General features: G+C 44.5%; 3 protein-coding genes across 7 annotated transcripts; all 3 read left to right on the top strand.

Annotated features, from left to right (window-relative positions):
• The first annotated feature begins 5,334 nt into the window (after positions 1 to 5,334).
• TRNAU1AP (tRNA selenocysteine 1 associated protein 1) lies at positions 5,335 to 21,289 on the top strand. 2 transcript variants are annotated; one of them, XM_060258161.1, is made up of 9 exons: positions 5,335 to 5,583; positions 7,093 to 7,190; positions 11,078 to 11,177; positions 11,891 to 11,943; positions 12,582 to 12,713; positions 13,251 to 13,370; positions 16,728 to 16,890; positions 19,001 to 19,034; positions 20,744 to 21,289. In XM_060258161.1, the coding sequence occupies exons 1-9, from the start codon at positions 5,557 to 5,559 to the stop codon at positions 20,875 to 20,877; spliced, it is 861 nt and encodes a 286-aa protein (XP_060114144.1). In that variant the 5' UTR covers positions 5,335 to 5,556; the 3' UTR covers positions 20,878 to 21,289. The 2 variants fall into 2 exon arrangements, with proteins under 2 accessions (XP_060114144.1, XP_060114143.1); XM_060258160.1 differs by having other exon boundaries at positions 5,362 to 5,583; positions 20,726 to 21,289.
• Positions 21,290 to 29,014: 7,725 nt separating this feature from the next.
• FAM76A (family with sequence similarity 76 member A) lies at positions 29,015 to 50,018 on the top strand. 2 transcript variants are annotated; one of them, XM_060258176.1, is made up of 10 exons: positions 29,015 to 29,144; positions 30,902 to 30,966; positions 31,464 to 31,518; positions 37,478 to 37,630; positions 38,576 to 38,733; positions 39,993 to 40,079; positions 41,043 to 41,174; positions 45,532 to 45,667; positions 46,801 to 46,902; positions 47,754 to 50,018. In XM_060258176.1, the coding sequence occupies exons 1-10, from the start codon at positions 29,064 to 29,066 to the stop codon at positions 47,838 to 47,840; spliced, it is 1,056 nt and encodes a 351-aa protein (XP_060114159.1). In that variant the 5' UTR covers positions 29,015 to 29,063; the 3' UTR covers positions 47,841 to 50,018. The 2 variants fall into 2 exon arrangements, with proteins under 2 accessions (XP_060114159.1, XP_060114160.1); XM_060258177.1 differs by lacking the exon at positions 41,043 to 41,174.
• Positions 50,019 to 54,365: 4,347 nt separating this feature from the next.
• Positions 54,366 to 118,079, top strand: SESN2 (sestrin 2). Of its 3 annotated transcripts, none has more exons than XM_060258202.1 (10): positions 54,366 to 54,608; positions 100,238 to 100,303; positions 106,973 to 107,170; positions 108,789 to 108,971; positions 110,390 to 110,602; positions 111,638 to 111,788; positions 112,238 to 112,356; positions 113,638 to 113,828; positions 116,042 to 116,186; positions 117,932 to 118,079. In XM_060258202.1, exons 1-10 carry the CDS (start codon positions 54,591 to 54,593, stop codon positions 118,016 to 118,018), a joined length of 1,371 nt encoding a protein of 456 aa, XP_060114185.1. In that variant the 5' UTR covers positions 54,366 to 54,590; the 3' UTR covers positions 118,019 to 118,079. The 3 variants fall into 3 exon arrangements, with proteins under 3 accessions (XP_060114185.1, XP_060114184.1, XP_060114182.1); XM_060258201.1 differs by lacking the exon at positions 54,366 to 54,608 and adding an exon at positions 77,167 to 77,534 and having other exon boundaries at positions 112,241 to 112,356; XM_060258199.1 differs by lacking the exon at positions 54,366 to 54,608 and adding an exon at positions 77,167 to 77,534.
• The last annotated feature ends 24,570 nt before the right edge of the window (positions 118,080 to 142,649 follow it).

Raw genomic sequence — 142,649 nt, 5'->3', positions numbered from 1 at the left:
CTGGGTAGAACCAAAATATATTCAAATGCTGCTAGCTCATGTCTCTCCTACCCCTCCCTTCCTGTAGTGAGTGTCCTTGCTTTGAAATGGAAAGATGTGAAAGTCTTATCTGTGCCTTCTCAGGCCTGGCTCTCATAAGGGAGTCAGGAGCCTACTACGATCAAGGCCATGCAAGCCTGAGAACGAATTGGTAACATCAATGTGTGAATGTGCCCTGCATAATCCTCCCCCCCCCCGTAGGAATCCGTTTGAAGTGTCCCATATATGCTATGTATCTACAGGTTATTCTTTAGTCTTTTCAATGCTGGCCTAGCCTCAAGTATCAGTATCAATAAAGTAGTTTCTTTGTATCAACAACGACTCGTTATTGAATCTGCCGACTTGACACCATGTAAATATCTATTAGCTGCTCAGGGACTGTGTCGATCCCCATATTGATAACTGAATGTTTGGTTGACAGACCAGGAACAGCAACAATGAAAAGTCCCAATAACAGACTGCAGTCATCCAAGACACAAGCTTATAATTTCACCAGGAACTAGGTAGGAATCAGATGTTTGGAACAGCTGCTAACATCCCAAAATTATGTATAACATGATGTACAACATGAACATTTATTTAGAACTTGATTCCTCTGCCACCTCTCCAGAGTCCTGCTTGAGGGCATTCACAATGAAATTGATAAATTATCAACATAAAAATAGCTAGCCATTAAAACAAGCCCAAAGACATTAAAAAAACAGAATACAACTGCCCATAAAACAGATCTCAGGTTAGAAGAAGACCATATAACCCCTGGAAAGATAAACCACCTAATTAAAAGCTTGGATTAAAAGATATATTTTGGCCTGGTGCCTAAAAGACAGTAAAGCAGATGCCAAGTAAGCCTCAAGGGGGAGTGGGGTTGCCAGCTCTACGTTGGGAAATACCTGGATATTTGGGGGGTGGAGCCTGAGGAGGGCAGGGTTTGGGGAGGAGAAGGACATCAGTGAGGTATAATGCCCTATAGTCACCCTTTGAAGTGGCCATTTTCTCCAGGTGAACTGATCTCTATCACCTGGAAACCAGTTGTAATCCCAAGAGATATCCAGCCACCACCTGGAGGTTGGCAACTCTAAGGGCAGGGAGTTCCGAAGATGGGGTGTCACCACAGAAAATGCCTCGATCCTATCAATCTATCAATTTTTACCTTCCCCTTCTTCAAAGGAGCTCAGGGCAGTATGCATGGTACTTCCCATCCTCCATTTTATTCTCACATCAACCCTGTGCAGTAGGTGATGCTGAGAGAATGGCCCAAGGTCACTCCAAAGTGCACTTCACAGATTCAGGCTGTGATCACACACACTAAATAATGTACTTTCAATCCACTTTCCAACTGGATTTTGCCAGTTCACACAGTAAAATCCAGTGGGAAAGTGCACTGAAAATAAAGTACACTATATTGTGTGTGTGATCGCAGCCTCAGAAGGGATTTGAACAGAAGTCTCTCAGGTCGTCCTTGGTACATAGTTTTCCCACTTGCGAGGGGACATTTACATAGAACAGGCAGATGGAAAACAAGTCTCTTTGACTGTTTAAAAGCAGTGCATTAACACCTAAACCACAAGGTTATGTAAAGAATTATCGGTTTCTTCAATGATCATTCAGCCTTCCAGTCTTCTGACTGAAGGAAGATCAGAAGTTTATTTAATCCAAGTAATGGGGAAAACCTTGTATCCAGAGTTCCCTCTAAGCTGAGTTAGTGTGATCTAGCTCATAGATTTTTAACGTCCAGCTCACACATTTTTGTCTTAGCTCAGGAAGGATGGCCCCAGAGCACAATAATTTATGCAGAAGCTCACAACTTTAATGCCAGTAGCTCACAAAATAGAATTTTTGCTCACAAGACTCTGCAATTTAGAGAGAACATTGTTTGTATCCCAGCCAAGAGTCACTCAATGTTGTCTTTTAAGAACTTTATTTAAAATTGTTCTAGTTATTCTTTAACTATATTCTTGTTTATTTTAACAAGAATAATAATACAGAAAATATTAGCATATGTAAATTAGATAATAAATAAAAGGCATACATGTAATCTCTTCTTCTACGTACACTGCATTTGTAATTAAAATACAATTCCTAAAATTCTTATCAAGCCTACAGAGATCAGTTCCCCTGGAGAAAATGGCTGCTTTGGAGGGTGGAGTCTATGGCATTGTACCCCACCAAGTCCATCCCCTTTCCAACCTCCACCCTCCTCAGGCTCCACCTCCAAATCAGCAGGAATTTCTCAGCCTGGAGTTGGCAACCCTACCCTAGGAGTAAGCCTCCTCAATGTCAGTGAAATTTTCTTTTGAATAAACACACTGCATGAAGAATTGTACACACCTTCATTTCTGCAAATCTTCCATCCATATTAAAGACATGCAATACAATTCCCAGATCTTCCCCAGACTCCCAGTTCTGCAAATCTAACAGAATATTTTTCTTTAATTTTCACACATGGTCCCTCCACCATATTCAATCACATCTCAAAAAGGCATATATATATATATATACACACACACATACATAAATACAAAATATTACTTTTCAAACAAGTTTCAGAAGAATTATTCCTTCAGTTTTGGTGAATCTCATTCAGTGCTGAAATTCGTTGTCTATATTCATTTGGTTCTGTATTTTGTGCTTCCCCCTACTGCTATGACAGTAGAACAGGCAAGGAAACAGCAAGGATTCCCAGTTACTGGAAGGCAGATAGCAAGGAGCTTTTGATGTCAACCTGACCGTACTCTCTGAATAAAACTCTCTCTTTTCAGGTCCACCTGAATTACGTCTTCTGTAAGTGTGCACCAACATCCACAGAACAGAAGCTATCCCTACTCTCCACCTCCAATGAGAACACTATGTGAGCCACACTGGCTCAGACCAAAGGACCATCTACGCCCACATCCTGTTTCTCACTGTAGCTCATCAGATGCCCCTAGAAAGACTATTAAAAAGGTGCAGAAGCCAAAGTCTCTCTCTGTGATTTGTCCCAAGCTAGTGGTATTCAAGGATACACTGCCTCAGACTCCATAGATTGCATCCTGCCATCATGGCTCTTGCAAATTTTAATGGGATGTACTAAAACAGGTGACAAGAATGCCTCATGTGGAAACAACGGGGGATCTCTGAAGACCCACTGGATGTAACTGGAGCCACAAATGCCAATTGACTTGACTAGGCTCTATTGAAGCATAGTGAAACATGGCAAAGGTGCAAATAAAAATGAGGGACGGATCAAAAGGAATAAGGGAATGGCTTGGGCACAGTGCTGGAGGTAGACAGTACATATTTTAATATTTGTAATTTGTAATTGTTTTTTTAAAACAATTTTTATTATTCTGCAATATATTGTAATAATACTCATCTATTATTAAAAACTTGGTATCAATACATTACATTTTTCTCCTCCCTCCACCCCCTTTCCGTGACCTCCAACGGTGCTGTAATTTTTAATTGTTATTTATTTTCACCTTATTGGTTTTAATGTTGTAAAGCACCACAAGACCCTTTGGATGAACAGAGGCTAAAAAAAAATCTAATAAATACATTACAGGTATATATTGGGATTGCTTCCAGTTAGGAGTGATGGGAACAGCAGTCAGCAGCAAAGAGTTCTTCTCCCAGGGTTCAGACCTCCATGTCCAGGACAGGGTTGGAAAACTGTTGTCTACTCAGCAGTGGGGCTGGAAGCAAGCTGGGTGAAGTAACAGGGTTGCCAACTTGGAGTTGGAAAATACCTGGAGATTTTGGAGGTGCAGTCTGGGGAGGGTGGGATTTGGGGAGGGATGAGACCTCATTGGTATATGATGCTGTAGAGTCCACCCTCCAAAGCAGCCAGGGAAACTGGAAAATCCTGGAGAATGATTGTAATTCTGGGAGATCTCCAGGCCCCACCTGGAAGCTGGCAACCCTAATTGAAGTACATATGAGAAAATTAGCTTTATAGATTTTGGGAGGGGGAATGCAAGCAAAGGATTTCTGGGAAAGTTCTCCCCTACCCTTAAAATTCCATGTAGTTTTTATATTCTTGTCATTCATTACTGCTTGTTCATTTGCCATTTTCTCACTGTCAACACTATGGATCACTGTAGATATTTGAAAGGGTTATTCAGGAAGGAAAGCTAGGACATACAGTCCAATAACTTCACCCCAAGTAATCAAAAGCTTATGCTGGAATAAAGGTTCTAGTCCTTAAAGGTGCTGTTGGACTGTACACATATCCTCTCCACACAGTACTTTCCCTATGAGGAAACTCATGTTCATTCACACACTTGGATGACTGCAGCATCAAGCCAGAACTTTAGCCTGGTTTACATGTGTGGTGGAATACAGTTAACACTATATTCAAGGTGGTGGAATGCCCTGCACCATGTCAGATGGCAGGTGGAGGGGTCATGCTCCCTTGTGTATAAATTCCCTAAAACTGCACATTCTGGAGAAACATTCTATTTTAGCCTTTTGCATGTTGGGTTAGATTTTGACTTACAGAGAATTATTAATCTCTGTGTGCGGTGGTTGAGGGAAATTACTTGAAAAATATGTAAACCCTGTCCTGAATTCTCAAGTGGTGCTGTCCATTCTATCACCTCAGCATCCACCACCTCATTCCAGTGCACCTGTGAATCTTTCTTTCTTCGCTCCTTCTGCCAGCTTTACTTCTTTCCATCAGCCTTTTCTTTCTTTCCTTCTGCCATTTTTCTTGCCTTTTCTTCCATCCTTTTCTTTCCTGTCATTCTTTCATTTCTTCCCCTTCAGTCAATTTTTCTTCCTTTCTTCCTCTTCTGTCATTTTTTTTCTTTTTTGTTCCTTCTGTCATCTTTCTTTTTCTGCCCTTTGCTTTCTTTCCTTCTACCATTTGTATTGACCTCTTCCATTCTTCTATTTTCTACCATTGTTTCTTTTCTTCCCCTCCTATCATTTTTTCTTCCTTCCTTTCTCTTCTATGGCTTTTCTTTTTTGTTCCTTTTGTCATCTTTTTTCTTCAGCCTTCCGACATTCTTTCTTTTCCCGCTTCTTTTCCTCCGCTCTTTTATCTCCTGCTTTCTATCATTTCTTCTCTTCCCCTTCTGTCAATTTCCTTCCCTTTCTTTCTCTTCCGCCCTGAAGAAGTGCTCATGGACACGAAAACTTCTACCCAGAATCAAACGCTGTTGATCTGAAAGGTGCCACTGCAACGAACCTTTTTCTCCCTCCTGCCAGTTTCCCGTTTTCCCGCCGTTATCCTCTCTTCCCCCCCCCCGCCATTTTCCTTCCCCCCCGTCCCGCCTCAGGCTGCCGTTGCTCCTCCCCACCGGCAGGGGCCACTATGGGCGCCATCGAGTCCTCCCTCTAGCCGAGGTTACCCTCTCCCTGTGTCCGGCGGTGGTGGCGGGGAAGCGGCTGCCTCCGAAGAGAGTGAGCGCCGGAGGGCAGCCCAAGCAGGCCGCGGCGCTGGAGAACCTCGTGAGGACAAGGCGGAAGAGGCGGCGGCGGGGCTGAGCAGGGAGGCCTCCCCGTCGCCCCTCAGCCGCCCTGGGCCGCGGGAGAAGCATGGCCGCCAGCCTGTGGATGGGCGACGTGAGTGTGTGGCCGAGGGAGGCGGTGGTAGGGACTCCCTCTCCCCGTACGCACGCGGCTGGGCACGGCCTGGTAACATCCGGGGCTATTTGCCTGGGATGCGGAGGGTCAGTTGGGGGCAGCGCTTGTGCTTTTTCTTCCGACCCCCTCTCAGGGCAAGTAGGATTGGTTGGCTGGCGGAATTCCCTGCCACAAGATGGCTTCTGAAAGAGGGCTTGAGTGTAGTTTTGATGCTGTGAGTTAAGAGGGAGGGAGTGGAGCCACCAGGTGCAGAAGCAGTTTACCTTCTGAGCATGCTCCCTCTAAGCTGCAGAGTCTTGTGAGCAAAAACTACTTTGTGAACTACTGGCATTAAAGTTGTGAGCTACTGCATAAATTAGTGTGCTCTGGGGTCATCCGTCCTGAGCTAAGACAAAAATGCGTGAACTGGAGGCTAAAAATCTGTGAGCTAGCTCACGCTAACTCGGCTTAGAGGGAACACTGCTTCTTAGTGTTCAGTGTTGCCATGCGGTCGGTTGTCTTTATCCCCTGCGTTTATTCCTTTCTCTATCAGGCTCACCTACTTGATTCTTTCCCCCTTTGTTAAATAGCAAAAGTTACGTTAGTGATGTGTTAACAGTTGCTTTTGTGAGACCGAGTTCATATTGTCAGATGTTCCTGTTGATTGTTGTTTTGAACTGGCCTTTTAGCATCTCTTCCTCCCACTTTGCTGTTGACTGGTATAAATATGTTATGAGTGTACTAAGTACTTTTCACACACCTGAAAAAGTGAGTGCTGACTTGTGAAAGTTCATGCTGGAATTCTAAGTTGCCCCTGGCCTTATGTTAGTTTTTGCTGCTGCAGACTAACCCAGTGGCACTTCTGGAATTCTCCTGGAAGCATGGACTTGGCTAGGATGTGGAGAAAGGGTGCTGTACTTAGTGGAACTTTTTATATCGGCCAGGAAAGATGGTGTTGCCTAATTGTCAGAATGTAGGACTAGGATTTGAGAGATTGGTGTTCAGCCTCCCAATCAACCATGAATTTCACCAGGTAATATTGGGCCACGTGTTCTGGTTCATCTTGGCCTAGCTCACAAGCTTGTTGTGAAGGCAAGACAGTGATGAGCCATATCCTATCTATACAGTAGATTTCAGTGGGCTTAGATAGGAGTAGCTTTGCTGTAACTTGTGGGTTCCAGTTTTGCCAGAAACTACAGAAATCTCATGCTTTCCACTGCTGTTATATCTTCTCTTTTCTACTTAGCCCCGCAGCCAAGTTTGCAGTGCTTGGGAGTGCCAGGCCTCTGTAGTTCATCCAACTTTTCAGCCCTGCCTTTCCAGTCATCTTCAAAGAGTCAAACTTTGGCAGAGTTCAACAGGTGTACCCATATGTGCCTTTTTAGACACTGGTGCCTGAGCATTTAATACCACCAGCTACTTTTAAATGAGCCTAGCTGTTGTAACGGTACAACTTTCTTTACTTTGCTCTGTAATCTTTTCCTGTCTTGTTCATTTATTTTTCTTTAGCTGGAGCCATATATGGATGAGAACTTCATTTCAAGAGCCTTCGCCACTATGGGGGAGCTGGTTCTGAGCGTCAAAATCATTCGAAATAGATTGACAGGGTATTGACGACTTTGTATTTGTATCTGCTGTCCTTTTAATTAGAGATATAATGTCTTCAAGAACTGCTGAAGCCATGGGTTAAAGTAAAAAAAAATTGTGGGGGGAATGAAATATATATAATACTACTTTTTACATTATACTCAAACGTCTATTATTGTTTTAACAACTTAAAACTTACTGTTGTTAATTTAGCATATGCAGTTGTACTATTTGGTGTATTTTTGAAATGTAAAACTATAAGTGCCTTGCATTTTCTACAAGCAAAACTGCAACTTTAACCTAATATTAGAGAAAGTCCCCCAACTTTCTGTAAGAAATACTACCAAAACACACGTTCCTTAGTTTTAAAGGTCACCAGAGGACAAAAGCTGGGCAATCCCCAAGCAAAAAAGTGGGATGCTATTCACCTCTTAAAGAGGCAGAATTCTCTGGTCTAGATGCAAGAATGCATCTTAGATCTGAGTGTTGTTTAGGTATACACAAGAATTATGATTATCTAATGCTGTTGATTCTTGTACATAAAGAATTCCATAGAAGTAATTTTCTATGAATAAAAACGCGTCTTTAAAAAGCATTGTGTTTATTCTGAAACAGAAAATATTTCATGCTATTTTTTTCAGTCCTCCCAAAATTTCTAATTTTCCCATGCTGGGGTGAAGGGAAGGTCAGGAATGGGTTGGGATTTTCCTCCCAATTTTGTACAAGCCTTTGTATCTCTGTATATGACAGTGTGTGGATGCTTGGGTGCAAGAAATGTATTTCAAAGGCACATGATACTTTTTGGTTGTAGGGTTGGGTATCCTAATCAGTTGACAGGTAAGTGTTTATCTTAATAAACCAAGACAATGGAAAGGTTAGAGCACTTTTTCTGTAAGGAAAGGCTAAAAAGATTGGGACTTTCAGTTTAGCAAAAAAAGATGACTGAGCAGGGGAGATGTGAGGAGTTTATAAAATTATGCATGAGACAGAGAGACCATATGGGGATAACTTTTTCTTTTTTCTTCCTCTCCCAAAATATAAGAAGTTGATAGAAATAGATTCAGGGCAGACAAAAAAGTACTTCTTTACTCAACAAGCAATTAAAATATGGAATTCACTGCCAAAGGATGTAGTGATGGCTACAAGCACAGATGACTTTAAAAAGGAGTGAGATGCATTCATGAAGGATGGGTTCCGTAATGGCTACTAGTAGTGGTGACTGAAGTCTCTGTAATCCCTGGCAGTAAGCCTCTGAATACCAATTTTAGGAGGCAACAGTTGGGGAAGGCCTTTTATTGGCCTTCCCGTGCAACTGTTTGGGCTGTATTAGACAGGATGCTGGACTACATGCTGAAGCAGGGTTCTTATGTTGGTATGCTTATGGACAGATGTTGCGAAACCCACATGAAGCCAAAAATGCCTTTGTGTAGGGAGTGATCTACCTTTTAATTTCCATTGCAATATTCCTGATATCAGAGGTAGGTGTGAACAGCTGCTTCCCATCAGACCTGCAGGAGCCAAGATCATGCTATACAAATGCAACACCTTGAGTGAGATCCAAACACTCTCCCTGATGCACTTTTACTTGCTCTTTGCAAAACAGCAGAATTTTCTCCCAGTGACAAATGTCCATGCCTTGTGGGCTGTCACTACAGATGGCCTTTGAATGAAATGTGTAAAGATTGCTGGTGGGAGCTTAAAAGCCTACATATGAAACCAGAGACCACCTTTATACACCCCTGTATTATAACTATGCCTACATTTACAAAATTGACCAGTCTTTTGTATCCATGTGAGCAGATCCTATTACTCTCTTCTGCAAAGTTTTCCTGTGATGGAGAAAGACTTTTTTGTGAAGGAATTCTTTCTGTCAAAGAAAGAGTTGGCATATGGAAGTCATAGGATCCAATGTAGTGTGAAGAAGTTACAGGTTCCAAAGGCATTCCAGGTTTAACTTCTTTTTTTAGGAGGCATGCTAACTTAGGGTCTGAGGCAAAGGTCAAAAGAACTGTTCATTGTCTTGAAATATGTTGATATTTATTTTAGTTAAAATATTTACATGGACATATTTCTTCAGAAACCAAGGCAGGTAACCGTGCTAGTTGCTTTAGGTTGCCTAGAATTTTTAACAATCACAATAGTAAACAATTTTAAATTAGCTTAAATTTCTGCATTAGATGGAATGAATCAGTGTTTGAAATGTTAGACCACAGTGTGATCAAATGATTAATTCCAAATGGAATCAACATTTCTTGGTCATCATCCATCTGAGTGAGGTTTCAGATGAGGTGGCCCAGAAGACTTGGTTTTGTTTACTTTGAATATTTTTTAAATGATCCACAGGAAGACCTTATTTTGTAAAACACCTTTTCTTTCTAACCTTGAAGGCTAAATTTATTCTCAAAATAGATAAACTTCTCAGGGTTCCCAAAAATATATCAGGAGCTGCTTGTCTCCACATATTAAGGAGTGGTGATTGGCTGTGCTCTTGTGAAACACATTTTTATGCCAATGCAGGCTTACAGAATGCAAACAGGTCTTCTAATTAAGTGTTATTAGCATCTCTTCCAAGCTGCTGCATAGTGTCTTGGCTTCATGCAGAAGTAAATTGAGCAACTTAATTTTTAGTATATGTTGTCTGCATTGTCTACAGCAGGGGGTCCTGAACCAGTTTGAGCCTGTGGGGCACCTTTGGAATTTTCAGAGGAGGTGCTAAGCACCACCCCAAAATTGCTAGCATGGGAGGTGGGGCCAAACTTAAAATGACTGCTGCAGGAGATTGAGCCAAATACAATACCTCCCTCCTTGCTTTGCAAACAAATCGCTGAAGGGGAAAGAGAAGGGGGAACGGAACCACACATTGACTAAGGTAAGCCTGGGTGCTTACCAATCCTGATCTCCTGTGGAGCCATGGAAAATATTTGAACGAGGGGAGCCAGTAACAAGCCCTGCCTTACAGTGGACCCATCCACTTTCTGAAAAGCTTAATGGGTTTCAGTTAAGTATTAACAAGTGCCCATGAGTGCCATATTGGAGAACCCTGGTCTACAGCTCCCCACAGAACATCCTGATTTTTTTCATCCATGGGTTCTAGATGGCAAAGGTTGTAAGAAACGTGCTTTTTGAGAATTCCTCAGTAACATTGGAGCTCTCAGCAAACTGAAAAGTCAATTCCAAGAGCTTTAAGTTGACAATATTCAGATGTCATGAGCAAATTAAGGCTTATCATAATAAAAACTAATGCTCGCAGGTGAAAGTCCTAACACTCACAGGTGCTCTTTCTCATTGTGTATGCCATGGAAATCGAAGGCTTTCTGGTTTATTTGACATTCAAATAAGGCAAAAGAACAACATTTGGATTGTCCTGATCTCCAAATACAACTGACAAGACAGCAAAATTCTGAGCCATTCTGAGCCTGATCATCATGTGTTGCAAGGGGGGAAAGGAGGCTTTGCGTTTGGGTAACTTCTAAATTGACCCTGAGCCTGCTTCGGTGGGGAGGGCGGGATATAAATTAAATCAAATAAAAATAAAATAAATTGTCCCTTTGGCCACATTCTTTGCATCCAAAGTATTCTGTTTATCTTGTTATATTTACCTTTCTTGCTATGACTCAAGGCAGATTACAGCTGAAAACATTGCAGTAAAAACAATATAATGCATGCAGTCAATACAATAAAAAATGCAGTAGACATTAAAGCAGGGTTACAAGATTTGAGAAGAGTGCAGTGAAATATATTAGTGCAGTAGACTAATAAAATTTGATGAGAAAATTAAAGGACAGTGCTGTAAACATCCTAATAAATACAGTAAAGACTGCCTTAAAATCGATAGACCTCAACTACAGCTGTTCATCCCTAATCCAATTCTAAGCCTGAATCTTACAAGATGTTTCTCTGTTTTCAGGATTCCAGCAGGCTATTGCTTCGTGGAATTTGCTGATCTAGCCACTGCTGAAAAGTGTTTACATAAAATCAACGGCAAACCTCTTCCTGGTGCCACACCTGTAAGTAAATTGAATTATTGAGGTGCAGGGCACAAATCCTCTGCACACTTGGGAGTAAGTCCTGTTGAGTTCTGTACAGGATCATGTTTGTGGAATGGCATGAATGAACAAGAAAGAAAACTAACAAATCTTTGTTACAGCTGGGATAGCTGGAGCAGTTGCATCTAAATAAAATCTAGAAACTTTGAAACTCCCCATCCGTTGAAAATATTGTGATGAGCCCCCCCCCCCCCCACAGTAGGTGCCATGATGGTCTGGGGTACTAAAAAGAGTATCATGTATGCAAACTCATAGGGAGACTTGCCATAATCTTGCTGAATAGCATTTGGCTAATCGATTTCTCTTGGCTTCAGCTCCCCACTTAGTTTGAGGATGATAATAATGGCTGTATGGAGCTGTGGTACTAGTCAGAGTCCAGAATAATTGTGATGTGCTTATGAGAGAACACATTTCACAGGAAGGGGTAATGGCTCTGTGGCAGAGCCTCTGATTTGCATGCGGAGATTTATAAAACATATCCTAGATCAGAAGCGACCATAAAACAGGCAGAAAAGATACTTTAGCACTTGGATTTTATGTGGTTTTAATTTACATTTTGATGTTTAAATTTAATTGTACATCCTGACATCTGATACATATTTGATATATGGGAATATAGGAATATACTGAGTGGGAGGGCTGGCATACCAATTCTGCCTTTTTTTCTATTTCAGACAAAGCGATTTAAATTAAACTACGCAACATATGGAAAGCAGCCAGATAACAGGTAAACCAGATGCTATTATCTGTATGTTATGTTTTTATCCCTGCTAAGTCCTTGAAGGGCTGGTGTTTACATGCTTGTTTTCTCAAACGGGAAATGACTTTGAATGTAAGTTAAGCCCCTCCCTGCCAAAAAAAAAGTTGTACAGGAGAAAGTTTTGTTGTATAAAAGATTAACTTGTATGTGAATTTAAGACAACCCATTTTCTTGACAGTACACCTGAAAAAAACCACCCTTATCTTCCCTTTACTTAACTAGGGTAATTTTCTCAGGGCTGGGAAGTAGGTTTGGTTGAGAGAAACAGGCCCAAGGTCATACACAGAGCGGGGACTTAAATTGGGGTCCCTCTGGTCTATTCCAGCATTGTGACAACTACACAAGTGTTTGTTATTTGCATTAAAGTGGTTACCAGAAGTGTGGTGCTGTCTGGTAGGTTGCCTGTAATCCTCTGGTGGAAGGGTGAGTGTTGCAGCAAGTACATTGCTAGCTTGGATCCAACAGATTTGCCCAGGCTCACAGATTCTGACTGTAAGAAGTATGTATGGTCTTGATTCAGAGGGGAAGTTCCATACTGTTTCTGTAACGAATCCCCACATTGTCTTCGGTTACGATTCTCTGACCTATAGTCCTTTTTCCTCTAGCCCAGAATATTCACTGTTTGTGGGAGATCTTTCCCCGGATGTGGACGATGGGATGATATATGAGTTCTTCGTTAAAGTGTACCCCTCATGCAGGGGTGGCAAAGTTGTTGTAGACCAAACAGGTGTTTCTAAGTAAGTGTTCTGCTTTGGCCCTTGATGATTGAGTTGATGGGAGGGAGAGGGGAGGCTGGTAAAGAAAAATGAGATCTAGAAAGATGTAACTATAATTTACAGTGCTGGTGCAATCCATATGTTTTGTGTGTGTGAGTGAGAGATAAATATAGTAATAAATAAATGGCACTGGATTCTGCAGATCTCCTTGAAACTTACACAAACTGCCCTCTGGATGTAGTGGGCCTACAATCGTAGTCCTTGAAGATTGTTTAAAAATTGAAAGTCTGTCACTCTTTCTTTTCTGTCCCCCCTCATTTGACTTTAACTTGACGCCACTTTTCCCATGTATAAGTGTGAAGCCTGCTTCACAGCAGAATCTTTTGTTTTTCTTTTTTCAGTTGAAGGGTCCTCCAATTAGAGCATGGATTCTTAGCTACCCAGGGTGGGTCTTCTTGAGATTGCTGGAATTTTTTCTTGAATTTGTATTTATCTTTTAAGAAGATTTGTTACTCTTTTCTTTAATGTACTGTTTCTGACTTTCTGACTTTTGACCAGGGGCTATGGTTTTGTGAAATTCTCAGATGAATTGGAACAGAAAAGGGCACTGGTAGAGTGCCAGGGTGCTGTGGGTCTTGGTTCCAAACCGATTCGCTTGAGCGTTGCCATACCTAAAGCGTAAGTGTGTTAAGATATGAATATTAAGTACATGGATGCTGCTCTGGACTTCTTCTTTTGTTTTTTGAAAGGCAGGATATAGGTAATAAGTAAATTTTAGTGATTTGTGCTGAAATTGAGTGTCATTACCTAAGGCAGGGGTCTCCAACATGGAGCTTGTAGGCACCATGGCTCCCACCAACACCTTTCCTGGTGCCTGTCAAGTGTTTTTAGAAAGCGGGTGGAGTTTTTACCCAGCAGGGGTTCTGATTGACTGTGCAGATTTTTTAAAAGTTGGATGGGCAATAGTCACTGACATAGTTCAAGAATATTCACTATTTGCCTGAAGGTAAGCTGTGAATGTTCAATAATGTTTTTTTAAACAATATGTTTATTTTTTAACAAGTGTTCTATTAAGCAGAGCTTCAGATTGGAATGTGAAGATTTGCTATTACTTAAAATTATGCTTAACTTCACTCCCTAACATTTTGTGCCCATCATCCTGTGTTCAGAATTCCCAATGTGTACAAAGGCTTGAAAAGGTTGGGGACCCATGAGTAGTGTTCCATCTAAGCTGAGTAATGTTTGCTCTAGCTCACGGTTTTTTAGCCTCTGGCTCACGCAATTTTGTCATAACTCAGGAAAAATGGCCCCAGGGCAAACTAATTTATGCAATATCTCACAACTTTAATGCCAGTAGCTCACAAAGTAGAATTTTTGCTCATAGAACTCCACAGCTTAGAGGGAGCATTGTTCCTGGCTTATGGGAACAAAACATAGGGATGAGATCTTCCAAAGAAGATGGCAGAGTGGCTCTGAAGCTGATGAAAACTCTCTAGCACTAAGTTACATTTAGACATCCCAGTAAGTTGCTGTTGCCAGACAAGCTACATCATAAGCCATAAAACCAGATTTGTCTGCTTCAAGCTTCTTCTCCCACCTTAATGGGAGGGAGGGCAGACTCAAAATGCAGTTGTCTTTGTGGCTAGCCAAGGGCAAGGGTACTGTTAAGCAAATTCTGGTGTATTGTGGTGCTTGGAGTGTCAGACTAGTATCTGGGAGACCTGGGTTCAAATCCCCACTGTGCCATGGAAGTTTGCTGAGTGGCCTTGGACCAGTCAATCTCCCTCAGCCTAACCTATCCCACAGGATCATTGTGTGGACAAATGGGGGCTTTGGAGAGAGAAGCCAGGGTGTAGGCATCGAAATAAATTAATTAAACTGTGAGATTTCTGTGCCCCAATAAATTATGTTTAACAAACAGCAACAAACCCGTTTGAAATCCCAGCTTGGTGCTGACCAACCAACAGCAATTCTTGAACCTTCTCTGTTTGGATATTGGAATTTGAGAAAACCGCAGTATATAAGCCATGGTTTATTGTGTCTGAACAAAACCTCAGTGTCCGGCTTTTTGTGTTGGGTTGCAGACTTGGTTCTTGGGAGACCACGTCAACGTTTCCAGGGCAGCAAACTGTTGTTCAGCTGTGGGAACGCCTTCCTGGGTCGTGCCACAAAACTTTCTCCTGTTTCTTTCCCTCGGGTGCTGTAGCAGGCTGAACTCACTCGGCTTATTATGAAGCACAATTAAAGAGGACCAAGAAACGTGCCAATGCAGCTCCAGGGGGAGTTGCTAAGGAGCCTTTTTGCTGCCTTGAAGTGGTTATATCGGCAGATACTGATTCTGAGCCAGGTGTTACAAAAAAATCTCATTAGTCCCACTGAATCTCTGGTACAGAAATCAGTGAAAGAGACTGTATTCATTGCACTCCGTATGGAAAACGTTTTGTAAAAGATACAATTGCCTTAAAAAGTGCTATACCCTGCCAACAGATTCCATTTTCTCTTCTCCCAAGCCTGGTGGAGTAAGATGTTGTAATGGTGTAGGAAGAGCACAGATGCTTATTATGCCATTTGCCAGTGGTTTAAGAGGATGCCAGTCTAGGATCTGAGAGATCCAGGTTCAAATCCCCACTCTCATGGAAGCTCTCTGGGTGACCTGGGGTTGATCATTCTCTCTCAGTTTAATCTACCTCACAGGGTTGTTGTGAGGATAAATCGGAGAGGCAAAGAGAACCATGTAAGCTCCTTTGGTCTCTGTCAAGGAGAAAGGTAGCATATAAATGAAGTAAAGAATTTAACTGTATGCTACTATGAGCTCTTGGAGGACTAGAGTTTAAAGTGTAAAGTATAAAAACACAGTGAAGTTTCTTAGCTATAAAGCTGTTGGTCCTGGAAGCAAGGCGTTTAAAAGGGCCATTTGCTGCCATATGAATCTGCCCATCCATTAAGTATAAGATTTTCTTATTCTCTATTCTTTCGTATTTTGTGACTTCCCTATTGCAGTTTTGTTCTTCGAATTACCTCATGAGCAGTTATGCCAAGGAGCAGGGTTTAAAAAACAAAGGAGATAACATTTTTCAGGAAGGCATATGGAAGCTCAATTTGGCCAAGAGACAGGAGGAGATATATGGGCAGGCAAGGAAAGGTTGGAAGGGTACTCTTTTTAGGTGGGGTGGGCAGATGTGGGGGGGGGGGTCCAGAACAGCTGACACTGGCAAAAGGGTAGGTAATAAGAATCCTCAATCAGCAAAGGGTACATGTTCTCCAGTGTCCTTTTTCTGATCAAGTGCTCCCAGGAAGCCAATAACCATGGCTGGAAAATCAAGGCCCTGCTGTCTTTTCGTCTCCTCTCTACCCCTACCTCTAAATAACAACTATTCTGAATGATACTGCCTCTGAATGTGGAGGTTCTGTAACTCCGTCCTGGCTGAGACCTGTAAGTAAACTAAGCCATTAGCTCTTCAACACATCTTACAGCAGTGAATGCCATACGTTATCTGTCTAGGACATTTTTTGTTCCCAGAATTTGAACCCAGGTCTTAGTCTGACACACAAACCGCTGCACCACACTGACTCTCAGTTACATGTCATTTCTTTGGTCTTCAGGCCTACCATCAGTCAATTTCATTTGACTACCCCCAAGTACCGGTAGTAAAAAGCTGAGATTAAAAAAGGAACGTGGAGCTATGTTAATGGAAACAAGGAACCAGTGTGAAGGGAGACTGTAGAGAATGGGGAGAATCACGCAAGAAGGAAAAATGGGGAAGAGGGTATGTTACTGGCAGAAAGTTGGGAGAGAAAGAAGGCTAAGAATTGGGTTGGCCAGAAGGGCAGAGACAGTTGGAGAGCTGGTCATTTCTTTTGTATGAAATCAATGATGATAAACATGAATGTTTTCAAAATCCTCATTCCAACACTATATCCCCAAGATCTTGTTATGGATTAAATCATATTGCTTCTCTGGGGGGTTTTTTATTCATTTGTTCTCTCCCCTTATGCACTCTAGTAAGTTTGTTATTTTTTTCCTTCTTCCCACAGTAACCGGCTAAAAACAGTCGAATACAATCAGATGTACAACTATAACTACAACCAGTACTACCAGCACTATCAGAATTATTACGCCCACTGGGGGTATGACCAGAACACAGGCAGTTACAGCTACAGCTATCCACAGTATGGCTACACGCAAAATACCATGCAGGTGAGGTGGAGTAAAACACATGCGCGAATGTTGAAAAATTGTTCAGAATAGTTACAGTTAGGGAGGAATAAACAGGAACCTTGTTGTGACTTGCAAGGCTAGCAAGTGTTTACTCTAGTGTAAGCTCCTGCGGACTGAAGCCCACTTCATCAGATGCAAATATCCACCCCACGTGCATCTGAAGAACACCTCCTGTAGTCCACAGAATCTTTTGCTAGAGCAGGGGTAGGTCCCAAAGTGCTGGCAAACCAAAAGGGAAGAGAGATGAGGTTTGTACTTTGCCGGGCATCCTTGGAGCAAGCAAGACGCCGGTGATGCTGGCAGCATCTCAGGGATTTGCCTTTGCCTTGACTGGTGGCTGCGCTGGGCACAAGTCATGCCTGCAACCTTCTCTTGTGCCACTGGCCCCAGCACACCTTAATCTCCCCATACATGATATGGGGATGCCAGCCTCCAGGTGGGACCTCAGAATCCCATGGAATTACAGCTCATCTCCAGACTTCAGAGATCAGTTCCCCTGAAGAAAATGGATGCTTTGGGGGGTAGATTTTATGGCATTGTACTCCTCAGAGGTCCTCGTCCTCCCTAGGCTCCATCCCCATATCTCCAGGCATTTTCCAGCCTGGATTTGGCAACCCCACCCCCTCAACTCCTGCCAGTGGCCAGGGGGAGACCCGGCAACCCATTGGCCACATGGTTGCCACCATCTTTCTTTTTAAGCTTCCGAGTTCTTGATGTATGGTACTGTGACTGCAGTCTGTCCCAGCTTGGAGGATGCATCTTCTGCCTGGGCCAGAGGCAGCTCCCTTGCACCATGTTACCTCGTTTTGAGGGCACAGTGGAGGAACATAGAATGATGTACACCCTCCTGAGGTGGGGGAGATGTAGACAATAGAATTAACAAGGCTGTTCCCCTAAACCAATTAGAAGAGGAGTATTATTTGTGTGAATGCTGTTTGCAAATTCAGCTGTCTCTGCTTTTGCTATTAATTCATGGGTGACGATCGTTCGGACAGCTTTTGAAATTTTAAGTAGTTTGCTTCAAAGACCATTGGTTAGAAGTGTGCTATAGAAACAGTTTGTCTTGCCTCCCCCCAAACTGGGCTGACAGCCCATACCACTATAAAAAAGGTAAAAGCACCAGTCATTTCCGACTCTGGGGTGACGTCACATCACAGTGTTTTCACAGCAGAATTTTTACGGGGTGGTTTGCCATTGCCTTCCCCAGTCATCTACACTTCTGACCCCAGCAAGTTGGGGACTCATTTTACCAACCTCGGAAGGGTGGAGGCTGAGTCGACCTTGCGCCAGCTCCCTGAACCCAGCTTCTGCCGGAATCGAACTCAGGTTATGAGCAGAGAGCTTCTACTGCAGCTTTACCACTCTGTGCCACGGGACTCTTCTCCATACCACTATAGTGTACATAATAAAAATATGAACAGTATTAACAGTGCTAAAGAGCTGGATGCGTGTGTCAGATGCAAGGAACTGGGGTGTGCACACAAAAAATTGGTATTTTTCGGGTTTGGGTATGCTGAACCTGAAAAATATCAGTATTCCCTGATATTTCTGAATCCCAGGATGTTGAGACAGGAAATATTCAGGATTGCCAATTTTTTTCAGCATGCAGACTGCCAGACAGGAGAAGCTGCCACAAGATCTGTGTGTGGCGAAGAGGTCTCTTAAGGAGCACACCAGACAAGGTGGAAACTCACCTCCTGCCTCCCCAGCTGACCCTCTCCTTGGTATATAGCTAACCCAAATAAAAGCAAAAAAATTGGCTTTTATTTGAGCTCAGGTATATCGGTAGCCAATTCAGATCCTTTGATCTGTATTCGGCTGAATTAGTACCCGAAAAACATCAGTAAGGTAGTTTTTGAGTATTTATTTGGTTCAGTTTATGCCAAACACGCACCCCTAACAAAGAGGCTTCTCTCTTATGGGGAGGGAGACTTGCCCAGTGGAAAAGAACCTCCTTATCAGTTGCCTGTAGTGGTAGCCAATTCTGCAAGATATATACAGATGGTAAATGACACCTAATGTGCCATACAGCAGTCCTGCAGCAGTCTCTTCGGATTCCTTCACCACTTTGTCATTCTCATTCTTGCAGACCTACGAAGAGGTTGGTGAAGATGCGTTAGAAGGTAGGTTTGCTTATTTTAATTCTGTATTAGAAATAGCACTTGGCCATTGTCTGCTTAACCCCCTAAAGGAAGCACAGTGCACTCCAGAGTCATTCTAGAGTAGCAGAATGCTATAATCAGGCCTTGGATTTAGTGGGAGCTCACAGGAGCACAGCTGCTGAACCTTTCTGAGAATTCCACCTCCTCCTTCCCACCTTGTCCTTTGAATAGTAGGTGCAGCTGCATAAGAATCCCTGGATGGGCTCCACCACCTACTTTTCTACAAAACGACCCTTTGCTATAATAATACAGTTATCTATAGGAATCCCGCTGGGACATCTGTAGGGATCCCCTGGGATCGAGTGTGGCATATGTTCAGTCCTCAGCTGGATTTGGTGCATCCCCTTTTCTCTGTACTTTGCCCCACCCCCCAAAGACTTTGCACTCTCAAAGTGCCAGGGTGAGCATATTTGCACTCGTTGCCTGTTGATTTCAAGGGACTTAGAAGGGTGCAGCCCTGCTTAGGATGGCGCTGTTGAGGGAGGCTGGTATTCTCTTAATGCCTAACAGTGAGCTTGCAGGAATTTGATGCACACTGGCATTCATGATCTTCTCACTTACTTGCCAATTTTTAACTTCATGGTAGGCATCCTGAATAGCCCAGACTAGTAGCTAAGCTATGTTGTCCACAGTTAGTACTTGGATGGGAGACCACCAAGGTTGTTATGCAGAGGTAGGCAATGGCAAAACCACCTCTGCTCATCTCCTGCCTTGTCAGTTGCAACGATGGCTGTGATCACAACTACGAAATAATGCACTTTCAATCCACTTTCCACAATAAAATCCAGTTGGAAAGTTCATCAGAAGTGCATTATTTAGTATGTGTGATTGCAGCAAATGATGCATTCAATGATGCCTGGCACTTTTCTTTATTATTCCCTCTTTTTGCCCTCTTCCTTCTCACCCCATCCATGAATGTAGCTAGCAGTCAGAATTGAGGTTATTTATTACTCACCATCAGAATACTATACTGTTCTGTAACTTGCTTTTAATTGGTTTTATTCTGTTATGGTTTTACATATGTTGTACATTACCTGGTGTCCTGCAGAAGCAGGGACTGGACAATTTATAAATATAAATCATTATCATTATGATTTATCCTTGCATTCTCTTTGGGGGAACAAAAAATCTCAAATTTGAAGAACTATCAGATGCAGTAATGTAAGCATGACTGAAGAAACTGGTGATAGACACGACAAAATGTTTTGTGTTGAAAGCATTTTGACTGGGCAACACAACTGAATTGTTAGGCATTAAGAGATGAATTGGGCAATACAACTGGACTCCTTGGATCTAAAAAAAGGGTTTTAAAGTATCTCCGTAACAGTTGACAGGAACTCCTTTTGTCAGAATGCTTCAATGTGCCAGTAGGTGTAGTGAGTAACATGTCAGACTAGGATCTGGGAGACCCTGGGTTCAAAGCCCCAGTGTGCTGTGGCAGCTTGCTGAATGACCTTGGGCCACCCACACTCTCAGCCTAACCTGCCTTACAGGTGGGGATAAAAGGAAGAAAGACTTATGCTGCTTTGAGTCCCCCGTTGGGGTGAAAGACGGTATAAACGAAGTACATTTTAAAAGGGCGCTGAGATTCCCTCTCTAGATCTGTTTAGTTGAGACTGCTGTTTGTGGCCACCCGAGATTCACTCATGTAGGCTTCTTTCCACTTCCAGATCCGATGCCCCAGATGGACGTGAGCGAAGCCAACAAACAGTTCATGGAACAGAGCGAGGAGCTCTACGACGCCTTGATAGAATGCCACTGGCAGCCTTTGGACAGTGTCTCTTCAGAGATCCAAGCCGTGTAAGGGCCTGCATTGCAGATGCGCCGTCTCCGAGCAACAAGCCAGCGTGCCCAGGGCCTCTGCCAAATGTGTGGAGCCAGCCGCTGTGAAAGGGTTGGCCTCCCTTTCCTCTGCATCCCCCGGCTCCAGAGTAGTACAGAGGAAGTCCCGTGGCACTTCCTGGACATGGCGAGTGACGGAGGAGCGTTGTGGTCACGCTTTCATTCATGATGAAAATTTAGAACTAAAGACACTTAGTTTTGTTTTGGGTTTTTTTTTTAGGGGGGTGTTTGGGGTTTTTGTTTTTGGTCTCAGAGCAAACTTAACATTTGTTGGAGTTGTAATTTATGAACTTTAAGAGAGGGGTGGGGGAAGATGATGATGTGGGAAAACTTTTACTTCGGTGTACAATAAAAAAATTATCTTTTCCACTGTAGGTAGGGTGATTGTGGTATCCGCTTGTTGCTTAGATGGGATTACAAGGCAAAGAAAGTTATGAGAAGAAATGTCGTGGGGTGTGTTCAGCCTTCTTTGTGTTGGATGTTAATAGGTTGAAGCTATTAATGCATCATGGTTGTGCTGGAGAAGGAGTCAGTCTTCTTTACCAGGTGCAGGGGGTGACTTTCGTTTGGTGAACATACGATATAAGAAGCTGCCTTTAACTATGTCAACTTTACTGGTCTATCTAGAACAGTCAATATTATCTGCTCTGTTTATTTACTTCCCTTATACCCTGCGTATATCCCCAGTGAGGGTCCAAAGTGACTTACATTGTTCTCTATCCTCACAACAGCCCTGTGAGGTAGGTTAGGCAGATTGTGTGTGACCGCCTTCAAGCAAGCTTCTGTGTCAGTGAAGATTTGAGCTTGAATCTCCCTGATTCTAGTTGGGCATTTTAGCCAGTATACCATGCTGACAACAGTGCTGCAGAGCTTTGAGCTGAGAAGGGGCAATCCCTAATACTTCAGTGGGTTGTCCTGCCTGGGGAATGCCTGTCTGCAAAGCATGTGCTCTGTTCAGTGCAGGGTTCACAACCCTTCATACTACATACTAAGTCTTTTGGTCCATTTTGCTCTTAATTGACTATGCTGACTGCCATAGTTGTTCAGGATCCCAGGGAGACCATTATGTAAAAGCATTTGAGATTCTTTTTAATTGGAAGGTGGCAGAGAATTGAACCTGTATCCTTCTGCATGTGGATTGTGTGCTCTGTCTCTGAGCCATTCCTCCCCCCCTTCATCTTGATCTTCTGGCTGCTTTTCAAATCAAGGTATGTGTGCTTAAACTTGTTTACAGAAATGGCCACTTACAGGCTGAGTTTTGAATGATTCAGGTAAATGAGAGACTGGAGTGCATGTCTCACACTCTTCCAAATACCAGCAAAGGAAGGGGCATTGCCAAAGTCCATTAGCACCTTCCGTGGGTTGTCCTTTTGCATCTTTCCAGTGTGTCTTTTTACTGTCACCAGGCCACAGAAGTGTAGAAACTGGAGGAAGGCTTACTGCTTTTGCAAATACGATCTGGGAAGAGAAAGCAGGGGGGTGACAAAGTGGGAGCAGGCTTTTCCCTGTCATTGACATTGGAGGGAGGGGGAGAGTTTGTGTGCCACAGCAATGACCAGTCATGTCACTTGCCTGTTCCAGAATCAAGAGTGCTCAATGTTGAAACATTCCTTTCTGTCCATGGAAAATGGTGGGGATTGTGAATGCGCCTTAGTTTGTCCGTAGTACCTGTTGCCTCAGTGAGCTTTTCAGCGCTCAATTGATTTCTAAATCATAAGAGACAGTAACCCAGATACTTTTGTAGTATAGTGGACTAATGTCCTCAGAAGAGGGATCCTGGAAAAGTCTCTCACTGTATTCCCTGTTGGGGAGTCAAATGTCTCTGAGCACAGCTGTCTCCTGTTCCATTGGTGAGATGTTTATGATAAATAGCATCTTTTTTTATATTTAGGAGTTCAGGAAAGTTTTGGCAAAACAGCATTGCGTAAACTGTCAGGTGGGTAGGTGTACTGGTCTGCACTAGAAGAGCAAGATTCAAGTCCAGTAGCATCTTAAAGACTTAAAGAGTCTTTGACTTAAAGAGTCAAAATCTTACACCCTGGGATCATCAGAAAAATAGGACTGTCAAATCACCAGATAAAAGTAGCCAAGCATTTTTCCTGTTTGAATCAAACTGGTTACATTTTGTATTGTGCTTTTGCATACCAACTCCCTTTGCAAAACCCCTCTCACCTTCTGACTGGGATATTAGGCACTCCTACTTATATCTGGCCAAGGGAGCCTTGACTCTCAAAAGTATACCTTGGGAATCTTGTTAAGGCATTACTGGACTTGGATCTAGCATTGCAATAAGAAATGCATTCATACAGTCAAATCCAGTTAGCTTTTCTGCTGGTGAAAAAATTGTGTGTATGTCCAGTTTTGAGCAACCAAAAGGCTATGGTGAGAATCATGGGACCTGCACGAATAAGATCTATACTAGTATTGGGGGAAGACTAAGCCCCCCACTTAGGTTCATGCAAGATGATGTAAGAGTTGTGCACTCAGGTAACAGCTGGCTCTGGTGGCCATAAATCTGTGTCTGGACAGAGGAGGTTCAAACAAACTCAGGTGTGAAGGGCAGTCTTGAAATTCAGAAAACTCCAAGCAAGCCAACAGTTTCTGATTTTGAAGTGACCATGCAACCAGAAGGTGGTGCGCTGAGCTGAACAAGGAAGCCAGGTTCCTGTTTTCTGTGACTGGTGGACGTTCTTCAAAAAGAAGTATTGCACTAGGCCAAAGACAGCTGAATCAGCAGTGGTGCTTCTGAGGGAAGGGGGGAACTGCACACAATATGCAGTGAACTGTTCCCATGACCTTACCCATGGCTAGGGGTGTGAAATAATAGGCTTCCCTAGTTCAAACCATAGTTGTGTTGTGTGTACTCCTTGCTATTTAAAAAGTTGTACAAAAATGCTGAATTCCTGCAATTTCTTTAATAGCATTTTTTTTTGTTTTCCTTCTCTTAAAAGGCCTTCCCCCCCCCCCCCCCACGTCTGCTCTGGCAGCCTCTCTGGCCTGTTCCTCTGTTTTGAAGCTAGATATTCCCTAGTTGCTTTCAAATCTGTGTTTCTTTAGGAACTAGAAACTTTTTAAAGTAAGGTTCTGTATCAGTTCCTGTTATTTCTTTAAGCGAATGCAGTTTTGCAGAACACCCACAGCCTGAATTAAAGTTGGTCTGTACATAGATAATTTTCTGTGCCTGCTCTTTTTTTCTTTTTTTTAAATTGCCTTGCCTTGGAAGTCTATGGACCCCAGCTGCGCCAAGCCTAGCCTGATGGGAAGTGCTGTCAAGTCACAGCCAACTTATGGCACCCTAAGGCAAGAGACATACAGAGGTGGCTTGCCATTGCCTACCTCTGCATTGCTACCCTGGACTTCCTTGGTGGTCTCCCATCCTAATTCTAACCTAGGCCGCCCCTGCTTGGTTTCCAAGATCTGACAAGATTGGGGTAGCCTACCCTAGGCTATTCTGGTTAGGACTGCCTAGCCTTACCTAGTGTTGTCCAGAGTTTGGAAGCTAAGAAGGGCTGGCCACAGTCAATACTTGGATGATAGATCACCAAGGAAGATGGGTTGCTATGCAGAGGAAAGCAACTGAAGACTACTACTGCTCCTCTTGCCTTGAAAACTCCTATGGTCCTGTGGTTGCCATGAGTCTGTTGTGACTTCACAGCACAATTATAAGTCTGTGGATCCAGCAAAATTCTCTCTAATAAAATAGGCTAATAAACTTTATGGATGTGAATACGAAGCTAGGAGTTTTGATTTGTAGCCATCTTAGGAAAGTCATTCCTCAAATAAGTAGGATTTAACTCTTTAGTCTTCTTCCCCTGACCATTTTTATGTTCCATATATTATGCTTCTCAGTCGATTAATCTGCACAAATATAAATTCATTGTTAACATTCATTCTAGATGACATAAGTAACTATGTATTGAACTACTGTTATTAAAGTCAGCAAATGAAAAAACAATGGGAAGGAGAGTGGGAAAAAAAGGGGAATAAAGGGATGAGCACATGAAGTGGGACATAATGTTCCATTTGCGGTTGTGCTGTTTGGCTGCTTCTGTATGGGGCCAATTCCTTATTCTGTAAACTTGCTCTGTACTCTGAATTGGATCCAGATGAAACTTTCCTGCCTCCTCACTTCTATAGCTGGCCACAAAATGCTGCTGGGGCAGGGGGTGGGGGGTGGAAGGAGAGCCTGAGGACTGACAGGAGAGAAGGGGGAATTGAAGGAAATTATCAATAGAGTTTGGATCCAGCCCATTGTTCTGTTGCAATGTATGGGTTCACAGAAGCACCCAGTGGTGCAATCCAAAGGACTTTAGCATAATTTCCTGTTTTCTCTGTTTGCAAACAAAAGCATTTGCCAGAGGGTATCTAGGGTAATAGCTCAGGCAAGCCGAATCTCAGAAGCTAAGCAGGGTCAACTGGCAAGTGTTTGGATGGGAAACCTTGGAATACCAGAGCTGAGAGGCATATCCTCTATGCCCCCAGTAGGGGTCAGTCACCATGACTTCCAGGTGCCAACACATGCACATAAAAATACAAAACAAAAAAAAAGAACCCAGCAGTGTGGGTTGTTGAGAAGATGGTGTCCGTGTCCCAGAAGGGTCTTTCCTTGAGTCTTAATTTCATTGTTGTGGTCATAGAGACTGGCTTTCCATAGGAAACAAGTGAGCTTGAATTGGGGTGGGGGGAGGTTTCCAGTAGAAATGGAGATGTCAACAAATGTTGCTTCGGCTTGGCCAGCTGTTCTTGCGAATGCTTCAGTGTACATCCAAATCATAGGCAAAACCCTTTACAAAAAAGTGATAAACTAGGCCTGCATCTGCCCATTGCCAAATACTGTGCAATCACGAACCATAGCAATAGTTCATAACTGGATTGTCTTGTCTACTTGTCCAGTTATTGAGTGGGTGGACATCTCTGGAATTTTGAATAGGAGGCACCACCACAAAACAGCTGCAATGAGAAGTGGAACCAATCTGAAAATGACTGTTATTGGGGACAAAAAAAAAAAGGCCAAGGAGGGTCCAAGCTATGGTTGCCAACCTTCAGGTGGCACCTGGAGACCCAAAGCTACTACAATTAATCCCTAGATGAGGAAATCAGTTCACCTGTAGAAAAAGGGTATTTTGGAAGTTGGACTCACTGATGGACCTTCTGATGGTGCTTTTTTTTTGCCACTGTGTGACAGTGTTGGACTGGATGGGCCATTGGCCTGATCCAACATGGCTTCTCTTATTTTCTCTTATGACTGGCATTATATTCCAACCCAGAGCTGGCAACCCTAGTCCAGGCCAAGCACCTCCTGTGATGGGGTTATGAATGGACATTCCCTGCAGACCCAAAGGTGATGACTTCTGGGCACCTCTAATGAAACACAGGAAAACAAAGCCTGTGTCTTTGCTTTGGGGAAGAGATGTTTTGGAGCATAAATGGATATGAGAGGAATAAAAGGTTTTGACTTCATAATTGACTTTCAGGGGCCTTTCTAGAAGGGAACTCTCCATTTTCAAGACATCAAGACTTGCAAAACTAAGTATTAGATGATAATTTGCTTGGATCACTATCACTCTGTTTCCTCCAGCAGTCTTTTTGGCCTTCAGAGAACATCAGTCATTAGTCCTCAAACTCTTATCTGCATAAAGGTTCCACAATCACGCCTGGTCTTTGGAGGAACACAATGCCATAGCGTCCACTCTCCAAAGCAGTCATTTTTCTCCAAGATAGTAAAGAGTCCAGTAGCACCATTAAGACTAACAGATTTTATTGTAGCATAAGCTTTTAAGAAACATAGCTCTCTTCACCAGATGCATGGAGGGTATGTACAGCCTAGACCTACCTCCATGCATCTAGTGAAGAGAGTTGTGTTTCTCGAAAGCTTATGCTACAATAAAATCTGTTCGTCTTAATAGTGCTACTGGACTATTTAATGTTTTGCAGCAACAGACCAATATGACTAACTCCACTGGATCTATTCTCTCCAGGGAAACTGATCTCTGTAGTCTGGATATCAGCTATAATTGCAGGAGATCCCCAGGCCCTGCCTTGAGGCTGGCATTCCAGAGACTTGGGTCTTGCGGACAAGCCATGTCTTCCTTGATTGAGGTAATCCATCTCATGTTGGATCTTCCTCTTTTCTTGCTGCCTTCCACTTTTCTTAGCATTAGTCTTTTCCAGTGATTCTCATCTTGTTGTAGGACTAAAGTTCCGTGGCCTAAGTGTGTAGTCATTTTAGTTTCTAGGGAGAATTTTGGCTTAATTTGTTCTAAACCCCAATTATTTGTCTTTTCTTGTGTGTGGTATGTGTAAAACTCTCTTCCCACACATTTTAAATGAATTCTCTTCCTGTCAACTTTCTTCACTGTCCAGCTTTCTTATCCACACATAGTAATGGAGAATACCACAATATGAGTTATTTTGATCTTAGTTCCAACAACACTCGCTTACACTTCAGGATCTTTTCAAGTGCTATCCTTCTCAGTCTCCTGATTTCTTGGTTGCATTCTCCCTTTTATTTGACGACTGAGCCAAGAAACAGAAAATCTTTGGCAATTTTACTTAATTTTCAAGCTTAAAACTGCATAATACTTAAAAACAGTTGTTGTTTTTTTCTTGGTGGCGCTATATAAAACAGGATGGCTGCCATGCCCTTCTATCTTTCCCTTCTCTATGAAGATAGATTAGGGCTGCCAATAGGGTTGCCAATCCCCAGGTGGGAGCAGGGGATCCCCTGGTTTGGAGGCCCTCCCCCCGCTTCAGGGTCATCAGAAAGCAGGGGGAGGGGAGGGAAATGTCTGCTGGGAACTGTATTATTCCCTACGGAGATTTATTCTCATAGAAAATAATAGAGAATTGATCTGCGGGTATCTGGGGCTCTGGGGGGGCTGTTTTTTGAGGTAGAGGCACCAAATTTTCAGTACAGCATCTAGTGCCTCTCCCCAAAATATCCTCCACGTTTCAAAAAGATTGGACCAGGGGGTCCAATTCTATGAGCCCCAAAAGAAGGTGCCCCTATCCTTCATTATTTCCTATGGAAGGAAGACATTGAAAAGGTGTGCCGTACCTTTGAATGTGATGGCCAGAACTCCCTTCAGGGTTCAATTATGCTTGTCACAGCCTTGATCTTGGCTCCGCCCTTAATGTCTCCTGGCTCCACCCCCAAAGTCCCCAGGTATTTCTTAAATTGGACTTGGCAACCCTAGCTGCCAATCCCCAGGTGGCGGCAGGGGATCCCCCGGTTTGGAGGCCCTCCCCCTGCTTCAGGGTCGTCAGAAAGCGGGAGGAGGGGAGGGAAATGTCTGCTGGGAACTCTGTTATTCCTATGGAGATTTATTCCCATAGAAAATCATGGAGAATTGATCCACGGGTATCTGGGGCTCTGGAGGGGCTGTTTTTTGTGGTAGATGCACCAAGTTTTTAGTATAGCATCTAGTGCCTCTCCCCAAAATACCCACCAAGTTTCAAAAAGATTGGACCAGGGGGTCCAATTCTATGAGCCCCCAAAGAAGGTGCCCCTATCCTTGAAAAGGTGTGCCGCCCCTTTAAATGTGATGGCCAGAACTCCCTTTGGAGTTCAATTATGCTTGTCACGGCCTTGATCTTGGCTCCACCCCTAATGTCTCCTGGCTCCACCCCCAAAGTCCCCAGATATTTCTTTAATTGGACTTGGCAACCCTGAGATAGATCCAGGTGGGTAGTCGTGTTGGTTTGTGGCAGCTGAACAAACTTTAAGACCCGTGGCACCTTTAAGGCCAACAAAGTTTTATAAAAGGTATAAATTTATATCTTCATATGAACAAAACTTTCTGGTCTCAAAGGTGCCACACTGGACTCAAACTTTATTCCCTTCTCTATGGTTCAACTCTCTTCTCGCGAGGACAACCTTCGAACAGTGCCTTACGCAACCCCGGACAGACGCCCTCCTGGTGACGTCAGCGCCTGCCCTCCCGCCTCCCTCTCCGGCTTCTTCCCACAACGCCCGACAGGGCCCCTCCTCAAACTCCTGAATGACATCTCCGGAGAATCAATGGGCCTTCAGGTACGGCCAGAAGCCCCGCCTCTGAGTGGCGTCACCCTCGGCCAATGGGGGAGGAAGGAAGGCGGGGGCGAGCTGTCGGTTGGGCGAGGGCTGCGCCTGTCAGGGAAGGTGGCGCGATGGCGGCGCTTTATGCTTGCACCAAGTGCCATCAACGTTTCCCCTTTGAGGCGCTCAGCCAAGGCCAGCAGCTGTGCAAGGTCAGGGCCAGCGGCGGCCGGAGAGGGGGAGAGGGGAGAGCGGTGACGAGAGTGAGCCATGGGCCAGAAATCCTGTGTGTGTCCCCAGACCTGGAGTCCCCGCTTAGCCATTTCTTTGGGGGTGACCTTATCGGTTCCTCGGCGTCTTCTCACACACACACACCCCCGTTCAGCCAGCGGGAGGGTTTGGATACCAGTGTTAATATTGGACTACCTCGTGGGGCTGTTGTGAGGATGGGGGGGGAGGAATAACGTATGTGCAGCCTAGGCCTCCCTTTTGGGGTTGTTGTGAGGGAAAGCGTGGTTAGAGTGTAAGATCCAGGCTCAAATCCCCACCTCTGCCATGGGAAACTCGCTAGGTGACTTTGGGCCCGTCAGAGTTTTTCAGCCTAATCTACCTCACTGGGTGGTGGTTGTGGGGATAAAATGGTGAGGTGATCAGTATTGTAAACCAGTTTGGCTTCCCGCTGGGGAGAAAAGCCAGGTATAAATATCTAAACAAATACATGCAATTTCTGAGAAAGGGCAAGAATAACACGTGTGTAAAATTTTCTAACTCTAGACTACTATATTGCTTGCTGAAGGTCTTTGCTGGCTGATTAAACTGTTTTTAACATTTTGTAATCTGCTTTGGGTTTCAGTAAGAAAGGTGGGCTGTAAATGAAGTTATGTCACCCCGCCCTGAAAAGCTGGGTTTACCTTAAACACCAGCATATTTATTACAGTTAGCTTTCATGAGCCAGAGATTGTTCTTGCTAGGATATATAATGCTTTGATTGTTATTGTGGCAGAATGGATTATGAAGGTCTTGGGGAAAGAATTGCAGAGAGAGAGTAGGGCTGTATCTGCTTCTGGAATAAATTTGTCATCATCATTTATTAGGGCTGCAAGACTGCCAGAAAGAGGACTGTGAAGAGAAACTAGAGCTGTCCCTGGATATCATGCTATTGTGAATAGTTCCTGAATTCTTCCTTTATAATAATGTGAATTATACTAACTCAGCAAACTGAGAGTTGCAAGTTTGTGCACAGTTGGTTGAGGGGGCAAGATATATAAACCCCACTGAATTCAAACAGTTTATATCTAGAGTAAACATGGGGCAGATTGATTGCCAAAGGGAGCATATAGGGACTTGATAGGTATTTCTTGTGCTTTGCTTGATGCAGCTTCTACGAATGCAGCTCTTTTTTGCTGAAGGAAGGTGAATTTAGTTCTTGTCTATTGGTGCTTTGATTATTATTGGAGTAGAAAGGATTATGAGCAGTTTTCCCTCTAAGTCCTTGAGATAGTGTGATCCAGCTCATAGGTTTTTAGCCTTCATGCAGCATGTGAAAAGGTGTGGGACTTCTCTAGGAATTCACATGGTTGCAATCGGTGTCAACATAAGAGAACTCCTACTTCATTTATTTGCCACTAGCATAATGTGTGAATGAGCCACAAAAGTAAAATTTATTTATTTATCTATGACTATATGTGAGGAGACTTGTGGCGTAACATTGCACAACAGGTGATGCTTGTTCTGTGAAGCCAGAAGAAAGTTTTTTATACTATTGTGATATTGTTGTTCAGCTGGATGTATGAAATGACAGTTGTGTCCATCTCTGTTAGGATGGTCTCTTTCTATTTTCAGTCCTCTTTTGAAGTGTTTCTTTCATCTTTATGGGATAAAATAGGAGTGAAGGCTAAATATTCGTGTGTGTGTTTGCCTTTTAAAACTAAAGCCTACATATAACATTTCTGTCTTTTCTCTCTTTCAGGAATGCCGGATTGCACATCCTATGGTTAAATGTACTTACTGTCGAACTGAATTCCAGCAGGAAAGGTAAATGTTTATACACTGCAAATGCTGCATTGTCAGGAAAAATCACAACTATATTCTTCAAAATGTCCTGAACAGAGATCCACACAGTTTTCCAGATAAGGGCTTTTTGTTCTGCCTTCAGTACTTACAGACAGTCTCAACAACAGGGCATAGAGTCCAAGTCATTCCTGATTTGTTTTAATGTTAACAGTAATTTTTTAAAATAATAACACTAGTGTGTTTCCTTGGCAGAGTTGTTGAGTCACTTTTTATTTAGGTATTTGTTTATTTACTTAATTTGTAGTCTGCCTTTCTCACTGAGACTGAGGGTAGATTATGTAATTTAAAACAATGCAGTAGGGCGGTTTTCAAAAATAATAAATCATATGAGGTCAGAAATAAGTAATGAATTGTTCGATAATCTATATGTGCAGACTATATTGTTAGATAATCTGTATGTGGAGACTGTATTGTATCATATTTCTATGTCGTAATATAATCATTTCTTGTTCCGTTAGCAAAACCAACACAATATGCAAGAAATGTGCTCAGAATGTGAAACTGTATGGGACGGTAGGTGCCAAAGTTTTAATTGTCTTGGTTCCTTCTATCCTGGGGACTGTGATTTAATTTCTGCAGTAATTTAACATACATAAGAAGGATGGTTTTGTGTAAATGAGAAAAATGGTGTAACTAGTTTTGGGAGGAACTATTTCCTGGCTATGTGGGAAAGTGGTTAGTGTATTTGATGAAGAAGATGAAGATATTGGATTTATATCCCGCCCTCCACTCCGAAGAGTCTCGGAGCGGCTCACAATCTCCTTTACCTTCCTCCCCCACAACAGACACCCTGTGAGGTAGGTGGGGCTGGAGAGGGCTCTCACAGCAGCTGCCCTTTCAAGGACAACCTCTGCCAGGGCTAAGGGTGACCGAAGGCCATGCTAGCAGGTGCAAGTGGAGGAGTGGGGAATCAAACCTGGTTTTCCCAGATAAGAGTCCGCACACTTAACCACTACACCAAACTGGCTCTCTGATGAAGTCCAGAGAGGCCTAATCAAATCTTTCATTTTTTTCTTTTCAAACAATTTTTATTAGTAATATATGGCAATATATTCAATTTCTTATATCATTAATAACTACTTTTTTATCCCATATATTACTTTCTACCTACCCCTCCCCCCATTACTTGACCCCCGCCGGTGTACTAAATTCAAAACATCATCATAAAAGGTACCCCTAATTAATAAGAACCAAAGTTCGTATCCTCCCCCCACTTATACTTAATCATTATCAAAGATTGTCCAATGTCCTTTTACTTTCCATTCTTTTTCTACATATCTTCTGAACTTCTTCCACTCCATCTTAAATACTTCTAAATCATAGTCTCTTAAAGTTCTTGTTAACTTATCCATTTCACTCCATGTCATAACTTTAACAATCCAATCCCATTTCTCTGGTATTTTTTCTTGCTTCCACAACTGTGCATACAATGTCCTAGCAGCTGAGAGCAAGTACCAGATTAAAGTTCTGTCTTCTTTTGGAAGTTTTTCCATTTGTAATCCTAACAGAAAAGTCTCTGCAGCTCTTTATTTGTTGCAATTGAAACCAATCATATTTATTATTCAGCTCTTCAGCAGTTTTTAGTTCTATTTTGCCACTTTGTATTTTTACTAGTTGACTATATGACAACCACTTTTCTTCCCCTATCTCATCCGTTATTTTTTTTACTTCCACCGGTACTATCCATAACGGTCTTCTCTCATCTCCATACTTCTTATATTTCATCCATGTATTTAACAAATTATTTCTTATATAATGGTGAGAGAGAAAACCGTCCATCTTCTTTTTTCCATAATATAAATATGTGTGCCAGACAAATTTATTTCCATGACCTTCCAACACTAAAAGTTTTCTATTTAACAGCGTTATCCATTCTTTATCCACACTAAGCAAACTGCTTCCTGATATAATCTTAAATTCGGTAATTGAAATCCACCTCTCTTTTGCATCTGTCAAAATTTTCATTTTAATCCTTGGTTCCCAGTCCACACAAATTCTGAAATTTTTCTTTGCCCTTTATCAAATTGTTACTATCCTTCACAATAGGAATACATAGTTTGAAACAAATACATTATTCTTGGTAGAATATTCATTTTAATTGCAGCTATTCTACCCAACAATGACAAATTAACCTTGTTCCACTTTAGCATGTCTTCATCCATTTTACCCCATAACTTCTCATAATTATTTTTAAACAGATCAATATTCTTCATTGTTATCTCCACCCCCAGATATTTTACGTTGGAGGTGACTTCGCAGCCCGTTAGTTTCTGCAATTCTTGTTGTTTGTTTATCTGCATATTTTTACACAGAATTTTTGATTTTTCTCTGTTAATACAAAGTCCCTCCAATTCCCCATATTCTTGTATTTTAGCTAACAACAGAGATGTAACTTGTATGGGGTTTTTATTTATGAAAGTGGACAACCTTGTCTAGTACCTTTGCTGATTTTCATATCTTCTGTAAGATCTACATTTATACACAACCTTGCGCTTTGTTCAGAATATATTGCTTTTATCATTCTTACAAAGCTTTCTCCAAGCTCCATTTTTTCCATTACTGCAAACATAAAGTCCCAGTTTAAATTGTCGCTTTCTCTGCATCTGCAAAGAATAATGCTACTTCTTTTTCTGGATGTCTTTCATAATATTCTACAATATTTACAACAGTTCTAATATTCTCTTATTTGCCTTTTGGAAAGAAAACCTGCTTAATCTTCCTTTATAAAGTTTATCAAATGTTGTTTAAGCCATTCTTCCAAGATTCTTGTATATATTTTATAGTCATTATTTAATAATGAAATTGGTCTATAATTTTTTACATTCGTGACATCTCTATCTTTCTTGGGTATCAACGAAATAACAGCTTCCTTCCATGTGTTTGGTATTTTCCCATTTATTCTTATCATATTCATCAACTTCTGCAACTTTGGTATTAATTCCTCTTTGAAAGTTTTAAAAAATTTAGCTGTATATCCATCTGGCCCAGGTGCTTTTCCATTTTTCATTGCGTTGATTGCTGCTTCAATTTCTATTTTTTCAATTGGATCATTCAAAACTTTTCGCATATTTTCAGTTAAGGGCTCTATTTTTATCTTTTGTAAATATTCACCCATCTTCTCATTCTTTATTTTAACACCTTTAAATAATTTGGCATAATACTTAAAAAATTCTCTTTTTATTCCCTCTTGGGTAACCACTTCTCTTCCATCTACCACAATTTTATTAATAATTTTATTTTCCCTCTTTTTTTTCAATTGCCAAGCCAAATATTTGCTTCCTCAAAGGTTTTCTGCTGCAATCTTTTCAAACTCCATTCCACTTCTTTATTTAACAAATGTTTCATTTGAGTTTGTAATATTGTAATTTCCCTTATAATTTTCTTTTTCCCTGGCCTTTTTCTCAACTCCCCTTCTTTTTTCTTTATTTCATTTTGAATATCCAACATCTGTTTCTCTTTTACTCTCTTGTCCTTATTATTCAAGGTAATCAACATTCCTCTCATTACTGCTTTATAAGCATCCCAGACCGTCTGGAAATCTATGTCCTCTTTGTCATTCATTTGGAAAAAAGGCTTTAATTTCATTTTCTAAGTACGTCACTGTTTCTTTATTCTGTAGCAAATCTTCATTCAATCTCCATCTTCTCAACTTCTTGGACAGTTTTGTAATCCACATTATTGGGTTATGATCAGCCCCAATCTTAGGTAAAATCTCTATTTTCCTTGTTATAAGACATAAATCTTTAGTTCCCCACAACATGTCAATTCTAGAAAAAATTTTATGTCTTGCTGAAAAAAAAAGTATAGTCCCGAACTTCAGGGTTAAATTTCCTCCATATATCTTCCAAATTTTCTTGTTTAACCAATTCAAAAAAAGACTTTGGCAATTTTCCTTCTTTACTATTATTTTTTTCCCCTCCAGATCTGTCAAATGAGTTCTTAACTGTTCTATTAAAATCTCCCATTATCAAAACTTGGTCATAGGTCAGTTCATCAAGCTGTTGTATAATGTCTTTTAAAAAAGCATCCTTTGCACCATTAGGCACATACAGTCCCAATAACAACGTTTTCTTTCCATTTAATATTGTTTCTACTGCTACAAATCTTCCATCTTTATCTTTAAACACTAATTTTGGCTCCAATTCTTGTTTAATATAAAAAATCACTCCCCTTTTCTTCTGTTCAGCCAATGAAAAAAATTCTACTCCCAATTGTTTATTCCACAAAAATTTATAATCCTTTTGTTTAATATGCACTTCTTGTAAGCAAATTATATTACAATTTTGTTTCTTAATCCAATGAAATGTTGCCCTTCTTTTTTTTGGTGAATTTAGTCCATTTACATTCTAAGACAATAATTTGTAATCCATCATGGTGCAAATTCTTTATTTTCTTCATAAAACCTACGCGTTTCCTGTACATTTGTAATTGTTATTCTTTTCCCCTGAAGCTCAAAACTCAGACCTTCGGGTATTATCCATCTAAACCTTATTCCATTGTCTCTTAATTTTTCTGTCAGTTTTTTATATGCTCTTCTATCATTTATCACTTGCCTTGGCAACTTCTTCATGATTCTTACTCTGCTGCCTCCCACTATCAATGTCTTTTCAAAATTTTTATTCATGATCCTTCCCACCATTTTCTTTGTCATAAATCTTATGACAACATATCTTGGTAAGTTATTTTTCTTGGCATAAAGTCAGTTCACTCTATACATATAGCCATACATGTTTTTAGTCTTCAGGATCTTCCTCTAAAAATTCTGCAATTATTTTTATTATATAGTCTTTTAAATCACCATCTTCCTTTTCAGGTACTCCTCTCAGACATATCTGAGTCTCCATCAATTTGCAGTCATGGATTGTCACTTTTTCTTGCATTTTCAACAAGGTGGAATCATATACTTTCATTCTACCTTCTACCTCCTGCACTTTCTTAGATGTTTCCTCTGTTTCCTTTCTGAGATCTTCCATATCTTTTTTAATCTCTTCAATAATTTCTTTTTTTGATTCAGTTATCTTTCTCATGCCTCTCATCATTCTGGCCTCCATTGCCTCTAATTGGTCCTGCATCTTTTCCAATTAAGTAGCCCTAGTACGGGGTTGCTTGTGTTCTGACATTTAAAAAAACAGCGAAAATTTGGACCTCACCAATTTCAACTTCAACTATCAGAATCAAAAGAATAGGACTTGCCTTTTATAACAAGCCTAATTTCACCATCCTCAGAGCTCCCAAAGTCAAGATATTTATTTTTAAAGTTTTTAAATCTTTCAAAATGGCGGTCGCGACTTTTTGCTGCTCTTTACAATTTTTTCCCCTTTTAAAAACATCTGAAGTCCACACAAATAATATGTCCAATAATATTTATCTTCTTATCCTCTTCTCAGTTAATTCCAACAATTTTTAATGTCCCGAACACTTTAAAAACATTATTTTAATTTTGACCTCCACGCAATGGCCACCGCTGTTTCTCAATGGTGTTATATTCCTAGAGTAGGTTTTCCATCCACTACTTCCTGCTTTACTTGCCACAAAGTCTCATTCACCCTGGTAAGGAGATCTCACAATACTTGACATACTTCCTGTATTGCTTGAATGTGCTGCAGGTCTGTGACAATGGTGCTCTTTTTTCAAAACCGCAAGTAGACCAAACAATAAATTCCTTTCCACTTTTTAGCACTATCCTTTATATTTACAAAGTCCAAATTTCAGCTCTTCCTCCCTTCTTCTTCCAAAGTTTCTAGATTTTCATTTCCCAACTTTTAAATTTATTCCATTAAGCTGTAAATAGTCCCGGAATGAAAGATAGTAATCTGTACCTTCTCTTCCAATTATCCAAGTACCCACCGGTCTTGTGTAGCTTTAGATGTTTAGCAATGTCCAAGAAGGTTAGGATTCTGTCGAGCTTATGTCAAATAAATTACTCTGAAAACTCCTGCAGATGATGAAAATGCAACTCTTCCCGGAGACCCCTCAAAGGAGCCCCCCCCCGGGATTCCCTTTTAGCGAAGGTAAATTTCTTCAAAGTTTCCTGTGCATATCTTGGACTAATCTCTGAGAAAAGTAGGCAGTAGGCATTAATTTGTCTTCCACTACCCCGAACAGAAGTTCCAGCCTGTTCCCGTTATAAGAAGCAGCTCAGCTCGACATTTTCCTCCCCCAGAAGTCCAGGCCTAATCAAATCTTTCAGACAGGGAACTGACTGGATGACCTTGGGCCAGACACCTTGAAACGTGACTTACCACAAACAGTTGTTATGAGGGTAAAGGGGAAGAGGAGAGATCCACATATGCTACCCTGAATTCCTTGCAGGAAGGATAGGATAAAAATGATATGTAAAATTAGATATGTAAATTAAAGTTTTTCTGGTAGTTTGCTTTTGCGACTTCTCTCAAGTAATCTTGGGAGCATTTGATGAATGCATGTAGGACTTGACATTTCTAATCTCTCTGATACTTTGTATTTCTTTAAGCCAAAACCTTGCCAGTATTGCAACATAATTGCTGCATTTATTGGTAACAAGTGCCAGCGTTGTACAAACTCTGAGAAGAAATATGGGCCTCCACATTCCTGCGAACAGTGCAAGCAGCAGTGTGCCTTTGACAGGAAAGACGATAGGAAAAAAGTAAGTATCTTTGCGCATTTTGGTATTGAGACTGAAGAAGCCAACCACTTTGAGGTTTCTGAGCATCAAAGGACAACAGTCACACATTGCATGGATTTTTCTTAGATCCATGAGGCCTGCATGTATGTGACAGAGCTGGGACTGGCCATCGCTCTTCCTTCAGCTTGAATTCCAGCAGCATTCTGATGTTGTGATATAAGAGTTGGTTTAGATAGTGGGAAACTGGGGTTTTAAGATAGAGATTTGCAGGTGTTTGATGAGTCAAGACACCCCTGTGGTTTGTCAAGGTTGCCTGGCCTTCAGGGTGCTAGTGTAAGGAGGGTGTCCTCTCTGCTTGGCGACAGGAAAGAGGCATGAAACAGACCAAGTGGCTATACACACAAACTTCAGATTAAATGAACTGTACCTTAATGTGACATTTCCTGCTGCCAGAAATCCAAATCAGGTCCCCATACACCTGGTAATTCAATTTTTGAAAGGAACTGAGCGTTTCAGACACAAAACTTCTGCCCTACATCTGGTTTGGCCATTAGTCTAACATTGGGTGCCTCTGCTGATGTCAAGTGAACATGCAAAGCTTCCTTATACTGGACCACAGCATTGGTTTCTCAAGATCAGTGTTCTCTACTCTGACTAGCAGCAGCCCTCCAGCGTCTTAGATGTAGGTCTTTCATATCACCACCTTCTTGATCCTTTTAACTGGAGATGCCAGGGAATGAACCTGGGACTTTCTGCATGCAAAACAGATGTTCTACCACTGAGCCACAGCCCCTCACCTAAGTGGGAATTGCCATTGAACTGGATAAGTCAGAGTACTGAATATAGATGGCACCTCAACAGGATGCATGATTTGGAGCAGGTATGACTTTCTGTAGACATTGAATCAGAAATAGTCTGTCGTGAAGACTGTTGTTGAACAGATCCTTTTTCTTTCCCGTCTTCCAGGTAGATGGGAAGCTTCTCTGCTGGCTTTGCACGCTGTCCTATAAGCGAGTCTTGCAGAAAACCAAAGAGCAACGTAAACACCTGAGCAGCTCTTCTCGAGCAAGCTTGCAACAGAAGGAACAGTATGGTAGGCTCAGCAGCAGTGGCCACTATAACAGGTAATTCTGTCTCACTACCCCTGTTTTGCTTTCTGCTTCCAAGCAGTTCACTCTTTTGTGCCCTGCTTTCCTCTCTTATAGGCAAGAGGAAAGCGGAACAGTATTGCCTGTGGAGGATAAAGTAGGCTTCCCCCCAGTAGTTATATCACATTCTAATTTAATGAATATAAAACCAAGCAATTTCTAACATGGTCTTGACAGTCTTCCTACAACCCATATTGGTTTGATAGGAGATGTATGATTTGTGAATTGGCCACGATTTATTTACTTAATTTATTTATTTACTTCATTCCAAATGGCCTAAAGTTCTGTGGCAGAGAGGGATTCAAACCTGAGTCTCCTGGATCCTTTTCAGACACACTAACCACTACTAATAATCCAGAGAAAAAGATAGGGTTACAAATTCACCTAGTTGACAGTACAAGTCAACTCGAAACCAAAGATCAGATTCTTACTTCTATGTCTCTTTTCACATGTGGGAAATAAAATTTTAGTTATCGATATGATATGTAACTAATAAGTAATGCGAGTTATGAGGTGTCCAGTGACCTCTAGAAATAAGAGTTAAATTCTCTTGAAACAGATGAGTGGACAACCATCTCCAAAATAATAATAATAATAATAATAATAAATTTTATTTCTACCCCGCCCTCCCCGCAAATGTGTCATGCACCATTCTTTGGCTATGCTAAAACTAATTTTTGCCATTTTCTGTGCCTTTGGTTTTTCCCTTAAAACTTTGAAATTTGTAGAATCTAATATTTTGAATTAAACTTTTTTTCTCCTAATCAAATATTTTGATTCAGTTATTTGTGACTGCTGGGCAATAAAATTTGCATGAGGCACTTTTGAAATTTGTTTACTAAATTTAAGTAAAAATAAACATGCTAAATCAGATCACACTCTATTTAGGACATTGGGTATTTTCTGGAACTTTTCTCGAAAATCCACATTACTGTGTTTACCCTTCTTTTCTGATTTCATAGCTGGGGATAGTTCTTTGAGCCATGGCATGTGCTTGAATTTGGTTAGCTCGTTCTGTCTAATGTGCAGTAAGGACGCATGTGCCCCATTTTAAAAATTGCCTGCCTGTGGGATGTTTTTAGCATTACATTAAACTTTCTCACAGTATCATTTCTTAGGCTGCGGGAGATTATCTTAATGGTTTAGCTGCAGTTGTTGAAAGAAGGCAGTAGCATAAAGTACTGACGGAATTGCTGAGCTTCCAAGTTATCACAAAGGTCCTTTTTCTTTCCCAGCCAGAAAACATTGTCCACGTCATCAATTCAGAATGAAATCCCAAAGAAGAAGCCTATGTTTGATGCCATATCAGCCAATGGGGACAGGTGAGCCAGTTAAATTTTACAAATCTTTATTTTAAAGTATCTGTATATATATATATTAGTGCCAGTCAGCACTTGGGTGCAGAAACGTTTCTTCTCTGGAGTTTCATGTCACTTGAAAGCCCACTTAGTTCTGGGAAGAACCTTTAACAATGGGCTGTATTTTATTATGGTTGACTGCAGCTGCATATTAGAGGCTACAGTCTAAGAATTTCTTCCACGCAAGGATCATTCCCCATTGTGCTCTTGCTGTGAATGCAGAGGCCTTTGCGGTGGCAACAGAGCTTCTGGATAGGGAGCTTTCAGTATTCCCTTGCACTTGCCATCTCCCCTTTGCTTTCCAATTGCTGCCTGAATCCTTTTTGCTTGCTGAGTTTAAAAAAAATAGTAGTGGCTATATTGCTATATGAATGTATCTGCTATGAATTTTTAAAAAGCCCAGCAGCAAGCACAAATGAGAATGGCCCGGTTGTGGACAGGGAGGTGCAGAAACCCATATCTTTCCATCCACGGTTTTCTCTACATCCACACTTCGCTGGATATGATCTGTCAAAAAAGACTGTACTAAAACAGGTTTGGGAAAGACCACAGCCAAGGAAAGACCACAAAGTGACCAGAGAAAGTGCCACTGTAGTACGGTGGGTGGGAAGTGCAGTGCTTTCAATGCTGAAGCAACCTTCAGTTAGGCAGTGCAGAACAGAATAAGGCAAAAGAATGTTGCCATAAAGAAAAAGCATGCCAGATCGCCTTCTCTACACCCTTCCTGATTTCTGCAGCAGGAAAGCAGCAGCTGTTTCTTTTGTTCATCTGCTTCTGCGCTCAAAGTATGTTCACATCAGGCAGCAATGATAAATGAAATAGACTTCCCTGGGACTCACCAGGCAAGATTGAGGGGGGAGATATAGTTAGACATGAGCCTCTTTGACATGCATATTTTCATTCCTCCCTTTCCTCTCTGATTCTCAGCGTTCCTTCCTCTCCCGAGATGCTTTGCCCCCCTATCCAGAGTGCCCCATCCGTGTTGGCGCAGTGGGCCGCTTCCCAACAGAGTCTCGTTGCCCACGATTGTCCTGTTTCTCAAGGCACTGACATCCTAAAGTGAGACCACCTATCATTTTCTCCCCCTCTTATTTTTCCCAACCTTGGGAATATATACATATATATATATTCACACACACACACATATATTTTGTCTTTCTTTTCTGGAACTAATCCATGTTGATGGATCTCCTTTTGAAGGTCATCATGCCAGGATTGCCAGCCAGAACTAAATGTGTCTTAATTTGTTGCTAATTGCTCATTAGCCTTGCGTTTGACACTCATTTGACTTTTGTGTTACAACAGCCCATTATGAATCCATTGCCCTTGGCTGGGCATGAAAGCACTAGAATAGAAGGCAGTTCTTATGATACCAGGGTTTAAATAATTATATTGAGTGTCTTGGGAATAATACACAATTTCAAGCTTTTTATTGGATTCAGTCAGAAAGATGGCTAAAATCTTACCCAGTGCTACTCATATTGTAGCACAGCGTTTATGAAACCCTTTCTATTCTCTTTCCTGTCTGTCCCTTTTAGCAGGTTTTATCTCCTGCTGGCAGTGCTGCAGTGATGCTGCTATGAGTGATGTTTGCTACATGTAGGCAAAGCTTTATTCCACCTTTGGAAGTCCTCACCTCATACTCCCTTCCCCTCACTCTGTGTGCTCCCTTTGAAGATTTTCCAGTTTAAAACAAACTGCAGTTTGCTGTGATGTCTAAATTGAGCACTCTTGCAAGCTGTGCTTTGTTCCTCAGCCACAAACTAGGATTCTGAATTGTGATTTCAACATTGGTTTAGAATCCACGTTTGTGGTTAAGAAACAAACAGCTTTTTTGTTAAAGCTGTCCAATGTGGACTGAACTTAGGTCTAAACCCAGAAGCCTTCAGTGCAGCATGCCAAGAAGGAAAGGGAAGTGTACAAAACCAGTGGCTTCAATGGCTCATTCTTGAACCAAATAAACCACTTCAGAACTTAGCCATAGTGGGAGTGATTTAAAGATTTCGACATAGCTTGCTACTGCCCAAAGTGTTGAGCAGGGCCTGAGTTTTCCCTCACTATGTGACAAGTTGCTTCTTTGGCACCTGTATACAGATGCCTTATATAATTGTTTTCAACCTTAGTTCTACTGTATCTTTGTACCCTATGTTATTTTAAATTACCGACATTCTACCTTCAAAGTAGTTTACAATAAATTCAAATAATAAAACTTGGCATAGAATATTCTAAAACTTTCTGTCAAGACTGCATGCAAAACCTTATTGGGTGGGTTTTTGATCTGCTCACTATGGATGTGAGGTGGAGGCCAATAGATTCCTTTTGAATGATTCTCAAAGAATACTGGTGATCACAAGTGAGCCTGAAAATATTGATCAGGAGGCTTTCCTCACAGTTTGGGGGGCTGCCCTGTGGAAGTTTTGCTCTGAGCTTTTCTCCCATCCTTGTTTTCCATTTGTTTTTCCCCCCATGCTTCCTTAAAGCACCTATCTAAGGGCACTCTTGCAAGCTGTGCATTGTTCCTCAGCTGCAAACCAGGATTCTAAATTGTGATTTCAACACTGGTTTAGAATCCACGTTTGTAGTTAAGAAAAAAAACTTTTTGTTAAAACTGTTCAATGTGGACTGAACTTAGTTCTAAACCCAGAAGCCTTCAGTGCAAAATGACAAAGAAACCACAGAATGACAGCAAATGGAAAATGCAGATGGGAGAAAGCTGGTGAGGGGGGGATGCCAATGTTTGGTACTTAAAGCAAGGGGAAAGTCTGTGTGAAAAGACCTCAGGTCTGATGTTGGACACCACGTTGCACTTGGGCTTGTATGATGTCTTGTAATGTTGTGCCTCACTTTGGATTTGCAATAGTCTTTGAGAACCATTCTGAAGTTACTCTGATAATTTTAAATCTAGACATGGGGGTGGGATCTTACGTACAAGTTGCCAGAATCAGAGGCTTTGTGCAGGGCATGAACAAGGCTTCATTTTTGTGTACAAACAAGATGCTGGCATTGAGGGAAGTACCTGTGGGACCAGTGGCATGGATTCTGTAGGATGGCTTCTATACAATTTTCTTTTGTGAAGAAGAGCTGGGACAAGGCTATGACATATGTAGAGCTACAGACCGCCCTGTTGAGAGACTCTGAATCAGGCCGTTTGGTGGATCCAGCTCAGTATGGCTTGCTCTGCCTTGACCTGGATTGCCTGGACTAGCCTGATCTCACTAGTTCTCAAAAGCTAAGCAGGGTCAACCCTGGTTAGTACTTGGATGGGAGACCACCAAGAAAGTCCAGGGTTGCTAGACAGAGGCAGCCAATGGCAAACTACCACAAGCTGGGAATCCCTGGTTCAGATCACCTTGGCAGGAGCTTGCAAGGTTGGCTGTAGACAAGCTGCTCTCTTTCAGCCTTGGCTAGCCCCGTGAGGCTAGGAAGACCAACCTTCTTTGAATGGCTATTGCTTGCTGAGCATAAATACCTGTGAAGTGCACCAAACACTTATAATGTATAACATAGTATTTTAGGTGGGTGCAGGCAACTCAGAGGCTGAGCACTTGGGTGCAGTTCTTGCTGACAGTTTGGAAACTGAGCCTTTGGAAAGTTTAAACCCTCTTTCAGTAGAAATCATTATCTGTCACCATTTGCGCAAATTTAACAGCTCACGGACAACCATACATTGGGGGGAACTGCTGGATTTTGCTATAGTGTCAGCATTTTCTGTCCATCATTCCCTATATTTAGGCTAGTTTTCTCAGGGCTAAGTGCCATTGATTTGCCATTTTTATTACTTAAACTAAGGCAAATTGAAATGGCTGAACTTCTTTTAAATAGAAAGTTTATACTGTCCTGTATGGATTTTTTTCCTTCCAGGTCTCTGGTATGCTGCTTAGCTAGGACAGCGTGGCCATAATAGCACCCTTTATTCCTCTCTTTGTTACCCTTGAATCTTCCTCTTGGGAAACTGAGACCTGCCTACATTTTGTTTCCAGTCTCCAGTCCAAGTTGCCTTGAAACAACATAGTTGCACAATGTGTTTTCAAAGCAGCTCTGGGCTCTCCCCATCCCTCCTCACCCAGCAACAAGATTACTTTTTTTCTTTATCTTGTTATTGTTATTTTATTGTTTTAAATTGTTCTTATATATTTATTTTATTAACACATGTATATATCATCATTTGAATTACCTTGTTTTACATTCTGCGGGATTGATTGCAATGGCCTTTGGCCATGTACAATAAAAGCTACTTCTCCTTAGAGTACCCTCTTTGACTAAGATCAAAAGAGACTGCCCAACTTAAAAGAAATAGCTGTTCTTAATAATCTGTAACTAAGGCAGGCAGAGTGGGGCAGTGGTTAGACGGTTGGGTTAAGACAGGGGAGGGTCAGGTCACCAGCTGTGGAGGTCAATAGGTGACCTGGGGCCAATCAATCCTTTTCAGTTTAACCTCATTCACTGGGTTGTTGTGAGGATAAGGCTACAGGAAAAGTCACCCTGAACTGTTGGGACTAAGGATGGGAGAGACAGAGAGAGAAACAAAAGAACAGATCAAAATCAAGTTAATGGTAATGAGCTGCAGATTCTGGTTGCTTTTGGAGCATCTCAAGCTTCTTTTCTTTAAAATATAGAATTACATTATGTGGGTGCCTGAATAAGAATTAGGAGGAAGCAAGATGAAATTTCGGTGCCATCACAGAAAAAGTCATGTCCCACATAAGCACCAATTGTACATTGGTCAGTGGGGTTACTGACAAGGGCCTCCAAGCGGGATCTTAATACTCAGGCAGGGATGTTGTGATTCGGGGATATTATTGAATATGGAGCTGAGCCAGCATACAGAGTTGATAAAGCATGCGATGAATAGAGCAGTGAGAATAAAGTTATTTTTCATAATCCGTTTGAAGGAAAAGGGGAGAATGTTTGTAAGCCGCTTTGAGTCCCCATCAGAAAAGTAGGGCATAATGAAAATCTTTCTTTGGAAATGGGAGTCAAGCCAAATGAGGCACTGGAAGATCCATGGCTGGGTCTCTGGTCAATAGACCAGTCAGAAACACCAGTTCTGATGGGGACTGTATTTGCCTGCTTTGTTCCCAGAGCTGCTTTTTGTCTTGTTGGAGGAGGCGTGGGCTAAAAGGGTTATGGACAGCAGAAATGAGGATTATTCAGCATCTGATTTATTTGGCTTGATAGTTCTATGGTTGGCCAAATCTGCCTAGCCAATTTTATAAGCAAGCAGGTGAGGGAAGTGAATTCAAAGCAGATGTACAGTTTTCCTCACTTAGAGTTTCCACCTGTGTGTTTTCTTTTGACTGTAACCCTGAGAAACAGGCTGCTCTTGTTGCCCCTCAGAGCAGGGGCATAGCAGAGGACCTGAATTGAGTCAGGACACAGTGTAACAAGATTCCCCCTCCCCTTCTGTCTCTTGCAGTTTTTCTCCAGACCTTGCCTTGGATTCTCCTGGCACAGACCACTTTGTCATCATAGCCCAGCTGAAAGAAGAAGTGGCCAGCTTAAAGAAAATGCTGCATCAAAAGGATCAGATGATCCTTGAGAAAGAGAAGAAGGTAATACCCCTTGGCTCCTCTTGGCAGGGCTGTAGACCAGTCTGTTTTAAAAGATGCTCTTCCAACATCTTCGTTGGGAAATTAGAGTTTAATGTTGATGCCGAAGGAATGGAGCTTTGTCCTAGCGTGATCTGGATGCCTCTGAAGACCAGTGCAACTGTTGGAATGTATCCTGCCCTTTTCAGAAGCTCTAAGCTGAAAAGCGGCATCGTGGTTCTTTGTATCACACTCAGATTTATGCTCAGCAAATGAGGAGGCTTCCAGGTGCATTTGTGGATGCCCTTTACGTATCTCTGTGCCTCGAAAGGCATAAGGAATGACCTCTTTCACCCTTTTTAACCATAAGCAAGGTTTCTTTTGGTTTTTGCATTTCTCTAAGTTTGCATTCAGACATGATGGGCCAAGTTGTGACCAAGTTGATGCTTCTACATTCCTACCTTTCTCCTCCCCCACAGTGCCGAGATTGAAGCTAGAAACTTTGAAAAAATTGCAATATGCCATGATGTCCACATGTAGGTGGATTAAGAAATTAGGGTCTGATATTTGAGGAAAGAAACCTCAGTTTGCTAAAAGTGTAAGAGTTTGTTGAAGACTTTTGTCTTCAATCTTGGCACATTGTGCAAGGGGGAGGAATGGTGAAGTTTTTTAGCCTAGTGATTTTACCAAATTTGTACCTCAGAAATGGACACCAGTTCATCTGCAATAAGCCTGGTCTGTGTGGCCACCAATATGACTTCACATGCATGTTTCACCCCTTTTATGTTTCCTTAGCTCATGATGTCTTGAATGTTTTGTGTTTGTGCGTTATGTGCCATCAAGCCTCTTCTGCCTCCAAAATGTCCTATAATTAACAGCCTTGCTCAGGTCTCACAAACTGGAGGCTGCAGCTTCCGTTATTCAATCAGCCCATCTCATATTAGGACTTCCTCTTTTTCTGCTGCCTTCCGCTTTTCCTAGTATTATTGACCTTTCTGGCAAGTCTTTTTTCTTCTTCAGAGGGGGTCCTGATTTTTAATAGATTTGATTTCTGTAAGGCTCTCCTCATTGTGAGTCGTTCTTTGCAGTACAGAAGAATTCAAACTTGCTCGTTCTTTTCGGTGCCCAACTCATTTGTTCATCCATTTGCTCTGCAGATAACTGAGCTGAAGGCTGATCTGCAGTACCAGGAATCCCAGATGCGGGTCAAAATGAACCAAATGGAAAAGACTCACAAGGAGGTCACAGAACAATTGCAGGTAACTTTTGTTTCACCATTGTGGCTCCACAAGGCCAATGGACCACTGTGATCACTGGATGAATTCTACAAGCTTTTGTATCATTGGAGTGACTTTTTCTATTCTCCTATGCACAACCCCAATGCATTGGCTAATTTCTGTTCAAAACCCTTTGCTTCCATGTCCATGGCTTCCTGTCCACCTAAACTGCAGCCTTAGACCTTTCTATTTTGGGAGAACCCCTGGCTCTTCCAGCACTCAGTCAAATCATGCAGTTGGCCCAGATAGTCCAGGGGGTGGGTATGTTTTCTGCTAAGGAATAATGCATTATGTAATGGGTGGAAAGGAGTGTTCCCTCTAAGCTGCAGAGTCTTGTGAGCAAAAATTCTACTTTGTGAGCTATTGGCATTAAAGCTGTGAACTACTGCAGAAATTATTGTGCTCTGGGGTCATCCTTTCTGAGCTAAGACAAAAACCTGTGAGCTGGAGGCTAAAAATCTGTGAGCTAGCTCACACTAACTCAGCTTAGAGGGAAATCTGCTTCTGTGATGGGATGGATTGGATTAAAAAATAAAGGCAGACCTAGCTTCTGTAGATTGGCAGCTGCCTTCTATAGGAGCACCAGCAAAATCAGAATAAATTACATGTCATTGGAGGTGTTTAAACCACAAAATGACTGAGGTTGCATAATTCATATAAGTTGAGGAAAAGTGCTTTTGAATGCAGAATTTTGACTCTCTTTTTTTGCACTCAACTTCTGTTGCCTTGCTTGTGTTTTTTTGAACCAGCTGTGAGTTTTATGCCCTTTCCCACTTTTGAGTAATTGCAGCTCCATTGCATTTAAAACACTCTCCCTCTGTTTTTTTCAACAGGCCAAGAACAGAGAGCTCCTCAAGCAAGCTGCAGCTTTATCCAAGGGCAAGAAGCCTGAGAAGCCAGGGGCAATCACCTCCCCTTAAACGTAACACAGAAGTTCATCCTGCCTCAAAAGAGCCTTTGGGCTGATATCTCTGTCAGTTCTGTTGGAATCTTTCCTGATCCTAACTTTGATTGCCATTGCAACAGACATGACTGCGAACCTGTTGTGTGCAGCCACTCAGTAGCATGCTTGAGTGTTGGGTTTTTAATAATGCAGTTCCCTCATTGCTATCCGGCAAGAAGGGATGCTTCCCACCATCCCTGTCCCTCCTGGTTCCCAACCCCAAAGCACTCTCAGTGTGGACATTTTGCAGAATCGGGTTGATTATTGCTGCCATCTGGCTTGTAAGGAAATGGATTGTTTTGGAAACAGGATCTTTCTGATGCACACTCTCTCTTTGTTCTAAGCGTACGTACATACATGCCATCAAGTCACAACCGATTTACAGCAACCCCAGCAAGGGCTTTCAAGGCAAGTGAGAAGCAGAGGTGGTTGACTGTTGCTTTCCTCTGTAAAGCCTTCTTTGATGGATTCCTGTCCAAATACTGACCCTGCTTAGCTTCCAAGATCTGATGAGACTGGGTGATACCATGCTGCCTCCCTTCTGATATGTCCTAGGCATACAAAGCTGGAAGCCCTTTTTAGTGTTTTGCTTGTGGTTAGCATTTTAGAAGGAAATTCTTAACTTTCCTTACTAATGAAGCATTAGGCCAGAATGCAAGAGCATTTCTAAAATGTTTTGGGGAGGGAGGAATTCTATGGTGGGGGGGGGGGGGTTGCAGTAAACAAAAAAACTGCCATCTGGATTACTAGATAGTTAACATCTCCTTGTTAACAAAGCTTATTAATTTGTATGGAAGAGACTTTTGTTATATTATGCCAATTTACCCGGCTTTTTTTGTTTTCAAAGAACTGGTAGGCTCGGGGGCTTTTTATCATTAGAACTTGACTTCTTTCTCTTGTTTGTTTACTCTCTTGTGAGGAGGAAAGGTTGAAGGGTGACTATGGGGTTTATCCTGACAATAATGACGCACAACTGTTCATGGTGTTCTTTGCGAGCTGGGTTGTGAATGCCCACCATGTTTTGAGTTAACTCACAGTGGTGCAAGAGGACAGGGGCTTGTAGGAAAGGACAGATTTTCTCCAAAATGGTGTTGACTGTGAGAAAAGGGGACTGCTTGGAACTCCAGTGAAGTCAACAGGGAATCTGATCACTTAACCCCCTATCCTAATTTAGCGGACAGATTAAATGAATTTGACCCATTTTTTACCCATGCCCTAAAAGTATCTGTCTGGAAAGGGGGTTGTTCAAAAAAGCTGAACTGCCAAGACTGGGACAAAGCACGTATGTCTCTGCCAGTTTGTTCTTTTGTGCAGGGCCCAGGCCCGAAGAGCTGGTTCAGTTCAAGAGACCTGACCCTGGAAGTGCACGTGATACAGCCACTTGAGCTGAGAAATGAACCTTTTGTAAAAAAAAAAAATTATAAGGTACAGTGCAGTTGCTCTGTTGGAGTTTTTTATGGCTATTTTAAAGCATATATATAATGGATGGTTTTCTTCTGTAGCACTTTGAAGAAGTATGATCCTTGAATGTGGAAGGAATGATATGAAAATGAATTCCCTGCTGTGGGTTATTTATATTTTGTTGGGGCTATTTTTTGTTGTTGTTTTTTTAAAAAAAAGAATCTTGGCCTGTTTGAGAAGGTATCATCCTGCAAGAACATAACAGCGGAGACCTAGTTTTTATACATAAAATGTTCTTAATCCTGATTGGTAGAAACTTCTAAAAAAAATCCTCAGCATTGATTTTAGATTCTCTAGTCTATGAAAATGAAGACAAAGAAGGGACTTCCTGTAAATAGTGTCTCTTTCTCAATTGTGGACAAACTTGATCATGCATTTTAAGTGGGTGATTTATAGTAACGCTGTTTCTATATCTTGTTTGTAATATTGATGACCTTAAAAGAATGCTTTTATTTGTACAAAAAATGTAAATATTGCAGGGGAAGGGGAGAACTGGGAAGGGGAAACTTGTTCGGTGGTTTTATGTTTTGATATTTTGACTATAATCCTTTCTTGGGCAAGTCAGCCCATCTTTTTCTTGGTCTTGGGCCTGATCCAGCATAGCCCCTGGAGCGCTGAACATGAAAGCGCAAGGAGCTGCCGGTGCTATTGTGGAATTTGACATCCGTAGAGGATTAAACAGTATTTTCTGTAATTAGGGTTTCTCGTTCTCTGCGGCTCCTTCAGTATCACAACACTTCTTCAGCTTTAAAAAACAAAACTCCAGTTACATTATGGTGGAAAGTGCCATCAAGTCATAGCAAACTCATCTGTTCTAGGTGAAAACATTTTACCCTAAGGTAAAACAAAACTGGAGAGATGTAGTCTGTGAAAATCAGTTTTGTGTCTGCTTTTGCCAGATGCGATGGGGGGAAAGGGTGGGGGTGGCAGCAGTTGGCACAGCAGAGATGGACTAGTTTGCGCAAAACATTTCCTTGCCTTTTTCTGCACTGGCTGCTGTGGCAGAGAGTACATTTTTGCCCCCCTCCCCCATGAAGAAGCAGCCATTCTCTTAATGTTCAGGGGTATAGAGTGCATTTAAAACTTAAAAGAACTCCATCTGAGTAGCCCTTACAAACAGCCTTGAGAGGCAGGCCTGTGCAATCCCCCATCTACATCACAATTAATTGGAAGTTGGGCTAGATGACTCTGGAGGTCCCTACCAAGTCTGTGATTCTATGAATGTCTGAAAAGTCATGAACAAGTCACTTGAAGGCCATCTTTTTTTAAAATGTCCGTGAATGCCAAGATAAACTAGTTGATAGCAATCAAAATCTTTTAAAGACATTTCCTTTTTTCCCTTTTTTTTGGTCTGGGCTTAATCAATAGTCAAAGATGGATGGCAGCGTTTGCGACTTTTTGTAATGCATGTTCCTTGCAATTATGTGCATATCTAGGAATCTATTCCTAGAATCAACATGGCAGCCTGGAAAGGTCTTGGGATGAACTATAGAAAGGTTTACAGGTAAGGCTAATATGATTGATTTGTATCTGCTTAATGTGGGTTTGCTGCTGTTTCTTGACCATATTCTGTCTTATCACTCAGTAAAAGTCGCACACATACTCAGAGGCATTGGGTTACTCCTGATTCCCTTTGTAACAGCCCTGAGTGTTTCTGATTTAACGGGGGGGGGGGGGGGGGGAATCTCCATGCTGGTTTATCAAAAATGCTGCATTTCTTGCTGCATTTCCTAAGCAGCAGCAGTTCTCCTCTTTTCCCACTCAATTGCTTCTAGCTGGAGGTTTTGCTCCAGTTTGACATCTACAGATACAAGATTAGGCAGATGCATGGAAGATAGATCTATGAGGTGGGTGGGGCCGAGAGGGCTCTCACAGCAACTTCCGGATCTCAGTGCAAGGTCTTGGATTCTATACCCTGTTGTTTGCCATCTGCAATAATTGGTTGGCCACTGCGTGAGGCAGGATGTTGGACAACATGGACCACTGTTGGATCCAGCAGGGCTGTTCTTAAGCACTTGTAGGGGATGGTTAGAGCATCAACATGACATCCTCTAATTATCCAAGACTTTCCAGGTATCCACCTGCTTTGATACAGTCGTCTTTGGAAAGACTGCAATCAAAGCACCTGTGCATGCCCGATGGTTTCGAAAGTATTCCTTGTCAAAGATTCTGCTCGCTTTAGTACTATTTTCCTTACCTAAGCCTCCTTTTCTTCTTGCATTCTGAGTGCTTTTCAGGCATCTTTTTGCAGCAATTAATTGGATCGCTATAGCACAATGCTGTTAATAACAAATGACACATCTCCACACTCTGGAGTCTCTCCCTTGCAAGAAGATATACCGTGGTGCCCAGTCCAAACACTGGTTCTGGCACCATAAGCTTCTATTTGGACTGCCACCAAGAGGCCTGTATTTCAAAGGAGATTTGAATAAGGAACTGGAACAACTGCATGCTCACTGCACATTGAAATTAGGGTTGGACCACAACATGTCATATACTCCCATGTTCAGGGGGCTCTCCTCTCTGAGAGGACACATGCTGTGTTTTGGTCTAAAGTGTAGTTTAAACCTATATTTCAAAGATCTGAAAAAGGAACGGGGACAACTGCATGCCCTCCACACCCAAAAATAAGGTTTGGACCACCACACGTCTTACAGCATCACTTTCAGGGGCTTCTCCCCTTTGAGGGGACATATGATGTCTCCTGGTCCAAAGTCCAGTTTTTGTGCTGGCTGCTCCAAAGTGAGGTGCCCCTACGACAATCACACAGAGACCAGGTTTAGGATTACCAGCTCCAGGTTGTGAAATAATGAGATTTTTGGGTTGGAGCCTGAGGAGGGAGAGTTGGGGCATAATGCTCCAAAGTGGCTGTTTTATCCAAGAGAACTGATCTCTTCCACCTGTAGATCAGTTGCAATAGCAGGAGATCACCAGCAGCCACCTGGAGGTTGGCAACCCTAGCTGCACCTCAAAAAACAATCTTTGGACCACCCCAAATGGCACATCCCCACACTCTGGAGACTGTCCCCTCAGGAATGAACTGCAATTTGGTTGCTTAAAAAATTAAAGGTAGTCCCCTGTGCAAGCACCTTTTGTTTTCCAACTCGGGTGACATCACATCATGATGTTTTCCTGGCAGACTTTTTATGGGGTGGTTTGCCATTGCCTTCCCCAGTCATCTATGCTCTACACCCATTTAGTGTATTCTGCAAAGCCCTCTTGTCCAAATTCCAGAATCATTTTGTTTCCATCTCTCCATAAAAAAGCTTTGTTCCAGCAGCATGGTCTGCTGCACAATAGCAAAGTGAGTATTTCCCCAATATATGTTTACCATCATTCCCCTAAAGAGCACCACCTTAGTTTTTAAATTAGGACAGAAAGCCTGTTTTGGAGTAGATTATTTCCTTTATCAGGAAAGAGCCAGTTTAGTGCAGTGGTTAAGTGTGTGAACTCTTATGTAGGAGAACTGGGTTTGATTCCCCACTCCTCCACTTGCACCTGCTGGGATGGCCTTGGGTTAGCCATTAGCTCTGGCAGAGGTTATCCTTGAAAGTTGCTGTGAGAGCCCTCTCAGCCCCACCCACCTCACAGGGGGGGTCTGTTGTGGGGGGAGAAGATATAGGAGATTGTAAGCCGCTCTGACTCTCTGATTCAGAGAAAAGGGCAGGGTATAAATCTGCAATTCTTTATTTACATCCCACCTTTCTCTCCAAAGCTGTTTATATTGTTCTCTTCTCCATTTTATCCTCACAACAACCCTGTGAAGTAGGTTCGGCTGAGAGTCTGTGTCTGGCTCAAGGTCATTCGTGGTACAATTGGGGATTGAAAGAAGGGTCAGGGCTGGCCCTGCCACTAGGCAAACTAGGCAATTGCCTAGTGCGCTGGCCTTCTGGCGCCCCTCATGTGACTTGTGACATTATGGGGGGGGGGGGAGTTAGCTTTGCTAGACAGTCTAGGGCCGGCCCTGAGAAGGGTCACTCGGATCCTAGTCCGAAGCCGTGCTGGTTTTACAGCATAAAGCAGGGCACTGCATTAGCCATGTGAAACAGCTTGGGGGTAGGGGTGTCCACAGGAAGTGCACCTTGTTTTCATAATTGCGTCCCTCTCTTTGCGTATGAGATGGTGCAGGAAATGGTAGGTGACTGAAAGAAAGCACTTTGAGTCAGGCATTATTGCAGGGGTGGCCAACTGTAGCTTTCCAGATGTTTTTTGCCTACAACTCCCATCAGCCCCAGCCAGCATGGCCAATGACTGGGGCTGATGGGAGTTGTAGGCAAAAAAACGTCTGGAGAGCTACCGTTGGCCACACCTGGATATATTGTCTCCTAACTGTGCACAAAGTTTTTAGATAGATCACGCTCAGCCATTTTTTTCTCCCTGGTTTGGAGGGGGGCAGGGCAGGCGTGAGAAAGCAAGGAAGACCTCCGCCAGGCTTCTGTTCGCGAGCGTTTCTGCAGCCTCCGAGGCAATCGGACTACAACTCCCAGAATGCACCACGACCCCACGCTGAGCCCCGCTCCCCTTTACCTGTCGAGGCTGGCAGCCGTGGGCTCCGCTTTCTTTCTCAGGGCTTTCAATCATAAGCGAGATTGCATCAGCCGGAGATGCTTTTTGTGCAGCTCGTCGTGCTGCAGCTTGCCTGAGAGGGGTGTGTTTGTGTCCGCATGCTTCTTTTTGCAGAGCGTGGACTCGGGGAGGGGGGAGTGTTTGCATTGCACCCAAGGTCGCCGTGAACGCCCGCTGTTGTTGCGGCCGGTTCTGACCTGATGGGAGGAAGCGGGGCGGAGACTTAAGACCTGCGCCAGAAACTTCCCGAAGGCGGCGAACTCCCACGTGCTGATTAAAGCCGCAGCGGGACTTGGGTTGTCGTTCGGTTTGTTGCCGGAGAATGAGCAGCTCTTCCGCGGCTGGGGTCGGCCCCGACACTGCCCTGAACGCCGAAGGCCCCGAGGCCTTCTCCAGGGATGCCCGGCGCAACCCCGTCCGGGAGGAGGAGGACCACTGCAACCTGCCGGTGCGGAACCGCTCGTCTCCCGACTCTGCCAAATGGGTTGGGCTCCAGAGCCGCGGAGAAAAGAGCCGAGGAGAAGCGCTGGATGCCTTGGCCCAAGCTCTGTCCGGCCACATCCAAGGCGGGCCTTGCTGCCCTCTCCAAAACGGGCAGTCGGAAGCAAAGGCCTTCGAAGAGCTCCCCTGGATTCTCGTGCTGCTGCTGAGGCTGTCCGGAAGTTGCCCTTTCCAAGACATCCGAGAGCGATGTGCCCAAATGCTCCAGGCTGCCCAGGTAAAGTTTCCGGGTTGGCAAGGTTAGATGCTGCTTAAAAGGCAACAAAAACCAACAGAGTCTTGGAAAAGCGATGCTGGCTTGAAATGGCTTTTGTAACAGGAGCGTGAGACTTCTGTTTACATTGAGGAAATCCCATTGGTAAAGAGATCAAAATATTAACTGTCTCTAAATCATGCCTTCCAACACAGAAATCCCCCTGCCGTCTATATCTGAGAAATATTACTGGAAGTGCATTGTGGTTATTTGGTGCAGAAAAGCACTCTTCACATGCTCAGAGGCGCTATTACTTCAAATGGGGCAGGACGTTGTAGCACAGAAAAAAAAAGTTCCAGATCAGGGGTAGCCAATCTGTGACTTGGGAGCCACATGTGATTCTTTCATACATATTGTGCGGTTCTTCAATACCTCACCATCCGGCAGCTTGGAGAATGCATTCAAAGTTGAAGTTGTTTTCTTTCCACCTCTCCCTCCCCATCTATTTTCCTTCCTTCCTTCGACATTCATGTCTTGCAGATCTCAAACATCTGACGTTTCTTCTATGCAGCTCTTGTATTAAGCAAATTTGGCCTTCCCTGTTCCAGATCCTGTATGAAAATTAAGCCCCAGGTAACTTTTGTACAATCTCCTCAGCCTCATCTGGACCAAGTTCCCATAGAACAGTTGTCCTCAAACTTTTTGAAGTGGGAGAGCCAAGGTGATGTGACAGCTAGTCAGACAAGGATCTGAGAGACTCTGGTTCGAACCCCTACTGTTGTGGAAGTTTGCTGGGTAACTTTGGGCCAGTTACCCCTTTCAGCCTAGCCTACCTCATAGGGTTGTTGTGAAAACAGGGCTGGATCTAGGGGGCAGAGGGGGTGCTTGCCCACGGCAGTGCCTGGGGAGGGGGTGTCAAATTTGGCGCTCCAGGTGGAGCAAGCCAGCAGCTCCACAGATTTTTTTTTTTTGCTTACTCAAGCATTACAATACAAAGCTGCCTCGCATTCCCCCATTGCCCCCTCCCCCTTTAAAGACCCTGCAGTGAGAGAGCAAGAGAGGGAGCAGGCGCTGCTTCCTTTAAGTCTCCTTGTTCTCGCTGCTGCTCAAGCCTTTTCTCTGACCTCCCTGCCCCTCTTCCCCCAGTGCTTCAACCTCCCTGTTCTTGCTGCTGCTGCTGCTCAGGGAGAGGTCTGCAAGATCTCCTCCTTCCCTGCCATCACCCACCAGCCCCCTCAGCAGCCTCTGTGTCTTTTTCCCTGGACTTGGCTGCTCAGTACCATGACAACCTGCTTCTCTCTCCCCTCCCTTCTTTTCTTCTTTCTTTCACCTCCCACTATCTCTTCTCCAGAGCTTCATCAACCCCCTTTCCCCCCCCTCACTCTTTAGAACTGTCCTGTTTGGTTCTGATTTCCACTCCTGGTTAGACTCCTTTACTTTCTCTGGGGCTTTTCCTTTCCTCTCCTCTGTGCAGAACTTGTGCCTTGCAAAAGCTTGCCGGGAGGTGGGGACAGCTGTTCCTTTCTCCTACTCCACTTCCTCCTCTTTCCTCCTGACACCCCGACCAGTAAGGATGGCCCATCCCCTCCCCCCCCTCTTTCTCTCTGCCTGTTTCCTTTCCTTTATTTCTCTCCTTTCCTTCCTTCCTTTCACCTTAGAGAAAACTACTTTGCATTGGTTTGAGATGACGCTTCTGATCCCACCCCCCTTCTTTACTTTTGCAAGCACCTTTTCCACATGGTAAGTTCCATTAATTTTAGTGATGTTTACATTTCCACTAAGTAGCTTTCCTCTGCAGTCCTGCCATGTTGGAAAAGCTCTTCTTATCATGAGGATGGTATGTAAGGTTATTTTGGTTCCCCCCCCCCCATTTGCTGCCCTTGTTGCATCAACTTCCTGTGAAAACCACTGACCACCAGCTATATGTAGCTCATTCCACTGTCCCTCATTCCTCATCTGAAGAAGTGTGCATGCACACAAAAGCTTACATTCTGAATAAAACTTAGTTGGTTTTAAAGGTGCTAGTGGACTCCTACTTTGTTCTATTGCTTCAGACCAACATGGCTGCCCACCTGGATCTTCCTGTGAAAAGCTTTAGGATGATGATTATTCTTTTCCTTTCTCACACCCCTTTCCCTCCAATCCCACAGATGCTTGTGAGGCTGCTGCTTTGGTGCATTCAACTTCCTGTGCAAAGCTCCTTGCATTGAGATGATTATTCATGCTTCCATTCCTGCCCTTGGTGCATCAACTTCCTGTGCAGAATCTTTTGCAAATGGGCAGGGATGGGGAAAGGCAAGGAGGGAAAATGTTTACACAACTACAGTGTGCTTTGATGGGGAGGGGGGGCATTGCCCTAGTACGCTAGCTTCCTGTGCACTGTGGAGAATCCTTTGCACTTGGGGCAAGGTGGGGTGTGTGTATTTGGTGAACAACTGAGGATGTTTGGCCATGTTTCTGCTCATCCTCAAGTGTATCTGCTTCCTGCGCATCACAGCCCGTTCCTTAGGCAAAGGGAAATAAATTTGGGGACAGGGTAAAAGCCGGAACAACCTGGGCTGCCACAAAAAACACTGGGATGCATCACAGACACTCAAGAACAATATTCTAGAAAAGAAAAAGCGGAACTGACACGTCCTTATTACCCCGTTCCGGCCCAAAATGCCTCCGGAACACCCAGAACAGGCCAGAACGGGCATCAAACAACCTGGGCTGCCACAAAAACACTGGGATGCACCACAGACATTTCAGAGCAATATTCTAGAACTGATAAAGTGGAACTCACAGGTCTTTATTAGCATATTTAGGGCCAAAATGCCTCCAGAACAGGGTGGAACAGGCATTAGAGAAATAATGATGAAAAACAGTGAGATGTGTTAACTGCACTCCAGAATACTATTTTGGACATCCAAACACAAAAATATTGTGTTCCAGGCCAAAATGCTTCTGGAGCACCCCAGATCAGGCAGAAGGGTCATTCAACAAATAACAGTATTTTTTAAAAACCCAGTGGGATACATTATAGGTACTTTAGAGGAATATTTTGGAAATCCAAATGCAGAAATGTCATGCACATTAATCTGTTCTGGGCCATAATACCTCCAGAACACAACGGGATGGGCATTCAAGAAATAATAGAATCACTGAAAAAGGTAGGATGCATTACAGGCACTCCAGAAAAAAATTTTGGAAAACAAAACACAGAAAGAGTACACTTTTATTAACCCTTCCTGTCTTCAGGTAACAGTGCTTCATTTAACTTTCCACCCATTCCAAGCCAGTCTTTACATTACTGGTTTTGTTCACATTAATTAATCCACAGTGCACTAGGGACATCCCTCCATTGCTTTACTATTTTGATCCACTGCATGGATTAAGATGGATTAAGGTGGTCCTGCAGAAGTGGTATAGTACAGTGGTTGAAATTCCACAGAAGCTTCACTTTTTGTCATGTTCATTGCCCTGGTATGCTAGTTTCCTGTGCACTGTGCAGAATCCTTTGCACTTGGGGCAAGGTGGGGTGTGTGTATGGGGTGAACGACTGAGGATGCTTGGCCGTGTTCCTGCTCATTTCTCTGCAAGCCAGCATAGAAAACTTGTTATGTTAGAAAACCTGGGACAACCACCACTAGTCTGGGTAGATGCGACTGGCTTTGTGGAGTAGTGCATAGACCGTTCCAGTTATTCATTTTAATATGACATCTCTGTTCTTTTGTTAGTTGGCTAAGTACTGCACCAGGTCTTGTGGAATGCAAGCAAACTGACTGATGTGTGAGTGGGGGACCTGCAGAAACCCTTGGGGAGCCCTTTCACGGTCAGCCCCTGGCCCTGTGCTGCGAAGCCTGCAGCTACTTCATGATTTAAGCCCCATACCACACCGGAGACAGCAGTTCAGGGACCTTGGAGTTAAAAGTATGCCTGGCGCATTTTTAGCCTTGACCCTGTTGCCTGCCACTCCCTAATAATAATAATAATACTTTTTATTTGTATCCCGCCCTCCCCGCAAGCAGGCTCAGGGCGGCTCACAACACGTAAATGCAATGTACAATAAACCATATACAATAATTACAATTTCAGTTATAAAATCATCCTTAAAATCATTAAATTACATTAAAATTAAGATTATGGTGCTATAGTTAAGATCTTCCATAAAATCCAGTGACTCAAACATAAAACATATCCAACAGGACTTTCTTGGCTCGGTATTAAGTGAAGGCTATTTTAAAGAGGTGGGTCTTGCAGGCCCTGTGGAATTGGTCTAAACATCGCAGAGCCCGTACCTCCTCCTGAAGTTTGTTCCACAGTAGGGGAGCCGCTATGGAGAAGGCCCGATCCCGGGTGGACTTCAATCTGGCTTCCCTTGGCCCAGGAATATTCAGCTGGTTCTTTCCAGCTGACCTCAGTGCTCTCTGGGGTTCATACGGGGAAAGACGGTCCCTCAAGTAGACAGGTCCTCGGCCATATAGGGCTTTAAAGGTAATAACCAGCACCTTGTAACGAACTCGGTACACCACCGGCAGCCAGTGCAGTCCGCGCAGCCCCGGCTGTATGTGCTCCCATCTTGGGAGCCCCAACAACAGCCTAGCCGCTGCGTTCTGCACCAGCTGCAGCCGCCAAGTTCGGCACAGGGGCAGCCCCATGTAGAGGGCGTTACAGTAGTCCAGTCTCGAGGTGACCGTAGCATGGATCACCGTTGCTAGGTCCTGGCGCCCAAAGAAGGGGGCCAACTGCTTCGCCCACCGAAGATGAAAAACCGCGGACTTGGCAGTGGCCGCAATCTGTGCCTCCATTGACAATGAAGGCTCCAGAAGAACCCCCAAGCTCCTGACTCTATGGGCCGCTTTCAGCAGCACACCGTCAAAAGCCGGAAGGGGGATTCCCCCCCCCCCCCCGGGCACCACGGCCCAAGCAAAGGACCTCTGTCTTCGTTGGATTCAACTTCAACCCACTCGGCCTGAGCCAACCTGCCACGGCCTGCAATGCTAAGTCCAGGTTTTCCAAAACGCAGTCAGGCGGGCCGTCCATTAGTAGATAGTCCTCTATTGTTCTCCCCTCCTCTAATCTGACCAACTGTCCTTTCCACAGTACTCTCTTAGGTCATCTCTACCTTTTCATGGGAATCTCCAGGTGCTAGGCGACACAACTTTTCAGACAATTTTGTGTGATGCCTGACTGAGCAAGTGAAAACACTGATGGCTAGTGTGAATGGAATAGAAAGTGGCATGGTATAGGAATGGCAAACCATCTCTGCTTCTCAATTGTTTGAAATCCCCTTCCTGGCATCTATATGTTGGCTGTGCTGTGGCACATGACTCCCATTTTTAAATCTACTTTTCAGCTTTTTCCACAAACCAGGACATCCCTCATATCTGTAGAAACGTATCTCCTATCTCTCCATGGCTCCTAGCTCTACCTAGGGAACTTGCAGGAACTATTGTTTGTTTAATGACTTTTCTGGCCTGGAAAGAGGAAATGAATACACAATTTTTCTAGAGGCATTTTAACTTGCAACAGGTTAATAAGTGCACAGTATTTCTGCATTTGGATTTCGAAAATGTTGTTCTAGAGCGCCTTCAATGAATCTCATGTTTTTTGGTGGTACGCTTTCTTATTAAATGCCCATTCCACCAGTTTGGAGGTGTTCTGGAGCAATTTTGGCCTGGAACAGGAAAATAAAAGAATGACAATCTTCCATTGATTGTTTAAAGCCTGTTCTGGGGTGTTCTGGAGACATATTGGCCTGGAACGAATTAATAAAGATGTGCAAGTTCCTCTTCTTTTCTAAAATGTTGTTCTGGAGGGCCCGTGATGCATCCCAGTGTTTTTTGTGGCAGCCCAGGTTGTTTGATTCCCTTTCCAGCCTGTTCCAGGTTGTTCCAGAGACCTTTTGGCCCAGAACGGGCTAATAAAGATCTGTGAGTTCTGCTTTTTCTTTCTAGAATGTTGTTCTTGAGTGTCTGTGATGCATCCCAGTGTTTTTTGTGGCATCCCAAGTTGTTTGATGCCCGATCCAGACTGTTCTGGGGTGTTCCAGAGGCATTTTGGCCCAGAACAGGGTAATAAGGACATGTCAGTTCCGCTTTTTCTGTTCTAGAATATTGTTCTTGAATGTTTGTGATGCATCCCAGTGTTTTTTGTGGCAGCCCGGGTTGTTTGATGCCCGTTCCAGGGTGTTCTGGAGGCATTTTGGGCCGGAATGGGGTAATAAGGACGTGTGAGTTCTGCTTTTTCTGTTCTAGAATATTGTTCTCGAGTGTCTGTGATGCATCCTAGTGTTTTTTTGTGGCAGCCCAGGTTGTTTGATGCCCATTCTGGCCAGTTCCACTTGCCCCAGACAGAGAGTTCCAACAATATGCTGTGGCTAACAACCACTGATGGACGTCTGCTCCATATGTTTAACCAATCCCCTCTTGATGCTGGGTATGCCTGTAACCACCGCCACCTCCTGTGGCAGTGAATTCCACGTGTTCATCACCCTTTGGGTGAAGTAGTACTTCCTTTTATGCATTCTAACCCAACTGCTCAGCAATTTCATTGAGTGTCCACGAGTTCCTGTATTGTGAGAAAGGGAGAAAAGTAGTTATTTCTCTACCTTCTGTATTCCATGCATAATCTTGTAAACCTCTGTCATGTCTCCCCTCAGTCGATGTTTCTCCGAGCTAAAGAGCTCCAAGCATTTCAACTTTTCTTCACAGGGAAAGTGTTCCAACCCTTTAATCATTCTAGTTGCCCTTTTCTGTACTTTTTTCAATGCTATAGTATCTTTTTTGAGGTGTGGTAACCAGAATTGTACACAGGACTTCAAATGAGGCCGCACCATCAATTTATACAGGGGCATTATGATACTGGCTGATTTGTTTTCAATTTCTAATCATTTCCAGGTTAGCATTGGGAATGCTCTTTAGTATTTCCCCCCCTCTTTGCACACATAGTGTTCCCTTTTGGTGTTGTTTTCTTCCCACATTATGCAGAGGCACACCTATGTTTCCCGTCAAGCCTCCCAGGTCCTCATTTCCAGTTCTCCCTGTTCCTCTCAGTGCTGATCTCTTGACCCACAAAATGAAAGCATCCTGACCTGCAGTGCAGTCTGAGCAGCATTACCATAGGCACATACATTCAGTATTTCATCAGGCACTGCTTTTTAAACTTTAAGTAGCCTTCAGGACTAGAAACTTGATTTGAAAGAAAGAAAGAAAAATACTCCAACATTCTCAGCATGTTGGATCCAGCACCCAGCTTCTTTGCACCGTGTTCAGCATCCAGCATTTTTGTATGCACATTGTAGCCAAGAAATTACATGGTCTTCAACTGAAGATATCTACTAGGAAGGCTAGGACAATAGAACAGAGGTTCCCAGCCTTTTCAGTATGGTGAACCACAATTTATTTGGTATAGCGACTCATCCAAGGCTAACTCAAGGTTTTTTTGGCACCCTAAGCAAACTTGGAATGCAAGTGTCATTCCAACATACGAGTGTTTACATCTGGAGGATTACCTGTTCCTCTCAGTTGCTGATATGAGAATTCATGGGGCAACCTTGAAATGACTTTTCTCATTTCTCCTTGGTCAGGGACAGGGGGTGGCGCTGGGAGAGAGGGTGTCAGCCAGGTACCCTTTAACATGTGGCATTTCTCACGGGGCAATCCTGTCCCTGTTGTTGTGCCCCTTGCCCAGCTAGTGTGGAGTTTCAGAATACGGTGCATCAATATGCTGATGACACCTAGCTATACCTGTTAATGGATGGCCTTCCAGATACCACTCTGCATAATTTGGCTGCGGGTTTGAAGACCGGTGGGATGACTGAAAAAGAGCTAGCTGAAACTGAATTCAACAAAGACGCAGGTTCTGTGGTTGGGAGGGGGGCCTTCAAGTTTAGAGCACTAATTTCCCACTGTTGATGGGATGCCATTGACATCAGCACAAACCATCAGGAGTTTGGGCATAGTCCTGGATACATCCTTATCCATGGAGGTCCAGGTCATAAATGTTGCCAGGCTGGTATTTTTCCATCCAAGCCAAGCATGGCAACAGGCCCTGTTCTTGTCATGCAGGACCTAGCTACAGTAATCTATGCAATGGCCACCTTTAGGCTAGACTACTGTAACCTGCTCTGCACTGGCCTACCCTTGAGACTAACCCCGGAAACTCCCAACTGATCCAGAATACGGCAGTGCAAGTCCTGATGGGAATGTCAAGGATGGGACATATTCAACTTGTGCTGTGCCAGCTGCACTGGCTCCCAGTGGAGAACTGAGTCAGGTTCAAGGTTTTGGTATTGACCTTTAATGCCTTGAGTGGTCTGGGATCTACGTTTTCAAGACTGCCTCCTCTGGTATGTTCCCCAAAGAGCATTAGGGTCTGCTAAGAACAATCTACTGGTGATCCCTGGTCCTAAAGACATTCAGCTGTCCTCAAGAAAGTCGTGGCTCTGACCTGGTGGAGCTCTTTGCCAAGTAACATCAGGCCCCTGCGGGATTTACTGCAGTTCCGCAGAGCCTGCAAGGCATAGATGTTGCACCAGTCTTGTGGTTGAGGACAGTGACTGGTAATATCATGGCCGGCCTGGCACCCTCCTCTCTCCTCTCTTTCCTTCGTTCTCTGCTTTCCTTCTTATCCTGCTCATGAAGCAGCATCGCAGTCTGAAACTGGTTAACAATTGAGCTGGGGATGTTTAGCCTGGAGAGGACTGAGAGGTGATATCACCATCTTCAAGTACTTCAAGGGCTGTCATATATAAGGATGGCGTATTCTATTGCCCCAGAAAGTCAGACCAGAATCAACAGGTTGAAATTAAATCAAAAGAATTTCTGGCTAAACATTAGGAATAACTTCCTGACAGTTAGAGCAGTTCCTCAGTGGAACAGGGTTCCTCGGAAGGTGGTGGGCTCTCCTTCCATGGAGGTTTTAAAACAGAAGCTAGATGGCCATCTGACAGCAATGCTGATTCTGTGAATTTAGGCAGATCAAGACAAGGAGGGCAGGAAGGCTTGCATCACTGCTTAGTTCTCAGGGCCCTTTCTTACACACCCAGGGAAATGCTGATTGACACTTTGGCGTCAGGAAGCAATTTTTCTTCTGGCCAGTTCGGCAAGGAATTCTGGAGGTTTCTGCCATCTTCTGGGCATGGAGCAGGGGTTACTGGAGATGTATGTGAGGGGGGAGGTATTTGTGAATTTTCTGCATGTAGGGGGTTGGACTAGATGACCCCGGAGGTCCCTTCCAGCTCTATGATTCTATGAAACACTCCTCCCGCCTTCTGACTGGGATAGAAGGGCTCAGGGATCACTGTTCCTACTTGTATCTGATGAAGGGAGCGTTGACTCTCCAAAGCTTATGCCCAGGATATCTTGTTGGTCTTTAGGATGCCACTGGACTTGAATCTAGCCATTCCTACTTCTGTCTGATAAAAGGGGGCTTTGACTCTCAGAAGGTTCATACTCTCTTTTCAGGCAGACACTCTTGGCCTGTAGCTGCCGCAAAGAGACAGAAAGTCAGTGGGTACAGTCTGTTTATTTAATTCCTGTATACCCAGTGGGGGGAATTAAAGCAACTGACATTAAGGGGAGGGACGGTGACTCAGTGGTAGAGCATCTGCTTGGTAAGCAGAAGGTCCCAGGTTCAGTCCCTGGCATCTCCAACTAAAAAGGGTTCAGGCAAGTAGGCGTGAAAAACCTCAGCTTGAGACCCTGGAGAGCCACTGCCAGTCTGAGTAAACAATACTGACTTTGATGGACTGAGGGTCTGATTCAGTATAAGGCAGCTTCATATGTTCATGTTCATATTCTCTGCTCCTCCATTTTTATCCTCACAACAACCCTGTGTTGCTACAGTGGAAACAAACAACACAACTTGTGCTTCTCATACAACTGTTCAGGGCACAGAAGGTGAGGTTGGGGTCTCTCTCCCTCATAGCTGGTTCAGCTCCTGCTGTGCCCTTGTGGGAATCAGTGCTCTGCCTTCCCTTTTCCACCCACAGGATTGCAGGGGTTAGCTGGGGCAAATAATTGGAGGAGGGGGGATTATGTTATGCCACATGTGGAAAAAACATCTTGTTCCTTTGAAAAAATTCTTTGCTTGACTCTGTTTTGGGGAAGATGAAAGGCTGAGCTGACCCCTCCAGTTCCAGCAAACCTGGCTGTTTTGATCCTTGACCCTTAGTGGCCTGCTCTCACATGTACCTCTCCACCCCCTCTCATTCCCCAAGAATGAAATCCATATACAAACTTTTATTAGGACTTCCAAAACTGCCCCCCCTTCCCAAAAAAACCAACACTGTTTGAGCTTTCAGGCTCACCAGAACTAAGGTCTGAAAGATCTACTTTCCCACCATTCTTATCTTTTTAAATTTTGTTAACACCCAGCTTGTTGAAGAGTTCTGGTGAGCTCAAAAGTTTGACCAATGTTTTGGGCCCTTTTGGTTGGTCCCTAATAAAAGGTATTGTATGGATTTTATGGTTGTGCCCTGACCCGGATGGCCCAGGCTAGCCTGATCTGAGAGACTTAGCAGGGTCCACCACTTGAATGGGAGACCACCAAGGAAAGCCAGCATTGTTGCACAAAGGCAGGCAATGGCAAACCACCTCTGAACATCTCTTGCCTTGAAAACCCTACAGAGTCACCATAAATCAGCTGAGACTTGACAGCACTTTCCACCACCAAGATGGCCATACAATTTATTCTCCAAGGACACCCTTGACCCTTCAGTAAAGGGCCTTGGTGATTCCCAGATGTGATTCATTTCTAGGTACTCAGGTGGGTGTGATGATTCTGGAAAGGAGTCATGGGATCCAAGAGTTGGAAGGAGCCTTTTAGATCATCTTGTCTAGACCCCTTGCTCAGTGCAGGAAGTCCACAATTCAGAGCTTTCATGCTATGGCTGTAACAAGACCCAAAATCCAGGAGTCCAGATGTGCAAAATACAGGAATCCAAAAAGTTCACTGAGGTCAAAAAGTCCAAAGGTCTGAGTTTCCTGACAGACAGCTGACCAGACTGCTTGACTGTCACCATGCAATTGATTCCATTTTCAAGCTGTTCTTTTGATTAAGAAGTTCCTCCTAATGTTCCATGCAGGGCTTTTTTTGTAGCAGGAACTCCTTTGCACATTAGGCCACACACCCCTGATGTAGCCAATCCTCCAAGAGCTTTCTGTAGGCCCTGTACTAAGAACCTTGTAAGCTCTTGGAGGATTGGCTATATCAGGGGTGTGTGGCCTAAAATGCAAAGGAGTTCCTGCTACAAAAAAAAGCCCTGGCCAAGTGAAATCTGTTCTACTACTTCAGTTCCTCAGATGTAATCTTCCCCTCTGGAGCTGCACAGAATGAGTGTTTTGCCTTTTTCCTCAGTGGCAGTCCTTTGTTCAAGTGTGGTGTAGTGATTAGAATATCAGACTACTAGGCTGGCTTTCTTTGGTGGTCTCCCATCCCAGACTTGAACTTGGAGGTGCCAGTTCAGATCCCTACTGTACTGCGGAAACTTGCTGGGTGACCTTGGGTGAGTCCCATCTAAGCTGCCTCAGAAGGTCACTGTGAGGATAACATGGAGGACAGGAGAATGACACGAGCTGCTTTGGGTGCTCACTGAAGAGAATAGCAGGGTATAAATACATAAGTTTGAAAAGTGTGATTATGTCTCTCTCCCACCCACCTTCTCCAGGCTAAACACATTTCCAGTTCCTTTCCTTGCAGAACATGTTTTTCAGTTCCTTTCCTCCCATTCTGTAAGCCATCATACAATGAGTCAGATGGTCACTGGCCAGCAATCTTGGCCGGATCAGCTGAGATCTCTTTAGGTAAATTCAAGTGGATAGCTGGGTTGGTTTGAAGCAGGGGTGGCCAAACTTGCTTAATGTAAGAGCCACATAGAATAAATGTCAGATGAGAGTCGCAAGACATGAAAATCAGAAGGTTGAGAGCTGTAAGGGATGGAGGGAGGGAGTCAAATAGATGGGGAGAGTGATGGAAAGAAAGCAACTTTAACTTGAAATGTGGCTTGGAGAAGTGATTTAAAGAGAGAAATGCCTTCTCCAAGATGGCCGGAGGGGGCCTCAAGAGCCACACAAGATGTGTGAAAGAGCCACATGTGGCTCCCAAACCACAATTTGGCCACCCCTGATCTGAAGCAACAGAACAAAGTTTGAGTCCAGTGGAACCTTTAGGACCAACAAAGTTTTATTCAAAATATAAGCTTTTGTGAAGAAGTGTGTGTGCACACAAAAGCTTATACCTTGAATAAAACTTTCTTGGTCTTAAAGGTACCCCTGGACTCAAACTTTGTATCATTTGCAAATGAATTTAGCATGCTGAAAACCTGGGGCTGCTCCTGCACACAAGAAGTGTTTGTTTCTAGTAACCCCTTCCAGTCCTCTACACCACCACGTTTGTTTAATAATCACTCTGCCTCTGTTCTAAAGCTGGGGTTGAATGTCTGAATATCAAAGCTCTTCAGCAGCCTCCTCAAGCAACAGACTGCCTCTGAGCAAAGTCTACATTTCTTTGCGCCATAATGTCACGGTATCAATCTCCCCTCCACCCCAAACCTGAAGGATTTGCTCAATCAAGGTCGTTTTTGGTAGAAAAAGCCCAGCAGCCCTGATTTGCATATCAGGCCACACCTCCTGACGCCAAGCCAGCCGGAACTGCATCCCTGCGCATCCCTGCTCATAAAAAGCCCTGATCGTGATCTTACATTGCAGCTCAAGGCAGTTTCCATAATAGGGTTGCCAGGTCTTTGCTGGAAAATACCTGGAGATTTTGGGGGTGGATCTGGGAGAGGGTAGGATTTGGGGAGGGGAGTGGCCTCAGCATGGTACAATGCCATAGAGTCCACCCTTCAAAGCAGCCATGTTCTCCAGGGGAGCTGATCTCTGCCAGCTGGAGATCAGTTGTAAAAGTGGGAGATTTCCAAGCCCCACCTGGAGACTGGCAACCCTATTCCATAATCCCCTCCTCATTATCCTCATACCAACCCTGAGAGGTCACACAGTAAGCTTCCAGGCAGAGTCAGGATTTGAATGCAGGCCCGATCAAGTTACAGTCTAAAGCCACTGTGTCATGGTGGGTCTCTTAAAAGGTATGATTCAGAAGCACAGGTGGTATCTCACCAGTGTTTGGTTGGAGCTCAAAGCCCCAGAGATGCTCTGCAACATGAACGCAGCACTTCGTTTTGTAATACTAAACAAGAGACAATGGCAAAGGGAAGCACACAACCCCAGGCCCAGGACTGGCGATTTACTGTTATTTTTGCAACAGAACTTTCTTTGTTTCACCTTGTTGTACAAACTTAAAAAAAGAAAAACAGCCCTGATTAGAATGTTCTGCAGTTTGAAGATGGAGGAAGGGTTTCTGGGTGCAGAGGCTGTTTAACTCTCTTCCTCTTATGGCTCTTCTTCAGTTTGCTCCTCCCAACCTGCACTTAGGGTTGCTGGCTCTGGTTGGGAAATACCTTGAGATTTGGGGGGTGGAGCCTGGGGAAGGCAGGGTTGGAGGAGGGAAGGGACCTCAGCAAGGTATAATACCATAGAGTCCACCCTCCAAAGCTGCCATTTTCTCCATGGGAACAGAGCTCTGTAATCTGGAGAGGAGCTGGAATTTCAGGAGACCCCTGGGACCTTCCTAGAGGCTGGCATCCCTAATGGTTCACGCTGAACTATAAGCTTTATTAACAGATATTGCAAGTGAGGGAAACCCAAGTCCCTGTTCAAGCCTGGGGGAGAGAATGGGCTGAATCACTTAATTAATCCTAATTCAGCACTTTTGTACTAGATTTTCCCCTTTGAAGTTCTTTTGGAAGAGAATGGTAATGGTTAAATTAATGAGCAAATGAGTTTTTTAAGTGGCTGCAAGACTCCTCTGTGTGTGTGTGTGTTTGTGGCAAATAGAACTACTTCTCTGGAAGAAAATACCGGAAGGTTCTCCAGGCTCACTGCTGCCGGAACTGCTCTTTTCTTGGAAAAGCAGTGAGCAATGTCATGGTGCATTGCTTAGAAATAAAGTCCCATAGAAATGCATGGGGTGACATATAGCCTAGATTAGTTCAGGCTAGCTCAGTTGGAACACTCACTTGGAACACTCTCTCTATGAAGAAAGGTTAAAGTGCTTGGGGCTCTTCAGCTTGGAGAAATGTCAACTGAGGGGTAACATGATAGAGGTTTCCAAGATTATGCGTGGGATAGAGAAGGTAGAAAAAGAAGTACTTTTCTCCCTTTCTCACAATACAAGAACTCATGGACAAGCAATGAAATTGCTGAGCAGTTAGGTTAGAATGGATAAAAAAAAAGTACCTCTTCACTGAAAGGGTGATTAACACATGGAATTCACTGCCAGAGGAGGTGGTGGCGGCTACATGCATAGATGGCTTCAAGAGGAGATTGGATAACCTTTTTATTCAGTTCAGTTTTTTTTAAAATTCAATTCGATATGGAGCAGAGATCCATCAGTGGCTATTAGCCACAGGGTACTGATGAAACTCTCTGTCTGGGGCAGTGATAATCTGTATTCTTGGTGCTTGGAGGGCAACAGTGGGGGACAGAGTGTTGGACTGGATGGACCATTGGCCTGATCCAACATGGCTTATGTTCTTATGTTCATCCTGAAGCAGGGTTAGCCCTAGTGAGTACTTGAAAGGGAGACCATCAAGGAAGTCCAGGGTTGCTATGCAGAGGCGGGCAATGGTATACTACCTATAGACATCTCTCGCCTTGAAAACCTTACAAATTGACTGTGACTTGATGGCAGTAAGAAAGGTACATTGAAGATCAGTTCACAGGTGTTAACATCTGGTTTGATCTGCTGAGCTTTACACAATATTTTGGTTGGCCCTATTAAAAAGGATATTCCATGGATTTGGGATTTTTTTATGGTGGTTGACTGCACTCCTTTGAACCTGTGTGGAACCAGAGTTGTGTAAAGGTGACGGAGGGTTAAAAACAGAGAGCAGTGCATGGGGAGGGTATCTTTCTTCCATCTCTGGTAAGAGAGCTTGCAGTGGGGTGCAACTAGTCAGCTTCCTGCTAGACTGCAAGCGTCCTCAGTCCTCCTTTGTGATGTCTCCTGGCCAGATTGGCTGAGGAACGGCCTCCAGTCAGCCAACGGCGCTTGACTGTCTTCCTCCCCTCTCCAACAACGGCCCATTCATTGGCTGCTCGAGCAAACAGCTCATTGGCGAGGTGTAAAAAACGTCTTTATTGGCGAGGCTGTTCCTGCTTTAGGCAGAAAGAAGGCTGTTGCTGGGCAAAGAAATGCAGAAAAGACCTGGGATGTTTGTGCAACTGTTTTTGGCTTCTGAACTTTGCCTCATGCTATTCTGCGAGTCAGAGGAGATTGCTATCCAGGGCTTTTAAAAATGAGAACATTCCTGATTAGCAATTATTATTCCAGCGAAGCCGAGTGGGGATGTACTGAGACAGCTAAGAGTCACACAAGCCCAGGGCTACCTTGACTGGGTTCAAACCACAATATTTTGTCCATTGGTAAGAGCTGTTGCCATACAGTGCCACATACGTTTACTAATGCCTCAGTTGTGCACACTTGCTATTTGATTTGCTGATTTTAAAAAAAAAAAACCTCCTGGCTTATGTGATAACTTGTAAAATACAACAACATCCATCAAAGAAATTAAGAAATCAATCAACAGCAGCCAACCATAAATCATAGAAGACTTATCACAGCACCCTGCTATAACCATCCATAAACCAGAATACCTGCTTTTAATCACCAAAGCCCTCCTGAAAAGGGCTATCATTGTGTGTCATCCGCTCAGTGACAGCCGCGGTGGGAAACTGCAGTCAGACCTCCTCGGAAAGGTCATTTCATAAACGGAAGGTCATTAACTGTGAAATATTTTAATCCAGCCAAGGTAGACCGCATCCAACAAACAGATGGAACAGTCAAAAGCAATAACTGTTCAGATCTGAAGATGAACAGGAGTCTTGTGGCACTTGAAAAGACTACTCACGTTTTATTCCAATATAAGTTTTTATGGATCTAGCCTGTTTCCACATGCACTGCAGGGAACCCTCCCAGTAAAGCCCCCAGACATCTCGCCTAGGGTTGCTAATCCCCAGTTGGGGGCAGGGGACCCCACCCCAGTTTGAAGGATGTCACCCCACTTCAGAGTTATCAGAAGCCGGGGGGGGGGGGAATGTCTGCTAGGCACTCCATTTTACCCTATGGAGACTGGTTCCCATAAGGTATAATGGAGAATTGATCAGTGGGTATCTGGGGCTCTGGGCAGGGCTGTTTTTGAGGTAGATGCAACAAATTTTCAGCATAGCATCCGGTGCTTCTCCTCAAAACATCCCCCAAGTTTCAAAATGATTGGACCAGGGGGTCCAATTCTATGAGCCCCAGAAGAAGGCGCCCCATCCTTCATTGTTCCAAATAGAGGGAAGGCATTTAAAAGGTGCACGGTTCCTTTAAATGTGATGGCCAGAATTCCCTTCAGAGTTCAATCATTCTCATCACACCCTTGCTCTCGGCCTCACCCCCAAAGTCCCCAGATATTTCTTGAGTCAGACCGAGCAACCCTAATCTCACCCAATCTGTGTGCAATTCATCTGGCTCCCTTTGGTCAGGAGAAAAGACAAACTTAACTTTCTCCAAAGAAAAGGGAGAAACTTCGGAGAGACTGTGGCTAAAGAGGTTTCCCCCATCCCATTCCAGCCTTTTAAAGGGCTATTTTGGTTTCTTAACTTTTCTTTTTATTTATTTTATTTACCTTATAGCCTGCCTTTTCCCCCTATGGGGTCCCAAAGTAGCATACATTGTTCTCCTCTTCTCTGTTTAATCCTCACAACAATCCTGTGAGGTAGGTTAGGCTGAGAGTATGTGACTGGCCTAAGGTCACCCAACAAGCTGCCCTGTTACAGTGGGAATTCAAACCTGGGTTTCCCAGATCCTAGTCCAACGCTTTAACCATTACACCATGCTGGCTTTATGAGCCATGCTGTAGCACTACAGGCAAAATATGCTTTTTTTCTCCTTGCTTAAACAATACATGGACCAAACTATCTGATCATTCTGTCAGTTACTCAGCCACACATGAAAATGCCATGGCCTGTTCTGTGATAAAGCACACCCACCTCCCAATCTGGACACTGGTAAGACTATATCTGAAGTCTTTCTCTTTTGTTCTGCTAAAGGATTCCAACAGAATAAGCCCATCTGTTTTATTATTAGCTAGTGACTCAGCAGCTCCAAACCACAAAGGAGGAAGGAGATGTTGAGATATATTAGTTGTTTACGAGGTAATTATGAGTTGTCAATATGGGCTTGTTCCAAAGAGGGCAATGACTGGATACAGCAGGCCATAGGAAGAGAGGATTGCTGCTACCCCATGCTCCATTGAAAAAGAAGCAAAGTTAACTGGGCTAGTCCTTCCTGTGTCTGCAACAGATGAATTTTTCCATCTTTTTGGACATTTCCATGGCCCAATGCAGGAATACATTGGTTTTTTATTAGCTGATTCCAGATGTTACCTTTAAGGTGGCTACATTCACCTTTTTAGCAATAAAAATAAGGAATATAATTACAGCCACCCATACAAGAATTTTGGCCAAATTATGGTCTCATTCTGTCATGTAGTTTTATCAAATATGATTTAAATCTTATTCATAGTACTGTATTTTGCTATGCATTTTTTTTGTATGCTTTAATTTTTAGAAGTAAACTATACTTCAGGGGTTTTGCTGGGTTGTTATGGCCTACGGCTACAATAAAATATTTTGACTCATTGGTATACCCAATGTATTACTGCATCCAGCATTGTGAATTGGCTCTCAAACTTAAGACACTGCAGGAATAGATTGGTTTACCCAGGGGGCTGAAGAGCACCCCCTCTCCCAGAACTGATGTAGGAAAAGAAAATGGCCCCCAAAAGGGGAGGCTGAAGCCCCTTCTCCACAAGTCATGTGATCCTGATCCAAATTGGCATCCTGAGCATGGGCATTGCGGAAAGTCCATACATGTCTTACTTTATATAGCAGTGGTCTTAGCCAGTGGGCTGCAGGGGCAGCTGACCTGGGCCCTGTGCCCTGCCCTTGGGAGTTTGGACCCCTGCCCCCTGTGGAGGAGGGAAGAAGATAAAGAGGAAGTTCCCTCCACTGACGCTGCTCATGCCTGCCCAGAATCACTAAGATTGCCCCTGGTCTGAAACTTCTTTCTCTTCCTCCGCCATCCTCTTTTTAAAAAACATCCAACGAAGAGTTCTAGCAAAGTCAAAGTTTGCACACTGATTGGTATAATTTGCTTTGGTCTTAGTAAATGGTGTCGCATGGATTTTGATTTTGGATTTCACTTTAGACTGACCCAGACTACCCAGAACTTCCATCTGTCCTTTGCATGTGGCTCAGTGGCCTCACTGGATGCAGTAATACAGTGGGTAAACCGATGAGTCAAAGTATTTTATTGTTGTAGCCGTATTATTATTATTTGTTTATTTATATTCCGCTCATTGCCTTGAAACTCGTTGGGCTCAGAGCGGATTACATCAGTTTACGATAAAATCACAATAAAATCATAGTAGGCCCTAAAACCCAGCAAAACCCGCAAAGAGCCAGTTTGGTGTAGTGGTTAAGTGTGCAGACTCTTCTCTGGGAGAACCGGGTTTGATTCCCCACTCCTCCACTTGCAGCTGCTGGAATGGCCATAGCTATCACAGAGGTTGTCCTTGGGCAGCTGCTGTGAGAGCCTCTCAGCCCCACCCATCTCACAGGGTGTCTGTTGTGAGGGGAGAAGACATAGGAGACTGTAAGCTGCTCTGAGTCTCTGATTCAGAGAGAAAGGTGGGTTATAAATCTTCTTTGTCTCCTCTGTTCAAAACTGTTTTTATCTTCTTCTTTCTCCCATCAAGTCACAAGCTGACTTGTGGTGACCCCTCCCTGGAGTTTCCAAGGCAGGAGACATTCACAGCTGGTTTGCCATGGCCTGCCTGTGCATCACGACCTTGATATTCTGTGGTGGTCTCCCTTCCAAACCCTGACCAGGGGCCAACCCTGCTTAGCTTCCAGGAGATGACAAGATCAGGCTAGGCTGGGCTAGCCAGATCAGGGCGTTTCTTCATATACACAAGTTTCTGTCCTTCTGTCAACAGAGGACTCTTCATGCATCTGATAGACACTGCAAAAGTTGGTGCTGCAAGGCTCTTTATTGTTATTATATCAGCAGACGGAGGCTTGCTCACTGCACAGGGCACTGAAGGTATCAGGACAAATTGGTGTTTTTCAGTGTTGTGATTTCAGAAGTGCTTCATCAGCAGTGTCTTAACTTCAAGAGCCAATTTACAATTCTGGATCAGTGCTCTGTGTCTGCAGAGGAACCAACCTTGTTTGAACAGCGCTAATCTTTGCCCCACACCTACATTTGTCCCATCTCTTTTTCCATTTTTTTCCTCTCTCGCACTGCTGCTGTTCTGCACGTCCCAAGAGAAAGCTCAATTAGTCTGTTTTCTTAACTCACCTTGGAAGCTGAGTAGAATAGCTAGACACCTTGTTTGTTACAAAAAAACCCCCTGTTGTTTCTGGCTCAGGTATATCTATGCAAAATGTGGGAAGACAATCAGCCTCTTGATGTTTAAGCCCACAGTTTACAGCCTTAACTAGCAGTTCCAGTTGAGCTGGAATCCTTCCACCCTGATCCATGCACTATGCCTTAACTTAAGGAGCCGATCCCACTGCATTCAGTGAGGCCTTGCTTTGCCAAGGACACAGTATCCCTTATATGAAAGCCCTCCCATTCAGCTACGAGGAAATTTGCACACAAGTGGGTATGCCCAGTTTAAGACTTTAGACCAGGGGTGTCAAACTCATTTGTTATGAGGGCCAGATCTGACATAAATGAGACCTTGTCGGGCTCGGCCATGTCGGGGGCACATTGCGTGACACTTCTGGGTGATGTCACCACGCAAGGCAAATAGCACGACACCATGGCTTTGGGAGGGGGGCAGGGATTCCCTTGGCGGCCTGCACCGTGCTGGCGGGTTGGGGCCTCCAAACCAGGGGATCCTCTGCCCCAGCCAGGAGCTTGGCAACCCTACTTGAGACCAACAAAGTTAAATCCTTTAAGACCAATTAAGTTTTATTCAAGGTATGAGGTTTTGTGTGCATGCAGACCTCCTCATCTTTGGGCATGCACATGAAAGCTGATGCCTTGAATAAAACTTGGTTGGTCTTAAAGGTGCCACTGGACTCAAGCTTTCTACATATATAGTTGTTATGAATGCATACTTGTTTGTTTTGCCATCAAGTTGTAACCAATTTATGGCAATCCCATAGGGATTTCAGGGCAAAAGGCATTCAGAGGTGGTTTGCCACCCCTTGCCTTTGTTTAACAACCCGAACTTCTTTGGTGGTCTCCCATCCAAGTACTAACCAGGGCTGACCCTGCTTAACTTCCAAGAGCTGCAGAGAGCAGACTATCCAGTCAGGGTGCATAAATACTAGTGTTAACTACCAAAAGCTCTGCATGAGAAAAGCCTGCATTCTCCCAACCCACAAAAAGACATATCATGTGCAGAGGTACCACTGTTACTTTGTCTAATGGCAATCCTATACAGAGTTATTCCAGTCTAAACCCGTTGAAATCAACAGCTGAAGCAACTCTGCATAGCATTGCATCATAACGGCAGCACTACTATGTGCGCTTACTGGTGGAAAAGCTCTTTGAACACAGTGGTGTTTACTTCTGAGCAGACATGTTCAGGCTCATGCTGCAGCACTGCTTTGATTTAAATAGAGTTTAAAGCTGGGCGCATGCTTTCATTTCACCATAACTGTTTTCCTCTAAAATCACTGTACATGCTGTTTTAATCTTACTTGACCAGAATTTGAACTCAGTGCAAGCCATGCTAGAGGTACCAGACTCTTTTCTGTATGTTTTCAGTCCTTCAGTCAGAACATTGTTTCCACTTGCAAGCAAAAGCTTTACTTTTCTCAGAAGTCCTGTCTTTACTTTTCTCAGAAGTCCTGTTGATCCAAGTAGGACTTATTTACTGTCAGAGGTGCAGCTGGCCATGAACAAGCCCTGTTGAATTTAACAGGCCTTACTTCTGAATAAAATACATGGGCGTAGACTCTAAGTGCAGTTAGCTGTTCCTTCCCTCCTCCCTTGAAAATATATATATGCCATCAAGTTACATCTGCCTTAAGGCAACCAGGTAGGGTTTTCAAGGCAAGAGATGTTCAGAGGCGCTTTGCTATTGCCTGCCTCTGCATAGTGACCTTGTACTTCCTTGGTGGTCTTCCCATCCAAATACAAATCAGGGCCGACCCTGCTTAGCTTCCAAGATCTGGGTAGCCTGGGCTGCCTAGATTAGTGCATACCCTGAAAGCAGCTAAAATCAGTGGCACTTTTATTGAAGAATATGATATCGGTTTTATATCCCACCCTTCACTCTGAATCTCAGAGCAGTTTACAATCTCTTTTACCTTCCTCCCCCACAACAGAAACCCTGTGAGTAGGTGTGTCTGAGAGAGCTCTCACAGAAGCTGCCCTTAGTAACAGACTAAGGGAGCAACACTAATCAGGTCTACTCATATGTAAGCCCCACAAGATTCATTGGGGCTTTTGGAACTGCTCTTAGGATTGCAGCCCTACAATATATAGAACTGGAAAATATGCAATATTGATACCTTTTGTGTCAGCTCAACTCAGTCTGCCAATTAAAAATGATTATAAATAGCCAACATTTAAAAAAAAAAACCTAAGTCAAACCACGAGACAATCCAACTTGGCAGCAGCAGGAAAAACAGCACCAGAGTCACTTGGCAGGCAGAAAATATAAAATCATGCAGGCTGTAAACCCCATGGTAAATATGTTTAAACAGTCAATTAAAAGGTAGGAAAGAACTGAATTAAAAGTCCGGGCAAATCAAAACGCTTTGCCCTAGTCCATAAATGTCAGAAGAGCAGGAGTCAGGCAGAGGTGCAGAGAAATATTTGCTGAGAAAGTTGAAGTGCTTGTTGACGACGTTCTTTTGCAAGACACAAAATGATGCATTGTTTACTTGCAAGCCCTACTATAGCCAGTGGGGTGCTTAACCCAAGGCAAATCTGCATAGGATGGCAAATTTAGTTGCACAAACACGGACGTGTTTTCCACTTGCTGTCTTCAAGAGCCCGGTTAAAAGCAGAGGCACATTACGAACAGCCATATATCAGATTTCTGTCCCGCTGGCTGAAAGTCGGGTTTCCCCGAAGAAGCGAATCAGTGGTGCTGGATCGACGGATTCCCTCTGTGCTGTTGCAAAGATCGGCTGCTTTTCAATTTGTCTGGGGACCCTTCCCGCGCCCGTCCCCTTGCAAAACCAAAATAACCACCAGTTTTGTTTTGTTTTTTTGTCGCACCCCTCCTTGAGTATTGCGAAACAGAAATGGAAACTACCTTTCCCATGAGGCTCTGCGTGCTTTTCTTTTGCCTATTGGTGCAAACGACAGGAGGGTGGAAAAGTTGAGTGCGAAGAAAGCTCCGCCCCCTGGCTGTGATTGGTTGTGTAGCCGGCGTTGGCTCCTCCCCCGAAATTTATCGGTATGAAATGAGCCGCTGTAGGAAAACTGCAGGCTATTTGTCTTTGCTTATAGGAGAGGGCATGGGAAGCCCCGCTTGAGCCTTCTAGAATCCCGATGCACCTGGGCACTCTGGAACTCCGCGACTTTGGAACGTTCCGCGATCGAATCCTCCTATCTCCTTTGATATTGATACGACCATCGGCGTCTTTTTCCTGCCTTATGCAATCCTGTGCTCGTTTTATTCTTCCCAAGAATTATTGTTATTTTTATAAGGCAACCCCCCCCCCCCCAAGTTTTGGAACTCCCTCTTAATCATAGTCTAGTTTCTGATCAGCCCTCCTCTCCTACTAAAACGGCGCTATGATCGTGGCGGACCCTGAGAGCTGCGGCTGCTCCAGAGTCGAAGGCTATCTGCCCTGCGACAACTGCGGAGCTTTGAGTGGTAAAAAGGTAAAGCAGAAATTCTCGGATTTTTTTTTTTTTAAATAATAATTTGCTTTGGGTCTGGAGTTATCTACTGTCCTTTCAGATGCACTTTTTTGGGTTGTTGTTTTCCTGCGCTTTGCAAGTGGGGGAGGTGGGAGACGCGCTAAGGACGCTCCAGTAGTTGCTGCTGCACAGTTGCGGGGAGGGTTAGCTTTTCCTTTTCCGATAGGGATCGGTAAGAATGTAGTTGCATCAGCCGCAGAGAGAGAGAGTTAAGAATGGAAGAGGGGGTCGGGCGGGGGCTGTTGGAATAGAGACGACAGACGAGCGATCGTTTTGCGCGACCTGACGTGACAGATGTCCCCAAATGGAACGGCCGGCGTGCCAGTGAAAGGTCTGCCTCGCCCCTTTCCAAAATAGCAAGGAGGTATCACTTCTCCAGTAAACATGGTTAGGTTGCTGTGTCGGAACAAGTCCCGCTGATCCCCAGTGGCGGGGAGTTCCGGGGACGCATGTTTATGAAGCCTGGCTGGCGCTTTAATCTGAATTGGGTTGGTGTGGGTTTAGGTGTGAGTTAGGAAGCAGCGGCGTGGGCCCCAACGAGCCTCGCTTCCGTCCGTCGTTCGTTTAACAGACGCCTAAAGGACTGGGTTTCAGTCCGGCACACGGGCAAGTACAGGCTTGCCCAGCACTTGCGGACCCTTTGTCCCTACTGTGGGAACAGTTCTAACTGTAGATCCGTGTTTCCTTCTCCAAGGGCCTTAGCTATGGCTTCTGTTCTGTCTCCAGCGACCCTGTGAGGTGGGTCGGAACCGGGCATTCTGAGAATCGCCTAGTGAATGGCCGTGGGGGTATGGACCCAAATTTCCTTGGCTTGCTTGGACACTTTAACCACTACGTAACAATATCTTTAGGGCATGTTCCTGGAAGCGTTTACCTTGCTGGAACTTCCTCGAGTTTGCATTCACTAGAGTACTTTGCTGGATTTGGAAGCAACCCCCCCCCCCCCGCCATAATTAATGGGGCTGAACCCCAGGCAGTTTTGCTTGGGATTGCATCATTAAGGTCGACTACCCCTTTAACATGCCCTCTTTCCTTTGTCCCTTTTTGGGGTTGATTTCCTTCTCCTTTCAAACCATGCAGGTGAATAAACCCATGAATGTGGAAAAGAGCCGGAGACTAAGAGCACCTTAAAGACTAACAAAAAATTGTGGCAGGGTTTAAGCAGAAGTGAGCAGTGACTCAAAGAAGCTCATACCCTGCCTTAAATTTTGTTAAGTCTTTAAGGTGCTGTTGGGCTCTCTCTCTTTTCTACTGCTACAGACTAACACAGTAACCCATCTTGATCTGTGAATGTAAAACCGTCAGGGTGATAGTGATTTTTCTTCCAAAGGGATTAATCCAGTATTTCAACTGGCTGCATGACCTTGGGGGCCAGTCACATGCACTATCTCTCAGTGTGACCTACTTTGCAAGGTTGTTGTGAGAGCAGCACAGCAGAGATGATTGTTGCATTGGGTCCCCATTGGGGAGAAAAGAGTGGTATAAATACATGAATAAATAAAAGAGATGCAGAGTTCTTTGGAGGGCATTTCTGGAGGGTTCCTCTGGTTTTGCTTCTCTCTTCTTGCCCCCCAACTATCCATAGATTCTCCCCTTTCCTAGTAATAAAGCCTCACTTTTTAAGGGGCTATATCACTGTAATAGTGAAGTCACTAAGACACCGGTTTGGTTTGCTGGTTAGAGAAGTATCAAATACATGCCACTCAAAGATACAGTCCCTGTATCGTCTAGTGCGCTGCCCAGGGATGCAATAAATAAATTAAAAAGGTAAAGGTAGTTCCCCTGTTTAAGCACCAGTCGTTTTCGGCTGTGGGGTGATGTTGCTTTCACAATGTTTTCACAGCAGACTTTTTATGGGGTGGTTTGCCATTGCCTTCCCCAGTCATCTACACATCTACACATGAGTACCACAAGCTGGGTACTCATTTTATCGACCTCGGAAGGAGGGAAGGCTGAGTCAACCTCGAGCCGGCTACCTGAACCAGCTTCCGCTGGGATAGAACTCAGGTCATGAGCAGAGGGCTCTGACTGCATTACTGCAGCTTTACCACTCTGCGCCATGGGGCTCTTAATAAATAAATTAAAGATGACAAATTAACCAGAACAAAAGCCTCTCCCAACCCCCCAAGAAGAGTCTGGTGAAAACCAAGTAAGCTCCAGCGTGTTGAGAGCCACTGAGTCAAAAGACTGCGTTGGTCCTTGATGAGGGGTGTTCGGCGGGGGGGGGGGGAGGAGAGGGGCGTGCTTGCCCTGGGCGCTGACAAAGTGGGGGGGGCGCCAAATTGGGTATGGAGTCCATTGTATTCTATGGGACCATAAGATAGAATGCCCCATAAGGGGGCGTCATTTTTTAATCCCCTTCCCTCTTCAAAAAACATGTGGATCCGGCTCCCCCCACCCTGCAGTATCAGCCCAGACTTTTGACAGAGCTTTCCACTGATTGTGCAACTCTCCATCCAAGCAAGGGTTTCAATGCCCTTGTCTCTGTACCCTCTTTTTTTGTGCCACCTCAGTACAGATGAGAACTGACTCCTTTTTACACTGCAGCTCATAGTCATTTGTGTGCACGTTACTTTTCCCCACCAAACACACCTTTTCATTTGGTCCACTTGCGTCCCAACCCAGGATGATTCCAAAGAACCTTCAAGGTGGCAAGCAAGCCTCTAAGCCCGAGCTTTGAAATTTGGTCTGCCATAGCCCATAAAGGTGCAGTCAAGATTTTAAGGGAACAATAAAAAACTGTAGATCTCCTTCAGTTGATTGGTAAAAACATCCAAACTAGATTCCCAAATATCTCGGTTTCTTTTTTTTTTTAGTTGGTCTTCATTTTTGTAAATGACTTTTTAAAAAGTAAGACTCCAGCAAGCCTCAGTTCTCTGGAGGAAGAGTTGTTCATGCGGGCACCACCACTGGAGAGGCCCTGCTCTTCAACCAGAGGAAGAGGTTTAGTGCAAGACAACTTATGTTGATACAAATACACAGAGAAGGCAATGATGAAGACATAGGCCCTGGAAGTAGCCTGGATATGAATAGTTCGTGAGCTGTAAAAAAAAAAAGTCATGTCAATCGTTTGAATTGCATTTTGAAACAACTTGTGCTGTGCTGAAAGCACTGGAATGCTTCATACCGCCTTGTTAAATTGGAGGCTACATTCTGAATGGATTGAAGTTTCCAGCCTTCAGTGGTGATTACTAATGAAGTGTGTTGCAACAACCCAGCCTGGAGGTTAATAAAGCAGCTGGAAAATAACGTTTGCAGAACAAAAGGCAATCTATTCCTGCTACTCTTAAATTAGGGGGTTGGGGTGGCTTTTGAGAGCAAGGATGGAAGGGGGCAAATGTTAAGAGTAGCTGCAAAAGGATCAGACTTAGTGGTGTTTCATAATTTTATATTTATACAGATGGTATTAGAAGAGGAGAATTGATGGGGGGAACATACAGAGGAAGAATCTGGTAAAACAAGGGCGGGAAAGGAGTCGGTACATTAAAATAAGAACATGAGAAGCTATGTTGGATCAGGCCAGGGACCCATCCAGTCCAACACTCTGTCACTCAGTGGCCAAAAAAAAAGGAGGTTCACAAGTGGGGCTAGAAGCCCTTCCAAATCCTAGCCTTTTAGTTTTCCTGGAGTGAATTGGCCCTTACCCTCATATGGTTTGCAATCCAAGTGTGTGAGGCAGTGCTGTACAGCAGCTAAGAGAATTTTTATTATGGATTTATGCCCCAGTGGGATACCCAAAGCAGTGTACAACATAATTCTCCATTTTATACTCAGAACAACCACCCTGTGAGGCAGGATAGACTGAGAGTGACTAGTCCTAGGTTACCCAGCGAGTTTCTGTGGCAGAGTGAGGATTTGAATCTGGGTCTCCCAGATCCTAGTCCAGCACTCTTAAGTGCTGCATTACACTGGCTGGTAGGAGCTGTGATCAGGCCAAGTCTGTTCTTCTCATTTTCCCTTCGGCAAAATCTGATTAGATGGCCTTAGTCAAATGTCTGTTTTTCCATGCCTCACTTCCATAAAGAGAGTAGATGCTGTCCTACTTTGCAGGGTTGTTGTAAAAGATGACAGAACTGCTTGCAAGTGAAGCACTTTTGAGTCTTGAAAGAGACTCAAAATTTAAATGCTATTAAATTACCTTAGATCCTGTGCCATTGTGGCAGAATTAACTGTCTCTCATAGTTCTAGGCAAATGGCAGGAGGGGTGTTTTGATAAAACTGAGAACTTTTCACCTGCTTAGCTTCTGCTTTCAAATATCTCAGGATGCAGTGTCAATTCTTTTGCTCTCAAGGCTTTTCTTGTTGTGGGAGAATCTTAAAACCCCAGTAGTCAGTTCCTAAATGAGAGAGGCACTCCGCTTTCTGCATGGGATTAGGAGGCCTGCATGGGAGCATGGCACATGCCAAGTGGTGTGATGCCCACAGGAGTGGCTATTAGCCACAGTATATGTATATGTGTGTGTTTGTGTATGTATATGTGTGTGTATGTATATATGATGTCCCTGTCCAGCTGGGTCTATGTTTGAACCCAGAATGCAAACCTTAACTCAACAGCAGTGCACAGCCGTCTTCCCCTTCTGCTGTGTCCAAACCGATTTGCTGATGTGACATTATTTTGCTTCGCCTCCCTGACTTCAGCCACGGAGTTCCTTATCTGCTCCCAAGGCTTTGGTTGATCAGCATGATAATGTTGCGGTTTGCAAGTTACAGCTTTATTGCGGTCTTGCAAATAAAAACAATTGGAGTTATTGGCTCACAGTTCAGGGTTTTTTCCTTCCTGACAAACCTCTCCCCCCAAAAAAATTTTTCCCAGACACATTAACAGCCGGAGTGGGGGAGAGAGAAGAACTGATCTGCTTTGTTGCCTGCAGGTGATTTGTGCGTGCTGCAGGTAACCAGGAAGAAGCTGTTAGCTGGGAGCTGCACGTACCTTGTTCTGGTTAAAGCACATAACATATCCATTTTTCCATGGCATAACATTCTGCAGAGAGACCCAAATTTGCCCTTGCAGTGTATGCTCGTTCCTCGAGATAAAATATCTGTTTGCTTCACATGGGATGGAGTATGCTGGATGCATGCTTTGGTAGTGATGCGATATGTTTGTTCATAGTTAAGCATCTATGAGAGACTGGGGTATATTTAGCAATGTGTCCAGATCTGAACCCTAGGTGTTCCGGACATCCCTGCGTTTTTGAATATTATGCCATCTGTGTGCTGTAGCAACTCTTTGCTACTGGACTGGCTTGTCCACACAGGAAAATCCAGTTGCAAATCATAGTTATAAGCACAACACCCAACTCTTCCTTCCTGTTTCAGTCCCACTGATACTGTGCTGCAGTTCTATAGCATTTTAGAGCGTTCCATCCGAACCCTTTTTGTAGATCTTTCTGTGGTCTGTGCAACAAAAAGTAGGTAAATATTATTCCTCTAGTTCTCTGCATGCTACTTGGACATGAGATGCATTAGTTCAGTGGGGCAGTGTGCTGGCTTGCACCGGGAAAAATGCACATGTACTCTTTAAGTAACTACTGAACTAGCAATGTCATCTAAAGAGAATCAGTGTAGCGTAGTGGTCAGAGTGCTAGGCTAGAATCTTGGTGATGCACCTGCTCTGCCCACCCAGTCAGCTCACTGTGCCTGGCCTTGGGCCAGTCATGAATGTTCTGCCTAACCTACCTCACAGAATTGTTGTGAAGATTAAATGAAGGAGGTGACAACAGTGTAAGTTACAATAATGTGTTTCAGTCTCTGTTGAGGAGAATGTCTTGGAAGAAGCCTGAGCATTTAGGTGGGATCAGCAAAGAAGAGGAGAGAAATCTGCACTGGAGCCCTTTAGAATCTCAAAGTAGACTTCAGCATCTCTTAGGATAAAGATATTCAGAGTCCACAAGTGAACTAAAGTTCAGAAACTTGTAAACAATATAGAGATGGGAAGAATTTCTTTATAAGAAATGTCAAGACAGTGTGCAATTCCAATAAAAAAGGCCAACGCAACGCTGGGAATTATTAGGAAGGGAATTGAAAACAAATCAGCCAGTATCATAATGCCCCTGTATAAATCGATGGTGTGGTCTCATTTGGAATACTGTGTACAATTCTGGTCACCGCACCTCAAAAAGGATATTATAGCATCAGAAAAAGTCCAGAAAAGGGCAACTAGAATGATTAAAGGTTTGGAACACTTTCCTATGAAGAACGGTTAAAACGCTTGGGGCTCTTTAGCTTGGAGAAACGTCTGCTGGGTGACATGATAGAGGTTTACATGATTATGCATGGGATGGAGAAAGTAGAGAAAGAAGTACTTTTCTTCCTTTCTCACAATACAAGAACTCGTGGGCATTGAAATTGCTGAACAGTCAGGTTAAAACGGATAAAAGGAAGTCCTTCTTCACCCAAAGGGTGATTAACATGTGGAATTCACTGCCACAGGAGGTGGTGGCGGCTACAAGCAAAGCCAGCTTCAAGAAATTGCTGAACAGTCAGGTTAAAACGGATAAAAGGAAGTCCTTCTTCACCCAAAGGGTGATTAACATGTGGAATTCACTGCCACAGGAGGTGGCGGCGGCTACAAGCAAAGCCAGCTTCAAGAGGGGATTGGATAAAAATATGGAGCAGAGGTCCATCAGTGGCTATTAGCCACAGTATGTGTGTGTGTGCACACACACCGCACACATATATTGGCCACTGTGTGACACAGAGTATTGGACTGGATGGGCCATTGGCCTGATCCAACATGGCTTCTCTTATGTTCTTATGGATGTAGTAAAGCCAGTTCTTCATGTACTTAAAGCATCTGGCACCGAAAATAGTGAAACAAACTACATTTTGTTGCGGCATCCAAATCAAGCAAAATGTCAAACTGGGACTTGTTCTGTTGCTTACAAATCAGGTTTCTAAAGCAGCGGAATCCTGATTTGTAGGCATATGCAAACCTCTGGTTTGGCTGTCCCAGCAAACTACAGTTTAAGAACATAAAAAGAGCCGTGCTGGATCAGACCAATAATTCACCTAGTCCAGCATCCTGTCTCACACAGTGACCAACCAGTGCCTTTGGACAGCCAACAACAGGTCATAGAGGCCGAGGTCTTTCCCTGATGTTGCCTCCAGGCTCTGGGATTCAGAGGCTTAGTGCCTTTGAATGTGGAGGTTCCCCTCAGTCACATGCACATGTGCTCTTCAAGTAACTACTGAACAAGCAATGTCATCTAAAGAGAATCAGTGTAGCGTAGTGGTCAGAGTGCTGGGCTACAACAACTACTAGCTTTATCTTCCATAAATCTATCTAATCCCCTTTTAAAGCTGGTTGTTCTGTCGCTGCTCACAAGGGGGTTGAAGGAACGCATGGACTGTAGGACTCAATTCCCAGGGGTCCTCACCACAAACAAATCACAGTTGGTTCATGAAGCTGAACGCAGCTTCCTGGTAGATTGTGGGGGGGGGGGGGGAGGTGTTCTTGGTAGAGTGAGAGCAGGCCTGACTTTGGTGGCAACAGGTTTGGAAGACTCTTTGGCCTCTTCAGTTTGTTATGAAGACAGGCATGTTTTGCTGTTGTGCAGGCATGTAATTTGCTTAACCTTTCCTGACTCGCTTATCAAGTGTGCGCTTGCCAATTCCTGACTAAGAGCAAGCGGCTCGGTGCAGCGTCACTCTTCCGAGTCAGCATACTGAAGCTTGTTCAGTAACTCAGGACCCAATACCGGTTCTTTTGACAGGACACCGAGATGGTTTCCCATGCTATAAATCTGACAGTTTAGGTGCTGGATTAGCCCATGGGCCACTTGCCCTGAAGGCTCAGACAAACAATAGCCTTTTTCATTTGCAGATGTTATAGCCAGAGGAGGATGTTGTCATGGTTAATTAGTTTAATAAGCCTTAATTATTGCCAACGATGCTACTTCATAAACTTAACTACCATCCCAGGGTGACTTACTATGCAGTTTCTGTTGTGGGGTGGGGGAAGTATCCTAGTTGAGCTTAGGTCTATCTAAAGTGAAAGTGGCTTAACAGCCAATGTGGTTAGTTTGTGGGACTATGAGCTTGGAAGACGGGTTCAAGTTAGGGTTGCCAGGTCTGTATTGGAAAATACCTGGAGACTTTGGGGGGTGGGTCTGGGAGGGAGTGGGGGGAGGGGCCTCAGCATGGTACAGTGCCATAGAATCCACATTTCAAAGCAGCCATTTTCTCCAGGGGGAGCTGATTTATGTTGGCTGGAGATCAGTTGTAAAAGCAGATCTCCAGACCCAACCTGGAGTCTGGCAACCCTAGTTCAAGTTCTCAGTTAGACACAACAAAGGGATTCAAACCTGTTTTTTGAGATCCTAGTTGGTGGGTTCAACACTGTAATTTTTAATTGTAAGCTGCTTCCAGAAGGACTCTGAAGAGGAGGCATAGAAATATTCTAAATAAATAATTGTCTCTTAACCTTAAATTGCCAAGTCCATGCCGCAGAGAGGTAAACTGCAGTACTGTACTCCAAGCTCTGCTCACAACCTGAATTTGATCCCAGTGGAAGTTGGGTTCAGGTAGCCAACTTAAGGTTGACTCAGCCTTCCATCCTTCCAAGGTCGGTAAAATTAGTACCCAGCTTGCTGGGGGTAAAGTGTAGCTGACTGGGGAAGGCAGTGGTAAACCACCCTGTAATTTTTAAATTTTTTTTGCCAAGAAAACATTGTGATATGATATTACCTCATGAGTCAATAACAACTCAGTGCTTGATTAACCTTAAATCATGAAGTATCTCGTCTTTCAGTTTTTCTGAAACAGGTCAAACTCACAATCTTGGTTTTAATTCCTACACAATCGGAAGTGTTTGGAACAGATAAGAATGTAAAAGCCCAGTGACTTTTCCCCTATCCTTTTCTTCAGAAATACTACAATTTACCATTTCCCCTCCCCGCCTTCAAAATCATGTAGGTATCCAAGGAGAGAAACTGTCTCTTTTAAAAATAGTTAGAAAAAGCAATCTTTGTATGTTTATATGTTTGATACCCAAGTAAAGACAATAACCAGGGATAAAAAAAGGTAAAGGTAGTCCCCTGTGCAAGCACCAGTCATTTTTGACTCTGGGGTGACGTTGTAACCTGAGCCGGCTACCTGAACCAGCCTCCGCCGGTATCGAACTCAGGTTGTGACTGTGAGCAGAGAGTTCAGGCTGCAGTACTGCAGCTTTACCACTCTGTGCCATGGAGCTCTTATAACCAGGGATATGTAAACACAAATTAGAATAGTTGAAAATAAATCTAATAGATGATGAACAGCTGACCTTCCCAAAAATGTTACTTGACATACAGAGTATGACATACAGTGTATATTTTCTTGGTTGGAAAAGGCACTTGGTGATGTTTTTTTTTAAATCATCAAATGCATTTATATCCTGCCTTTTCTGGAAACTGGAGTTATAGCTGTTGGGTTCACAGTCAGTTTCCTACACAGGAACTGAACAAATCTAATCCTGCTTAGTTTCTGCAAGGGTTCTGCCATCTGGCTGGGTCTGGTTAAAGAACCTTCTTAGCTTACAGGGTTGCAGCAGAGTGATTTGCAGCTCAAAAAGTATGTGTACCATTGCTGTCTGAGCTGTTGTGTGCATCAGTAATATTTTTAAAAGAATTTTTTTGCATAAAATGACCCAAATTAACTTCTGCTCACTCAGTAAATGTGTGTAGTTCTCATCAAGTGCCAAGAAATGTATTTGTGCTGAGCCAAAATAAGTGAAGGTAAAATTTGCAGTCTCGTAAAGCCTATAAAGCCAAAGAAAGGTGTCATCTGAAACTAATAGCAGTCAGGGCTAAAACGTCCCATTTTGGGCATGTGGGAGGTGATGATCACATCAAGGGAGTAAAAATAAAGGTAAAGATTGAAACAAGCTCAGTTCACATCAAGGTATATCTTCAGAGCGAAGATGTAAGAGGTATGGTCCAAGCTTAGGGAGACACAAGTGAGAAATTCTGTGATAAACAGAGTTGGTTGAGAAATTGGTTATATGGAGAAGAGCACTGAACAGGAACAGGGCGAGATAGTGAGAGTGTTGGGCAGGAGAATAGATATGAGCAGCGGAATTAAAAATGGCAGCCTTTAATTAATGAAGTTCTTTGGTGTGTTCTCCCCTTCCCACTACTGCTCAGTTAGATAAGGCATTATTATAATCAGGCTTGAAGTTGGTCATTTAATTGACACTTCTGCTTCCACCTTATTATTTTTAGATGTTATAAAGCCTTCAGAGGAGGCTTTGAAGGGACAGACTCTGGGATTGGAGTGGCATTGTCTGTAATAGAAATGGCAGAGGCATTTGAAAGTCACTGTGGTGTAGTGGTTAGACCATGACCACCATGGCATCCACCAATGTTTTTAGAAAGCGGAAGGACCCAGGTGGGGCTCTTGCCCAGTAACAGTTCTGATTGACCACTGGAAATTTGATGGGCTGTATAGATTTTTTAAAATGTTGCTTTGGCAGCAGCTGCCACCACAGCACAAGGATGTTCTGCTGTGTAATTGAAAGGAAGCCATGGAAGCCATTTTGTTGCTGGCTCAGCCTCTTGTGGCAGCCATTTTGTGGATGTGCCTAGCACACTGTCCCAGAATTCCAAATGTGTCCTTAGGCTCAAAAATGTTGGGGACCCCTCAGTTAAATGGTTGGCTGAGGTGGGTCAGTCTGCCTAAATATTATCTTGTAACTCTTCCTAGAGGGTTGTTGTGAAGGTAAAATAGGAAGCAAGACCCCAGGCAAGCCACACTAAAACTCTTGAAATTATGGCAAGGTACATATGAAGCTACCTTATACTGAATCAGACCATTGATCCATCAGTTGTCTACTTTGACTGGCAGTGGCTCTCCAGGGTCCCAGGCAGAGGTCCTTCATAACCCCTATTGCCTGATTCTTTTAGCTGGAGATACCAGGGATTGAACCTTGGCAGGGCCGGATCTAGGAGAGAGCAGACTGGGCTCTTGCCCTGGGTGCCACCGGGGGGGCTGCCAAATTAGGCATGGGGTCCATTCTATTCTATGGGCCCATAGGAAAGGAAAGGTCCCCTGTGCAAGCACCAGTCGTTTCCAACTCTGGGATGATGTTGCTTTCACAACGTTTTCACGGCAGACTTTTTACGGAGTGGTTTGCCATTGCCTTCCCCAGTCATCTACGCTTTCCCCCCAGCAAGCTGGGTACTCATTTTACCAACCTCAGAAGGATGGAAGGCTGAGTCAACCTTGAGCCAGCTACCTGAAAACCCAGCTTCCACTGGAGATCGAACTCAGGTCGTGAGCAGAGCTTAGGACTGCAGTACTGCAGCTTTAGCACTCTTGGCCACAGGCCCATAAGGGGGCGTCATTTTTTTTTAATTTTGCTCTCCTCCTCAAAAAACATATAGATCCAGTTCTGAACCTTGGACCTCCTGCATGCCAAGTGGATGCTCTGCGATTCAGAGAGTACGAGAGTTGATTCCGCTATTGTGAAGATGGAAAACTTTTACATTAATAGATATCAGGAGGAGAGTGATTAATTTCTGCCAGCAGAAAATGCCACTTTTGGAGAGCCGTCTGGTTCCACCCACTTGCCTGCTTTACAAAGTCATACTCTCTGGGTGTTCACGCTCTTCCCTTGGTGAAAAGGGGATTGCATCACAGGGAACTGTGACGTGAGAGATCCGTGGGCGGGAATGAGGCTTATTACATTGGGAGAAGATGCTAAAACCGGAAGCCCAAAGGCTACTGAGAATGAGAAAGCCAGTCAAGCAATATGTTGAGAGTGACGGGCGATCGAAGGAGCTTTTGAAAAAGGAGGCCTTAAAAATCGAGGTATGTCTGCCTGGCTGGGCAGTTTGACAGGCAGGGATGAAAGGACAGGAGAGTGATTGATCTTCCCTGGCTCTCTTGTGTCTGATGTGCAGATCTGTTTGTGTTGTTGGAGCTGATCACAATAGATCTTGTGCTGCAGCCGTATAATCGACCAGGTGGTAAGAGAGTGACCCTTTTGGAGATCCATCCCCTGCCTGGCACTGTGCTTCCCAAGTTAGGAATGTAGGTTTAGTAAGAGCCGAGTTGAAGTTTTCTTGGAGTGATTAAAGTTACAACGTAGACCAGCAATTTTAATTAGGTGCCCCACCAATGTGGCTGCTTTTTCCTCTGTGTCTCCTCTTTAAAAAGCTGATCCTGGCTTTGTTCCAGCTCATTGGACCAGGAGATGTTTCAGAAGTCTCCAAGAGACTGGATGAATGGCTCTAAGATTTTGTGTGTGTGTGCACGCCTGTGGCAAATGGTTTTGCTGTGCTCCACCCCTGTGGTTCTCCCCCTTGCACTGTAGGGAAATTGTGCCCCACTCACACAAAATTCAAAAAGTGCCCACAGGCTCAACAAGTTTGGGAATCCCTGACCTAGAGGTTTAAAATACCAGTGGCTCCTGCTGAAGTCAAAGGTCTGGTTAAAAGAGAGATTTAAAAGATCTTTTATGATTTTTAAAGAAGTGCTAATGAGCAGTTCTGCCCTGACTTGGATAGGCCAGGTTTACTTGATCTTGGAGGGTCAGCAGGGTCAACCCTGGTTAATACTTGGATGGCAGACCACCAAGGAATACCAGGGATGCTACACGGAGGCAGGTGACAACAAATCACCTCTACACCTCTCTTGCTTAAAAAACCCTGTGGGGTTGCCGTTTGACTTGAGGGCCCTTTCTACTACCCTTTAGCAGCTCAAGGCTTGGAAAATGTGGCTGGAGGGAGTTTAACTCTTTCCTCTGGTGCTGCTTCTAGTGGAAGGTAAAGGTAGTCTCCTGTGCAAGCAGTGCCCATAGAGGTAACTGCAGCTTTGGAGGAGCTATTCAAATTGCAGAAAGAGTCCAATCTTTGTGTTTGCCTTACAACCCTTTCTTGATAGTCGAAGAAACTGCTGGAGATACTAATTAGCTTTTTATCCTAGCAATAGATTGTCTGGTTGTGGTTGGCCCAAAGATTGAACTGAACTAGCCGAACTTGATTGAGCTGAACTGGCCAAACTGATCATGGTTGGTTCGTGTGGTTTCTTTATCTCCATTATCACGTTTTTATCAAGGTGCTGGCCTGTTAATGCCTTTTAGTATTTGCTTATGAGCGAAGGAGGTATTTGAATCCCTGTTGGTGACTAAATGCAAGAGTGAGTGCAGTGGCGTCCGTGTTGAACCGGATCCTTCAAACTCCCACCTTGTCATGAAGCTTACTCAGGGTTCCTCCACACCAGCCACAACTTCTTGTAAACTGTCTATCACATTAGTCAATGCGGTGTAGTGGTTAGAGAGCTGGCATTGGATCTGGAAGTCCCAGGTTCGAATCCCTGCTCTGCCCCAAAGCTTGCTGGGTGGCATTGGGCCTCTCATGCCCCTCTCAGGCTAATCAACCTCACAAGGTGGTTGTGAAGCTGAATGGGGAAGGAAGAATCATGTATGCTGCCTTGCAGGAAGGGTGGGATAAAAATACACTAGCCAGATTCTGTATTTGCATGTTCACAGCTTGCAAGTTTTGTAAGTGGTTGGTCTGGTTTGAAGTTGCAGGCAGCCTGGGCGTCATAAGAGATGTGGGCTCTCTGACTACGACTGGCTTGATCGCTCAACTGCTCCAGGGTTAGGTTGGCATCCCTAAGCTTGGCTTCCGGGGAAAAGTACTGCTCTGATAGTAAACTGGCCAGCTTGTGTGTCAGTTGTGGAAGCAGCAGAACTAGGCCAGTTGCCGATTTAGTATGTAGTGCGTGGAAGACTCGCCAGGTGTGCAGGAAAATGACATCACAAAATAATTTGGTGGTGGCGGGGTAGATGCAAAAAACCTGGTGAGAACCAAGGACCAAGCTTGCTCCAGGAAGCATATGATGTTGAGAGCATGGAAGAGTCTGAACTTATGGGGAGGTGGTATATTGACAGTTTGAATTGAGGAGGACTTGTTTGGGATGCTTTTAGGAAGCCATTGGTCTCTTGAAGAACCTTGCCCTATCATTGAGAGTTGTCTCCTGACTGGAAGCTTTCACGCATCTCTTGTCAAATGACACACGTTTGTATCCTCCCCTTTATGGATTCTGCAGAAGTGACCTCTCCAAACATAATATGATACGTTTATTTAGCGTCTTGGGTCATGTTGTTTGCGAAGCAAGCTTGTTCCATACCAGTGGATTAATTTTAAAGCACTGCACTGTCCATCATTTAGCATTCTGAAACTGATACAATCCTGATGCAACACTTAAGGAGAAAAGGTGGCATTCTAGATTGCTTTTTATGATTCTTAGATGTGAAATGAATAAACAAGTATTTTGGGAGCAATGCCTTTAAATATAACTGTTGTGATCCTGGAGTTACTCTCTTGGTCTGGGAAAGTAGGTCAGAAGATCTGTAGTTGACTCTGTAGGGAACAGTCCCCCTCCACAGGACAAAGAGTTGGTTTTAATGGCCTTCTGCTCTGTTGCAGTCTTCAGTGTTCTTAAGAGGATCATTTAAAAAGCAAATTTACCTGTAAACTTCGCTGGCCCAGGCTAGCCTGCTCTCATCAGATCTTGGAAGCTAAGTAGGGTCAGCTCTGGATAGTACTTAGATGGGAGACCACCAAGGGAAGTCCAAGGTTGCTATGTGGAGGTGGGCGATGGCAAGTTGTCTCTGTTTTGTCTGTTGCCTTGAAACTCTTACGAAGTTGCCATAAATTGCCTGTGACTGGATGGCACTTAGCACCACCAACTCTGGATTTGTGTTCCAGAATAGTTAGTGGGTGTTAAGCACTAAAGAAAGGTAAACAGTTGGAAAAACAATCAGCCTAGCGGAAGGACAATTCAGTGCATCTGGTGAACTCTCTGACTCAGGAAAAGCTTAGTCCATAATAAATTTCTTTCATCTTTAGGAGGTCACTGGACTCCTGTCTTATTTCACAGATCGAGTGAGAGGGAGGTTTCCAATCTGTATGCTTGTTGTTGGCAAGGAGGGAATTGTACGTCATCATGTTGGCAATTGTGAGTATTGATCTGTCTAGGACTGAATAGTGATGAGTTCAGCTGAAATTATGCAAGGCAGGAGGAGGTAATCTTGGATATGTGGCACTTATGATCTGAGACCTTTGATAAAGTCCTGCTTTTTTTTACTGATGATGTTTTCTGGCTGACTTAATCAAGTTACACTGGAGTGTCCTTGACTCTTGTTAAAATGACTTTTGGCTCCCTTCAATCTTCTCCATCATTGTTTGAACTTTGCATTATCCTGAATCTTTTATTCTTTCTGATTATATACCCCATTCCTTCAGCCCTCTCCCAAATAAACTCCCTCAAAACAATTGTGCAAAATCATCAATCAGTTGAAACCTGACTCAGTTAGCCCAGGCAAGCCCAATCTTGTCAGATCTCAGAAGCTAAGCAGGGTTGACACTGGCAAGTACTTGGATGGGAGACCTCCTTGGAATACCAGATCCGGGAGGCAGGGGCAGGCTTTATTCAGCCACCTCGCTCAAGATGGAGTACATGGATCGCTCCTCCTCCATTTGATTTTTCAGAACGGCCCTGCAGGTTAAGCTGAGAAAGACTGCCCTCGGTCACTCTGTAAGTTTCATGGCAAGCAGGGATTTGAATCTGGGTCCTTAGCCGCACTGGCAGGGGAAGCTTTTCAGAAAAGAATAGTATGAATAATACTCTATCCCCTCCCTTATAATAATATGTAGCATTAATATAGTGCTTCTGGTGCTAAAAGAGCTTTGCACATTATTTTGTTGCTGCCCTCACAACAACTCTATAAGGTAAGCTGGTAGCATCATCTTCAAAGTGTAGTTTGAGGACGTGGGGCTCAGAGAGTGACAATGCCAATTGTAGGATTTGAACCCAGATCACAGCTGATTCCAAGAGCTCTCTGGTACACCGGCCTTGACTGTGGACCAACCTGTCCAGTCAGGTTAACTTTGAGCCCCCTCCTGTGTGATCCTCCATGAGAGGAGAGGTAAGGAGTAGGTTCAACAGACAGAGCCTTTTCTGCTGTGGTTACGGAGTTAGGCAACACCCTCCCTTGAAAGGCCCACATGGCATAATCACTACTTTTGGTGAATAGCACTAGAGTTGCCAACTCTGAATCTGGAAATATCTGGAGATTTGAGGGATGAACATGAGGAGGACAGGGTTTGGGGACCTTAGCTGGGTATAATGCCATGGAGTCCACTCCCCAAAACAACCATTTTCTCCTGGGGAACTGATCTCTGTCACCCAGAGATCAGTTGTAATTTTGAGAGATCTCCAGGCCCCACCTGGAGGCTGCTGAGGTTGGCAACCCTGTGTGTTGCTTTGTAGTACTAGAATAATAAATCTGTATCCAAAAGCACCTTAAGGGCCTACAAAATTTTTTCAGGGTTTATACTTTTGTAAATCAAAGCTTGCTTTGTCAGACACAAATAGTTCAGCAAACTCGTATCTTGGAAGATTCTGTGAGTCTTTTAAGCTGCTACTGGACTTGAGTTTTGTTATTTCAGTGGCCTTTTGAGCAAGGGTTTCCAACCTCCAGGTGGTGGCTGGAGACCTCTTGGGGTTACAGCTGATCTCCAGGCATTGGTTCCCCTGGAAAAAATGGCCTCTTTAGAAGGTGGACTCTACGGCATTAATACCCCAGTGAAGCCCCTCCCCTAACTCCACCTTCACCAGACTCAACCCCCCAAATCTCCAGCTATTTCCAAACCCAGCAGCGTCTCTGTCTCCCCCCGTCTCTCCCCCTCTCCTCCCGTCTCTCCCCCGTCTCTATCTCTCTCCCCCATCTCTGTCTCTCTCCCCCCCGTCTCTGTCTCTCTCCCCCCGTCTCTGTCTCTCTCCCCCGTCTCTGTCTCTCTCCCCCCCATCTCTGTCTCTCTCCACCCCCCGTCTCTGTCTCTCTCCACCCCCCCGTCTCTGTGTCTCTCCCCCCGTCTCTGTCTCTCTCCCCCGTCTCTGTCTCTCTCCCCCCGTCTCTGTCTCTCTCTCCCCCCGTCTCTGTCTCTCTCCCCCCCGTCTCTGTCTCTCTCTCCCCCCGTCTCTGTCTCTCTCCCCCCCGTCTCTGTCTCTCTCCCCCCCCCGTCTCTGTCTCTCTCCCCCCCCGTCTCTGTCTCTCTCCCCCCCCCCGTCTCTGTCTCTCTCTGTCTGTCTGTCTTCCCCCCCCCCTTCTCCCCCAAAAGGCAGGGTAAAAATAAATATATTTCAATAATAAATGCTAAACTAATCAGGAGTCACGGTTGGTGGCTTGCCTTTACTTAACAGCTTTTCTTAATACAGCCTTTCCAAAGTTGTTGTGGAAGAATGGTGTTAGCAATCCAGAGCTCTGATTGGCTGGTTCTAGCCTCTGGTGATCAAGGAGTATAGTTTAACTAGCCCTGCCGTTTAACTAGCTGCTTGGCAACAGGAGCTGGCTCTCTCCTTTGCCCTCGAAGACCTGACCTCTGGATCCTGCCTCTTTTTCCTGCCGCAATCCGGCTGTTGCCCTCTCTTTATCAAAGCTCTGTTGTGTGGATCTCTCTCTTTCTTGCAGAGGTTGGAGAGGCGTTTGCATAGTCAGCGGTTTCCAAGAGCGGTTATTTTTCCAGCTGAGTTAGATGTGTTTGATCCAGGAAGGTGTGTACAGGGGTGGGGGAGAGTGGCAAAGGTTAGCCTGTGGCAAAGTCCTCTGGACTTGGCTTGTGGTCATCTCTGTGTGTTTGAAATGTCAGCCAAGGGTCAGCGGGTTTTTAAAGATTGGGGTGGGGGTGGGGATAAAGAGTAACTGGCCAGGGGAGGGATTGGGAAACTGCAGGAGTCCTGGGGCCCAATTTGTGGGAGATCTTAAAACCCACCCACCCACCCTGCTTCCCCAAGCCTGGTGGAAAATTGGTAACTAACTAAGCTTTTAGCGAATGTCAGGGTTTTTAAAATTGGAGCTTTGGATTTCTGTGTTTCACCCAGAAACTTGGCTCTCAGAGCAGCATGCACTAATTTATAACAGTGCAGGCACCAGGCATTGGTTCTGGAGAAAGTGGCCTCTTTAGAAGATGGACTCTATGGCATTAATTCCCCAGTGAAGCCCCTCCCCTAACCCTGCCTTCACCAGACCAATGCAGGCACCAAATAAAATGTAATCTGTACCAGAGGTGGCCAAACTTGCTTAATATAAGAGCCACAGGACATGAACATCAGATGTTTGAGAGCCAAAAGATAGGAAGGGAAGGAGGGCAAGAAAGGTAGAAAGAAAGCAAATAGAGGGGGGTGGAAAGAAAGCAACTTTAAATGCATTCTCCAAGCTACCAGCTGGCTTGGCTTGGAGAAGTGATTTATAGAGACAAATGCCATCTCCAAGAAGGCCAACAGGGTAGTGGGGGTTTTCAGAGCCACACAATATGTGTGAGAACCACATGTGGCTCCTGAGCAACAGTTTGGCCACCCCTGGTCTATATTTTGAGTAGATGGATGGGAAGGGGAATTCTTGGTGATATCTGGGTGCATGCATGATAGAGGGGTGCCTATCCCCACTGCCTGGCTATCACGGGCAGGGTGTGTGAAGAAAAGCGGTAAGATGACCAGTGCTAATCTGGTGGTGGAGATTCTTTGAACCAGTTCAGTGCACAGATATACTCTCTCTCTGGAGCTGCTTGTGTGTTCAGAGGAGTTTAACAGACTGGGCTTAGACTAGACTTGCTTTCAAGAGCGCGTTAAGGCAGTTTCATTACTAGCAAATTGGCTTGTACTTTCTGTTCCCAGCCTTCAGAAAAAGTCAAAACGCTTTCCTTTCATTGCTGGTTTGCTATTTGTAAGACTCCTAATAAGCAATATTGTTAAAGTTCTTAGGTCTGCTTATTGCTGTTAAGCAGTAATCCTTTGAGTAACATGTGTGTACTAGCTGAGTTCATTAGTGTTCAAAGGCTTTGAGTGCCTTATATTAAAGGTAGGCCAGTATTAATAACCATGTGTTGCAGATGGAGGTTGTGGCTTGCCTGAGGTTTGTGGGAGAGGCAAGGTTTAAACTGGGGACTTTGGAGTCATAGCCTGAATACACTGACCCCTGAAAAATATAATGTGATTGGGAGTGGGACTTGCCAGCTCCAGGTTAAAGAATTCATGGATATTTGGTGGTGCAACTTGGCAGGGGCAAGGTATGGAAGAGGAGGGCCCTCAGCAGGGCACAGTACCAGAGAGTCTACCCTCCAATGCGGCCATTTTCTCTAGAGGAACTGATCTCTGTGGTCTAGAGAGAATTTCCAATGCTGGGAGTTCTCCAGGCCCCACCTGGAGATTGGCAAGTCTATCAAGTAGCAAATTGATGTTACAGTCTCCATGTTGGTGTTTGCCAAACTATTGCAGTACTTGGAAATTAAGGCTTCTATGCATGGACCCATCACCTCTTCTTTCCACCTTCCCCAAATGAGCATCAGAGGGTTCTTTAAAAGTAGGAAGTTGCCTTTGTCTTTGTATGTCTTTTAATTCCGTGGCTGAGAATTGCATAAAAAAATCTTGGTTGTGACTAGCTTTGCCTGTTAGTGCAGGATGTAGTTGCACTTTTATGAGATCCAGCTCCATGCTGAAGAGAGGGAAACTCTACATCTGCTATTTCTGGTTCTGAAATGACCCTAAATGTGGAATAATGTTCTGTGGGGAGGCGGGTTGGGCATAGTAGCGAGAAGTCCTGAGTTCAAGTTTTCACTCCACCAGGAACTCATCAGAAGTAGACTTGAACAAATTCCTGTAAGTCACTTCAACACTCTGAAAGGGAGAAAGGGCTGGTCTATTTTATAGGATTGCTCTAAGGAGCACACTGGAGCATTTTGAGCTGCCGCAAGGAGAGGAAACCAAGAGCCTTAGGAACCGAGTGAACTGTGGGCATGCTGTTTTTTATTAAGTGTAGCTGTCACTTCTTGCGTGTGAATTCTGGGAAGTGATTAGCTCTTAATTTAAAGAAAATTAAGCCTTAGCTTGGTTTCCTGGAATTGCTGATGAATTTTTTTTCCCCAAAAAAACAAGTTTACATACTTCAGTGTTTGCAAATAATGAGTTGGGAGGAACTGCTGCTACTCTGAGTGTCTGTCCTCTGATGCTGGAATTTCTGTTGCCTTCACTTGGGCCACTGATACTTCAGTCTGTACTGTTCTAGTGCTTTCTGTATCCACAGGTGATGTGGTGTTACAGGGCTTTCTCTTTCTGGGAAGCACACGTTTCAGGCATTTAATATCCTCATAGTGAAGGTACTCAATACTGTTGAGCTGTACAATTTTGAAGCTGTTCTTAACATAAAGAGTTCATGTAGTAATACCTGTCCTAGGAAGGGGTACCTCTGGGTTCAGATTCCCGCTTAGTTGTGAGGCTTGTTAGGTGGTTTTGGCCACTCTCTTAGCTTGACCTTCCTTGCAGGGTTGTTGCAAGGCTAGAATGGAAGAGAGAACCATGCATTCTACTACGTGAGCTGTATGTGATTTTTTTTTAAATAATTGTTATCCCTAACTTTTAAAAATCAAATATCTCAATTTCCTTTTGGCAATTTAGGAGGTTATGAATTCTTTTGTGAAGTCCACTAACTGCTACCTAGTTTCACACTAAATAATGCCCTAATGAATTCATGGTAGGCCTTTTTTTTACTGCTTTGTTTGCTAAATAGAAATTGGACAAAATCTGCTGAATCATATCTCATTTGAATGGGGGACATGGAAAAAAACAATCTGATTCATTGTGGGCCCCCCCCCCCACATTCCCCAAAGCCTATGTTGTTAGTCACGAAAATAAGGACTAGAAATATTGTCTTTTTTTTACAAAAATAGCCAAAAGTTGAGCATCTCGTGAAATTTGTTTTGTATCCTGATACTCCTGAAATCATGGCATATGAATGGCCCTGGTGGGAAGGTTCCCACAGAGCTGCACTGTATAAAATGGTTTTATAAACTTGCTTGGATAAATGATTAGAGAGTATGGTCTATACTGCTATAAACAGGATCCTATTCATGTAATTTCTGTGTCACGTTCAGGGGTTTTTTTTTGTAGCAGGAACTCCTTTCCATATTAGGCCATACACCCCTGATGTAGCCAATCCTCCAAGAGCTTATAGGGCTCTTAGTACAGGGCCTACTGTAAGCTCCAGGAGGATTGGCTACATCAGGAGTGTGTGGCCTAATATGCAAAGGAGTTCCGGCCACAAAAAAAGCTCTGGTCATGTTTAATACTTACGCTATGCTTCAGTTCTTTCTGGTGGTTCCAGACTTCTAAAATCCTAACGCTTTGGTTATTGAATGCCCCATTTTGTTGATTGTACTGACTCAGTGTGTGTGATCTGTCGTGACTCCCTGTGAGAAAGGCAGAGTATAAATGATGTAAATAAGTGAATTTAAAAAATCATTCTATAGTTCTTTCAAAACCACTTTGCTTGGCAGAGCTTTGTATTGATGAGCCAACTGTCGATGCACTGTATAAAATGTTTTTTTAAACTTGCTTGGATAAATGATTAGGCAATGCTGGGTAAGGACTGAAATTGACTTCATTTATTGTTTGTCTTTCTCCTTGAGATTCCAGGCGGCTCACGGAGTTATTTAAAAACAACAAGATAGATGTCAGTATTATACATGCAGTGAACAATGCAGTCAATCCAAATTGCACAACGAAAGGAAAATAATATCAAAACAGTAATCCACTACCCTGGATTTCAGACAGTAGAGAATGCAGTAAACCAGATTTCACATTTTGGTGGGGGTGAGAGAAAGACAACTAAATACATCCAATAAATATATTTAATAAGCAATGCATTTTAAAGGGAGAAGAAAAATGAAAACTGTCTAAAACTTTCATAGGCAATTAAACTTTCAACACAATTACCTTTTTAAAAAGTGTCTTCAGAATCCCATTTTTTACCAGATCCCTGATTTTTTACAGCTTCAGTGTCTGCATGTTGGGTAAAAGACAGCTTCAGTGGGTCCCTTAGATCAGGAATTTTTTTATTTTTTGTTTTTAACTTTCAACCTTTTTTTGTTTCTTTGGAGACAGCAAAAGACTTTGCGGCATTGCTTCCCCCCTCCCCCAATTTTAATCTTTGCTTAGTCATGGAATTTGTTAGTCAGGTAGATTCAGCTCTCTTGCACCCTGTGGCTGTTTGCCTTGGCACTGCCGGTCCTTGGAACCAGAAACTAGGTTAGAGAATCCCCCTCTCCTGCCTCAGGGAAGAGGCGATGCAACAGACTATGCTGATGTAAGCCTTGCTCCCTGTAACTGGGCCGCCTTGTTTAAGCAGGCAGCCCGGGACAGAAGAACAAGATCTTGCCAAAGGCTCACTGGCTTCCAACCTCAACAGCTCCATTTGGGGGCTGGAAGAACTGTCCTCTCTTTCCCTGCGAGCCACCTCCATAACTGAGGATTAGAGGGGCAGGCAAGGTGGGTGGAAAATCCCAGCGCTCCTGCTGGGCAAACCAGTTCTGGGCAGGTGTGGCGGTTGCAATCCCTCCGGAGGGGACAGAGCCGCAGGCGGCTTTTGGGGGGGAGGGAAGGAGGCTGTGCTCTAAAAGACGTCTCATCAGCAGAAGCCTGAGAATCACAGCGGTGAGGTTTTGACTCTTCACTGTTTGCTCTTTTAATCTGTCGCTTTGGTTTTTTGGGGGGTGGCGCAATGTGGAGCCTTTGGCGGAAGTCTGCTGGGCAGGGTGCAGTGGTAGAGACTCTTCCTTTGAAGTCCTGACTGCAGAGGGTGGCTGTGAGATTGGAGTTGTTTAATGCTCCTTTCCTTTTTTTTCCAGGACAGAGGGATAAAAATCCCCCGACAGCTGGGAAGAGGTCCGAGCTCCTTCATCCCTGGCGAAGAGGTGAGTTGCTTGGCTTATGATGATTTTCTCTTCCTCTGCCGAGCTTGGGCTTGGCGTAACAATTGCAAGAGCAATCCCTTATGAACCTGCCCGACTTGTATTATGGTCATCTTCGGAGGCCCCACTTTGAGTGTCTCCAGGGCTTTTTTGTAGCAGGAACTCCTTTGCATATTAGGCCACACGCCCTGATAAGAACATAAGAGAAGCCAAGTTGGATCAGGCCAATGGCCCATCCAGTCCAACACTCTGTGTCACAAAGTGGCCAATACATACATATATATATATGTGTGTGTGTGTGTGTTTATATGTACTGTGGCTAATAGCCACTGATGGACATCTGCTCCATATTTTTATCCAATCCCCTCTTGAAGCTGGCTATACTTGTAGCCGCCGCCACCTGCTGTGGCAGTGAATGTCACATGTTAATCACCCTTTGGGTGAAGAAGGACTTCTTTTTATCCGTTTTAACCTGACTGCTCAGCAATTTCATTGAATGCCCACGAGTTCTTGCATTGTGAGAAAGGGAGAAAAGTACTTCTTTCTCTACTTTCTCCATCCCATGCATAATCTTGTAAACCTCTATCATGTCACCCCTCATTCGACGTTTCTCCAAGCTAAAGAGCCCCCAGTGTTTTAACCTTTCTTCATAGGGAAAGTGTTCCAAACCTTTAATCATTCTAGTTGCCCTTTTCTGGACTTTTTCCAATGCTATAATATCCTTTCTGAGGTGCAGTAACCAGAATTGTAACAGTATTCCAAATTCCTACTATATTTGAAGAAATGTTTATTGTTGGCCTTTATGTTTTTTGCAATATGCTCCTCATAGTCCCTTTTTGCCTGCCCGATCACAGTCTTGCATTTGATTTGCCACAGCCTGTGTTCCCTTTATTAATCTCATTTGGACTAGCTTTCCACCGCTTAAAGGAGTCCTTCTTACCTTTACCTTATGTAGCCAATCCTCCAAGAGCTTACAGGGCTCTTCTTACAGGGTCTACTGTAAACTCTTGGAGGATTGGCTATATCAGGAGGATGTGGCCTAATATGTAAAGAGTTCCTGCTGCAAAAAAGCCCTGGATGTCTCCACTTCATGAGGTTAGGCAGGTGGTAGCCCAGGAGGAGTCAGACAGATTTGTCTGTCCCCTCCTGTCTTCCACCCGCAGGTGAGGACTTTCTGGCTATGATCCCTCCTTCCTAAACAGTGTTTTGTATATATTTTAACTCTTGTTTCTGAAACTCTTTAAAACATTGTTTTGGAGGGAGGGCTATTTTAATGGTTTTAGAATGCCTTTTTATCTTGTGTTTTAAATTGTTAACCCCCTTGTGAGGGCAAAAAGGTGAGAGAAATTTTGCCAACAATAAAAGAACAAAATAAATGATCTTGTCCAGGTTTGGAAGACATTGTGGTCACTTTTGGAGTTGGGGATTAAATGTGTGACAAGGTGTAACAACTTCTCGAAAAGATTGGGAGTCAACTTGGATGAGGCATCTCCTATTTGGCATGGTCTTCTCCCCAGAGAAAAACCAGTAAATGTTAGCAAAAAAGTCACCCTATTAGTCCAAACTAATATGCAAAACCAAAATCCATGCAGTTCCATTTATTAGGACTAAAGGCATATTTTGAAACTCCTAGCAGGTGCATTAAAAATGTTTGTTTTGAATGGGAGCGGCAGAAGTCTCATAATATATTACATAGTTGCCAGTGTTCATTGTGTTTTCACATCCCAGTAATTCTTGCGACAGCCTTGTAAGGCAGGACAGTATTTTTTTTAATACAAGACATTTCTTATTTAGTAACAGCTGAAAAGCAAATCACAATGGGCATGCACAACTATAATTATAGAATAACAACGTTAAGTTAAAAGCAATTTACAAAAGACAGAAAACTGTCTTGCTGTAAACAGCAGTTCAAAACTAGTTCATCCCTCTTCCCTCTGGATCCCCTGAAGTGGAAGTAGTTGTCCTAGCAAGTTTGTGGCTGAGATGAGATCTGAACTGGTAACCTTGGATTATAGCTTGCTTTCTACTATGCAGTACCAGTCCCCAGACAAAACAGGCTAGATTTCTTGCTGAGAAAGGGTGGGAACATAGCACCCTTTCCTTCCCACCTGCCTTTCTTGTCCTGTTTGTTTGTTCTAGGAGGCAACAGGTGTACATAAATAGGGCCTTTTGCTGTGCAATCCTATGCAGAGTTACTCCAGTTAAAGCCAATTGAAATACATGGGATTTAGACTGGAGTTTCCTGATACAGGATTGGCACTGTTGGGAACAGGCAACAAAGAGATGCCTTGGTGAATTAATATTGCCTCCATAAAATGTGCATGGCATCACTGAGTGGCAGGGAATTGGCAGAGAAAACATGAGATGTTCCTCTAGAATGAATATGCAAAACTCTTATGGCACTTTTGAAGACTCAGCTAAAACTGCTTCCCACTGTAAGCTTTTATTGAAGAAGAAGAAGAAGAAGAAGAAGAAGAAGATATTGGATTTATATCCCGCCCTCCACTCCGAAGAGTCTCAGAGCGGCTCACAATCTCCTTTACCTTCCTCCCCCACAACAGTCACCCTGTGAGGTGGGTGGGGCTGGAGAGGGCTCTCACAGCAGCTGCCCTTTCAAGGACAACCTCTGCCAGAGCTATGGCTGACCCAAGGCCATGCTCGCAGGTGCAAGTGGAGGAGAGGGGAATCAAACCCAGTTCTCCCAGATAAGAGTCAGCACACTTAACCACTACACCAAACCAGCTCTCATATTGAGTCAGATGCCTCTTGGCCAGTTCATCATTACCAACACTTGAGTGGAATTATTGCCTTTTTTAGACTGGCTTTTGTTTTATCTGTACTCTATGAGACACCCTAACACACACACCCAACCCCTCTCCTTTGCTCAGTTCCTGTGTCTTGCACCTGAATGGTTTACAGTGTGTTTGTGCCCCCTACAACACTTCGACCGATTTCCCACTCACCTTATGCCGCTCTGACTTCCTCTTTTCAGCAGAGCTTCTTTCTGATTTCACACTATCTGCCCTGGGGCTGCAGCTCCCTTCGGCTTTTCCACACAGCAAACAGAAACTGCTAAAAACCAGTTTGTTTGCTGCCTGAAAATGCCAACAGGAGCTGCAGCCCCGGGGCAGATAGTGTGAAATCGGAAGGAAGCCCACTGAAAAGAGGAATGCCAGAGCAGCATAAGGTGAGTGGGAAATCGGTCCTACTCTTCTCCCTCCACCACCCAAATCTGTGACTGGTTTTACATGTGTCTGCCAAATGACCACATGCTCCATACATCTGATGAAGTAAGGTCTGGTTCACGAAAGTTTATGATGAAATATTTATTAAATTTATATTGGGTCCAATATGCAATGCCACTAAAATGCATATCAACAGCAAATGCATCTCGAGATGTCTTAACAACAATAACATGATTTAAGCAAGTTAGTTTCCACATAACAGTTAACAACAATGCAGAATGACATAATTTAAAATCAGCATTAGTAAACAACAATACAATCTGTATAAACTTCTAAAAAAAAATCAGTCTCAAAACTTGGAGGCCCCAAAAATCGGAAAACTAGAGGGGTGAAGTAAACAGTGCTGAATAGAGACTGTCATCACAATCAGGTGAAAGCCTGTCGGAAAAGTTCAGTTTTCCAATGAATCTTTAAGGCAGGGGCAGCCAAACTGTGACTTGGGAGCCACATGTGACTCTTTCATACATACTGTGTGGCTCTTGGAGCCCCCACCACCCCACTAGCTGGCAGCTTGGAGAATGCGTTTAAAGTTAAAGTTGCTTTCTTTCCACCTCTCCCTCCCCATCCCTTTCCTTCCTTACTTACTTTCTTTGACATTTATGTCTTGCAACTCTCAAACATCTGACATTTATTCTATTGTACTCTTGTGTTAAGCAAATTTGGCCTTCCCTGCTTTAAAGTGATTTTGCGGAGTCCCTTTTGGAAGCTCCATTGCACTTCTCCCAACAATCTTAATTGTCTTGATTTCTCCTCCCAGAATTCTGGGATTTAGTTCTAACCTTTGTGAAAAGGGCTATCTAAACCCACTTTTTGTCTCCTACAAAGAGCTACATTTCTCAGAGGGAAGTTACTCTGCTTAAAGATGTGTCGTTTTCAGATACTGTAAACCAGAAGTAGGTTGGACAAATAAGTTCGACACCTCTGTGCTAACCATATCATTTTTTTAAAAAAAATCCTTTCTTAAAAATGCCACTAAGCAGGGTCAGTTCTAAGTTTTTGTAGGCCCTGGGCAAGAGAACATAACCCACTTTGTTCCTGTACAAATGAAATAAATAGCTAAATAGACAAATACCTTAAAAGAACCCTGAGAGGTAGGTTAGGAAAAGCTACAGTAGCTTGGTCAAGATTACACAATGTGCCTAAATTAAGGCTGAGGCCCCCCAGCAGCTCTTCTTGGTTAGTGAGTGCCCATGTAAGTCTACCCTTGATGCCGTCCCTGTTCTTAAGGGTTCAAAGCAGTGCTTTCCCTTCCCCCTGGAAAAAGAAGTGCCAGAACACTCAAGAGGGAAATGAATGAGAAACACACAGGTGCCCCCATGAACTTTTAAGAATTTTGTTTCTGCAAAGAGGTTCCGGACCTCTGTTCCACCACATTCCCCAAGGGAAAAAAGCCCTGGTTCAAAGTATATTATCTTTGTAATCTGTCAAAGAGCCCCACAAAGTAGGTTACTGTTATCGCCATTTTGCAGCTGATAGAAATGAGGCCATCTTGAGAACTTGCAGCAAGATTCAAACTGGCCACTTCCCAAATCAGTCTTTTATAGCTGCTGTGTGCCAGCTGTTTTTCCTTCGTGCTTTCAGGCTGTTTGAACTTTTCTTACAGTTCTCTCTTCTGTTCTTTGCCTGCGGTTCAGATCACAACTATGCCAAGGAAATTCAGCTAGTGCGACCGTAGGCCTGTCATGCACACACAGCCTAAACCTACCTTGCTGGGTTGTTGTGAGAATTAAATGAATAAATGGAGAAGGTTGGAAGCAGCATTGGATCCCCACAGAAGGGGAAAAGCAGGGTATCAGGATATAACAAGGCAAAGGAGGAAATTTGGCTTTTTCCTTCTGAAAGTGTTGTTAGGGAACAGTGATCAGCAGTAGATTGAGAGGCATAATAATAATAATTGTGTGCTGTCAAATGGCAGTCGATTCATGGTGACCCCAAGCCAAGGTGGTTTGCCATTCATTCCCTTCCTCTACAGCCCCAGTCTTCCTTGGTGGTCTCCCAATCAAATATTAACTCTGGCCAACCCTGCTTAACTTCTCTAGGGCTGGATTGACATGTTTTTTGAGGGGAGGCAAAATTTTAAAAAATGACACCCCCTTATGGGCCTATTTTATCTTATGGGCCCATAGAATAGAATGGACTCCATACCCAATTTGGCATGCCCCCCCTCCATTGACACCCTGGGCAAGTGCCCCCTCTGCTTTCCCCTAGATCCGGCCCTGAACTTCTGAGCTGTACTGAGATTGAACTGTGTAGGCTGCTACATTGGGAGGTATGCAAGGTGTTTACTAAATTCTTCCTCCCTTTCAGGGTAGGGGTGGGGGACAGCTCTGCTGCTTCTACAGGGAACAGTTATTGCCGCAATCAGATCCTCGGCTCAGCTTGCAGTGACACATGTGGCAGCATTGTCCTGCCGTGCTGTCATCTCCATATTTATCGAGTGACCTTCCCTGCCTGGGTGCACAAACAACATATCGCAAGAGCCCGCATGGACCTACCTTTCTGGGCCATGTGTTCCTATGCCTGTCAGATTCCACCGCTCTTCTTTCATGCCTTGGAGGCACCTTTGGAGGGGGGGGAGGAGAGGGGTGCGACTAACCACACTAACGGCTCTGGCATTTTATCAGGGATCCTGCCCTGCCTTCACATGTTCTACTGGGGTGTTCCCCCCGCCCAAGGCAGGCAGCTGCTGCCTCCTTCCCCTGGCCAGACGCCAGTTCCTCCACCACCCCCTTCATTCCCCAAGTGCTCCGTAGAGTCGTTGGCTGGCTGGGTGGAAACTGTATCACCGTGTTCCTGGACAGCTCTTGGATATGCTGGCTGCGGGGACACCTTCTGCTTCCAAAAGACGTCATGAGTCAGGGATTCTCGATCGGGCAGCCCGAAGCTCTGACTGTGTTGAAACTCACCTGCTGAGGGGGCAAGGCAGGGAGGTGTGTGATGACCCAGGCTGGTGGAGGGGGCATTTTTTGGACAGGGAATTGAACAAACAACAGGATTGCGTCAAAGAGACTTGAGTATACTTTCAGCGGGCTATGTTGATGCCTCTTCATACACATCTCTCCATCTCACACATGAGCTTGTAGGAGAGATAGGGGTCTCTTCTGTAGAGGGAGTGTTGTGTAGCGGTTGGGCTGTCAGACTAGGATGTGGGAGACCCAAGTTTGAATCCCGACTCTGCCATGAAAGTTTGGGCCAGGCACACACTCCTGGACTAATCTGCCTCACAGGACAAAATGGAAGAGAGGACAACCGTTGTAAGCTGCTTAACAAGAGAAGTGGAGTCCAAATATTGACAAGGGGAGTCAGCCATCTCTCTCTTGATGTCACATTGATTTTTGCCTCCATTTGGGAAAGATATGTATGTGAAGCCGAGTGCTTTCAAAAGGTGTTCTCTTGAAGGGTTGAGTGTTTTTTCTACCTCTCCTAGATCCTACAAGAAGGAGCGGAGAGTGCCCAGCGGCGCCTCTTCATTGAGGCCTTTGTTTCGACGGGCAGGGTGGATAACATTACCATGGTGATGGGGCTGCACCCAGAATACCTCACCAGCTTCTGGAAGACTCAGTACCTCCTCCTGCGGATGGACGGCCCACTGCCTTATCACAAACGCCACTACATTGCCATCATGGTGAGTGGAGAGCAGATGGGAGCCTAGTCCCACCATTCTCTATTCCCAGTTTTTAGCTTTAAATAAATAACCAAAGATGTTAGTCAGATCTGGGCAACTTCTGCTTGTATAGTGTACTGGTTTTACTGAATAATTGTGGTAGCTGCCATGTACCTGGAGTTTGTCGGATTACAATTTTTAAACTCCCATCTTTCACACTGTGTAATCCTCCTTGAGTCTCAGTAAAAGTCAATATAATGTTGAGGGCCACCAATATCAAAGAAGTTCATCTGGAAGGCATATGAGAGAGGGCCTTTTTGGTGGCAGCCCCACAATTATAGAATTGTCTCCCCAGGGAGTTGTGCCAGGACCACTCACTTTTGATCTCAAGAGGCAATTGAAGGCAGTTTTACTAATTTAGTTTTCATTGAATGCCAGTCCTCATTAAGATTTTAAACCGTGGTCTGTTAATTTTTTTTTTCAAATGTTATTTTGTTTACATTTTAAGCTGCCTTGAATTTTGCAAGGTGGAAATGTGGCTAATAAAATGTTTTAAATAAATATGAAGAAACATCTGATAAGTAGTGTACTAGGACTAGAGTTTCAAAAATCTGAATAAGCATAGCATATAATGAAGAATGAAGACTTTGGATGGGCATGAACCAGGGAAATGGAGGTTCGTCCTGGTTCGTGAGATCACAGGAACCACAAACCTCCCCGAATCTCCCTGTTGAGCCGGTTCAGTTCACCTCCCTCCTTTCTGTTGCTGGTGGCTTTCCAAGGCCAGCAGAATGGGGGATGGGGTGGGTAGACCTTGCAAAAACCATTTAAAGGGAACATTTGGAAGCAGGGGGTGGATGGGAGTGAAAGGGATTGCTGAAATAGGGAATCCCTTTTGCTCCTCCCCATCCGCTGCCCAACATGAATCTCACCAAAATCACATGGAAGGTTGTGGGAGGGTGGTGGATAGAAATGGGCATGAACCAGCAGTGTTTGTCAATAAATTAGGTTCATGATAAGGTTATGCTCATCCCTAACAAAGACTATGAATAAAGAAATTTGATATTACATCAGTAGAAAACAGATCTTCAACAACTGGGTAATAAATGCGGCAAACAGATCATCTGTCCTATCTGTGGTAGTATGCACTGCCTTTCCCTTTATAAAGCACCCCTCCTAAACTATTCTGTTACTGTATAGCCCTATTACGTTTATATAACGGAAGCTTTAGAGAAGCTCATTTTTAGGAATTAGTCCCTGCCTGTAGATGCTCATAAAGGGAGGTGAAACATGGGAAATTGTTTTAGTATCTGGGTCAAACTCTCTTGAAGTGCATTGGCCCTTTTAAGCCACGACATTGTTAGAAAGCCCTCTCTAAGAACATAGGGTGCTAGACTAGTTGGTCTCATCCAGCAAGCCTCCATGGCCTACCAGCTGCCCCATGCAAGCTTAGGGAAACAGAAGCCAAAGCAATTGAAGTGGAGGTACACTGCTTCTAAACATTTAGCCCTTCAGGCTGCTGGCCTTCAGTAGACCTACGCATCTGCCTTCAAAGCCATCTCAACTGAATGTCTCTGCATCTGGTGACAAGGAGTTCTGTAGGTTCATCGTGCCACTTTTCCGGTTGTCTTCCCCTTAGGCTGCTGCTAGACACCAGTGCTCCTACCTGGTTGGCTTCCACATGAGGGAATTCCTCCAAGTGGGCGGGGACCCACAGTGGCTGCGAGGTTTGCAGTACACCCCGCAGAAGCTGAGAAACCTTAACGAGATCAACAAGATCCTGGCCCACCGGCCCTGGCTGATCACCAAGGAGCACATCAAGGTGCGTGCTGCAAATGGCAGGAAATCCTCTGCTGAAAGTCTGTTGTCTTGCGGTTAATGATGCCCAGGCTGCTTCTGGGTTGGTGTGAGCTGGAAAGGAGCATGAATTTGGCTGACTGTTTTTCATTGCTGCATCACTTCAGTTCAAGTTAATCGAAGTCATTGGAATACTTAAGAAAAAAAATCATTTAGGGTTGCACTGTTGGACAAGGGAACTGACTCATAAATTAATGCATTAACTATGTCAGCTAGGGGAGGAAAGCATCTTAGTCTGCTGCTAGCAAAAGTGATCCATTGGAGCCTAAATGTGAGCAAACTTGAGCTTCTAAACCTGTCCAGTGGACATGGTCATGCCCACCCCCCAAAAGACCGCTTCTAGACTCTTGATGGGCCAAGGAAGGCTGGCAGGAAGCCAAGGCTTCCTCATTTCTTTGGCTTCTGCTGTTGCAATGTTCAGTTCTCTTGAAGTTCCATCTCTGATTCCCAGATGGTGTTAATGCAAAACCTGTTACGTTGCCTGTGATAAGCTAACAGTTGCCTCCAGCTGTGTGAGAGCATTAACAAGGTTTCCATGCATGTGCAAGGACATGAGTGTCATGCATGCATGTTCCAAGACATGTTGCAGATAACACTGTTCCTGCTTGCAGAGGTCATGTCAGGACAGAAAAGGTATTGGTGAAAGTTTGCAGAGATGAGAAGTGCCAAGTCTTAGATTGTTTCTCCAAATTGGTTGACAGTTGTCTCCAATGAAACACACAATCAAAGTGTATGATATGGCTGGCTAACAATAAGGAACAAGCAACCAAGAGGGCGTAAAAAGCATAGAACGTCATCCTGCATAATTGGCATAAAACATCATCCTAACCAGTGAGATTGTAGAAGGAGTCTCTTGACGATTATGTTTTTGGGCTGATATTTGAGGCAGCTCTTGGGATTGTGGGTTCAGATCAGTGGGAGAGCACATCTTTTATGTGAGTAAGGCCCTCCCAAGTTCACCCCTTGTAGTTCTGGCAATTAAAGAATCTTGGGCAGCAAAACTGAGAGACCTAATGTTTCTTGAATAGGACATTGAATAGCACAATTCAGCTTCATACAAAGCCACTCTTGGGAGGCATTGTAGTATAGGTTTAGGCTGTGTTCACAGGGTGTTCTTTTGTGACTTTGAGCTAATTGGTGGAATGCTTGCACGTGGGGAGAGATTGTGTGGCTCAGTGGAAGAACATCTGTTTGGCATGGAGAAGGTCCCAGGTTCTATCCCCGGCATCTCCAATTAGAAGGATCAGTTAAGAGGTGATGTGAAAGACCTCTGCTTGAGACCCTAGAGAGCCACTGCCTGTCTAAGTAGACAGTACTGACTTTGGTGGCCCAAGGGTCTCATTTGGAATATGGCAGTATTAAGTGTGTGGTCTTTGTTTTCAGGCACTCCTGAAGACAGGCGATAACAGCTGGTCCCTTGCGGAACTTATCCAAGCGCTGGTGCTTCTGACGCATTACCACTCTCTGGCTTCCTTCGTGTTTGGGTGTGGCATCAATCTGGAAATCGATCAGGAAGGAGGGCACGCCTTCCGGCCCCCCTCACCACGCAGCTGTGATAGCAGTCCAGCCTCTGAGGATGGGGTCAGCACTTCCAGTGTAAGTAGAGTCGAGAGTTGCAGGGGGAGGGTCTTTCTGACTTTCTGCAACAGAACGTGATGGGTTGGATCCTGCAAATCTTTTGGGGAAGGTTCCTTCCTCCAGAAGAAAACATCTGTGGTAGCAGAACAGAACTGTGTGTCCAATCTATTTTAAATCCCTTGAACCTGGTAGAAGATGGGTGTAATGGTGGGGGATTCCAGTCTGGGAAAGGTCTCTGCCACTCCTCTCCAGTTCATATGTGACTGATAGCCAGAACTTTCTTTTGCACAAAATATGGCACTTGTCCCTGGTAAATTCACAGCAGTGCCAGAGCTGTCTTTCTAAACATTTTCCCCTCCCCTTCCCTTTTGTCCCAACTGGGCTTTCAGACAGTAGGGAGGGAGGGCTGCAGCTTTTTACTGAACCCCCCAGCTTGCTTCCAAGTTGGATATCATCACGTCAATGCAATGGGAAGAAGATCAGTATGGCACAGCATGGCAGGATTTCACCTGTCCTTTGCATTGAGGGTGAAAGCTTGTGGATTAGAGGGGAGGGAGGGTGTAATAGCCCTCACTCTGTTACCCCAATCTACCTTGCAAGGTGGTTGTGAGTCTAAAATGGGAGAGGGGAGAATCATGTGCCCCACCATGAGCTCCTTGGAGGGAAGCGTGGGAGGAAAATGTACAAGGAGACCCAACTGCCATGACAAAGTCTGAGGGGGAAAATCTCCATGGCTAGGCACAGGGTAGCAATGCAGGACTTGAGGCTCCAGAAAACAGTCTTGGGGAGGATGCGGCTCAGTGGATAAGAGTATCTGTTTGACATGCAGAAGGCCCCAAGTTCAATCCCTGGCGTCTCCAGTTTGAAAGAATCAGGTTGAAAGACTTCTCCCAATGAGCCACTGCTAGCCCAGAGTAGACAGTACTGACCTTGGTAGACCAAGGATCTGGCTTTGTGTGAGGCAGCTCTGTGTGTTTGTGTCTCAGTTCAGAGCTGGCTGGTTGGCTCCTTCTCCTGCTCAAACTGATCTGTGTTTGGTTCTGTCTTTCTCAGGGCACAGATGCTATGGAGGAGGTGGAGGTGTTGATGGAGAGGATGAAGCTGCTTCAGGAGTGCCAGCTGGAAGAAGAGGCAGTCACCCAGGAGGAGATGGAGACACGCTTTGAGATGGAGAAAACCGAGAGCTTACTTGTTACTACCTCAGGTAAGGCAGTGAATAGTTACTGGGCTATAGTTTAGGGGCTATAGTGAGAGAGGGTTTCCTAGAGGCTCAGAAGGAATGGAGAGGTGGAACTCTTTAGGCAACTAATACCAATGAAATCAGGCTGTGCTGATTTCTGAGAATCTCCCTACTTCACAGGGTAATAGCTGAATGCTTTGCATTACTGAAGGTTTCCAAATGTGTCATTTCTCTGCCTGCAAAAGGCTTAACTACATGGTATTCTCCTTGATTTTTTTTTTTTGGCAATGAAAAATTTTGTTAATTAGGGGACTGCAAGGTATAGGATATGATCATATTGATGTTTAGGAGGTGGTAATTCTTCCCTCAGACTAATCAAACCTTTTGAGATTTATCCAAGAGGGGAACCTTGGAGTGATGATGCATGGTGACTTTCACAATGTCCTAATGTTACCTTCTTGGTATTCTTCCAGTAGATATTGCTGAACACTCCCTGCCTTCCAATGTTCTGTGCTTTGTGGAGGATCCAGAGTTTGGATACAAAGATTTCACAAGGAGAGGAGAGCAGACACCACCTACGTTCCGTGCCCAGGTAACTAGACACACATTTTTCAGAAAAGGCTTGCTACTGGCATTCATTGCCATTGCAAAAAAAACCAACCAACCAAACTGTTCTCAAAGATACTAAATTCTTCTGTTCAGTAGATCCCAGCATCATGTTATGCATTTGCTCATTAAAATTTGCAGATCATTAGTGGGTCTTTAGATCACTTGTGTGCTACAGATGGGTGTTTAGGCTGGACTTGACGGCTGCAGAGCTAGGTTTTGCAAATATTGGACATTACTAGCTTGATTGTTCTAGTTCCCTTAGCTGGAAAACGGCAATGAATTATCTTGATGATGTTTCTCTGAAGTGGGAGGCGGGCTGGGGGGTGGGAAAGCAGTAAGTTCCTTGAGGATGGGCAGGATATAAAACCACTTTCAACAGCAGTGCACCCGACAGTACTGTTTAGAGAGATGTCAAGCTCATTTGTTACAAGAGCCAGATATGAAATAAATGTCACTTTTTCAGGCTGGGCAGTATGTGCTGTAAAATGTAATGACAGATACTGGAGATATTTTACTACTGACCAAGGGTGGAATTCTAGCAGGAGCTCCTTTGCATATTAGGCCACACACCCCTGATGTAGCCAATCCTCCAAGAGCTTACAAGGCTTTTCTTTGTAAGCTCTTGGAGGATTGGCTACAGCAGGGGTGTGTGGCCTAATATGTAAAGGAGCTCCTGCTAGAATTCCACCCCTGCTACTGACCATGATCCACACTCCTCCTCAGCAGAGCTTGGGCCTAAACCAACACTCCTCACTTTACGGTTGCCAACTCTGAGTTGGCTAATCCCTAGAGATTTGGAAGAAGACTCTGGGGAGGGACCTGTGTTTGGGGAAGGCAGGGGTCTCAGCAGCGGGTATAATACCCTAATATAGGCACTTCTGGTCCACATTGGGACAAGTTTCTCCTCAGTTGCTTGTGGGCCGGATAAGAGCCCTGGATGGGCTGGTTCTGGTTTAGAGGGTAACCTAACAAAGTGCAGTCTTAGAGGAAAAGCTTTTCAAATCAGTCAGCATCCTACAGACACCTGGTTCAGTAATTGGTGTGTCAGTCTTGAATAAGGTTCAAATCCCAGCTCACTGGGTAACCTTGGGCTAGCGGCACACACTCAGCTTAGCCTACCTTACAGGGGTGTTGTGAGGATAAAATGGAGGAAAGGTGCTCCAAGCTTCTTTAGGTCTCTATTGGACAGAAAATTGGAGTATAAATTAAGTATAGTATTGCAGGTTTGGGGCTATGTATCTCAACTTTTTCTCTCTGTCTCCAGGACTATACCTGGGAAGACCACGGCTACTCTCTCATCAATCGCTTGTATCCTGATGTGGGGCAGCTGCTAGATGAGAAATTCCAGGTGGTCTACAACCTGACATACAACACAATAGCTATGCATAGTGGCGTGGACACTTCAATGCTCCGGAGGGCCATCTGGAATTACGTTCATTGCGTCTTTGGCATTCGGTAGGTCATGTTCCGCCCTCCCATTTAACCTGTTGCACCCCATCTGTTCGAAATCACTTGGAGACCTGTTACACAGGATGAATGATGGAGTGCTGTTGTGTTCCTTCTTCAGAGGACCTAGCAATAGGCTTTATTGTCCTTGTGTCTGCCACAGTCCTGCTGACCAGATACGCTTGGCGAGTTCCACACTTACTTGGCGAGTTCCACACTTGGGTTTTAGTTGGGCCCAATTCAGGAAGAGCCCCTTGGCACAGAGTGGTAAAGCTGCAGTACTGCAGTCCTAAGCTGTGCTCATGACCTGAGTTTGATCCCAGCGGAAGCTAGGTTCAGGTAGCTGGCTCCAGGTTGACTCAGCCTTCCATCCTTCTGAGGTCGGTAAAATGAGTACCCAGCTTGCTGGAGGGAAAGTGTAGATGCCTGGGGAAGGCAAAGTCTGCCATGAAAACATGAAAGCAACGCCACCCCAGAGTCAAAAATGACTAGTGCTTGCCTTTACCTTTTAAATTCAGGTTTGGACTGTGGGAGGAGAAGGAATCTTCCACCTGCCCTCCCCCATACTGATTCTGAATCTGCCATGGGGAGTAGCTTTTCATCCTGTTGGGAGAACTTATGTATAGCCCATCAGTAAGTTTCTCCACTGGGGCAAATAATAACTTCCCAGTGGCATTTCAGGTTAAGAAAATAAGTGTATGCCTGGTGGGAGAAATTGAGCCTCCTCTTCTCATAGGCCTCATTCAGATCTTGCTCCCCGCATGCATGGGAATTTCTGAGTAAGGAAATGAGAAAACACTTGATGACCAAGGTCTCTTTGAGCCTGTTGCCTATTGGGTATCCATTGGGATGAATGAGCCCAGGCCACATGGCCGTTGTATACAGAGCTTGCCCAAACGGGTGTGACTAATGGATTGAGTCATCTAATTCTTAGCAAAGTCGGATGTTAGGCACGCTTGAAGGATGTGGGTGGACTTGCTCCATCTCTACCTCTTCTGGGCTCTCTATGTGAAGGAGAAGGATGTTCTCCTGGCAGAATGGATGTAGCTGTATCTCACAGGAAGGGGTCCTATTTTGGTAGTAGAGTTCTAGACCCCCTTGAGTTTCTTTACCCTTTATATCACACACCCTGGTACTTGGGCAAACTGGGAGAAATAAGCAGCCTGGGAAAAGCCCTCCCCTCAAAGGAGTCTGCTCCACCAGCCCCACACCATGTGCAGTTTGTGTGGGCATCTTGTTTGCTGCATTGGGCTTGCCTGCATCCCTCTCGCTTCATAGGGCTCAGGCTGCTGGTTTGTAGTGGCATCAGCTGCCTTCCATCCATCCTTTGGGGTCAGGCTGGCCCAGAATGGAGATGGGCAGGCCAGCAGCCAAACTGGGATTTTTTTTTTATGACCATAATGCCTAGTCTGCCCCTGGTGGTAGTCAAGGCACGGTGCTTAGAGTCCTGTGATCTCCAGTGCAGTCTTGGATCTGCTCAGCTCCAGCATGATGGCTTGTACTGTATCAGGGGTGGACAAACTTGCTTAACGTAAGAGCCACATAACATAAACATCAGATGTTTGAGAGCCACAAGACAAGGGTATCAGATGTTTGAGAGCCGGCAGGCAGGCAGGAAAGCAAATAGAGGGGGAAGGTGGAAAGAAAGCAACTTTAAATGCATTCTCCAAGCTGCTGGCTTGACTTGGAGAAGTGATTTAAAGAGACAAATGCCTTATCTCGGCTGGTTGACGGGGCAGTGGGGGCTTTGAGAGCCACACAATATGTGTGAAAGAGCCACATATGGCTCCCAAGCCACTCTTTGGCTACCCCTGTACTATATGCACTGCAGTTGTACTGTGAGGAAAAGTAGGATGATTATGATGACCTTTAGGGAGAGGCTGTGGCTTAGTGGAAGAGCCTCTGCTTGGCATGTAGAAGGTCCAAGATTCAGGCCCTGGCAACTCTCCAGTTAAAATGAACAGATAGTAGGTGATGTGAAAGACTCTCTACTTGACACACTGGGAAGCCACTGCCAGTCAGAGTAGACAATACTGACCTTGATGGACTAAAAGTCTGTTCAGTACAAGGCAACTTCTTGCATGTGTGATCTTAGATCACAAGGGCAAGGAAAGAGATCTTAGAGAGCTTCCTGCTATACTAAGTAGACCAGAGGTCAGACTCTTCAAGGGTTTTTTTTTTCAAGGTAGCATCCTAAATTCATGTTGTCTGCACTTTCCCAGGTACGATGACTACGATTATAGGGAAGTGAACCAGCTCTTGGAGCGCAGCTTGAAGATTTACATCAAAACAGTAGCCTGCTACCCAGAGAAGACCACCAAGAGAATCTATACGCACTTCTGGAGACATTTCAAGCACTCCGAGAAGGTAAAGGCTCACTCACTGGTGTGTTCTAACCTTTTGCAGAGAGGACTGGAAAGTTAGCCCTCATTTCTCTGTCTTCTTTAGTGTACCCCCCCCCCCAAAAAAACCCTGATCACACCAAAAAATTGAGAATATTTTCACTTGATTTCGTCTCCCACAGAGAAAAATTTTCACCTGAGGACCTGGGAGAGGGGTAGGGTTGCCAGGTCTACTTACCTGGCCAGTGGGGGTGGCGGGGTGGGAGGGAGCCTTCTGGGAGTGGGGAGGGCAACACAGCATCGATAAGTGTGATGTTGTCAGTGCCATGCAGAAGTAACATTATCATGCCTGTCTTGTGATGATGCTCTAGCATTTTAGTCAAGGTTCTGTGATTACCATAAAGTTTTTGGCCAGAATGCTAGAGCGTCACCATTCAACATGCCTGGTATGGCAACATCATTTCGGTGTGTCGTCATTGCACCGACATCAACACAGGAGGGGGCTGTTTGGGGGTGGGGTTTCCCTCACCAGCCAGCTGGTCGGTGGTGGATTGAAGCCTCCAAAATTGGGGGAAACCCTGCCCAGGCTGGGGGTCTCACAACCCTAGGTACATCTGTTCAACCCTTCCTCCCAGTCAAGATTTAAGTGTGTATTGTTTGGTGTACTATTCTGCCCTATGGAAACATGCAGTAGATCTGGAGTGGAAGTGGATGGGGAGAATGGGGTTGTGCCACTTTAGGTTGGGGGGGGGGGTGTCACATTTTTAAAGCTCCCTCCATGTAAAAACTGTCTACAACTGAAAATTATCTTAAGATTGTGGGGCATAGTGAAAAATCTGTGTCAGGAAGATTAACTTTTTTCCCTCTGGCTTGTCCAAATTGTGCAAGTTGAACAAATTTGTATCCTTTCTCATATGTAGAGTGGGGTGCTTTGCTAATCTAGGGGACAGTCAGGTATGGCTCACAGAGAACAGCCTTAGAAACTTCTCCTCTGCCTCTTTGCTCAGCTACATTCTAACTTCCAGGGTTGCTTTCATACCTTTGCAGCCACAATAGCTAGAAATAGGCTTCCTTTAAAATAAAGAAATGTAGAAACAGAGATCTCAGGAAGGTTAATTCAGCAGTCCCATAGAATCACAGCGTACACCCAGCCCTGGGGCTGAGAGATGTCTCTGCATTACCTCAGTCTCCCTCAGGCTGCTGTATTTTTGTTTGTAACAATTAGTATCATAAAATTCCATTCTATTTATCTGCCTTTCTTCCATCACCAAGGCTTAAAGAGGAATCCTGTCCAGGCCTGGACCAAATCCATTCCTGCTTAGCTTCAGCAAGTATCATGTGCCTTCCAGCCATGCCCTTGTGAGCTAGTAAAGAATGTCTTTCTGAAATAGCCCAGATAATCCTTGTTTGCTTGTAGGGAAGGCGAGAACAATCTTCTGTCTCCTTTTGTTTTTGCCATCGCAGCTGTGTTAACGTGGCCCCTGAGGGTTTTCAGTGCAAGAGGTGGTTTACCACTGCCTGCCTCTGTGTAGCAGCCCTGAACTTCCATGGTGGTCTCCCATCTAAATATTAACCAGGGCTGACCCTACTTAGCTTCTGAGATCTGATGAGATTGGGCTAGCCAGGGTTATCCAGGCCATGGCATTTCTTTGCTGTGGGGTAAAGAGTTACTCTCATTTGGGGGGAGTGGAGAACAAAACCATCTTTGTATTCAGCTCTTTGAGTTTTCCCTTTCCATTTATGGCAAACCCTTCCTTCTCTTTCTTCTAGGTACACATCAACCTGCTTCTCCTGGAAGCCCGCATGCAGGCCGCCCTGCTCTACGCCCTGCGAGCCATCACCCGCTACATGACCTGATGGGACCGTCCCCTCTCTCGTCCTGCAAAGGGCAGACCAACTGGAGGGCGGGGGAGTTCTTTTTTAAAATAAGCAATCTGTTTTCAGAAGGCATCGCAAAAAGCCCTTGCCTCTCTCTCTGGCTCTCGAAGATGAGCCTGTTGTTTGAAGGGGACCTCCTGCCAAGAGACTTGCCAGAGGGGTGAGGAGAAGGCCAAACTGTGATGGAAAATGACCGTGGCACGCTCCAGCTGCCTTGGTTGACTCTGGAGTCTCCAGTGGTTTGCTACGTGGCTTGTGGGGTCAGTCCCTGTCCAACATATGGGCTCAGGGTTCCGTGGTGTTGACTTTATTCTGGAATCTTGGAAGATGTGTTTGCCAAGCCCTCAATTGGATTGGAATGTGTTCAACTTAAGTGGTAGCCTTCTACCACAACTGCACCCAGCTCCTCCCCCCCTCAAAAAAAAAAAGATGAGTGCAATGAATGTCTGGTCTTCTGGTTGCATCTTTTTTGCAAGGATGATACTGCCCAGCCTACTGGGGTGAGGATTTGGCAAACCAAAGAGATCCTTCTGCTGTGACAAAAAGCGCGATTTCTTTCTCAGTGGCCTCTATACCTGCTGTCGGTCACCAGTGTGTCTCTTTTACAAACTTGATTATGATTGTTTAAGAGGTGGGGCTGGGGGGGAGGGCAGATTGAATGTCGTGTTCTGCTGCGGCTGATGATCACACTACATTTCTAATTTTTTTAACCCCCAGCCTTTGCACTCCAAATCGCTGTCTTTGTTCTACATACAGACATGTTGGTCTCCTAGCTGTGGAAAGATGACTTGAGAAGGAATGTAAGGCTGGGGATAAACTGGGCCAGATTCTTTGCGGTGGGGGGGGGGGGGGTTGTCATGTGAAAATTGGGAAAGGTGCTTTTCTTGGCACAGGGTGGGGAAATCTCCCAATGGGTTTACTGCAGGTCTGGAGCACGCAGGTCTCCTGTTTCTGGAAAGAGCATCCACCCATGTCAGGGCGGGGGGGATGTGAATTTGGAGTCAAAACGCTCCCACTTTCAGGCAAATGGTATCCTGGCACACTGTCCTCTTCCTATAACATCTCTGATTCCAGGATTTTTCCTCCCTCACGTTTTGAGAATTCAAATTAGTAAAACTATCCCTACATCTTCCTCCTCCCGCAAAGCCATAATTGTTAGCTTTTAGCAGTAGGAGAATATCCTTCCCTGAATTGCCTCTGGTTAGGCAATTCTGCCACCTCGGTGATTTTAAGTTGTAGGTCGAGGATTAACTTGTAATCATCAGTAATGTAAGTCATGGCCAAAGTGATTCTCCTGATAGGTGCAGTCACCATGTTGTAAAATCCAGTGAACAGTTTCAGCATACTGAAACTGATACACATGCCTCGCCTTGCCTCTGTTCAGATAACATGGCAGTTGCACAGATTGGGAAGACAGGGGTGGCCAATGGTAGCTCTCCAGATGTTTTTTGCCTGCAACTTCCATCAGCCCCAGCCAGCATGGCCAATGGCTGGGACTAATGGGAGTTGTAGGCAAAAAACATCTGGAGAGCTACCATTGGCCACCCCTGAATTCTATGCACACATGATGTAACATCTGAAAAGGGCTTGCTGTGTACAGCCGTCAATCCACTCCCTCCACCCCAGTTGCTTTCCATGATCCTTTTAACTTTGCTCTTTCTTAAAAGTGTCCCTCCATTTCAAAACATCCAACAAGATGTAGATGTATGTTTCATTCTACCTTCTGCATTCTTGACTTGATATTTGCCCACTTACCCACGGCTTTAACCCTTTTTACGCAAAGGGTAAACTCCTTCTGTGTAGGGGAGCAGGAATAAGGGTGGAACCGGAAGAGAATTTGTCCTTTCTCTAATTGTGGCTGTGCAGGTACTAATCCTCTTATCTTTAAACAAAGGAGAACTCATGCCTGAAATGTATGCTAGGTGGGGAAATTGACATATGCACAATGACATTACAGCAGCCAAATTCCTCTCTGTGGATGTGGCCAGGGGTTTGGGGAGAGGAGGCTGTTGCCAGAACCCAAACCTACTTCAGGGGTGCTTGGCTTTGCTGTCAGTACAATATGGCTAAGTCTTTGATAGCATGACCTCTGAACTGAACTGCTTGGAGCAAACGTGCCTTGGAGTGGCACAAAGGGTTTCACTCTCCTGATTTGGTTAAGGGTTTATCCTGTGCGAAAAGCTCCCCCCCCACACACACACACACACATTAGCCCATCCTGATCTTAAAGGAAAGAGTTCTTTGAGGGTTTAAAGATGGATATCACTTTTAGCTAAGAACCAAGCTGATCTTCTCCATTCTAGTTCTAACACGCTTCAGTCTCTCTTTTGTCTTGCTGAGACTGGAGGCCTCCAGCTCAGGGGCTATCAGACTAGGCCTGCTGTCCAGCTGAGCCCTGGAGTCTATTAAAATGAGGCATTGGGAGACATGCTACCTCCTACCTTCACCAGCCTGACCTCTCCTGCCACAAAACTGCCACCCCAAAGGGTGATGTATGGTGGGTTTGGAGCAGAGTCCTTGAATTTCTTTCGGTGGAACTAGTTTCTTCCTTTAAAAAAAGTTCCTGGAATCATGATTTGACAGGTGCCCTTGAGAGATGGTAAAAGACACTTGTGTGCTCCAACTGCAGTTACCCTAGGATGGAAGAAACATCAGGTGTTATGCTAATTGTCTGCTTTAATATGGCTTGGATCCTCTTCCATCTGCAGAGGAAAGGAAGGAGATTCCTCCCCCCCACATGCCTCAGATTCCTGATTTGCTCTCCACACTGTTCCTTGAGAGTCTGCTGACCCCCAGGAGCAAACTTGGAGGTGGGGGGAGACCCAAAAATATGCAGAAGCAGGGAAGACTCTGTTGATGCGCCTGTGTTTAGTGAGGGTGGTAACTCTGCTTGCGTAGCTCAAGATTCTGTTCTAGGCTTAAAGACATTGCCTTAAGATAACACATACCTCTTTGCATTGCAAAGCTAGACTTAATGTCTTTCTTGCTATTTATCAATCCTGTAAAACTGTATTAAGGCCCCCCCCCCCCATTTTCATAGAGGAACACAAGTTGAAGTTAGTGTTACTGTGGAACAGCCCACTGCTTGGCTGCTTTGCAGAACGAGCCCCCCCCTGCCGCTGAAAAGGGGATTTCAAGTTTTCTCTAAGCCCACAGCAGTATTATGCAATCAGGCAACAAACACACTGTGAAATTCAAAGGCCAGCTTGTCTCATGACCGGGCTGAGCGGGCCTCAACTCCTCAAGCTGGTTTCGATGATTGTTTCTACCATCCCCACCAACCCTCTGCCAATTCCTGATTTCCCCCCACAAGCTAGTGTGTTTTCTACCCATTTTGCACAGTATGGATGGTTTCAGCATCCAAATCCTTTGTTGTTGTTTGTCATGTGTTCAGTTCTGATGGGGTTTTTTTGTGTGAGACAAGCCCATTTCTCTGTTGACCTTGAGAGGGGAAGAATGGCCCAATATAAATGGGGGAGAAGGGGATGCCAGGGTCATAGAACATCTGTAGCTTTACTCTGGTGTGGCTGCTACATTTCACACTTGCTCTCAGATGCTTTTTTTCCCATCTGGCCACCCCACCCCATATGGGACAGTCAAAGACTGTCTCTCCATTGTCTCAGATGCACCTTCACTCTGTATAAGTTATAATGGGTTTTTTTTATGTATTTGCTCTTGACTGTACTATTGTTGTGACTTTGCTACCAATTCTGCTTTGAGAAATAAAATTGCCTTTTGTTTTCCAAAGATGTCTTCTTTTCCTAAAGTTAATTTAAAAAATTTATTTAGCTCCTTCGCTACCTTGCTATGGTTTAATGAAGTTGTTCTCTTCTCTCCCTTGCCCTACCCACAACAGCAGCGACCCTGGAAGGTAGTTTAGATTTGGAGTGATTTGTCTTAAGGTCACTCAGCAAACTGGTGGCAAAGCAGAGATTCAAACTTGGAGCTTCCAGATGCTAGCCTAATACTTTAACACCTACACCAGGGGTGGCCAAACTGCAGCTCAGGAGCCACATGTGGCTTTCACACATATTGTGTGGCTCTCGAAGCCTCCACTGCCCCATTGGTTGACTTGGAGAAGGCATTTGTCTCTTTAAATCACTTCACCAAGCCAACCGGCAGTTTGGAGAATGCATTTAAAAGTTAAAGTTGCTTTCTTTCCACTTCTCTCCAATCTATTTCCCTCCCTCCAGCTCTCAAACATCTGATGTTCATGTCTTGCAGCTCTCAAACATCTGACATTTATCCTATGTGGCTCTAGGTTAAGCAAGTTTGGCCACCCATGGCCTACACCAAGTTAGCTGTAGGTGCTGGGGTAGGGTTAAAAGAGGTTGTCAGGTTTCTCTTGGCCACTGATGGGGGATGAAGGGTAGAGTTGCCAGATCCAAACTGGAAAACTGAAGATTTGGGGATGGAGCCTGGGGAGGACAGGGACCTCAATGTGGGGTACAATGCCATAGAGTCCACCCTCCATTTTCTCCAAGGGAACTGATTTTAGTAGTCTGGAGATGAGCTATGACTCTGGGGGATCCCTAGGTCCCACTTGGAGACTGGCATCTCTAAGTTAAAAGCTAGATCTAAAAGCTGAAAGTGGACTTGCTTTAGCAAACTAGAGTCCATTGAGCTCCACATTGTGTGTTTCATTGCTTTCCTGTATCCAAGTGGCTCTGGGTGGACTACAAAATAGATAGCCTTGTCCCCATAACAACCCTGCTAGAAGGCAGCCTCCAATTCACGTGTGTTTGCAAAGGGCTGCTGCATCTGTTCTCTCACCAGTATGAACCAGTCTGCCTCGTATTAGCATCCTGTCCCTGCTTGGCCTCTGAACCTTGTTATGGAAAGCTAACCCAAGAGTATACGCTGTTTTACTCCACTGCAACCAAACAAGTTTTTCTGTTAAACCACCGCCACCCAGATATCTAAATCCAGCTTTCCCCCCAACCCAATGCAGCTGTGACAGGACTTTTCCAGTGACTGAGGGGGTCCACACAGCCTCCTATGATTTTGGGGGGACTAGGTTTGTTTTAAACTATTAAACCTCAGTTCTCAGGTGTTCTAAAGGTAGCTAGTGCGTAGGCTTTGAGTTCTCTGCTATGAGGTAAATTCTGTGGTAAGCAGAGATCACTAAGGCAGGATTTGTATATAAATAACAGAAGGTTTCTTTATTTCAGGTTGGTTTCAAATAATAGATCAATAGCACATGTCTCCAGATAATTGGAGGCTGGCCTGGCTGAGGCATGTATATTTAAGCTAGTGGCTTCAGAGTGTGATTTGAGTTTTCTGTAATGTTTTCAGGCACAAACAGGCATTTACTGACCAGCTGCTGGATTGGATCCTCTCACACACACAGGATTCCACCCATACCATCCTTCCCTTATCTTAGAGCAGGGGTGGGGAACCTCTGTCCCGAGGGTCGTTTACGGCCCTCAAGATCACTTGGTGTGGCCCTCGGGGATTGCTGGACCGAACTGAGCCATGTGACAGCCTCCCTGGGGCCAGGCTGGCCAGCAAGGATTTTGGGGCCTAGCTGCACTGTGTAGCAGCCTCCCCAGGGCCAGGCAGGGATCACAGGGCCCAGATGCACTGTGTGGCAGCCTCCCTGGAGCCTGACTGGCCAGCCAGAATTGCTGCAGGGCCTGGAAAAGTTACTGTCACAGTTCAGTTTGCATTTGATTATCCCAGATGGTGTGGCCTAATATGCTAATGAGTGTGTGGCCTAACATGCTAATATTAGGGGATGTGGTCTAATATGCTACTGAGTTCCTGCTGGGCTTTTTCTACAAAAAACCTATGCATTTGCCTAGGGCGGTGTGCGGTGTGTGTGCGTTCGCCAGATTAGGCTCTCCCCACATGACTTCAAATAGAAAAACAATTATTTGCATTAATTTTGCTGGCCTGAATCATTCTCCCTTAGCGGAGCACTGTTTTTTAAGTTGATAATTTTTTATGGCCTGCAAATGATGTTATAAATATCCATATGGCCCTTGGCAGAAAAAATATTCCCCACCCCTGTCTTAGAAGTAGAGTCAAACAACCCTGCCACACTATGACACAGAGCTACTCTTCAAAATATCTGCTGAAGCAGACCTCAAACTACCACTGCGGTCTCTCAGTGACAGATCCGAACTCTCCCCTGCTGAGCTTCCCCCAAAAAACATTCCATCTCCCTTCTGAAAGGTGATTGGATGCTGGAGCAGCACCCCATAGGCTCACCTGAATGGCATTTTTCCCCTTAAGCCTCCTTCCCATCACACAGCTTAAGGCATTGTTCTATCTGATTCCATTTTATCCTTAAAGTATCAACCCTGTGAGGATTAGATGGAGAGTTACTAGCCCAAGGTCACCCAGTGCGCTTCAAAAACAGAGGAGAACTGAGCCTGGGTCAGTTGTCAGGAGCCAGAGGTTGTATTTGTATACAGATATAATGGTATCAGGCTTGTACTGGGTAGGAACTTGGGTGATTATCTCATGACAGGAAGCAAATATTCCTCCTTACAGGTTACATAACCCTATTTGGATTCATCCGGTTTTGACAGCATTTATTGTATTATGCTCAAGGCCACTGCAATCAATCACAAAGAACATAAGGCACAAATAACATTAAAATAAACAGGAACCAAAAGCGCTTATCAGGTTAACGCATTTCACCCTTTAGATACTATTTTAGCCTGTATTTTCTTGGCTACCAAGGCAAACAGTGACACTATAAGTGAAACGAGTGAGTTGATACTCAAGGGAAGAGAAATCAGCTTCTCTGCATCTGAGGAAGAAACTGAGCCCTTCAAGAGTGCTACTAAAATTCTAGAAATTGCATTCTAGTCTCTGTGTAAAGAGGGCTCAACAGAATGTAATGAGGTAATTGTCTGGAACTAGCTTTGCAAATACATAAGTGTGAAGATCTGGGGAGTAATGAAAACCAAGCAAAGCTGTTGGCATAGTCTGGAACCAAACTTAGAAGTGGTCCCCACCCACTCTGAGTGAATCCTTTACTTGTCTGAGTGGATCTTTCTTTACTCCAGCACCCTGCAAAGAAAAGTTAGGCACAGTATGTTGGGAAATTGGCTCTTTCTGAGGTTGGATATTTGAAGCTGCTTTGAGTCCCTGTTGGGGAGAAAGGTGGGGGTATCATTTTTAAAAATGCACTGAACTTTGGCCCAAGGCAGATTACAGAGTGAATTAATAAAATTGACAATCAATGAATAATGCAGTAAGAATTAAGAGTTGAAGAGCCAGCCAGAAGTCAAAAACAACTGAAGCAAAGCGTGAAACATATTGCAAAAATTACATAGTGGAATTCTAGTTTCAGCAAGCTATACACAGTAGTATAGACCACACTCCCTAATAATTTGTCCAAATAACTTTCTGAAACAGCATGGTTCTATTGCCTGCATAGAAATAAATGAGGTAAAATTTTAAAAACCCTGTGCATTAATTACTTGTGTCATTTTTGTCCACCTTTCTCTGTGAGGCAGATTACAGAACTATAAAAACAATGCAAGAAATACCAGCGTAACACATACAATAAACAATGAAATCAAAATGGATTATGCAAATAGAAGAACAAAGATATATGCACAATAGCAGTCCTCTAACAAACTGGATTGTACAATTGCAGAACGATGAAAGTTACTATAGTACAGCCAGTGAACAATGTACAACCCTGCCTTTACATTTCAGCCACTTGCCTAGCATTGCTTGTTTCTACCACTTTGTTTCCATGTTCATTTTTGAATATATATTTAGGGTATTTTTACCACAAGCTTCTTTCTCCAAGGAGTGGCATACACAGTTTCTGCCCATCTATTTTATCCTCACAACGACTAGGACTGCCAACTCTGGGATAGGACATTCCTGGTTTGGGGGGTAGAGTTTGGAGGGGAAGGGGTTTGGAGAGGGACCTCAGCTATAATGCCATAAAGTCAATCCTCCAATGCAGCCATTTTCCCCAGGGAACTGGTATTTGTAGCCTTGGGATCAGCTGTAATTCTGAGAGATCTCCAGGCCCCACCCGGTGGCTGACAACCCTAACAAAAACCTTGTGAGGTATATTAGGTTCAGAGAGAATTAAAGACTCGTGGCAACTGGAGTCTCCTGGCACCCTAACCTTCACCGCATGCTGTCCCTGATGTTGCGGTGGCTCAGTGGTAGAGCATCTGCTTGGGAAGCAGAAGGTCCCAGGTTCAATCCCTGGCATCTCCAAAAAAGGGTCCAGGCAAATAGGTGTGAAAAACCTCAGCTTGAGACCCTGGAGAGCCGCTGCCAGTCTGAGAAGACAATACTGACTTTGATGGACCAAGGGTCTGATTCAGTATAAGGCAGCTTCATATGTTCATATGTTCCTTAAACACTTTCTGAAAATTGAAAGGAATTGACCAGTCTATGGTCCAAAATGTGCAACTTCAAGATGGGTGGGGTTGGCTGCTGCAACCCTAACAAAAGTGATTACAGAAGCTTGTAGATTGCTTCCCTGGTATCCAATGACTTCTTTGATGTAAAGATATGGGTTTGTGGTCATTTTCAGTCGTTTCCTACATGTTGGCTCAGAATGGAGGAAAAGAATTTGGGAAGTTGTTTTGTGTTCCATGTGGACCAGTCATGCTCCTATCCATTTTGCTACTCACCCTTTGTTGTATGGCAATGTAACAATTAAGGCTTCGTGCTAACATTGCATGCAATTATCATGCCGCTGAGTGATAATCTTGGGCTATATTCAGTGAGGGAAGGAACTTCAGAACAGATGCCTGCTAATGAAACCTGCTTATAGACTGAAGGGCTACTGTAGTTATGGTTGCCTACGCTGGCTTGGGAAATTCCTGGAGATTTGGGAGTGCTGCTAGGTTTGCCAGCCCTGGACTGGAAAATATCTGGAGATTTTGGGGATGGAGCCTGAGGAGGGCAGGGCTTGGGGAAGGGAAGGACTTCATCGGAGTAGAATGCCATAGAGTCCACTTTTCAAAGCAGCCATTTTCTCCTCTGTGGCCTGGAGATCAGTTGTAATACCAGGAATCTCCAGCCACCACCTGGAGGCTGGCTACTCTAGGTGATGACTGGGGAGTGTGGAGTTGGGGGCGGGATGTTCAGTGGGGATATGATGTCATAGAGCAGGAGTCCCCAAATTTTTGAGCTGGCAGGTGCCTTTGGAATTTTTCAGGCAGGGTGGCAGGTGCTGCTATAAAATGGCTGCCGCAGGAGGCAAAACTGAGTGATCTCTCTGGTGTTCCCAGGGTCCCACCAGGACCGGATCTACATGTTTTTTGAGGGGGGGGGAAATTAAAAATGGTGCCCCCTTATGGGCCATTCTATCTTATGGTCCCATAGAATACAATGGCCTCCATACCCAATTTGGCGCCCCCCTCTCCATCGGCCCCCAGGGCAAGCATCCCCCTCTGCTCCCCCCTAAATCCAGCCCTGATCCCCACTGCCTCACAGCTGATCCACAGGTCCTGTTCACAGATTCTGAATTCTTCTCAAATGATCATGGGAGAGGATTCAGGTGGAAAAGTCCTTTTATTTGCAGTTCATTGGTCCTGCCTTCACAGTGGCCCTGGCTGCTTTTCTGGCCCACATGCTTGTTGCCTGGGAAAGAGCCTGAAGTACTATGGTTGGTGTCCATAGTCACCACATTGGAGAACCCTGACCCCCCTCCCCCAGTCTACCCTCTGAAGCTGCCATTTCCTCCAGGGGAACCGAGGATAGTTACCCTAAATGCAGTGTGAAAGCTTCCATTCTGCTCAGGGCGGGGGGCAGCAGGGTTCCTCTGATTGCCTGGATGGGCAGGTTGTTGTAGGGAACAGATGTTTGCATTGGCTAGAGATACTCAGCAATTTGCAGAGGCGCTTTGAGAGCCCACGGATTCTCTGCTGCTGGCAGGAACTGCTCAGCCTCAACTTTGGGAGTGCCTTTGCAATAACAAGTTTTATCAGCAGAGAGCAGAGGCGGGTGTTCAGGATTGCAATAGAAAGCTTTACTGTTTTGCCAGAGATAAGAGCAATGTGCAATGGCATTTCATACCACTTTCTGTGGCACTGGCTGCTGCCAACTGGTCCCTGCTGCAAGCTCACACCTGGGGAACATCTGCCTATCCCCTACCGCTCTGTTCAATGGAGTCTTGCCTTGAAAACCTCATCAGCTGTCACTAGATTACAAAACAAAAACTCCAAAGGTGAATAGTGGGTCACCGCTTATTGCTGGTTGCACACGTCTGCAGAACTGGGCTTGGGAAGAGAGGATGAAAACGAACCTCCATGTCCAGAAGCAGTTAACCTTTGAACAGTAAAGAGTTGACATCATGGGGAGGCCCTGACTTCTGAGCCCTTGTTGGCCCTGCAGGGCAGCTGGTTGGCCACGGTGACACTGGATTAGATGAACCACTGGTCTGATCCAGCAGGGTTCCTCTGATTGCCTGGTTGGGCATCATCACATCAGTCCTACTTTGGGGTGTTTGAATGCACTGAGATAAGCTCCACTTCAATGGTGATGAGTTCATTGAGGGCAGCCAAGCCAAGTCTCCATCATCACCTGTCGCCAGGTATTGTTTGCATGTGTTAAAAAGGTTGCTGCTGACATAGCAGGTACGTGCTGGAAGGCTCAAACCGTTTGGTGACTTGCATGCTAACTGGGGGAGGGGTGTGGTAATCATGTGAGTCTGCCTTTGGTGTGCTCCAATACTCCTGGTGTAAGAGGAGTGTGAGGTTCTCAATCAGTGGATGGTTCATTACACACTTAAAGGAGATCATTTGCAAGCTTGGATTCAAAGAGAAGAGGAACATTTTTGTGTTGCCTGCTTTTTGTGTAGTTACGGACAAAGGTTCAGCTCCTGTATTTGGCTTTAAAACCAAGTCATGACTAGAAAGAGAGCAAATGGGCAAAGCCTTGAGAGATCCCTTGCCCCCAAAGGCTCGTTCTGCAGGGGCAGGGAGGGGAGACGGGAACAGAAACAGGGAAATGGCTTCCCTTTCAGAGACATCCAATTCACTGCAGCAACTGTCTCCCAGTGCGATGTAGTGGCTAATAGTATCAAGAAGTCTAGATGCAAGACCATTGCCAGCTCTGGGTGCGGAAATTCCTGGGCAATCTGGGGAGGACGAGGTTTGGGGGAGAGGAAGGATCTCAGTGGGATATAATGCCATAGTATAGAGTCCACCCTCCAAAGCAGCCATTTTCTCCTGGGAAACTGAACTCTGTAGCCTGGAGATGTGTTGTAATTCTGGGAGACTGACCCACCTGGAGGTTGGCAGCCATAGCACCTCCATTCATTTGTAAAGGTCATTGGGTAAGGTTGCCAGCTGTGGGTTGGAAAATTCCTGGAGATTTGGGGGTGGAGCTTGGTGAGTGCAGAGTTTGACAAGCAGTAGGAATTCAGCAAGGATGTGGTGCTAGAGAGTCCATCCTCCAGATTTGCCTCAGAGAAGCTGATCTCCGTAGTCTGGAGGTCAGCCATAATTCTGGGAGAACTCCATATCTCACTACATATGCTAAACCTATTCTCACCAAGTACAGCTATACATCCACTTTATTTCTCTTTTAGAATAGTGTATCGTCTTTTTTTTGTATTGACAAATTGGTATGAGGGATACTGGTTGTTTATCTCATTACATATTCTAAACCCATCTTTCACTGTATTCTAATGTATTCTATTTTGTATTGGCAAACTGGAATATTTATAATGCTATGATACATGTTAAAAAGTAAATTAGGTGGACAGAAGCATGTCTGAGAAAAAGATGTTCTCCGTTTAACCCATGATTGAGGAGGAATTTAGCAATTAACAGGGTCCACATTTACTGCCTTGTGATGGTGGATTCTCACCATTATTCTCCAATTCTGACATGTTTATTGCCATTGGATTATAACTTTGTATTATTTTGCATGCTTAACCACTACCCACAAGCTATATATAGTACTACTAACTGTACCAAATTTCCTCATCTGACAAAATATGCATGCCCACAAAAGCTTACATTCTCAATAAAACTTTGTTGATCTTAAAGGTGCTACTGGACTCCAAATTTCTTATACTCAAAGTTGTCTTCCTTTTGAGTAAATATGGTATAAGCTGACAGAAGCGTCACTTCACGCATCTGAGGAAGTGGGCTCTTCCTCTCTGTCAGAATCCACAAGATTCTGTTTCTCTGCTACAAAACAGCCATACCATTACACCTCTGAACCACTCTGTTCATCATGGATAGAGTGCCAGAATGGATCTGGGTTTGCCATAGAAGGTCACCAATCTTAGATAGGGTTGCCAACCTCCAGGCAGTAGCTGGAGATCTCCTGCTATTACAACTGATCTCTTTAGGCTGCAAAGATCAGTTCACCTAGAGAAAATGGCCACATTGAAAGATGGACTCTAAGGCAATATACCATATTGAAGTCCTTCCCCTCCCCAAATCCTGCCCTCCTCAGGCTCCATCCCCAAAATCTCCAGGTATTTCCCAACCTGGAGCTGGCAATCCTATCGCCAGATGACTTTGGGCCAGTCACATGCTCTCATCTAATCCCACAGTTGTTAGGATAAAACAGAGATGAGGAGAACAATGTTGTAAGTTGCTTTTTGGCTAGGGTTGCCAGGTCCAACTCAAGAAATATCTGGGGACTTTGGGGGTGGAGCCAGGTTGTGACAACCATGACTGAACTTCAAAGGGAGTTCTGGTCATCACATTTAAAGGGACTGCACACCTGTTAAATGCCTTCCCTCCGTTCGGAAATAATGGGGGATTGGGGCACCTTCTTTTGGGACTCATAGAATTGGACCCCCTGGTCCAATCTTTTTGAAACTTGGGGAGTGTTTTGAGGAGAAGCATCGGATGCTATGCTGAAAATGTGGTGCCTCTACCTCAAAAAACAATCTCCAGATATCCACTGATTGATTCTCCATTATAACCAATGGGAACGGGTCTCCATAGAGAATAATGGAGTGCCCAGCAGACATCCCCGCCACTTTTTGATAAGCCTAAAGCAGGGGGAAGGCCTCCAAACCAGGGGATCCCCTGCCCCCAACTGGGAATTGGCAACACTATTTTTTGGCAGAAAAGTGGGGTGTAAATATCTAAATAAAATAAACATTAAATCAGCTGGCACTGATCCTCCCCTCTTTTTTCCTGTCTCCTCACAACCGGGGATGTTGCTGGCAGCAGTGCAACTGTGCTTTTACACATGCTGAATAATACACTTTCAAATCAGTCAACTTTCAGTCCACTTTGCAGCTGAATTTTGCTGTGTGAAATGGCAAAACTCACTTGCAAATGATTGCAAAAGTGCTTGGTTCGACGTGTGCGTTGTAATGACAAAATGCATTTGCCACCCATGGTTCAGGGCCATCTGTAAAGCTATCTTGCTACTCTGATCTAGTCAAACTGCTCTGCAGGAGGGAGGAAAAGAAGGCTGGCTCCCCCCACTGCCAGCTGCAGGGAGGGAACTTTCTGTTTGGCTCCCTGCAAAGGAGCTCAAGATCTCTTTAACACTGCTGGGTTTCTCTAGCCCCCGCCAATCGCCTGAGATAAGAAGTTTGTAGGAAGAAGGACTGTTTGTTGAGAGTTACTCATCAACCCTTGTGGAGAGTCCCAGTTGCACAGGCCACTGCAGGTGCAAGGCAACTGCAGGAGAAGTGGGAGAGAGAGCACAGTGGAATCAGCAGTGTTATCTATGCAAGGGGAGAGGCATGGGATTCACAGCCTACAGATGCACAGCCTACAGGTTGTCGACTGTGGGCCTTGATGGTTGCTTAGGGCATGTCTGGCAGCTGTAGATCACTAAGAGCTAGTGTGGCGTAGTGACTTGTCAGGTTGCCAACCTCCAGGTAGGGCCTGGAGTTCTCCCAGAATTCCAGTTGATCTCTGGGCTACAAAGGTCAGTTTCTGTGCAGCAAATGGATGTTTTGAAGGGAATGCAATATGGCATTGGCTAGGGTTGCCAGGTCTGTTGGAAAATATCTGGATATTTTGGGGGTGGAGCCAGGAGAGGGAAGGATTTGGGGAGGGGAGGAGCCTCAGTCTGGTACAATGCCATAGAGCAGGGTTTCCCAAACTTTTCTTTCCTGTGGCCTGGTTATTTTTACACTTCTTCGTGGCCCACTAAAATTTGGGAGTGGAGCCAAGAGACTCCGGGGGTGGAGCCAGGAGACAGGAATTATGTCATTTCCTGTGGTGTCAAGGGCCACGTGATGTCACTTCTGGGGCACATTGAACCAAAACTCCACCTTTTCCTGTTATGTCACTTCCAGGGTACTCCCCCAAACTGAAATAACTTCATTTTCAGAAAAATCTCTGAAACTCGTGCTGAGCCAAAATGGGGGTGGAAAGTGGGTGGTCCTCTCTTTCCACTCCCCCACCTGCATGCACCTATCTGTTCCTGTGTTCTTCTCCAGCTTGCAAGCACTCCTAATGCCCATGTTCAATTGCCTGCACCACCTACACACCACCTTCCTCAACAGCACTGGCCAGTGTATGCAGTTGGGAGTGCTGTTGCCATTGCCATCAGGAATGACAGCACTGTGTATCAACCACACTGGACCCTGGCAGCTGCTCTATCTCAAAATATGCTGAAACATTTAGTAGGTCCTTCCTTCAGCTGCTACTACTGGAACTCTGATTCAAGCTATAACCAAGCTTGCTTGGTTTCAATAAAATCTTTCAACAGCTATTTTTCATATTTTTCTTTGGCTGAAACACTGGGAAATTGCTGTGAAAGGAAGCAGAGAATTGTACTGCAATTAATGAATTAATTTCCAGTTATATGAAGTTCATACAAGCTTTTCTGTAGTTATCCCAAAAAGGATATTTATGAGGGGCCTGCAGCTTTTTACTGGCTGTGTTTCCCATGCCTTTAAAAGCAACCTGTTTTGCAGATATTTAGTCAGTGAACTTCTTTCATCCTTTTTGATATCTACAGGAGTTTAATTTTGGTGTCAGACAGCTGTTAAAAGCAGGACCAGTAAAATGGTGCCAAGTTCATAGTACCATCACTTCCAGTGCTGTTGAGATGTACTGCAGTAATTTCCAATAATCTCTTTCTGCACCACACCTCTCACTCTCTCAAACAGAAACCACATAGAAAGGTTAGCTGGCTACAACTGGGGGTGTCAACTTTTCATTGGCAGAGCTCCTATGTCTGCAACAACAGTATGATGAACAGAAAAGTTTAATCCTGTAAAAATGGAAGGAAAGAATCAAATGGAAGGAGAGGAAAAGAAGACATGGAAAGAAAGAACATAAGAGGAGCTATGTTGGATCAGGCCAGTGGACTATCCAGTCCAAAATTCTCTCATACAATGCCCCAAAAGCACCAGAATGTCCACCAGTGAGGCCAGGGCACAAGAAGCCCTCCTGCTGTTGCTCCCCCCCTCCCAGCACCAAGAATACAGACAGAGCATCAATTGCAGGAAAAGAAAGAAAGAAAGAAAGAAAGAAAGAAAGAAAGAAAGAAAGAAAGAAAGAAAGAAAGAAAGAAAGAAAGAAAGAAAAAAAGAAAGAAAGGAAGGAAGGAAGGAAGGAAGGAAGGAAGGAAGGAAGGAAGGAAGGGAGGGAGGGAGGGAGGAAAGGAGGAAAGGGGGAGCCTTTCTCACCATCAGATGACCCCAGCCAGCAACAATTCTGCCCAGGGGTCATTTGGTAAAAAAAATAGCTACTGGAATGCCCACTCCTCGCCCCTCCCAGCTGAAAAAAACACACACCCCTTCTTTGCCACCCAGGCCTCCCAGGGAAATCTCCCCAAAAGAGCATACTGCAAGGCACATGAGAGCTCATACCTTGAAGAACACTTCATGGGTCTAAAGTGTCAGTGGACTCCAGCTTTTCTCTTAAGCACTGAGAGGGCAGGAGAAGGAAGGAGAGGCAGCCCAGCTCCTCTCTGCACAACACAGAGACGGGGGAAGGAAGCCAAACAGAGGTCAGGCTTTGCAGTCTGTGTCAGTCTTCAAGGCTAGCTTTTCTCTGCACAACACAGAGATGGGGGAAGGAAGCCAAACAGAGCTCAAGCTTTGCAGCCTGTGTCAGTCTTCAAGGCTAGCTTTTCTCTGCACAACACAGAGATGGGGGAAGGAAGCCAAACGGAGCTCAGGCTTTGCAGCCTGTGTCAGTCTTCAAGGCTAGCTTTTCTCTGCACAACAGAGAGTTGGGGGAAGGAAGGAAGCAGAGCAGAGGTCATGCTTTGCTGGGGGCAGAGCTAGCTTTGACTTTTCTTGTGACCCGGTAGTGAGGCTTCCACGGCCCGGTACAGGGTCATGACCCTGCAAATGGGAAACACTGCCATAGAGTCCACCTTTCAAAGCAGCCATTTTCTCCATGGGAGATTGAACTCTGCCACCTGGAGATCAGTTGTAAAAACGGGAGATCTCCAGGCCCCCCTTGGAGGTTGGCAGCCCTAATTGTAACCCACTGAGGTCCCTTCCCCCTCCAAATCCTTCCCTCCCTAAGCTCCACTTTCAAATCTCCAGGAATTTCCTAACATGGAGTTGACATCCTTAGGTCAGCACGTCAAGTTAGGATTTGAGAGACCCAGGTTTCAATCTCCCTGCCAGGGAAGCTCTCTGGGGGTTGGTGAACATAAGGGCCTGTTGCTCTCTCTTAGTCCAGCCTACTTCACAGATATATTGAACTTTAGAGCAAATATATATGGCAAGCTGCTTTGGGTTCCCTGCTTGGGACAGGGTGGGGAAGGGACATGTATGTGCTAAGTGCTGTCAAGAGACTTTTGACTTATGGTGACCCTATGAATTGATGGCCCCCAAAGTGTCCTTTCATTAACAGTCATGTTCAGGTCTTGCAAGCTAAGGGACTATGGCTTCCTTTAAGTCAATCCACATCACCATGTAGGGTTGCCAGCCTCCAGGTGGGGCCTGGAGATCTCCCACTTTTACAACTGATCTCCAGCTGGCAGAGATCAGCTCCCCTGGAGAAAATGGCTGATTTGAAAGGTGGACTCTATGGCATTGTACCATGCTGAGGCCCCTCCCCTCTCCCAGATCCACCCCCCAAGTCTCTAGGTATTTTCCAGCACAGATCTGGCAACCCTACATATCAGGCCTTTCTCTTTCTGCAGCTTTCAATTTTTCCCAGCATGATTGTCTTTTGTCATTTTAGCTTCTAGGAAGAAACTGAGTTAAGGTTTGATTTGATCTAGAGAAAATTGGGATTAAAATATTGAACTTTAGAGCAAATGCTTTTAATGTGTGAGATCCCAAGACAGAACCTGGCATTTTCCCATTTAACTGGATCTTGGGGAACACAACTGGCAGAGGCCTTTCAGTACCTAAGAGCCTAGACCAGGGGTGTCAAACATGCAGCCCAGGAGCCGAATCAGGATGTTCCTGCAGTTCCCTCTCGCCTAAGAGCAGACTCAGTCAGGCTAAAGGCTCTACAAACCTTGGGCAGGGAGAAGCAAAGTGTCTGGTGAGTGCTTTCTGCCAACAGCTTTCAAACTGCAAAGAAAGAATGAGAAAGTATATGTAATAGTGTTGCCAACTGCAGATTGGGAAATTCCTGGAGATGGAAGGGGTGGAGCCTGGAGAGGATGGGGTTTGGGCCAGTCACCCACTCACAGCCTCACCTACCTCACAGGGTTGTTGTGATGATAAATTGGAGGAGAAGAGAATGATGTAATGCTTTGGGTCCCCATTAAGGAGAAAGGAAGAGTACAAATGAAGTAAACAAACAAATGGAACAACTATAGGAGCAATATGTTCAGGTGACCTAAACATGGTTTTCCTTCCCCTTTGTTTAAAATTATTTCCTTCTAGCCTGATGTTATCCGATATGGTATGCTGTCCTAAGTCCACCTATGACTGAGTCTCTTATAGATGTTGACACTGGGTCCTAGACGGGCAAAGATTATCAGCTGTAAAACAAGTTCCTGTTTTTTTCTAGTGGATAAACCTTCAGGTGGCCTATGAACTCTCTGTCCAAAAAAGCAGCCTGCGGCCATCAGGAGGAGTCGTTTTCTTTGAAAAATGTTTTAAAACACTGTTTTAAAGCAATTTTCAGATAAAATTGCTAGGGTTGCCAGCTCCAGACTGGGAAATACTTGGTGATTTTGGGAGTGGAGCCCGGGGAGGGGAGGGACTTCAACAGAGTATAATGCCATACAGCAGGGGTGGTCAGACTTGCTTAACATAGCTACATAGAATAAATGTCAGAGCTGCAAGACATGAACACTGGATGTTTGAGAGCCGCAAGATGGATGGGAGGGAGGAAGGAAAATAGATGGGGGAGGGTGGAAGAAGGGAGAGGTGGAAAGAAATCAACTTTAAATGCATTTTCCAAGCTGCCAGCTGGCTCAGCTTGGAGAAGTGTTTTAAAGAGAGAGATGCCTTCTCTATGCTGGCTGACAGGGTGGTGAGTGCTTCAAGAGCCACACAATATGAGTGAAAGAGCCACAGTTTGGCCACCCCTGCCTATCTTCCAAAGCCACCATTTTCTCCAGAGGAACTGATCCTGGTCACCTGGAGGTCAACTGTAATAGTAGGAGATCTCCAGGCACTACCTGGAGGTTGGCAGCCCTAAAACAGATGATGTCCACAGCTAGCCCATTGGTGCACCTAATGCACTTAAGTTGGATCAGAGTTAAACAGAACTGAAGAGCTTATCTATGTGGTAAGTACCAGGTGCTTAATGGGTTTGATACAGCCAGTTTTTGGGTTCAGCCCTACCTAATTCCCTTTTCCCTCCCCCACGCCTTTTTGTTACCTAATCTCTGCCCTGTGCTTGGAGAGCCTGGGGCCAGGACCGTGCCATGGTGGCATCATGGTACCACTGAGCCATAACTCCGCTTTGTGTCTATAAAAGTAGAATGAACAATTCAGGACTTTCACCATCAGTTTTGGAGCTCAGCTAATTATGTAACAGCCTGGCTGCCATCCTTGCCAGCTAGATCTTGGCAGTAAGAGAGGCAAAATTGTTTTATTTAATTGAGTCATGACCCTTCAAGCATCTCCAACTTGTTTTTCCAACTGAACACAGAATGCCGCCAGCTGCAAAAACCTGTTTGTAGCCCCAGCAAGGCAGCAAGATCCCTTTGTTTGTGCCCCAGAATGTGGCAGCTAAGTCTTCAGGAGCAATAAAATCCTTTTTATTTCTGCAATTGAGCTTGATTGAAGTGAGTCCCAGAGGCAATAACCAGGGAGATACACCTCCGGTTGTTCTGCAGACAGCTGTTTAGAAGCATGATAAACAAGCATGGGTCATTTAAGGTGTTTGCAGTTTTAAGCTGTTGGATCGCAAAGTGTAATTCTGTGGATACCGCGGACCATCAAAGCAACAAATAAGTGAGTTCTAGATTAAATCAAGCCTGAACTCTCCCTTAGAAGCTTAAATGACTGGGGCTATTGTACCTCAGTTGCATTATGAAAAGACAAGAGTCATTGGAAAAAATCAATGCTAGGTAAAGCTGAAGGCAGTAGGAAAAAGACCCAACATGAGATGGATGGACTCAATCCAGGCAGCCACGGCCCTCAGTTTGCAAGAACTGAGCAAAGCTGTTAAGGAGATCATTAGTTCAAAGGATCACCATCATTTGGAAGTGATTTGGTGGCACTTTACATATGCAGGGGTGGCCAACGGTAGCTCTCCAGATGTTTTTGCCTACAACTCCCATCAGCCCTAGCCATTGGCCATGCTGGCTGGGGCTGATGGGAGTTGTATGCAAAAAAACATCTGGAGAGCTACTGTTGGCCACCCCTGAGAGACAAACACAATTTCAAAGAGGCTATGCTTAACAGACACTGTAGTGTTTTAACAGGCAGGAGGCTTCCAGGAAAATCCACAGTTAAAGTATCCTAATGTTAGGCACATGTTGCTAGATATTCAAGGCGCAGATCATAGAGTGAGCTTGCTGGGTGATTTTGGGACAGTCTTTCTCTCTCTTACCTGCACAGGGTTGTTGTGGGGGTAAAATGGAGGACAGGAGAATGAAGTTTAACTTACTTATTGTGAAAGATCACAGGAGTGATGGATCCAGTAAAACCTCAAGGCTCTTAACTAAAGCAACAGGGGTCAGCTGAACCCCGCTGGAGTTGGGAAGCACAATGTCTTTCAAGATCTCTGCCTTCCTGACCAGCATTACTTCTGTCTTGTCTGGTTGTCATTTCAATTTGTTCACTTTTAGCCATTTAACCACAGCAGGCAGAAAGCAATTCAGATGCTCGATGGCAAGGGTGGCCAAACTGCTCTTTCACACATATTGTTTGGCTCTCAAAGCTCCCCACCCCCGTTGGCTGGCTTGGAGAAGACGTCTGTCTCTTTAAACCACTTCTCCAAGCCAAGCCAGCCAGCAGCTTGGAAAAGGCATTTAAAGTTGCTTTCTTTCCACCTCTCCCTCTTATTCCCCATCTTCCTTCCTTCCTTGCAGCTCTCAAACGTCTGACATTCATGTCTTGCAGCTCTCAAATATCTGACATTTATTCTATGTGGCTCTTATGTTAAGCTAGTTTGGCCCCCCCTGCTCTATGGCATCACCAGGAGATCTGGATAAAGCACATTGATGACACTCAGCTCCAGTACAATGAATGATTTGTTCTATGAGCTCTACATACAAGTTGAACATCATGAGGAATAATACTGTGTCCAGTGGAACCCCACAAGACAGGTCCCACACAGATGAAACCTAGTCTTCAGTGGCAACACTTGAATCTGGTTTGTGAGGAATGATACTTCCTTCTGCTTCCAAACACCACAACAAGGTGGCATGGTCCACAATATCTAAGGCTGTTTTTAAATCCAGTAGGAGCAACAAAGAGGTATGGCCATTGTCCATGTTCAGATGGAGATAATCCACTAAAGCCACCAGCACCATCTCTCTCCTATACCCTGGCCGGAAACCAGACTGAAAAGGCTCCAGAGCAGATGAGTTTAACTAAGAAAACCTGGAGTTAGTCTGCTCCTGCTCTCTCAGTCACTTTGTACAGAATGGATGGATTAGAGACTGTGCTGTAACTGGTCACATCGTTTTTCCATAGGGATTTTTTTTTTTAAGTAGAGGACAGAAAACTGCCTCTCTGAATGGCTGAGGGAAAGTGTTATTGACTGAGTTATGATGGACATGAAGGGGTTGTTGCTAGGGTTTCCAGGCTTGTGTTGGAAAATACCTGGAGACTTTAGGGGTGGATCTGGGACAGGGTGGGGTTTGTGGAGGGGAGGGGCCTCAGCATGGTACAATGCTATAGAGTCCACCCTTCAGAGCAGCCGTTTTCTCCAGGTGAGATGATCTCTGCCAGCTGGAGATCAGTTGTATAAGTGGAAGATCTCCAGGCCCCACCTGGAGATTGGTAACTCTTCTTGTTGATGTCAACGTTATATAATTTTAACAGCCGGCACGGGCAAGGATCCAGGGCTTAAGTGGTAGCCCTCGCAGATACCATGATCCTGTTAACATCCATTATGGTCAGAATTTTAAGATTTAAGGCAGTTTGCATTTCCCCTAGAGAGAAAAAGTGAGATGTAAATACGGTAAGGAATGTGATTCATTGAGACACTTTTGCACAGCCGATGTTAGAATGTTATCACAGTATCATAATTATGAAAATGTTGTTGTTGACTTCTTTGTATTTAATAGAGAAGGATTGTCTTCTGTGGGGACAGCCAAAACTACACAATGGGGCCATGCTACCCATGAATAGCATAGAAGAGTTTGCAAGTTCGCAGAAAAAAATCTTAATTAAAAAAAATAATTCAAAGAGGTTAAAAAAATCAAAAAGGGAATAGTGATGAAAATTTTCTTTTGATATTTTTTCTATGGCTGGCTAAAACTGGTGGGAGGATTGGGGCCAGGGATATGGGAGGCATAACATTGTCTATGCCACTGTATCATTTCAGAGGGTTTGCAAGAAGTGATATAGGGCAGCTCTAGGAAATCCAGGTGACATAGGGCAGTTCTAGGAATCACTGTGGAAACTCTATGGTAAAATCACTCAAAGTGGCAGTGGGCAGCTAGGGCAGCCAGCAGGAGCACGGTTGCCAACTCTGAATTGGGAAATACTGGGAGATTTTGAAGTGGAGCCTAGGGAGGGAGGGGTTGAGGAGGTAGGGAGAAGTAGAATGCCATAGACTCTGGAGTCTATAATGCCATACACATAGACCCTGCCTGCCAAAGAAGCCATTTTCTCCAGGGGGACTGATCTCTGTAACCTGGAGTTCATTTCTAATTCCAGAAGATCTCCAGATCCCACCTGGAGCTGGCAATCCTAAGTGGGGGTGCTATGGCAGGAGGCAGGGTTGCCAAGTCCAATTCAAGAAATATCTGGGGACTTTGGGGGTGGAGCCAGGAGACATTGGGGTGGACCCAGGAGCAAGGCTGTGACAAGCATAACTGAACTCCCAAGGGAGTTCTGGCCAGCACATTGAAAGGGTCCGCACACCTTTTCAATGCCTTCCTTCCATAGGAAATAATGGATAGGAGCACCTTCTTTGGGGGATCATAGAGTTGGACCCCCTGGTCCAATCCTTTTGAAACTTGGGGGGTATTTTGGGGAGAGGCACTAGATGCTATACTGAAAATTTGGTGCCTCTACTTCAAAAGACAGCCCCCCCCAAAGCCCCAGATACCTGCAGATCAATTCTCCATTATTTTCTATGGGAATAAATCTCCATAGGGAATAACAGAGTTCCCAGCAAACATTCCCCTCCCCTCCCCTTGCTTTCTGATGACCCTAAAGCAGGGGGAGGGCCTCCAAACTGAGAGATCCCCTGCCCCCACCTGGGGATTGGCAACCCTAGCAGGAGGTCTGGCAGTTCAAACCTAAAAGATGACCTTCTTTGCTATTACGTTAGTCAGGGCTAATATCAGAAGAAGCTTTTCTTTGTTTTGGCTGCTTTAATTTCCCCTGACTTGTAATTCTATGTTATTTGTGTTTGGTTAATAATCAACCTAACTGGTTGATTAAGTACTGCTGTTTGTTCTGATCTGTGGGGGAATTCTACCTAATCTTATCTCCCTCACACACACACACACACACACAACACACCAGTGCCTAATCCTTTTGGCCAGGTTACTTAGGAAGTGTATGCTAACCCTGTATTGGAATTAAGTGGTTAATGATTAGAGCGGTGGCTCTTAATCTTCTGTCTACAATCACCCAACAAGTTTACAATGTCATCATAGAATAACCAGCCCCTCCCCTCCCTCAAAAGTCAAAATTTAGGACACCAAAACAGCTCTCTAGACAAGCCAACTTTATTAGACTTGCCAACCTCCAAGTCAGGCCTGGAGATCTCCCGCTTTTACAATTGATGTCCAGGTGACAGTTTTCCTGGAGAAAATGCCTGCTTTGGAGGGTAAACTCTATGGCACTGTATCCTGCGGAGGTCCTTCCCCTCCCCAAACCTCGCTCTTCCCTGGCTTCACCACCAAAATCTCCAGGTATTTTTCACCCAGAGCTGGCAACTCTACAACTTTATTTGCATAAATATATTTATAATACATGTGTACAATATACAGATCTCAGGGATACATTCAAGAGATCCTAATGCCCAATGTCCATCATCCAACTCTTAATGACATGATAGAGGTTTACATGATAGAGGTTTACAAGATAATGCATGGGATGGAGAAAGTAGAGAAAGAGGTACTTTTCTCCCTTTCTCACAATACAAGAACTCATGGGCATTCGATGAAATTGCTGAGCAGACAGGTTAAAACGGATAAAAGGAAGTACTTCTTCACCCAAAGGGTGATTAACATGTGGAATTCACTGCCACAGGAGGTGGTGGCGGCCACAAGTATAGCCACCTTCAAGAGGGATTTAGATAAAAATATGGAGCACAGGTCCATCAGTGGCTATTAGCCACAGTGTGTGTGTATATATAAAAAATTTTTGCCACTGTGTGACACAGAGTGTTGGACTGGATGGGCCGTTGGCCTGATCCAACATGGCTTCTCTTATGTTCTTAATGTTACCTTTGATTCCTGTTTGTGGAGTGCCACTTTTGTAAAGCACCTGAGTAGAGAAACTGAGGATGTGGGATTTTAACTTCACTGTGGTGTGAATAGTATAAAACAAATCGCCTCTGTGGGCTCTTCAAAGGATACTGACTCAGAGAGATTTTCTTTTATTTAATTTGTACCACCACGTTTCTCCTGAATGGGTACCCAAAGCAGCTTAAGTCATTTTTCTCTCCTCCATTTTATCTTTACAACAAAACCCTGTGAGGTAGGCTAGGTTGAAAGTGATCATCCCTAGGTCATCTGATAAGCTTCCATGGCAAAGGGAGGATTTGAACTTGGGTTTCTCAGATCCTAATTTGACACTCTAATAACCACTACACCAAGGTGGCTTTCAGAAGGAAAAAAAAAGTGGCACTCACACAAGAAGATCTTCCATCCTAGTTTGATACTCTAATCCGAGTATCCCCAACCTTTTTGAGCCTGTGGGCACTTCTGGAATTCTCGCACAGGCCGGTGAGTGCAGCCACAAGTTGTCTACCACAGAAGGTGGAGCCAGCCACAAAATTGCTGTCACAGCTCACTTTCAGTTGCAGAGTGAAGGCAACTGTTCTCAAAGCCACATATTTTTTAAAACCTGCGTAGCTAATAAAATCTTCAGTGGCCAATCAGAACTAGGGTCACCAGCTCTGGACTGGAAATTATGTGGGAATTTTGAGGGTGGAGCCTGAGGAGGGTGGGA

This window comes from Heteronotia binoei, chromosome 17, assembly GCF_032191835.1.
Source record: "Heteronotia binoei isolate CCM8104 ecotype False Entrance Well chromosome 17, APGP_CSIRO_Hbin_v1, whole genome shotgun sequence".
In the NCBI taxonomy this organism is placed as follows: domain Eukaryota; kingdom Metazoa; phylum Chordata; class Lepidosauria; order Squamata; family Gekkonidae; genus Heteronotia; species Heteronotia binoei.
This window is presented reverse-complemented; position numbering and strand designations above follow the sequence as displayed.

What these genes read in the sequence shown, in the direction of transcription:
- TRNAU1AP (XM_060258160.1), top strand. Translation starts at nt 5,557, where the DNA reads ATGGCCGCCAGCCTGTGGATGGGCGAC. An exon ending in GGAAAGCAGCCAGATAACAG is followed by an intron (nt 11,944 to 12,581) that starts GTAAACCAGATG and finishes TTTTTCCTCTAG; the next exon opens with CCCAGAATATTCACTGTTTG. An exon ending in AGCGTTGCCATACCTAAAGC is followed by an intron (nt 13,371 to 16,727) that starts GTAAGTGTGTTA and finishes TTCTTCCCACAG; the next exon opens with TAACCGGCTAAAAACAGTCG.
- FAM76A (XM_060258176.1), top strand. Translation starts at nt 29,064, where the DNA reads ATGGCGGCGCTTTATGCTTGCACCAAGTGCCATCAACGTTTCCCCTTT. An exon ending in AAGGCCAGCAGCTGTGCAAG is followed by an intron (nt 29,145 to 30,901) that starts GTCAGGGCCAGC and finishes TCTCTCTTTCAG; the next exon opens with GAATGCCGGATTGCACATCC. An exon ending in ATGTGAAACTGTATGGGACG is followed by an intron (nt 31,519 to 37,477) that starts GTAGGTGCCAAA and finishes TATTTCTTTAAG; the next exon opens with CCAAAACCTTGCCAGTATTG.
- SESN2 (XM_060258199.1), top strand. Translation starts at nt 77,445, where the DNA reads ATGATCGTGGCGGACCCTGAGAGCTGCGGCTGCTCCAGAGTCGAAGGC. An exon ending in ATGGGGTCAGCACTTCCAGT is followed by an intron (nt 110,603 to 111,637) that starts GTAAGTAGAGTC and finishes TGTCTTTCTCAG; the next exon opens with GGCACAGATGCTATGGAGGA. An exon ending in ATTTCAAGCACTCCGAGAAG is followed by an intron (nt 116,187 to 117,931) that starts GTAAAGGCTCAC and finishes TCTTTCTTCTAG; the next exon opens with GTACACATCAACCTGCTTCT.